Source organism: Podarcis gaigeae (assembly GCF_964106915.1).
Source record: "Podarcis gaigeae genome assembly, chromosome: 17".
NCBI classification, from domain to species: Eukaryota; Metazoa; Chordata; class Lepidosauria; order Squamata; family Lacertidae; genus Podarcis; species Podarcis gaigeae.
In genome coordinates, this window is record NC_139694.1 from 37,195,082 (window position 1) to 37,337,406 (window position 142,325).

General features: G+C 46.7%; 5 protein-coding genes and 1 long non-coding RNA gene across 58 annotated transcripts in view; 1 reads left to right on the forward strand and 5 right to left on the reverse strand.

Annotated features, from left to right (window-relative positions):
- The window catches only part of LOC310835058 (non-structural maintenance of chromosomes element 3 homolog), a 7,652-nt gene extending 5,614 nt beyond the window's left edge, over window positions 1-2,038 (reverse strand). Inside the window, exons 1-3 of one of the 3 annotated variants that reach the window (XM_083719752.1) lie at window positions 1,954-2,038; window positions 990-1,048; window positions 1-66 (exon numbers count right to left, since the gene is read on the reverse strand). The exon at window positions 1-66 is cut by the window's left edge and continues 45 nt beyond it. In XM_083719752.1, coding sequence (XP_083575878.1) covers window positions 1-66; window positions 990-1,048; window positions 1,954-2,023 — 195 coding nt within the window. In that variant the 5' untranslated portion in view covers window positions 2,024-2,038. Of the gene's footprint in view, window positions 67-989; window positions 1,049-1,560; window positions 1,626-1,953 lie in introns of those variants that run through there. The other 2 variants (XM_083719753.1, XM_083719754.1) reach the window with 2 other exon arrangements.
- Window positions 1-8,011, reverse strand: part of LOC310835343 — a 233,228-nt gene extending 225,217 nt beyond the window's left edge. Inside the window, exon 1 of the long non-coding RNA XR_014559575.1 lies at window positions 7,952-8,011. This is a non-coding gene — a long non-coding RNA (uncharacterized lncRNA). The remainder of the gene's footprint in view (window positions 1-7,951) is intronic.
- A 2,122-nt stretch (window positions 8,012-10,133) lies between these two features.
- ITIH6 (inter-alpha-trypsin inhibitor heavy chain family member 6) lies at window positions 10,134-46,972 on the forward strand. The gene is given in 17 exon segments (XM_083718485.1): window positions 10,134-10,440; window positions 10,443-10,454; window positions 10,457-10,653; window positions 15,571-15,606; window positions 24,831-24,985; window positions 30,171-30,281; window positions 31,329-31,576; window positions 32,983-33,152; window positions 34,572-34,688; window positions 36,336-36,507; window positions 37,597-39,417; window positions 40,354-40,380; window positions 41,900-41,929; window positions 42,420-42,470; window positions 42,563-42,676; window positions 43,652-44,032; window positions 45,108-46,972. Coding segments are annotated over 17 exon segments (3,921 nt in total). The 5' UTR covers window positions 10,134-10,397; the 3' UTR covers window positions 45,344-46,972.
- A 912-nt stretch (window positions 46,973-47,884) lies between these two features.
- Window positions 47,885-79,644, reverse strand: PHF8 (PHD finger protein 8). 2 transcript variants are annotated; one of them, XM_083718588.1, is made up of 21 exons: window positions 78,519-79,644; window positions 76,609-76,694; window positions 74,818-74,938; window positions 73,082-73,242; window positions 71,978-72,119; window positions 71,394-71,580; window positions 69,784-69,946; window positions 69,424-69,511; window positions 68,638-68,744; window positions 68,441-68,532; window positions 67,799-67,888; window positions 66,568-66,789; window positions 66,270-66,367; window positions 64,570-64,739; window positions 63,616-63,701; window positions 62,517-62,650; window positions 55,613-55,884; window positions 53,502-53,597; window positions 52,064-52,173; window positions 50,719-51,091; window positions 47,885-49,546 (listed from the first exon to the last, which is right to left on the reverse strand). In XM_083718588.1, the coding sequence occupies exons 1-21, from the start codon at window positions 78,614-78,616 to the stop codon at window positions 49,458-49,460; spliced, it is 2,985 nt and encodes a 994-aa protein (XP_083574714.1). In that variant the 5' UTR covers window positions 78,617-79,644; the 3' UTR covers window positions 47,885-49,457. The 2 variants fall into 2 exon arrangements, with proteins under 2 accessions (XP_083574714.1, XP_083574713.1); XM_083718587.1 differs by having other exon boundaries at window positions 64,570-64,742; window positions 78,519-79,617.
- A 15,276-nt stretch (window positions 79,645-94,920) lies between these two features.
- FAM120C (family with sequence similarity 120 member C) lies at window positions 94,921-121,153 on the reverse strand. The gene is made up of 16 exons (XM_083718486.1): window positions 120,335-121,153; window positions 112,342-112,588; window positions 110,311-110,393; window positions 108,442-108,570; window positions 107,963-108,065; window positions 106,768-106,853; window positions 105,344-105,660; window positions 104,773-105,058; window positions 104,475-104,646; window positions 103,859-104,108; window positions 103,347-103,461; window positions 99,156-99,365; window positions 98,203-98,404; window positions 97,626-97,764; window positions 97,090-97,147; window positions 94,921-95,924 (listed from the first exon to the last, which is right to left on the reverse strand). The coding sequence occupies exons 1-16, from the start codon at window positions 120,938-120,940 to the stop codon at window positions 95,622-95,624; spliced, it is 3,306 nt and encodes a 1,101-aa protein (XP_083574612.1). The 5' UTR covers window positions 120,941-121,153; the 3' UTR covers window positions 94,921-95,621.
- A 6,534-nt stretch (window positions 121,154-127,687) lies between these two features.
- WNK3 (WNK lysine deficient protein kinase 3) overlaps window positions 127,688-142,325 on the reverse strand; it is an 83,819-nt gene continuing 69,181 nt past the window's right edge. For all 50 annotated transcript variants that reach the window (XM_083718098.1, XM_083718087.1, XM_083718077.1 and 47 more), the window contains 5 exons: window positions 139,545-140,005; window positions 137,254-137,465; window positions 136,730-136,831; window positions 134,531-134,733; window positions 127,688-132,706 (listed from right to left, as the gene is read on the reverse strand). In XM_083718098.1, coding sequence (XP_083574224.1) covers window positions 132,377-132,706; window positions 134,531-134,733; window positions 136,730-136,831; window positions 137,254-137,465; window positions 139,545-140,005 — 1,308 coding nt within the window. In that variant the 3' untranslated portion in view covers window positions 127,688-132,376. The remainder of the gene's footprint in view (window positions 132,707-134,530; window positions 134,734-136,729; window positions 136,832-137,253; window positions 137,466-139,544; window positions 140,006-142,325) is intronic.

The window sequence follows — 142,325 nt, forward strand, 5'->3', positions numbered from 1 at the left end:
CAGCTGGCTGGGTGTCATCATTAGACTCAGTGTGCCTTCTTCATCATCTGGACCCGTGTGTTGTGCCTGGGTAAGGAAAGAGGATTCATTGTTTTAAAAAGGCTTTGGGATGCAGCTGTAGGATTTACACAGGCCTGTCATCTCTGGAGATGTCAGCTCTGATCTCGTGCTAGCCACATGTAGAGATAAACATGCTTGACATTCTCTGAGCAATTTCTTACCAAGACTACAATCCTATGCACATTAATTTGACTGTAAGACCCTCTGAACCCAATGGAACTTATTTCTAAGTAAACGTGCATTGGAGTGTACTATTAATTGGATTACATTTCTCTGTTGAAAAGCTACAACCTTTCATATATATATAGCTGAACATTTAAGGTTTCAGCAAGTTCTGTAAAACTCAAGTGCAACATGCAAATGCTACCCATCATATCTGAACTGCATAAATGTACTGGAGCCCCAGTCACTAGCCAAAAAGGATGCAGGGCAAAGTGCCGCGTCTGCGCACGCACACGTGTGGAGCGGTTTGTGCTTCTGTACATGCGTGAAGCATGATTTAGTGCTTCTGCGCATGCGCGAGCAGCAAACCCGTTCCAGTACTTCCGGATTTGCCATGGACGTTCGCTGGAATGGACGCTAGACAAGGTGGACGTTCGCAGAGGTATTACTGTATACGTGTTTTAGACACTTGTCTCTACCATATGGAGATTTGCAACCAGCCAGGTATGAAATCTGGATTCTGCTGCCCACCCAAATGCAGGCGATGTTGGTGGCTTAGGGCTATCTTTTACCACTTATGGGTTGCAGCTGGTGAATTATCTTCTTTTCATTCTTATCTTTATGACCTTTTGATTGAATTTTTATGCAGATTGGTGTTTTTACAAGCTACTGTTTAGTTTGAGGGAAGGGGGGGCTGCATCTAGTTTTGTTTGGCAGTATACATTACAACGTATTAATAAATCAAGAAATCAGTCCATGTGCAGTACCTGAGAAGGGCCGGCTCCCTTGCTGCTACGCTTGGTGTGGGACATCTCTCCGACAAGAGCTTGTGGGAAACAGGAAGAGAAAGCTATGGCAGGTGTATTCTTGTCTCCCTTATTTTTGTCACTCAAGAACGAAGCCAGAACATGTCCCCTCCCGACTCCAGTAGAAACTCGGGGTCCAGGGGTACATTTGCCAGTTCCCCACTTCAGAAACTGCCACTCCCCCAAAACACACGCTGCCAACTCCCCATAGCAAAGCAAGGCTCGTTGAGCCTGTAGAAATCATGCAACAGGCAGAAGCTCAACAGGTTAGGCTTCTTAGGAAAAGCGGCGACTACATTTCTGGAAATAAGAAGAAAAAGCAACCCGCCTGCTTTCTGGAAAGCCTGCTGCGCCCCATAACTAAGACTGCCAGCATCCTCCGCCGCCCCCGCCAAAGAGTCAGCAACCCAACAGGCAGCAATCCAACAGGTACAACTCAGGCCGGCGTAGAAGACGGGCGGGGGGCGGAGCCCAACCCGGGTCCTCTCGCTGAGGAAACCCCTAACGCCGCCGGAGCACCAACCACCACGACTCACCTCCTCCGCGGCTCGCACGCAACTGCGCTGCACCGCGCGAGGCCCTCCCTCTCGGCACTTCTGAGCATGCGCGCGCCGAGCCGCTTGCCGACACCCCCCCCCCGGCTTCCCAGTGCGCAGGCGCCTCCGTCTACTCCCGTCTTCGGTCGGCTGTTGCTTAGCAACGCTTCCCTCCGCGGCCTTGGCCTCCTGGTCGTCGCCGCCTCGGTTCCAGCGGCCGCTTCGTTCCCGCCATTTTCTCCTCAGTTTGTTTCTGAGGCAGCGGTCAAAACGGGGCCGCTGGCTGGCGGGGAGGAAAAGAGCCACGAAGGCGGCGTTGGGGGGGGGGCGGAGCCGGATCAGTCGATAATGTCTGCCATAATAAATTCGTTAGGTGCCTCAAGACTCACTTGTATTTGCTTGCGAAAGAGTGAATGGGCCGCTTCTTTGCAACTGAAGAGATTGGGTGGCCTCTGTCATGGTTGCTTTAGCTGAGATTCCTGCATTGCATGGGGTCAGACTCGATGACCCTCGGGGTCCCTTCCAACTCTACAATTTGCACGTTAGCAGCTTGGGTCTGTGCTTGTATACTTGGGAGTAAATAAACTTGAGTTTTCTTCTATAAGGAGGGCTGTTGGTGCCATGCTTTGTGTACCACATACTGCTTCTCCCGCAACCCCAACCCCCATTTAACTCAAATGCAGCAAGTGCATATTTCTCCCAGCTGCAGCTTCGGCGGGCTGTGTGCATTCAAGAGCCTCTCTTTCCACACTACTGTTTTGTTGTTTAGTCGTGTCCGCCTCTTCGTGACCCCCTGGACCAGAGCACGCCAGGCACCCCTGTCCTCCACTGCCTCCCGCAGTTTGGTCAAACTCATGCTGGTCGCTTCGAGAACACTGTCCCACCATCTCGTCCTCTGTCGTCCCCTTCTCCTTGTGCCCTCAATCTTTCCCCACATCAGGGTCTTTTCCAGGGAGTCTTCTCTTCTCATGAGGTGGCCAAAGTACTGGAGCCTCAGCTTCAGGATCTGTCCTTCCAGTGAGCCCTCGGGGCTGATTTCCTTAAGAATGGAGAGGTTTGATCTTCTTGCAGTCCATGGGACTCTCAAGAGTCTCCTCCAGCACCAGAATTCAAAAGCATCAATTCTTTGGCGATCAGCCTTCTTTATGGTCCAGCTCTCACTTCCATACATCACTACTGGGAAAACCATAGCTTTTAACTATACAGACCATTGTTGGCAAGGTGATGTCTCTGCTTTTTAAGCAGCTGTCTAGGTTTGTCATTGCTTTTCTCCCAAGAAGCAGGCGTCTTTTAATTTTGTGGCTGCTGTCACCACATGCAGTGATCATGGAGCCCAAGAAAGTAAAATCTCTCACTGTCTTTTGTTCAGGTAACACTACTGTTACCGGAACAAAATTGTCCCAGGAGCTGCATTTGAGTAAAAAAGGGAAGAAGCAGGGCGAGGGGGGCAGTCAGGCCACAATCACATTATAGCAAGGAACTGAAGATTTCAAAGGAAATTAAAGAATCAACTTCAGAATCTGAAAGGGCGGCACTGGCTTGGAGGTGGAGAAAAGGCTCCCTGTTTTGCTAGAAGGGGCACTCTTTCTCTTCTCCCCACAGCAGTTCTTCACGGATGGATACAAATCACCCCGCTTAAAATGCAGCTAGGTCATTTCTTCCTCAGTTTGCATCAAAGCTGGTCGGGATGGCGGGGATGCATCAAAACTCAACGTTTCATAATAAATGGCAGCATAGATACAGGATACATAGGAACTGTGGCTGACGTGTGTGCACCACTTCCCAAACCAGTGGTAAACAGGAATTTATACACAGCCTCTGTAAAGGCAACCAAGGCCAGCCCTACCATGAGGCAGAGTAAGGCTGCTGCCTCAGGTGGCAAATTCTGTGTGCCATGATCTCTGCCCTGCAGAGGCAGATTTAGCGGAGCATGGCCAGTTTGGTTGCACTGGACGCAGACCCTTGGGGCATAGCTGTCAACATTTCCCTTTTTTTAAGGGAAATTCCCTTATTCCGAATAGGATTCCTCGCAAGAAAAGGGAAAAGTTGTCAGCTATGCCTTGGGGGCGCTGCAACTATGATGTAGTTGGCGGGAGGCGCCAAACTTTGGCGTCACACAGGGCGCCACTCGGTAGTGTGCGGTGAAATGTTTTGTAGGGAAACCTTTAGGGCCAGAGGCACCAGCTTGCAAGGGCGATGCAGGGAGCAGACAGTGTACGCATGAGCATCATGCCTCCTTCCCTAAGCCAGGCAGAAGCTTCCCAGGCTTTGAGAAGGATGGAACCAGGGGAACTTTTAGGGGCTAGCCAAGTCCGCTGACCACACACAACTGGTGCCACAGAAATCTGAGCCCCTAAGCTAGTTTGCTGCCCTAGTATGGCTGGTGCACCAATGAGGCGACCTGAGGCATCTCATCCCACTGGGCTGTGGGCCCAGATCTGTGGCGTTGGAGGGAAGCGTTGGTGGCACATCTTGCCTCAGGTACCAAAAGGTCTCAGGCTGGCCCTGTGTGCAGCAGAACAGAAAACGTATGCTGTTTGCTGAAAACAGCTTGCAGATACTTAATTGGCTTAGGATTTTATTTAGGTTAAGTGATGAATTAATATGTTTAATTTCATAATGTGAAGATCTAAGGATGCTAATGTTTAAGTTAAATTATTTTAAGAACTATGATTTGGAAAACCGTTAAAAGGACATGCAATGAAATTCAACCAAGGGGAAGCAAGGAAGTCACTTAACAATGTTAATAAGTGTAATTTTTAATACGGTTATGATTTTTGTTTGTTTGTTTTATGTGTTTGTTTGTTTGTTTGTTTGTTTATAATGTTGTGAAAACAAAAATAAATAAATAAAAGGGAAAAAAGAAAAGAAAGCGTATGCTGTTTGTAGGTTCTTTCGAGAAGTTTTCATTATTATGCTGTTATACATTACATACTACAGTTATTAAAATTTCCAGAGAAGTAGCTGTGTTAATCCATGAAACCTTAGGCCATAATAAACGAGTTATCAGTCTTTAAGATACACAAGACTCTTTGTTGTTATTGATTATATCTATTTTTTAAACCCCACAAAAACGTGTGTGTTTTTGTGTCTCTGTGTGAAATAGTAGGTAGTGAACCCTGACTGGCACTAAAAATGTTACTAAAATTCAAACAGATGTAAACTCTTCCATTCTATATAAAACTTTTTCCAGTGAGTAATTTGTCTCCCCAGTCTCTCTATGGCAGGATCCAGGTTATACACACCAAAGTGGAAACCTCCCAGTTAAATAGGCTTTGGCATTCCTTAGCAGAGGTACAAATCATTGGTTAGTCATGGCTGCTTATTCCTGACACTACTGGAACTGAACAACTATAAGATTCATGTGCAACTTATTCTAGTAGGGTAGTATTATTGCTAAAGGATACAATTAAGTGTTTGGTGAGGGTTGTTTTTGTTTTTTTTAAAGAAACACAATAATGGTTGGAGTCAGCCCAAGGGAATTGTGTTCTGACTTTCTGTGTTAGGCCTGTCACTGGCAGCCCAAGCCTATTCCCTTTCCAGCCACATCATCTTCAACAGGCTCAGGCCAGAGAAGGATATGGCCTTTGGCAGAAAGATCAGAAGGTAGTGGCTCTGGAATAAGGAGTCACTGTTTCAGATGTGGAAAGCAAAATACATTTTGGGGTAGCAGAACGGTGCTTTAACACAACTTCAGAAGGGTCATTGCCATTCATCCTCAATATAGAGAAGGCAAAATCCATTGCTTTACTATATTCTTTCATTCGCAGTCCCACTACTTTTATACATTTTGTCACTTTTTCGCTTAATAAATAATTAGTTGCAGTATTTTTTCCTCATTTTTATCAGCTTGTCTGATCTAAAGTTGTTGGCAATGGAGGCTCCTTTTGTGTGGGGGCTCTTTCAAATTAGCACCTCTCTCCACAAAAAAAAATGAGGCATTGCAATCCCTGCCTAAGGTCTTACAGCACCTCGTTAAGCAAATTTAAATTTACTGCTTAGTTTTTGCCAAATGTGGCTGTCAATAGAGAGCTCACAGAAATGAAACAGGTATCCAACCAATTTCATGAACAGGAAAACAACCATGTTGAGCAAATAGATAAAATTTTGCAAGACAAAATATTGCCTGTGACATCACTAAAGCAGCACTAGGTTAATCTGCTGTGAAACTGCATTTACAAGCTTCCCTGCAGGGTCAAGGTCCTGATAAGGCTAGTTCTGGTACTTTCTTGGAGATGCCTTCTATGGAACAGCACTGTTTGGCTACTTCATGTGATATCACTAATCCTGCACCTCAAAGCAAGTTTTCAAAATGGGGATGGGGACTTCCAGTTAATTCTGTGTGGAATTACCGTTTAAACTCTGTTTTCAGGTAACACTGAATCACTAACGCTAAATTCAGTAATACTAAATCACCCTAGTGAGGAAGCAATGGTTCTGAGAAAGACAGAGAGAAAGAGACATGTTTCTTATGACATCTGGTTCTGCCCTTAGTCACTAATGTTATGCTACTCCAGCTCTGCAAAACACAGCAGTTCTTCTGTGCTGTTCCTGTTCAGTAGTTAGCACCTCTAGGAACTGGGATAGGATAGAAATAGGCTGGCCCATGGAATCAAGCCAGAGTTCCCAGTGGAGACAGTGCTGGTTTATTCTCCTCCGTCCAAGCAGCAAACACCAACACTTTGCCAGCATATTCTAATTAAAAAAAAACAACCACTTGGACGTGCTTTTGGAACTGCAAATCTTAAAGATTATTCTGTTGATTATGATGGCAATAATATATTTCCCTTTAGCCTTGCAAGATCAAAGAGATCTGTCAGTCTCTATTTTTATCGAGTTATTCCATGTCATAATTTCTTATGCAGGGCATTTGGATAAAAGTTACCCACAGGGCATCTAGACCACCTCATGCTTTTGTGCAATCTCAGTTCATTTAAATTGAGCTTGTTCATGGAGTCCATTGTTTAAAATATAACTTTGTTGGGTTGTCTGAAGAAGGAAGTGCAGCAGAAATATATTAGTAGAACCTTTTCCCATCCATTTCTGCTAAGTAAACTTTAGTATAGATAATTACCTGGGGACTTTTGATATGACAAAGGCACTTCTCTTGTTGCTTGTGAACCTCTTAAATTGTTTGCAGTTTGGCCAGGGGTGGCCCAAGAATTGCAATTCCTAAGCCGAAAAATGCAAATGGCACCCCACCTCACCAATTAAAATGATGAACAACCTACCAGGGATTTCTCTTGTGCAAACCTTGTTGAAATTGAGGAATGGCTGTAGCTCAGTAGCAGAGCATCTGTTTTGCATGCAGAAGGTCCCACATTCAGTTCCTGGCATCTCCAAGCAGGGCTGGGGAAAAGCCCTATCTGAAAGCCCAGAGAGCCTTTGCCAGTCAGTTTAGACAATACTCATCTGGAAGTGCCAGTGCTCTGACTTGGTCTAAAGCAGCTTTCTATAGTTGTTCCTCTCAACAAGTGCTCTACTGTGTTCTTGTGCAGCTGCCATTCATATCAGTGGCCCTCAAACTGGAAAGCATCCTAGCAAATTATTATCCATCATCAGATCTGCCTGTCTGCAACTCTTTTTTTCCTTCAATTTTTTTAATTAATTTTTTAAAAAAAAATAATTAATTTAATCTTTTTATTAATTTTCCAAACAAATTTAAGGCGAACAAACAAACAAACAAACATCCTAATTGTAATTAAAAACAATCTTAATAACATTGTTAAGTGACTTCCTCGAATCCCCCTGGTTGAATTTCATTGTATATCATTTTAACTGTTTTCCAAAATCAATTTTCTGAATTTTTTTTTTAACTTAATCACTTAACATCTTTCATTCTTTCTAATTTAGCTTTAAACATCTTAAATCCTACCCTTACATATTTAAATCCTAAGCCTATCTAATATTTGCAAGCTTTTCCACTTAAGTTAGCTAAGTAGTCTTTAAATTTTATCCATTCTTCCTGGTACACCTCCTCCTTCTGGTCGCGGACTCTTCCAGTCAGGTCGGCTGTCTGTGACTATTAAAAGTGTCCACACAATCTATCTAAAGCAGGGATGGAGAAGTTGCAGCTTTCCAGATGTTGTTTGACTCCTAACACAAATAATCTGGGACCATTGTGCATGCTGGCTGGGGCTGATGGGAACAGGAGTCCAACAATATTTGAAGGGTAACATGTTCTGCATTTAAAGCAACCAACACAACTTGCCTCATGTTCAGCTGGTCACGGAGCAAGGTGGCTCTTTCCAAACTTAATGACAGAGCAGCAGAGATCATGTTCCCCTGTGCAGAGACATTTAAATATCCAGAGTTCTGCAAGAACAACCACAGATACTCTGATTGCAACCAGTGTGTAGTGGCTTTTTAAATGGATTAAGGAAATACCGTATTTTTCGCTCTATAAGGCGCACCAGACTATAAGACGCACCTAGTTTTTGGAGGAGGAAAACAAGAAAAAAGGTATTCTGAATCTCAGAAGCCAGAACAGCAAGAAGGATCGGTGCGCAGTGAAAGCAGCAATCCCTCTTGCTGTTCTGGCTTCTGGGATAGCTGCGCAGCCTGCATTCGCTCCATAAGACGCACAAACATTTCCCCTTACTTTTTAGGAGGGAAAAAGTGAGTCTTATAGAGCAAAAAATACGGTAAATGTAATGGAGGCCATGGCTACTCCCCATGATAGGGTGGTGCATCTTTGAATAAAAACAATAGGTGACAGCCATCTTCTGATCCAGCAAATGTGCATGTGAGATAGAGAGAGGTATTTGTGGGCAAATTATGTGAAATTTGCAAGCACTAACAAAAGAAGGATGTTAGGACATGAGTATAAAATAGGAGTTACCTGTATTAAATCAAAAGTGCTAGTGAAGAACCAAGAGAAGTGGGAGGTCCTGGGTTTCCCTCTATTTCTCCCTGCCCTTATTCCATAATCTAACCAGTACAAGTCAACATGATTGTTTATCCCACACACTGGGCAGTAGAAATTTAGGCATTTTGGTGTTGTTGTTTAAAATATATATATTTATGCTTTTACAATAAATTAGTACATCCATTTCACAATATTCTTCATTATCCTTCTACATTGTTTAACTTCCCTGCACTTCCCTCCATGGGTTCCTTCTTACTCTTAGTTGTGCTACACATCCTTCCACACGTTCTAACTGATTTAGCTGCTCTTCATAACTCTGGTCCTACTTGGAGATTTATATAACTGTTATAATTCTTTAAATATTCTCCAAAGTTTTCCCACTCCTTTCTTATGGTGAATTCATCCTGGTTTCTTATCTGAGCTTTTCTTACTAAATCCTTTTTCTTTATCCTTTTTAAATATCTCATTTCTTTGATGGTACTGAAACCAGGCATTGATCCAATCTTGCATGTCTTCTCTCTTTTTTAGTATTGGTTGGCATTCTTTGAATTCTATAATATCTTTATAAGTACCTCAATTTCCTTTCATATTTATCTTCTTCACTGGCACTGCTTCCATGGGTGATAGCCAGTTTGGTCCTTATACTCAATCCAAACCAAAGATAGACTTCTTCTAATTATATGGTTTAAGAACCATCTGTGTACTTTAGCCTTGTCATAATATAGATACACATGCCAGCAACACCGTAGGTCAAATCCCTCCAAGTCCAGTAAGCTAGTATTTTTTAATTCCATACAGTCTTTTACCCAACTTAGTCATACTGCCTCGTAATAAATTTTTAGATCAGGAAGGCTGAATTTCCCCCCCCCCCTTCTCTTGTCTTTGTTAAAATTTTGAATTTAATATGTGGCCTTTTCCCTTGTCATATGAATTTCAGCAAATTCGTTTTTCATTTTTTAAAGCAAGCATAGTTGCTAATCACTGGTATTGTTTGAAAGAGGAACATCATTTTAGGTAGGACATTCATTTTGATTGTTGATATTCTTCCCAACAATGATAAGTTCATTATTCCCCATCTCTCCATATCTTTTTAAATTTCATTCCAGTTTTTGATATGGTTATCCTGAAAAAGATTTAAGTTTGTAGTTGAAATCCATATTCCCAAGTATTTTACCTTCTTCACTATTTAAATCTCCGATATGGCTTCTATTGTTTCTTTGGTTTGGGGATCTAAATTTTTCGTTAACATCTTCATTTTTCCTTTGTTGATATAGAAACCTGCCAAGCTTTCAAAATTTGTTATAGTTTCCAGGGCTTTGGGTACACTCTCCCAGTGGCTTTTCTAAGGTTAGGACCACATCAACAGCAAAAGCTCTTAGTTTATAATTCTGTTGTCTTATTCAAATTCCTCTAATTTCTGTATTTTCATGTATATTTCTTGCCAAGACTTCCAACGCTAAGATAAATGGTCAAGGCGATAAGGGACATTCTTGCATTTTGGGTTTTTTGCTTCATTGCAAGGAGGGAGGTGTGCTTCTTTCAAAAATCAGAGGATTAGATGAGGACCAAAGGGAACTGTGTAAATTCACTAAGAATCATGCATTGAGGAAATATTTCCCTTCCTTCCATACATCCAATGAACTGGGGAGTTTTCTGTTCCTCTGTTTAGGAAGCTTTGACCTATTTTTGGTTTCTTCTCTGCCAAGGAACACTGCAGCAGGTAGAAGTAGCAACACTAGTCATTTTGCAGTGACCTTCTTCTGTCCCCTTGGCGATCTGGACCCATCGTCTATTTACGCAGCATATTTGTGGTCTGTTTATTTTTTTTCCAGAGCCCTCATCAAGTGCTGAAAACAGGACACGGGCTCTTCAGAATATTTTGTTTTCATTTCATCTTATGGAGTAGCGAGTGAAACTGGCCACCCTCCAGTCTTGGATGCATGGACAATCAAGGCTTGTATCAGGATGAATGCTACATTTATAGGTCCTTTTTATGAAAAAAAGAAAGAAAAAAGAAACCTAAGTTTTAAAAGCACGAACGAAAGGGATGCCAAGGAGGCGTTCTCATCCACAAAGCCTTTCGCAAAGACGAGGCAGAACTTTCATGCCAGTCACCACCACCATGGAGCAGCTCCTGGGATATTCTTTCTGTCTCTTCCTGATCCTGTCACCTTTATGTAGTACAGGGCACCCTATTCAAATCCACATACCTTCTCACGAGGTAAGTCCTGCTGGGAGCCAGACAAATGTAAGGGTGAAATGATGCTTGGCTGTTGTTTTTGTTTTTTGTTTTAAGAGGACTACTGAGCGGTCAGGTCAGCTGGAGGCAGTAGTGCCAGATAGTTCAAGAGCAGTGGAAAGGCTGAATAGAAATATTCCCGAGTTCTTCTTCTGCCTTTGAAAAATCAATGGGTTCCAAAAGGTGGAGAAGGGAGGGGAGGAAACACTAGTGAAGTGTCTCTTTTCGGATCAAATTGCCTAGGATTGTGCAATGCAGAATAGGGAAGTGGGTTATCTGTGTTGGAAGTAGTAGGTAAAGTAGGATGATAACATTAGGGTTACGCAGAACTCCTTATTGGGCAGAATAAAGAGTCCACTCTCTCTCTCTTTCTCTACAGACAGACTGCAAAACTGGGTAACAGCTTATTTCCATTCTGCTAGATGAAGAGTTCTGAATGACTCAAACTCTTGCATATTCTTCTTCCAACAGAGTCTGGTATTCCCTCACCTATTTTGTGTTCCTTATCTAATGGGACCAAAAACGGTACCAACTTGACATCAAGCAGAATACAGAGATGCCTTGATTTTCCATCTCTTCCTCCCACCCAGGAATATTAGTTTTCAGTTTATTCAGGCTAAGAAATTAACTCATCAACTCTGACCAGCTGTAGAAGGGGGAAGCTACGTGCTGTCTGAAGTATTTCTCATGCCCGGTAGTACTGGACTTCGTTGTTGTAGCTGAGAGGAATCAGAGTCCCTATTTGCTACATAATTCCAGGCAGTCACCATCAGTGCGATATCTTGGTCCAAATCCAGTCTATGGCAGCTGCGACTTATTTCCATCCAGACTTTGATAGACCAAAAGCCACAGCAGGTGCAATCCATGAATGGCAAGATTTGAGAACAAGCATTAAAAAGTGGTTAGTGTCCTAGAACATTTTTTTACCACGTGAAGCAGTGCCTGCAATGAAACAAATTAGGGAAAGTTGTCTCCTCTAATCTGACATCTTCTGCTGTTTTTTACTTCTTAAAATCATGGTTAAATTCAACGTTAATTTTAATGCTTCTCACCTCAGCTCTTTCTAACTACAGAGAAACTGTTTGAAAAATAAAACATTACTATATATATATATATATATATATATATATATATATATATATTCCAGATCCATGTAGATTTGGCAGTGCTGCCCTAGAATGATGCGATTTACCCTATTTCATAAAATCAAGGAAGATGTGGAAAAGGTTTTGTGTTCTAAACAGAGCAGGAAACAATATTTCTGGCACAAGAAACTTGTCAAGATCTTCTCTGGGGCTGAATCTTTAAAAAAATCAGATGACAGCATGTCCACACAGATAACCAACCTATAAAGTTCCCATCCAAACAAACACATCAGGTCAATATAATTTATGATTAATTAATAAGTCTCAATTTATTTTACGATACTCCCCCATGTTTTAAAAAAATAACTTGATTTGTATCTAAATGAAAAATAAAAATACTAAGGAGTTTCATCCCTGCCTGATGTCCTTCCAGTGTGGAGAGCCAGTGTGGTGTAGTGGTTAAGAGCGGTGGACTCATAATCTGGTGAACTGGGTTTGATTCCCTGCTCCTCCACCTGCAGCTGCTGGGTGACCTTGGGCTAGTCACACTTCTCTGAAGTCTCAGCCTCACTCACCTCACAGAGTGTTTGTTGTGGGGGAGGAAGGGAAAGGAGATTGTTAGCCACTTTGAGACTCCTTTGTTGTTGTTTAGTCATTTAGTCGTGTCCGGCTCTTCGTGACCCCTGGACCAGAGCACGCCAGACACTCCTGTCCTCCATTGCCTCCCGCAGTTTGGTCAAACTCATGCTGGTAGCTTCGAGAACACTGTCCAACCATCTTGTCATCTGTCGTCCCCTTCTTCGTGTGCCCTCCATCTTTCCCAACATCAGGGTCTTTTCCAGGGAGTCTTCTCTTCTCATGAGGTGGCCAAAGTATTGGAGCCTCAGCTTCAGGATCTGTCCTTCCAGTGAGCACTCAGGGCTGATTTCCCTAAGAATGGATAGATTTGATCTTCTTGCAGGGTAGTGATAAAGTAGGATATCAAATCCAAACTCCTCCTCCTCTTCTTCTACTACTTCTTCTTCTTCTTCTTCTTCTTCTTCTTCTTCTTCTTCTTCTTCTTCTTCTTCTTCTTCTTCCCACTCTCATTAGCCGGCATGTCAAGTGGGACTGGGGCCTCGGTGGTGGCAGCCCCTCCTCCTCTTTGCCCATTCTCCAGCAGCTGTCACAAGCTGCCCAATGGAGGAGGCCAGCAGCAGCAGCAGCAGCGATGGAGAGGTTGTTGACACTTGAGACAAGCACTGGCTCATCCTTCTCCCTGAGCTTGGCGGTGGCAGCACTGGCAGGGGGAAAAAGGACATTCCAGGATCAAATTAGAAGCCAGGATGGCTTTTGTAATTCCCGGACTGTCCCTGGAAAATCGAGATACTTGGAGAGTTTGCTAGTCATGCTGGGTGGAGCTTATGGCCTATGTAGTCACAATACATTGATAGCTATCAAAAAATTATTTTAAGCATTTGTGCCCCACTTTTCAGCTGAAAACATTCCCAGAACTACGTACAGGTCAACAAAGAAAAAAGCAGTCCCTACCTTCAGGCTTACAATCTCAGCCACTCTCAGCAGCAGCTCTTCAGCTGAGCTTTTATCCAACTGTGCTACATGGTTGTTGTTATGTACTGAAGTTCTCACCCTGGGCCAGCAGGGGGATACTGTAGACAGCTTTCACTCAGGTCCACATATGCAAATAAGGAATTGAAAGTGACATTCAGTGATTGGATAGTTACAGAAAGTTGTTACTGTTGCGTTGTAGCTGAGCTCTATAAAAGCAGGTTGGCTGAGCCCTTCAGCTCAGTTCTGTTCTGGCCTGTGAATAAACAAGAGCTGTCTGAAGAATCACTGTGTCGTCTGATATGTTCACCCACAACTTAACAGTTATTTTTTATTTTAATTTTCCCCCCAAAAAATTATTGATTTTCCAAATTTTATAAACAAACAAACATAAATCCTAACTGTAATTATTCCACTCTTAATAACATTGTTATGTGACTTCCTTGAATCCCCCTGGCTGAATTCCAATGTATATCATTGTAACAGTTTTCCAAAACAAATTTCTCATAAAATTTACTTAATCAATTAACGTCTTTCTTTCTTTTCATTTTAACTTTAAACGTATTGTTCTATAACATCACATATTTAAATCCTAAACCTATCTGGTATTTGCAAGTATTTCTATTTAAATTATATTAGCATATTTAACTAAATAGTCTTTGAATTTCATCCATTCCTCCTGGTACTCCTCCTCCTTCTGGTCGCAGACTCTTCCGGTCAGGTTGGCTAGCTCCAAAAGGTTCATCATCTTCATCTGCCATTCCTCCACTCTTGGCACTTCAACAGTTGTCTTTTAATTGGAGATGGTGAGCCAAACTTGAGCCCAGAAGATCCACAAGCCTTGCTTTCAAGGTTGTCAGTTTTTATTTCCTTGATCTTTGGGGAGGTGGGCTGAGCAAGTGAGCTGGAGACATTGTTGATGCTAAAATGGGGTGTGAGTCCCATTAAGAGTCACAATAATTTAAATTAGAACAAAATATTTACTTGTGAAAATGCATGATTTATTCTGGAACCCAAGGCCTAGGCTAGCTGAATCTCCACTCAGAATAAATGGCTGTTTGTTTTAAGTAGGCACAGATCATAACACTTTTTCCTGAGCTTGCAATCTTCAAAGGGGAACGTAGTTGCATGTTTGGAAAGAAATGGCTGGCTGAGCAATGCAAAACAAAGTTGGTAGAACTGGAAATGTCACCTGTGGTGGGGATGGCATGACCTGAAAGGAAGCAGGCAGTTCAGTGGATTCCCTGAGGTAAAGAAGGCAAAGCTTGCCTGACTTTCAGATGCGTAGGAATATAACTTTTATGGACTCTTTGAAGACACCTGGCAAGATGAATTAGGAATATACAGAAGGCAGGATGAAGAAATATGAAGGAAAATGTCAATTAGCCAATGAGTCAAAACACACACAAACTGGTCGTTTTGGCACACCCCTAGAACCTAAAGTTTTGCAGATTCCAATGAGAGGCCAAGGGACTCCAAGATTTGTGCAAAAGAGGGAATTACAGCAGGCATTGACTGCTGAGAACAGGCTAGAACTGGTGTACGCACAGTCCAGCACGGTGCTTGCTGAAAACTGTACCTGATAGAAGAAGGGCAGATGACTCTCTTTCACTATAACATGGCAGAAATAAATGTCTGTGTCTCCACATCCCCAGCCACAGTCCAGTTGACCGAAACCAGACAAATTTTCATTGTAAACAGATTTTATAACCAAGGCTTTCAAAGGAAACTACATCTTCCTGTAAAACAGACTGACTCTGTGGTTTGGCAGGTTGTAATCTGGAGGAAATGGTGTGACTTTTTGCTGTTGTTAATGGGGTCTGGTCTTTCTTAAAGACTGAAGCTCACAGTCTGGGAATTCTCCTAAGCACATATGAAACTTAAGAGTACTGCCCTGAATTTGACCAAACTCTTATCTAGTCCAGCATTTTGTTTTCCACAGTGGCCAATCAGATGTCCATGCGAAGTCCGCAAGCAGAAAGGAAGTCACACCCTGGATCCATAACTGTCCCTGGAACATCAGGATGCTTGCAGTTCAAGCTCTTTTAACCACATTCATCCAGTGACAGCTAGCACATTCTCTTCTACATTTCAATTTCGTAATCATTCCAGTATTTGGAAGACACTTGATTACACCAAAGTAAACAGATTTGCTTTGGAAAACTGTTTGGGGACAGCAACCCACGCAGTTGCTTGTAATTTAGTTTGATCCAGCACATTCACTTTTCCTTTTGAAAGAACAAACTCCTTTTGTTTTCTTCCACAGAGGTCTACACGCCAAGTGAAGACCCCCAAAACAGAGGTAGGTGATCATGTTGGATTACCAGTTAATTTATTACTGATCAACCATCCTTTTATTTTTACCACAGTCATGTCACTGCAAGGTTTGTTATGCAAAGGTAGCAGACAGAGGTGCTAGAATAGATTGCGCTGCTTTGTCTGCAGCTGGGGGACGCCATTTTGAAATTTAAAACAAACCCCAAATTTAAAACAAACAGTTACCTGCAACGGTACCCACAGGATTTTTTCCCAAGTTGGGGGGCAGGCAAAGTAAAGCACACGAAGTGGGGAGGAGGAAAGTTTCTCATCAATACACACACAGAGAGAAGAAAAGCTTCTGTTCATTGAGCCTTGTAACTCAAGTTCTACAAATGTTAGAATTTTAAGGTGGTGTTCAACTAAAGGCTTGTCCACACTTCCACTTGTCCTGCCACTTTCCCCAGGGAAAACCCACTGCCTACTGCTGAATTGGAACAAATGTCAATTATTTTTTTCTGTGGATTGACATTAGTTCTGATTCAAACAATGGGCTTTCCTGGGAAAAATGCTTGATGAACTGCACCACAAAATTATTTGTTTGCTTGTTTGTTTGTTTGTTTGTTTGTTTATTCAGTTTTCAGATCAAAGTTTTACAATCACATATTCAATACAGTGGTACCTCGGGTTACAGATGCTTCAGGTTACAGACTCCGCTAACCCAGAAATAGTACCTTGGGTTAAGAACTTTGCTTCAGGATGAGAACAGAAATGGCGCAGCGGCAGCGGGAGGCCCCATTAGCTAAAGTGGTACCTCAGGTTAAGAACAGTTTCAGGTTCAGAACGGACCTCCAGAACAAATTAAGTTCTTAACCTGAGGTACCACTGTATATAACATAAAAACAAGATTCCAAAGAATCTCCCTTTGTGGGTCCTATTGTTATTCATTCCCTCTTGCATCTTTTATGAGAATCCAAATCTTTTACAATTATGTCCAAAATTCACCATTAAACTACAAGTGTTATTCCAATCCTACCAACAGTTTTAAGTGTTTACAATGGTTTTTAAGATAAATTATAAATTTTCCCCATTCCTTATTAAAATTTGGGTCTTCCTGATTTCTGGTTCTTCCGGTCACTTTTGCCAATTCGGCAAAGTCCATCAACTTAATCTGCCATTCTTCTCTGGTAGGGACTTTATCTTCTTTCCATCTCTGGGCCAATAACATCTGCGCAGCCGTAGTCGCATACATAAGTAGTCTTTTCTGCTCCCTTGGGATTTCGGCACCTAGGATTAGAGTGTTGGACTATGACCTGGGAGATCAGGGTTCGAATCCCCACTCAGCCATGAAGCTCACTGGGAGACCTTGGACCAGTCACCATCTATTTGCCTAACCATCTTGAGTGGTTGTAGACTTACTGATTGACAGGATGGAATCCAGCAAGGTTTTTTTTTAGGGAAAACACACTGTCAGGACTGCCGCTAGGTCCCAGCTCACAGAGGACCAACGCCCAGTGGATATTATATACAAAAGTCTTTATTGAAGTTTAGTTTCCATTTCCAAGCTCTGGGCGTGCAGACCCACGTCTTAACGCTAGACCGGCTAAGTCCCCTCTGACTCGCTGCTAAAGCCACACCAGTTTAAGATTCTCGCTTTGCTCCACCTCCTACGCTGCTCCTTCCTACGCTGGGTCCTTCTGCCCTCTGGGGTTATCTCCTTCCTTGATTCCTCTGAAGCTGACCCCCCTGAGTCCTGCCCTTCCTTCCGGCGGGCTTTAGGACCTGGCTCCCTGTCAGGACTCCCTGCTGTGCCGCTCGCCTGTACATTTGAACTTGGCGCGCGCGCCCAGCCGGTAACCTTCCTTCTGACCGTTTCCCCGCTTCCGGATGTGGGCGTGGCCAGCCCTGCCTCCTCTCCTCCCGCTGGTGGCAAGAACACTGGTTCCGACTCCTGGGACTCCCCCTCCCCACTGCGCTCTGGTGGGGAAGATGGTCCCGATTTCCAACTGCTGCTCAGGGACTCCCCGCTGGCCCCTCCCTCTTGAGGTTTCTCCCCTGGAATCTCCCTTGCTCTGGCCATCGGTGCTCCCTTCTGCGAGTCTTCCGATTCACTAGAGAGGCTTGTGGAATGACTCTGGCAGCTGTCACTTCCTGCTCCCCCTTCGTCCTCTTCCTCCTCACTCTCCATTTGCTCCCCCTCCTGTGTCTCTCCTTCTGAACCCCTGACATCCATCCCCCCCTCGAAGCCCCCCCTTCCCCCCTCCCCCTCTTCCGGTGCGGGTTCCGGGTGCTCCATTGTTGTAGGGGTGAGTCCAGGATACAGCTCGTCCCCTGAGGCTTGCAACCATCGAGATAAGTCCGGGAAGTCCCCCATGGGCTCGTCGACGACGACCTCCTCCGCTTCCATCTCCTGCGCGGTGTGCTCGAAATCTGATCTCGACCCCAAATCACCCAAGAGCCCTCCTCCCCCTGTTGCTTGATGGGGGTCCACCTCCCAGGGTCCCTTCGGCATGTCTCTGCGCCAGCCCACTTCGGGTTGGTCCTCCCACCAATAAGATCCCCCCGTGCCAAAACCTGAAAGCGATCCCTCCGGGGAGCTGCCTCCCGGAGCCGAGTCCTCAGCTAACGAGAAACCCCGGAAAGTGCTGGCCGAGAGTGTGGGTGTGAACAAACAATCCTCGAAAAAGCCCGCCGGCATAGGCTTGTGCGGGAAAAGTGTGTGGAATTCTTCCTTGAGCAACTGCTCTTCCACTGCGTAATCCGGCACCCACCTATTGGCGCTGGCCGGGGTGTCCTCTGTGGCGAGAAGATATTCAATCCCGTCCTCCCCCCACCTTGAGTCTAAAATCTCAGTGGCTTCATTAAGTGGCTCCCCTTTCGGCGACCCCCCTTTTTTGGGTGCTTCTCTGAGCGGGTCTGGCGCCTTCCCCGGTGCTTGAAACCTGTGGGGCTCTCTGTAGGGCGTGAGCACTGATCTATGAAAGACCGGGTGCATTCTGGAACCCTCCGGGAGTGTCAACCGGAAGGCCACTGGGTTGATCTGCGCCTCTACTTGGTAAGGCCCTAGCTGCTTGTGCCCTAGTTTCTTCTTGGCTAACGATCTGGCTGGAACTGCTTGTGCTGCCAACCAGACCCAGTCTCCCACCTGGATGTCCTCCCCAACCCTCCTGTGTCGATCTGCCTGCACTTTGTAAGCCTGTTTTGCCAACTCTAACTGCCTCCTGAGCTGCTCGTGGATCTCCTGCAACTCCGCTGCCCCGTCCTCTGCTCCCTGTGGCTCCCCCTCCCGCACTGTGTCCAAACCCGGGAAGGTTCTGGGATGCCTCCCGTAGTTGGCGAAAAATGGTGTCACCCCTGTGGACCCGTGCTTCGTGTTGTTGTAGGCAAACTCGGCCAACGGTAGATAGTCCACCCAGGTCGATGGCTGCTGGTTCGCGTAGCATCTCAGGTACTGCTGCATGATGGCGTTGACCCTTTCCGCCTGCCCGTTAGTCTGTGGGTGTCTCGCCGACGCCAGGCTGACCTTGACGTTCAGGAATCCCATCAGCTTTTGCCAGAAGTTGGAGATGAACTGGCGCCCCCTGTCGGACAAAATAGACCGTGGTAGGCCATGCACCTTGAACACGTGGTCTATAAACATCTTAGCGGTCTGCTCGGCCGTGGCCACCTTCGCGCACGGAATGAAGTGGGCCATCTTGGTGAACAGGTCCACTACCACGAGCACTGCCGTCTTGCCCCTCGAGCTGGGTAGATCCGTGACAAAGTCCAGGGCCACCCTCTCCCACGGTACGAACGGTGTCTGTAGCGGTTCCAACAGGCCCGCCGGCGGCTGGTGCACAGGCTTAGCCCTTTGGCAGGTGTCGCACCTATTGACATAGTCCGCGACATCCCCCCGCATCTTAGGCCACCAAAAGTCTCTGGCTACTAAGTCCACCGTCTTCTCCTTGCCGAAGTGCCCCGCGCTGGGTGCGTCGTGCAGCTGTTGCAGGACCTTCGCGCGGAGGCTGTCTCCTGGTACGTAGAGGACTCCCTTGCGTAGGAGCAGGCCGTCGCGCACTTGGAATTCGTCGCCCCTCACCTTGCCGCTGCACACCTCCTCCATCTTGGCTCGGGCGAACGAGTCCGTTTGCAGCGCGCGGCGCACCGCGTCCAGGTCCACCGTGGCTGACGCGCATGCCCACGCCTGTGGTGTGAAAATGTGCTTGGCCGCCGCCGGTGCCTCTGCCTCCAGATACTGCGGTTTTCTGGACAGCGCGTCCGCCAAGACGTTGCTGTTTCCTGGGATGTACTCAATTCTGAAGTCGAAATCTGCAAAGAACTCCGCCCAGCGGATGTGTCGCTGGTTCAGGAACCTCGCCGTGCGCCAGTACTCCAAGTTCTTATGGTCTGTGCGGACCTGCACCGTGTGCTTGGCTCCGACGAGGAAGTGCCGCCACGCCTTGAAGGCTGCATGTATGGCCAGCAACTCCCTGTCCCAGATGGTGTAGTTCTGCTCCGCTTTGCTGAGTTTTCTGGAGTAGAAAGCGCACGGCCTCCAGTCCCCCTGGTGGTCTTGCTGCAACAGAACGGCTCCCACGGCCCTGTCTGAGGCGTCCGTCTCCACTCTCATGGGCCTGCTGGGATTTACGTGCAGTAGGTTCTCCTTGGAAGCGAAGAGCTGCTTGAGCTTCTGAAAGGACTGCTCCGCCTGCTCCGTCCAGATGAACCTCTTCTTCTTGGAACTGAGGGTGTCGGTGATGGCCGCTGTCTGCATGGCGAAACCCTTGATGAACTTGCGATAAAAGTTGGCAAAACCGACAAACCTCTGTACTTCCTTCCTATTGCGTGGGCTCTTCCAGTCCAGTACTGCACGTACCTTGGCACCGTCCATAGCCAGTCCCTTGTCGGACAGTTTGTAGCCCAAGAAATCCACCTCCGTCTTGTCGAACTGGCACTTCTCCAGCTTGGCGTACAGCCTGTGCTCCCGCAGCCTCTGCAGAACTTCCCTGACATCTCTCTCGTGAGCCTCCGGCGATTCCGAGAAGATCAGGATGTCGTCCAGGAAGCAGACGCACTTCTTGTAGAGGAGACCCGCCAAGACATGATGCATGAAGGCTTGAAAGCAGTGGGAACCATTTTTTAATCCAAAAGGCATAACTCTGTATTCATAAGTGCCCAGCGGCGTAAACATGGTCTTTTTCCACTCGTCGCCTTCCCGCACGCGAATGAGATTGTACGCTCCGCGCAGATCCAACTTGGTAAAGATGCGACCCTTCCTCACTGTCGCCAGCAGGTCATCGATCTTGGGCATAGGGAAGGCTGAGGGCTTGGTCTTGAGGTTCAAGACGCGGAAATCAACGACCAGCCTCTTCTGGGGCGTATCCCTCTTCTTTACAAAGAACACGGGACTGCCTCCTGCCGCCTTGGACTCCCGGATGAATCCCTGCTTCAGGTTGTGATCTATGAACTCCCTGAGCTCTTGCAATTCATCCTCAGACATGGAGTACAGTTTCCCCGTCGGGAGCGTCGCCCCGGGCAGGAGGTCGATCTTGCAGTCATAGGGTCTGTGGGGAGGCAGCTTATCCGCTTCTTTCTCGCAGAAGACCTCCAAAAACTCCTTGTATTTGTTAGGCACCGCTTGCAACATGCCCAAGTTCAGCTGTGGTCCATCCTCGTGCCCCTCATCTTCCAAGTCCGCCAGGATGCAGTGTTCTGCGCAGTAAGAGGAGCCGAAGGTCAGTTGCCGCTGGTACCAAGCTAATGCCGGGCTGTGCCTATCCAGCCAACTCATTCCCAACACTATGGGCGTGTCTGACAGGCGGGTGACGTTGAAGCTGATGACCTCACGGTGGTTTCCAATGCGCATCACCATTGGCGGCGTCTGCTGTAGCACTTGCCCTCCCAGTAGCTCCCTGCTGTCCACTGTGACGACTTTCAGAGGTACCGCCGCTGGCAGAAGGGCTATGCCATGTTGCTGGATGAACTGCATGTCTATAAAGTCTGCATTGCTCCCCGAGTCGATGGTGATGGGAATTTCCACAAGTAGCCCATTGGGGAGCTGAAGGGATGCGGTGAGCTGCACTACTGGTTTGGGTGGGAGGGGGTCGGTGGGCTGTAAGATCCCTGGGGAATGCTTCACTGACTTGTCTGGCTGGTCCCCAGAGACGCCATCTCCAGCCAGACAGTGGAGTTTTCCTGCTGCGACTCCCTCTGCTGAATTGCGTCTGTTACTGTCGCTGCGGCTGCAGTGTGCTTGTGAAACCGCTGGGGACACTCTTTTGCCATATGCTGAGCACTGTCGCAGATGTAGCACTTCCTGGTTCCTCTAGGAGGCTTCATCTTGACTGCTCCCGGAGTTAGGGCTCCGACTGTGGAGTGAGCCTTAGCACCACCTATCTCCATCGGCTCCTCTCCCCCTCCCAGCGGAGGCATGGATCGAGCGCGCGCCACCTCCTTGGGGAAGGGAGGCAGTCCTCTCGCTGGCGTGCGTCCCAAATGCCCTTCCTCCTTGCCCCAAGGGCGTCCTTCCAACCGAACCCCAATGGAGAGTGCCCGTTCCACAACGTCCTTGGTGGTTTGGGGTCTCCCCCCTCTTGCGATCTCGTCTTTCACAGCTCCGCTCAACCCCTCCCAGAACAGGTCTCTGACGGCAGGCGATTCTTTCTCCCAGGCTAGCACATTCACCAATGCGAAAAAACGTGAATGATATTGCCTCACAGTGGCTCTACCTTGTCTTAGTCCGTGAATCTCCTTCCTAGCGATATCCACATCAATCTCAGATAAAAAACACGCATCCATCACTTTAATGAAGGCAACCGCATTTTGGAGGGCTGGATCCTTGTCTCTCCAGAGATTGCGCAGCCACGATTTCGCCTCCCCCCGTAAATGCGAAACAATAAATCCCACTCTCTCTTCCTCATTTTTAAAGTCTTTGTCAAGCAGCTGCAGTGCATAAATTACATCTGCTCTGAAGTTAGGATACTCCTGCAGGTCCCCATTGAAGTGAGATACCAGGCTCCCTCCTCTGTTCCCCAGCCCAATCCCTTCTGGTCTGGTGGCCGGTAGCCTCTGTGTAGTTAGCACTTCTAACCTGGTTCGCAGATCCTGGCAGGCAGCAGCTGCTTCCTGTTCTTTCTTTCTGGAAGCCGCAATTTCTGCAGTCAACTGCGTCACTGCGTTTTGCAAACTCGCTATCTTCTCTTCGGTAGTCATTTCCCTGTTTTTCGTGAGCTCGCGAAGCACCAATCTTCACCCCTCGCTGCTTTCCCACACTCCACGAGGTTGCAAAATTGGTGAAAATGGAGAGGGGACTTACTGTCAGGACTGCCGCTAGGTCCCAGCTCACAGAGGACCAACGCCCAGTGGATATTATATACAAAAGTCTTTATTGAAGTTTAGTTTCCATTTCCAAGCTCTGGGCGTGCAGACCCACGTCTTAACGCTAGACCGGCTAAGTCCCCTCTGACTCGCTGCTAAAGCCACACCAGTTTAAGATTCTCGCTTTGCTCCACCTCCTACGCTGCTCCTTCCTACGCTGGGTCCTTCTGCCCTCTGGGGTTATCTCCTTTCTTGATTCCTCTGAAGCTGACCCCCCTGAGTCCCGCCCTTCCTTCCGGCGGGCTTTAGGTCCTGGCTCCCTGTCAGGACTCCCTGCTGTGCCGCTCGCCTGTACATTTGAACTTGGCGCGTGCGCCCAGCCGGTAACCTTCCTTCTGACCGTTTCCCCGCTTCCGGATGTGGGCGTGGCCAGCCCTGCCTCCTCTCCTCCCGCTGGTGGCAAGAACACTGGTTCCGACTCCTGGGACTCCCCCTCCCCACTGCGCTCTGGTGGGGAAGATGGTCCCGATTTCCAACTGCTGCTCAGGGACTCCCCGCTGGCCCCTCCCTCTTGAGGTTTCTCCCCTGGAATCTCCCTTGCTCTGGCCATCGGTGCTCCCTTCTGCGAGTCTTCCGATTCACTAGAGAGGCTTGCGGAATGACTCTGGCAGCTGTCACTTCCTGCTCCCCCTTCGTCCTCTTCCTCCTCACTCTCCATTTGCTCCCCCTCCTGTGTCTCTCCTTCTGAACCCCTGACACACACATATATCTGTATGGGCCTCAAATGACCATGCATTAAATTAATTCACCATATATATTTGGGTCATGTAAATATACCCATAGGATTGGATCCAATGAAGTCGTCCCTCTCCCTTCCCTGTGCATTTCCCCAAATCTGCTCTGGGTTTTCTCCTTCTGAGAAGATTGAGGGGCACTAGGGGGACATGTACACAGGGGAAAGACTTCTGCATAGGCAGAAGTCCTGGCACTACCGAGACAGTTCTGTTGGATACAAGCCATAATTTTATCTGCGTAGAATCAGAGAATCATAGAGTTAGAAGAGACCACAAGGGCCATCGAGTCCAACCCCCTGCCAAGCAGGAAACACCATCAGAGCACTCCTGACATATGGCTGTCAAGCCTCTGCTTAAAGACCTCCAAAGAAGGAGACTCCACCACACTCCTTGGCAGCAAATTTCACTGTCGAACAGCTCTTACTGTCAGGAAGTTCTTCCTAATGTTTAGGTGGAATCTTCTTTCTTGTAGTTTGGAACCATTGCTCCGTGTGTGCTTCTCTGGAGCAGCAGAAAACAACCTTTCTCCCTCCTCTATGTGACATCCTTTTATATATTTGAACATGGCTATCATATCACTCCTTAACCTCCTCTTCTCCAGGCTAAACATGCCCAGCTCCCTTAGCCGTTCCTCATAAGGCATCGTTTCCAGGTCTTTGACCATTTTGGTTGCCCTCCTCTGGACACGTTCCAGTTTGCCAGTGTCCTTCTTGAACTGTGGTGCCCAGAACTGGACACAGTACTCCAGGTGAGGTCTGACCAGAGCAGAATACAGTGGCACTATTACTTCCCTTGATCTAGAAGCTATACTCCTATTGATGCAGCACAGAATTGCATTGGCTTTTTTAGCTGCTGCGTCACACTGTTGGCTCAGGGCTACCTGCAAATGCTGATATTTTGTGAACTTAATCAGCCAGTGTGGTGTAGTGGTTAAGAGTGGTGGAATCGTAATCTGGTGAACCGGGTTCGCTTCCCCGCTCCTCCACATGCAGCTGCTGGGTGACCATGGGCTGGGGCCCCACACAAAGCAGGTGTGGCAAGACGGCTTGGTCCTCCTTGGAGGGTTCTCATGCTTATTTTCTGCAAGTCCACCTACCTCACGAATGATCCAGGTAACACTTCTCAGAGGGCTCCTTAGGGCTGATATTCATTCTGACTCTCCTTTTGGTTTTCTCTTCAGCTCATCATTTCCAGTTTCTTGGTGCGCTCAACCATTGTGTCTCGCTATGCCTCCACCCAGGTGTGGACTTTCATGAGCAACCCACACGCAGAGGCAAAAGAAGCTTTCTTTGATCTGGACCTGCCCACTTCGGCCTTCATCTCCAACTTCACCATGTGAGTCTAAGCTAGCAGAAGGCACCATAACAGAGCCATAATTTTATGGGACTGAAAGGGATGTAGCTCAGTGGTGGAGCACAAACTGTGCATGCAAAAGGTCGCAGGTTCAATCCCTGGTGTCTCCATTTTAAACAGGGTGCTCCAACTTTTCATACCAAGTGGGCCACAGCAGCACTTTGACACTGAACCCATGGGCTGCACACTGCCCAAAATTTGAAGCCCCCTCCTCCCCCAGCTCTCATGCTACTTTCCTAAAGCCATCTAAGCAAGGAGCTGGGCTTGGGGAAGGATGTGCAATGCTCTGGCATGGTCCTAGAGCCCTTCCACCTCCTTTCCAAAGCTGAACAAGCACTAACTAGGCTTTGGGAAGGAGGCATGAGGACTCTAGGACCCTGTTAAAACCCTCACAGCTGCTTCCCAAAGCCCAACACCTTCTTACCCAGCTTTGGGAAGGTGACACAAGGGCTGGGGTGTGTTTCAGATGTTGCTGAGGGCCACCAGAAAGGGAATTGAGGGCTGCATGTGGCCCTTGGGCCTCACGGTGGACCACACTTATTTAAATGGTTCAAGGAAAGGAGCTCTGCTCAAGACCTTACAGGTCCACAGTCCATTCTTCTTCCTTGGCAATTACTCATAGCCAAGTAAAATTATCTTCCATGAATATGGTCTTAATGGTGTGTCTGTAAGTGGCTGTGGAGGCCAATTCTGGATCCACACATCCTTCCACATTTGGGACATAGGTTACTGGGCAGGAGTTGATCACAGTGAGGATTTGCCAAATGTACCTTCCTCATTTCTCCCTTTCTTTCTGAGTTCATGCTTCTGTCCATGACGCCTTTGGTAGAGGCTATTCTCCAGCTGGAGCCCTTGCAGGCCAGTGTTTCTCAGTTGTTGGTGTTTATACTATATTTTTAAAGATTTGTCTTGAGAGCATCTTTAAACCTCTTTTTTTGTCACTGGCATTACACTTCAGTTGGGAATAGAGTAGTTGCTTTGGAAGACAATAATCAGGCATCCGAACAACATGACCAGTCCAATATACTTGAATCCTGCCTACAAAGTAACATAAGTCTGGAAGCGCCTCTTCTTAGGCCCCCAGACCTGCTCAGCACATCCTGCAATGGAGAATTCCCTGCATAGCTGTCAACTTTTCCCTTTTCTTGCGAGGAATCCTATTTGGAATAAGGGAATTTCCCTTAAAAAAAGGGAAACATTGACAGCTATGGACATGTGCTGAGGGTGAGGCATAGAGTAATGTGTGAATAAGAACAGGTAGAAAAAGAGTTGGATGAGGGAAGTAAACATGAAGAAGAGAGGGAGAAAGAAGATAAGAAGTTTAGATGGCCCATTCAGTATAAGTATAATGGAATATGGTTGGAGGAGGCAGCCCTTGACCATCAGCGCTGCCAATCAAGCATATTTTAAAAACTCTGTTCCTGTTTGATCTGCAGGAGTTAGGTGAAGTTGTTCACAGCATGGAGCTAATCATTATCACCTGCTCATGTCTGCAGAGCAAACAGCTGTTAAAGGCAGAGGAAGCCAAACCATGGAAATCTTGCAGTGGTTGGTCTGAGAAAGAACAGAACTGTTTGCAGAGCTGCAAGAAGTGGGGAGGGAATCCTGCCCCGTGCCCTGGGGAAAGCTGACAAGTGATGTTCCAGACCTCCAGAGCTAGATTTTTCTCTGCCTAGCTCCCCATCAGACACACACCAGCCCCTCCCGCTTCCTCATGAAACCTCCTCAAGCCCCTTGCAATGGAGCCCAGAGAAGGAATCTCCCCTGAGTGGGCAGGAGCATCCTTGGGGATAAGGCTGAGGATTGTCCCAGCAGCCAAGAAAACTTGGCGGCAGAAGCTTGAATCTGGCGGTGCCTCCTCTCAGGCCGGCCTGCTTGCAGGCCCTGGAACACAGGCAAGGCTTGTTCAAGCTGCTGCGGGAAGTTTGTTTTCCTTCCCTGCCATGGCAAATGAGGTTGTCTTTTAATTGCAGAGGATGGTTTTGCTGGGTGGCAGGAGGCTGTTTTAAAGAGATACCTCTTACCCTGGGCAGGAGCAGCATGTCTGTTCCTAAGCTCTTCACATAAAGCAAGGGGGGCAACTCCCAAGAGACTGCGATCATCTACTCACAGGGTTAAAAACTGGCAGTGATCTACCCCCTTTTTAGGGATTCAGGTCAGAGTTGTTGAGCTTTTTTTAGGGAGAGGGAAGCACCGGCAACGTTTTTTAGGGGCTGCAGGGCTAAAATGTTGAGCTTTTTTTAGGGGAGCCAAAGCTGTTGAGCTTGTGGGGGGGGCAGTGATCTACCACAGACACCCAGTGATCTACCAGTAGATCATGATCTACCTGTTGAATGTGCCTGACATAAAGCAATGTTTCTTCTCTAATAGGAGTGGTTGAACAGAGAGCCTTACTATTCAGGTGTTCAGACTGGGGCAGCTGAAATGATCAAGCAAGTGGAGCAAATCCCACAGAGGAAAGCCTGCAGAATTTGAGGCTTTTTAGTCGGGAGACAACTTGTTCCACTGCTTTCCCTCAGGGAAAACATCTCTTTGGTGCTCAATTCAGGTTTCCCCCGCATTGACATTTGTCCAGGTTTGCCCTTGGAATGGAGCAGGGCAGGGGGGAAATGGACTGTGCCTAGAAAGTGTGGGTCAGGTGGAAAACTGCTGGGATCCAGGTTTAATAGCCACGGCACAAGCGGAAGTTTGGACAAGCCCTAAGAAGTGATATGAAGAAGAAGAAGAAGAAGAAGAGGAGGAGTTTGGATTTGATATCCCGCTTTATCACTCCCCTTCAGGAGTCTCAAAGCGGCTAACATTCTCCTTTCCCTTCCTCCCCCACAACAAACACTCTGTGGGGTGAATGGGGCTGAGAGACTTCACAGAAGTGTGACTGGCCCAAGGTCACCCAGCAGCTGCATGTGGAGGAGCGGAGACGCGAACCCGGTTCACCAGATTACGAGACTACCGCTCTTAACCGCTGCACCACACTGCCTCTCAACATGAGATCATGCTTAGCGTGGAGAAAGCAGAGAAAGAAGTTTTTCTCCCTCTCAGGGGCTTCCAACAAAACGGAACATTGGAGGGTCCAGGGGAGACAGTCCTGTAGGGAATTCGTTCCCACAAGAGACAACAATAGCCACCAACCTGGATGGCATTAAAAGAGGATTAGACAAATTCACGGAGGATGGAAATATCCATAGCTACTAACCATTATGGCTGTGCTCTATCCCCATGGCTGGAGACAGCAATGTTTCTGAATACCATTTGTGGAAACTACAGGAGGGGATTGGGCCTTGCGCTCCCGTTTTGCTTGTGGCCTTCCCATCAACATCTGTGAGAACAGGATGCTAGACTAGATGGTCTGCTCCAGGAGGCAGCTAATTTTATTTTTTCCCTGTGTCTCTCAAAGTATTCCTAATGGTTTTTAATATTGAAACATTTGCATCAATCTTTTTTCACCTCTTAAATTCAGAATCTAGATCCCAGGGTTAAGGTACCTTTTTGAAAGTTCAAGATACGTATTGTCATTTAACTGTCTGACAGACAGTTATTATCAGATTAATCTGAAATAGTGTTTGGTACGAAAACAAATTGCATGTACTATGGGATTCAAGGCCTTATTAAAAATTGTGTACTTGCAGCAGAACTATATAAAATGTTTCAGGTTGCTACCAAGAAAACATTTCATTCTTGTATGCCAACCAGAGTAATATGTCTTAATCTGAAAGTTGAAGGAGATGTGTAAGAACTTCCTTATGATTATAAAATAAAATATATGTAAAGGTAAAGGGACCCCTGACCATTAGGTCCAGTTGTGGCCGACTCTGGGGTTGCGGCACTCATCTCGCTTTATCGGCCGAGGGAGCCGGCGTACAGCTTCCGGGTCATGTGGCCAGCATGACTAAGCCGCTTCTGGCGAACCAGAGCAGCGCACGGAAACGCCGTTTACCTTCCCGCCGGAGCGGTACCTATTTATCTACTTCCACTTTGAGGTGCTTTCGAACTGCTAGGTTGGCAGGAGTAGGGACCGAGCAACTGGAACTCACCCCATTGCAGGGATTCGAACCACCGACCTTCTGATCGGCAAGTCCTAGACTCTGTGGTTTAACCCACAATGCCACCCGCATCCTTAAAATAAAATATACATGTTGCTAAAATAAAAAAAAAAATAGATGGTCTGCTCCAGGAGGCTCATCTTATGTTCTTGGGCTCCCATCAGCTCCAGTCCAAAGGTACTATGGTCAGCAATGGGAGTGGAAGTGCAACAGCGCCTACTGAGCCACAGGTCTCATCCCCAATGTGTGTACTCAGCAGAGTCTTCATATAAACTTCCAGAAGTTTAACTGGTGTGGGGGGTGGGGAAACGTAAGTTCACTACTGCCAACTCCATCCTGGTGTTTGAGGCTACATGGGATCATTCCATAGGAGCTCCTTTATCTCTGATTATTCCAAAGTGTAAAAATGTCGCCACGGCACTCGTTCTTCCAATACACTGAGGTTTCTTTGCAATTTCCTATTGAATAAAGCCAGTCGCAGACCTTTGAAGCTTGCTGTCAATCTCATCTCTCCCACGCTCAACCAACTATATATTTCAGGGTTGATCTCTGGCATTGAAAACAGATGCCAGAGTTGTGCTCTGGTGAGCCCTGGCACAAATGAGTGCCCCCCTCTCTCTCTCTCCCCAGCTCAGGAAGATTTTTGGGAAACTAGAGCTACCAGGATAGGAAGCTAGCAGTATTATTTTCCACATCCTGTTTTGTAAAGAGGGTGCAGTGCAGAACAATTCTTACAGCTGTTGTTCTCAGTTCCCTTTACCTGTTCACAGATCTATATTGGATTTGGATTTGATATCCCGCCTTTCACTCCCTTTAAGGAGTCTCAAAGCGGCTAACATTCTCCTTTCCCTTCCTCCCCCACAACAAACACTCTGTGGGGTGAGTAAGGCTGAGAGACTTCAGAGAAGTGTGACCAGCCCAAGGTCACCCAGCAGCTGCATGTGGAGGAGCGGAGACGCGAACCCGGTTCCCCAGATTACGAGACTACCGCTCTTAACCACTCCACCACACTGGCTCTCAGTATTTAAAACAAGTCACTTTTTATTATTTCTTTTGATCTCATCTGTACTCATGGTATTAGCAGAGTCTACAAGGAGTCATGGGTGACTTTTTACTGTCCCTACCAGGACCATTAATGAGAAAATCTATGTGGCTGAGGTGAAGGAGAAGCACCAGGCAAAGAAGATGTATGATGAAGCCCGCAGGCAGGGGAAGACAGCAGCTCATGTTGGCACCAAGTAAGAGACCCTCCCTAGGGCCCTCCCGCCATTCAACCTTTGCCCTCCCCCAGGGATAGCTAGGGGCATCTCATGTGCCCACAAATCAAATCTCACGTGTCACGACCCAAATCTCACGACCCTGCTCTGAAATAACAGAGACCAATCAGTGCAACCTGCAACAAAATGTTGCAGTGTGAAGCGCTTCTGCGTAGCTAAGCCCTCTTCTCAGGTAGCCCAGTCCATCGCCTGCTCACCACCAGCATTCCATTCCCACTGAGCATGCTCCATTCGGCTGTTTGGGGAGGCTCCACCCAAGTGCTTTCCCCCCTGAAGAATGAATGTTTGTCCTTTTGCAAACCTTTGGATTCTGCCAACCCCCCCCCCCCTCGCAAGTCTGGATGGAGCTGCTCTGACTGCATAAGGACTGGGGTGGGGGACTGGTGGGGTCTGATTGCATTTCCTGATTCAAACTTTCTGAAGCAATGCATAAACTGAAATGCAGTCACAATTCAAAATCCCCCCCTTCTCTGAATTTTGCCTTGCAATTCTCCGAGCAAATAAAACATACAGAAATGCATATAAAGTGTACCTAAAGTGGATAAAAATGAGTATATTAATGAAGTATCTGCAGGCTTGGGGAAACCTCAAGGTTTGCCAAAGTACAAAAAAAATACTGGGTGGGGGGAATCTTAAGGACCACAGAGCAGCCCAAAGTGTCCACAAAATGGTGGCTGACCTTTTGGGGGAATGGGAATGGAAAACCTGGTGGAAGAGAGAATGGGACGATCATGGGAGAGGGCTGAGCTGGCTGGCTGGCTGATCCAGGCTCAGAATCTGTTTGTAAGCATTCAAGGAAGTCAATGGCATCCACCACTCAGCCCCCTCCAGGAAGACTTTTGAAAGCATGGCCAATTGCTGCCTGCTCTGTGCTTGTGCAGAATTGTTCACCCAACCAGTCAAGATTAATAATGAGCGGGATTGCCGCAAGTGCAGGGGTCCTGCCAAGTGGGTTCTCAAAGAGCAAACATCGTCTCCGATAACCTGCTATTGAGTGATGTTTCCCAGGGACCGAGAAACGGAAAAATTCAGAGTGTCAGCCAGCGTGGAGGCAGGGGGCAAGGTGGCCTTTGAGCTGACTTACGAAGAGCTGCTGCAGCGGCATTTGGGCAAGTACCAGCATGCCATCAGCATCCGGCCCCATCAGGTGGTAAGGAACCTCAGCGTGGAGGTGAGCATCTCCGAGCGCACCGGCATCAGCTACGTCCATGTGCTGCCACTCCGCACGAGCCGACTGCTGACCAACACCCTTCGAGGTACGGAGTTCTCCTCCAGCTGCATGGTTGGGGGGCTTCCAGATAAGCGTCACTTTTGGCCTTTTTTGTAAACATTTCTCCATTGTGCTTTATAATTATCTCTTGCTTTGATAGTCAGCTGGCTTTTCCACCTGATTTCTATTTCTATTTCTATTATACATTTCTATTAGGGTTTTTTTAACATATCATTTTCAACAATCATATAACATACCGGTAACTTCTTATCTTATACAATACATTGGTATATCTGGATGTGAACAGGATCCGTTCCGGAGCCCCGTTCGCATCATGAGCAGAACGCAACCTGTGTCTGTGTGTGCGCGGGTCGCGATTCACCGCGTCTGTGCATGCATGCAACGTCATTCTGAGCGTCTGTGCATGTGTGAGCAGCGAAACCCAGAAGTAACCCGTTCTGTTACTTCCGGGTCACCGCAAGACGCAACCTGGAAAGATTTAACCCGAAGAGACTTTAACCTGAGGTATGACTGTATTTTAGACTTCCGTCAACACCTCTGATGATTTTCCATTCTTTACCACTTATTCTGCATTTCTTAATTTCTCTATTACTCTTAATTACCATTAACTAATAATTCTCCTCATAGTCTTTCTTGCAATATTTCGAATAGTCATCCTTACAAAACTTCTTGCAATCCTACTAGCGTAATCTGTTCATTACCCACGGATGACAGCAGGAGTCAGAGACATGGCAGTCACTCCTGGAACTGGTGTGGCAGCTTTGGCAGTTTTGGTGTGACCGGCTGTCCAGGTTTAAGCAGGTTCCAGAGCACTGCGGTACACTCTGTGTTGTGACACCACCTGCTTTCACCACGGTTGTAACACAGGAGGAGGTGAATTGCAGATTTGGGTGTTGGTTGTGTAGTTTTTGCTCCCAAAATCTTAGGCTTTCATCAAAGGCAAGTAGATACACCTGGGAAACAGAACCACAGCTATCCTGTAGAATCCAAGTCTTGGGGATGGTTCACACACTCATGTGCAATACATCCGCTTCTCCCACTTCTTTCCCCTGGGAAAACTTGCTCTTTACTGCTGAATCGGAGCAAACATCCACTGGATTTTCTGCTGGTTGACGTTTGCTCTGATACAGTGGTAAAGAGTGGGTTTTCCTGAGGAAAGTGGCCAGGCAAACAGAAAACCACTCAGACCCAAGCCTGGAAAGCACAGGGCAAGCGGAGAACCTCTTGGACCCCTGCTTTATAGGCCTGGGACAAGCAGAAGTGTAGATGAGCCCTGACCCCAGTTAAAAGGATTTGGAAGTTCTGTCCGTAGTGCTAGATCTGTAAAGGCTGATTCACACACTTGAGTTCATTCTGTGCTGTTGCTGTCATTCATGGGTGAGCCAGCAGCTCTCAACCTCGTCCACGGATGAATTTGCCATTTCCTTTCAGGTGATGCTGTTGTGCCGCCATCTACTCGGGTGGAGAAAGGAACACACTGTGCTTGGATTGTTTTCACTCCAACCCCGCAAGAGCAGGCGGAGTTCTCCAGCTCAGGAATCATGGGTGATTTTGTGGTTCAGTATGACGTGACCATGCCGGATGTTGCAGGAGACGTACAGGTTAGGGAAAGGACTACCCAGCCAGAACTGAGACTAGATGGAACATTTGGGGCTTCAGGACTGCCTTAGAAAGGGTAACACAGACTGTGATACAGAGAAATCCAGGCAGAGACCAATGCAAGCATGAGAATGACCTTGTTAGATAAAACTGAAGGGCTGCTTAGTCCAGCTGTGTTGCAACGCTTGTCAGCCAGATGCCTCTACAAGGTCACAGGCAGACAGGGCTGTGAGTACTTGGTTCAAAATAAGTCCTGCTTCTGTAAAAACAGAACCATGCAATCTGGATAACTTATGCAAATGAATGTCTCTATAAAGTACTTTCCATTTACAGTATTCTCAGTGTTTCAGTCTCTGCACGGGGCACAGTTACACTGGGCAATCTTATTTAGACCTGGTAATTCTTCTGATAATTTTGTATTGCCCATACAAATCTTCCAACTATGCATGAGAGATAAAAACTTGCTTGAAAGGAAGGAAGGGTGGTGAGATTATTAGGAAGCCTAATTCTGCACCCAATACCACATCCTGCACTTTTTCTGCAGTTGTGGTTGTAGGATAGGAAGATAATTTCCACCCCTGGCTATCTTTCCTTGGAACCTGGTAATGCAACAGCAGGGATAGTCTGTTGTCTTCCCACTATTGTTGGACTCTTAACTACAACCAGTCCCATGGTCAGGGATGGTGGGATTGTTTGTTTTTGGCATCCATCTGTCTCAAGAGACAGCGGAGTGTGGCTCTGGGGTCAAACCACCGAAGTCAAACCACTGGAGAATCACAGCGCCTGCTGTGGTTGCAGAGACCAGTAACTTTTAAGTGCTGCCCCCTGTGTTGGTTTTGCTGCATTAGCAGCACCAAAGTGACTTCTCTGGGATGCAAGCATAGGTAGTGTGTGTGGAAGTCCTGGGTTGCCCAAATGACAAGACCCCCTCTCCCGGCCTCACTGATGTGGTCCAAAGGAAAGCTGAGCAAAGTGTTTGGCACCAGCTTGGCTGCAGGAGTTGCCGGAAGGAGGCGTACAAGGCGCCATCCAATGGTCTTAGGGACTGCACTCTGGATTTGTGTAGGGTGGGATTAAATCAGGGGTTGGCAAGGTTTACCTCGCCTGGGCCGGTTCACTCCAGCGGAAATCCCTTGGAGGGCCGGATTGCGCATGCGTAATTTCCGGCATCTGCATCTACGCACATGCGATTTCTGGTGCTGCAGAAGCGAGTCCACGCGCCGCACTGCACCGGTTTAGCGCAGCGCGTGGGGACTCTTCGAGCAGGCTGCTTGGTTCGGGGTGGCTTGGGGGCCAGTTAAACAACCCCCATGGGCCACTTGTGGCCCATGGACCTTAAGTTGCTGACCCCTGGATTAAATGATAGTGCGCACCCTTTCCAGAGTAATCGTTCTACTTCTCCCTCTCTCTCTCTCTCTCAGATCTACAATGGCTACTTTGTCCACTTCTTTGCCCCGAGGGGCTTGCCCCCTGTGCAGAAGGACGTGGTGTTTGTTATTGATGTCAGCGGCTCCATGTATGGCACCAAGATGAAACAGGTGAAGTTGCAAGCAGGAAGGGTCCCTTTGCCCTGAATTGGTGTCTTTGTGTTGGCACATGTGCCACAGTCCAGAAGGAAAACATGGGTTGTTATTTCCCAAGATGCACATCTTCTAAGTCCAATTTCCTGGTGTTTATATGCTAGAATTGGGCTCAGTGCCATGCAAGGGCGGAATGTCAGTGTGAACAGGCTGTGTGAAGACAAACAGAAGTGAACATATTATTACTATTATGGCTACATTTTTATCCCACCCTTCCTCAAGGTGGCATACATGCTTCTACCCCTTTCTCCACTTTCTCCACACAACAACACTGTGAGGTAGGCTAGGCCAAGAGAGTGTAACTGGCCCACAGTGTCACTGTGCAATCTTCATGGCTGTGTGGAGATTTGAACCCAGTCCTAGTCCAATATGCTTAGCACTACATTACACGGATAAAGGATTATCCGTTTTAAATGTTGAATCTAAACTTTAAACGTTGTTGAGCTGAGTTGATTTAATATTTTCTAACAACAGATGTTGAGCTCAAAGCGACTCACAAGAATCACAATAGCATTAAAAAACAACAAACGAGGCAATCACTATAATTTCAAACGCAATAGCTGACGAAGCAAACAACAAATTCACCAAAACAGATAGTAAAGGTAAAGGTACCCCTGCCCGTACGGGCCAGTCGTGACAGACTCTAGGGTTGTGCGCTCATCTCACTTAAGAGGCCGGGAGCCGGCGCTGTCCGCAAATACTTCCGGGTCACGTGGCCAGCGTGACGAAGCTGCTCCGGCGAACCGGCACCAGAGCAGCACACGGAACGCCGTTTACCTTCCCGCTAGAAAGCGGTACCTATTTATCTACTTGCACTTAATTGTGCTTTCGAACTGCTAGGTGGGCAGGCGCTGGGACCGAACGACGGGAGCTCACACGGCCATGGGGATTCGAACCGCCGACCATGCGATCGGCAAGTCCTAGGCGCTGAGGTTTTACCCACGGTGCCACCCGCGTCCCTAAAACAGTTAGTACAATTCAATAATGTCAGTGCATTACCAGGTTTTTATGCTGTGTGCAAAGGAAGAAGCACCTCACAGAAAATGGCTTCTCCAAATTTTCAGCAAATCTTCTTCCCATTTGGTCTGCTGCACCACAGCCTGCCCCATTCAGCAACGCAAACCTCAAGAGAAGCTTTCGTGGGGAAGAGGGGGAGAGAAAAGTCACTTTTCACCCTTTCTGTGACAGTTTTAAAATGTTTTTAGATGTTCTTAATCTTTTAAAATAAATAAATTTCAATTGTATTTGTTGCTTGCCACCCTGGGCTCCTTTTGGGAGGAAGGGTGAGGGAAAAATTGAATAAAGAAGTATGGTAAGTAAATTATGCGTGGCAGCCACTGCCTGCTTTGACTCATTAAGCATAGCTAATACTAAAATTATTCTGAACTTGGAACTCTTTGCACATGGCACCTTCTTGAGGAAAAAATGCAAGCTGCAGGAGGAGGCGAGTGCCATATCACTTCACAAGCCATGAACCCTGAGCTGCAGATAAGTTGCATGGACCTGAGTCGGGACAGGTTCAAAGAGCAGCCCCTTACGGCTTGGGAAACATGAATCACCATTTACTTAAGCAGATGTTATACGGAGGGACGTTTTCTTCCGCAGACCAAGAAGGCCATGCATGTCATTCTGAGTGACCTCCACTACGATGACTACTTCAACATTGTTACTTTCTCGGACGCTGTGAATGTGTGGATGCCCAGCCATTCCCTCCAAGCTACGCCTCAGAATATCCGGAAGGCCAAGGACTATGTCAGCAAGATGGAAGCGGATGGATGTGAGTTCTGGGCCGGCCAGGATAATTGCCGGAGGGGAGGGTGTGTTTCTAGTGTGCTGGTCCTGGAGTCAAGGACCCAAACAGCCATTGGGGTATAGGGAAGAATGCGAGAGCCAGTGTAGTGTAGTGGATTAAGAGCGGTAGACTCGTAATCTGGGGAACCGGGTTCGCGTCTCCGCTCCTCCACATGCAGCTGCTGGGTGACCTTGGGCTAGTCACGCTTCTCTGAAGTCTCTCAGCCCCACTCACCTCACAGAGTGTTTGTTGTGGAGGAGGAAGGGAAAGGAGAATGTTAGCCGCTTTGAGACTCCTTAGGGTAGTGATAAAGCGGGATATCAAATCCAAACTCTTCTTCTTCTTCTTCTCCTCCATATATGCTCTCTTGAGCTCTGCCTTCCCCGTTCTTACACACAGGAGCCAAAACAGGGGTAGATCAAAGCTGCCAACACTCACTTTCAATAATAATAATAACAATAATAATAATCATAATAATAATAATAAATTTTATTTATACCCTGCCCTTCCCAGCCAGAGCTCAGCTCAGGGCGGCTAACACCAATAAAATCACAGTTTTAAAAAAATGATAGGGAAAAAAGAAAAAAAACAGGTTAAAATACAGGTTAAAATGCAATTTAAAAATGCAGCCTCATTTTAAAAATAACCGATAAATCAAGACCATAAGGGGACAGAAACATAGGGGTCAGACTGAGTCCAAACCAAAGGCCAGGCGGAACAGCTCTGTCTTGCAGGCCCTGTGGAAAGGCCCTAGTCTCTTGTGACAGAGCGTTCCAACAGGTCGGGGCCAGTACTGAAAAGGCCCTGGCCCTAGTTGAGACCAATCTAACCACCTTGTGACCTGGGACCTCCAAAATGTTGTCATTTGTGGACCTTAAGGTCCTCTGCGGGGCATATCAGGAGAGGCAGTCCCGTAGATACGTGGGTCCTAGAACCCAAATTCTCCCCTTTGGGAGAATCAGGAGCCCAGATTCATAGCCATCTCTGGGTCTATCCCGTCCTTTGGACACCACTGTTCTTTCCAGAAAACCCAGGAGTCCTGTCTTCTCATTTCCTGGGCCTTCTGCTCCCTAGGGACTGATATCAACGCAGCTCTGCTTGCTGCCGCCTCCGTCTTCAACCGGAGCTCTCCAGCGGCGGGGAAAGTTGTGAAGGAACAGAGAATTCCCCTGATCATCTTCCTGACAGATGGCGAGCCCACCTCAGGCGTGACGGCCGGCAGCCGCATTCTCTCCAATGCTCAGCAGGCTCTGAAAGGCACCACCTCGCTTTTCGGCCTGGCTTTCGGCGATGATGCGGACTACGGGCTGATGAGGCGCCTGTCGCTGGAGAACCGCGGCGTCGCTCGCCGCATCTATGAGGATGCCGATGCCACTTTGCAGCTGAAGGGTTTCTACGACGAGATCGCCAGCCCTTTGCTGTACGATGTGGAGCTGGCCTACCTGGACGGGGTGGCACAAGACCTCACCCAGAACCTGTTCCCCAACTATTTCCTGGGCTCCGAGCTGGTTGTGGCCGGGCGGGTGAAGCCAGGGGCACCAGAGCTGCGGGTTCGCACCACGGGGCACGGCCAGGAGGGCCCCCTGAGCCTGGAAAACGACATCTCTGCCAACGCCACAGAAGCTGCTCCCTTTGGCTGCTTTGGGGATGCCAACAAGATCAGTCGTTTTGTGCAGAGGCTTTGGGCCTACTTCACCATTCAGGACCTGCTGCAGGCCCGGTTCCGAGCCAATGACACAGCCGCCCGCCGCCTGCTGACTGAAAAGGCCACCAACCTGTCACTCAAGTACAACTTTGTCACCCCCGTCACCTCCCTGATTGTGGTGCGGCCAGATGAGGACAGAGAGAAGGGCCGGCCGGCGAAAGCTACTACCAGCCCTCCTGGGGTGACCAGAGCGTTCAAGGCCACCCCCACAACATTTGGGGTTTCCGCTGCATCGGGGCTCTCTAAAGTGGCAAAAGCCACACCTGCTCCTGGAGCGACCAGTGTCCCCGTGGTTGCAAAATCCCCAAAGGCCACAGCAAGGCCAGGATCTGCTCCCACTCCCCTGGTCCCAGTGGCAGCAGCTAGAGTCACGAAAGCAAGCAGAACCACGTCCCCACCGTTTGCTGCCATGACTGCCGTCACTCCCACCACTGCCTTCGTTTCCCCAGTGCCTCCTGCTCCCAGTCACACCAAAACGGCCAAAGCTGCCACACCAGTTCCAGGAGTGACTGCCATGTCTCTGACCCCTGCTGTCAGCCGTGGGTCTGCTAAACCACCCAGAGCCACAGCCTCCCCAAGGGCAACCAGGCCGCCCATCAAACCCCCCAAGCCCAGCTCCACCAGAGCTGGGAGACTGAAGGTCACGCTTCAGCCACACTCTGTTTTGGAGACTAGAGGAACAGCTGTTTCCAAGGTCCTGTCAGTGACCGCCAGCATAGGGCACAGCAGGCCTCCCACAACAGGGCACCCACCTGGCAGTGCCAAGGTCCTAGGGGGTCAGTCCAGTCCCTGGGAGCAGCCAGAGATGACACCACACCCTGTCACCCAGCACCAAATGCCTACCAGCTGGCAGGCAAGTACTGCCAAGGCGGAGGCCGGGAACGTTCCCTGGAGTAAGACAACAACTCCCAAAGGTGGGGCAGCCGCAGAGATGCACACTGACAAGCCCCCATGGAACAGCACCATGCCTTGGGGCACAACATCTGGAGCTACGCCCCTAGTGACTCTGGGAGCAGAGTTGGAGAGTAAAAGCAGGGTTCCTGGTAGTACCACACCTGCGCCAGACATCAGCCTCCTCCTGCTGCCCGGGGAGTCTGAGCTACATTCAGCCACCGACCAGGACACAGAATATGTGGAGTCATTGAACCCACCGGCTGTGTATAGTTTCGTGACACCCCGGGGACACGCAGGTAGGTGCAAGGAAATAGGAGTTGCTTTGCATGTTTCAGCCTTCCTCTGACATCTGCAACCTAGTCTACACCTGACCAACACTTGCCTCACTTCCAGCATCCTTAATCCAATTGTCATGCTGCTGGTCTCCCAAGCTATGGGTCTTGCTTGAGGAGGAACTCGGCTTCGTTCAACACTCATAGGTCTTAACAACTCTTTGGCTCTACTGTGGTACCTCGGGTTAAGTACTTAATTCGTTCTGGAGGTCCGTTCTTAAGCTGAAACTGTTCTTAACTTGAAGCACCACTTCAGCTAATGGGGCCTCCTGCTGCTGCCGCACCGCCGGAGCACGAGTTCTGTTCTCATCCTGAAGCAAAGTTCTTAACCCAAGGTAATAATGATAATTTATTATTTATACCCCTCCCATCTGGCTGAGTTTCCCCAGCCACTCTGGGCGGCTCCCAATCGAGTGTTAAAAATAATATAGCATAATAATTTATAAGGTTAGCGGAGTCTGTAACCTGAAGCGTATGTAACCCGAGGTATCACTGTACCAGAGTTTGGTGTCACCCATCCAAAGAACCAGCTGTGTGGTTTCTTTCTTCCCTGCTCTGTCTCTCCCACCTTAACCTGTGCTCTACTTTACCATCTTTCTCCTCATTTAGCACCCATTGCTTCGCCCTCCCCATTCCTTCCTTCTAGCCTGTGCATCCTTCCCAGCAGTCTGGCTTTCCCCCAGGTCATCTCCTGCTGCTGCTCTCCATTCTTTGGGATGTTGTCGGACTCTTAACTCCCATCAAGCCTTGGTCAACATGCCCAACGGCTGGGAATGATGGAAGTGGAAATTCAGCAATGTCTAGAGGGAGTCACGTTCGCTGCCCGTGCTCTATGCCCTCTTCTTCCCATTCTGCTCCCAAATGGTTCAGGCTCTCAACTTTTGTTTGTCTTCTCCTCAGGAACTCTGGATTACGAAGACTATTCAGGTAATTCTGCCATCATAGTCACTCACTCTGAACTTTGTGGGGCTGGTAAGGTCATCATATTTCCTATTTTAAAAGGTTTTAACAGATTCCAGTCCTCCTGCCTCTCTGGTGGTTAAGAGATGTTTTTAAGCTGGGAATCAGAGCTGGCATGAACACAGGGCCTTGCCAGTTCTTTCTTTCTTTTTACGGAAATCCCACTTGGATATTAATATGCAGCAGCTTCTCCCCAAACTGGTGCCCTACAATTGTTTAGGACTGCAACTCTCTTTGCGCCTACCCAGCATGGCCAGAGGTCAGGGATGATGGGAGCTGCAATTCAAAACATCTGAAGGGCATATGGAAGAGTGGCACTTGGCCTTGATACGATACGATATCTTTATTGTCATTGTCCCATACAGAACAATGACATTGAAAAATCTACATAAGACATTCTAAATCCCCTACAATCTCTGAAACCCCATTTTAAAATACAATATACTATAGATACTCCTTATACTGTGTTTAGAACCAGAATTGCATTTGGGTAGAAATTGTTTCTCAGGCAGCTAGTCCTGGTCTTTATAACCCTGTACCTTCTTCCAGAAGGCAGAAGCTGAAAGAGATCATTTCTGGGGTGCGTACTATCCTGTTCTCTGCAGCTTTCTTATGGCACCTGACAGCATAGATTTGATCCAAGGTGGGAAGAGTGCACCCAGTTATTCTCTCTGCAGTCTTTACAACCCTCAGAATGTACCCTAACATGGTAACAGTACTTGCCAGAAACTCAGGCTTGGCATACAATTCTGTGATTACTAGAACAGCCTAAAAACCTCTCCTTAGAAATGGGAGGCAAGAAGTATACTCCCCCCCCCCACCGATCATACCACCTCCAGGCTAACCAGAAAGCTGAAATTTAATATACACGAAGCCCCCATGTCATACCTACTACCCAAAGCCTGAAAATGGGCCACTTCTTTGTATCCAACACACAAAACGCAACACAATAATTTTCTCTCATAAGGGGGTACCAGCCATTGCAGCACCAAGCAAGCCAAGCCCAATATCTCACAAAAGTGTGTGTGTGTGTGTGTGTGTGTGTGTGTGTGTGTGTGTAAATCCTGTTCGGGCATGGATTTGTGGGGAGGGGCCAGAAATCATTGGTCTATGCCTGCAGAATGCAAGCTCCATTTACTAGCATTTGTATAAAACTTGAAAGCTGCTCAAGATAAATTCAAACTGATAGTGTTTGGGAAGACATTGTGGCCTTCCAAGCAGGTAGCGCTTGGAGTCAGGCCCATTGTAGTTGCCTGCTCCTGGCTGCAAAGCAACAGCACTGTTCTCTTTCTATCCCACAGCAAGCAGCACCGATGTTTCAGTGACTCTCTTGGGTTCTGCAGGAACAGATAACTCTATTAGCAATGTCAACTGAAGGGATTAAGAGAAATGCTGGGCTGGCTCAGCCCCTCGGGAAAGGGGGTTGAGGGCAGTGGTACCAGGGGAGGTTTGCCCGACTCCTCTGAAAATATACTTTCCTTTGCAGACTTCTTAGAAGAACCGGACGGTGATTCAGGTACATCCCTGCAGGATGGGTGCATAAAGGCAGCAGGGCTGGTAACTGGTGGGTCCAGCGAGGTCTTCTGTTGGACAAAAACGGAATCTGAAAAGCCACTCAAGTCTGGGTTCAGCCAGGCTTTGCCCACGGCCTGTAACTGCCTTTGTTTTGTCCTGGCTCAACCACCACCTACCAACATTTCATTCTGATCCACCCTTCCTCACCTGCCCTCTTTGCCCTGCCTTGGCCCAAGGTGGTGCAGGGGGGAGGTGAGCATTTTCAAAATAAACAGCTCGATCCTGACTTTTCAATGTCTGCGCTGCAGCAGCCTATAGAATGGACCAAGACAGCTGATCCAAATCCATTTGGGTTAGCTGCTAGGCAAAGAGGCAGAGCCTGTACTTTGGCCCCAAAATTAGATGTGTGGTGGTACTGGCTGCCCAGATATGCTGAGAGTGCCGCTTAATGACTAGTGGGTCAATGCTGCTCCTTCCATCTCTCTTTCCAGGCTCCTTGGTAGGTTCATCTGACCCTGGGTTCTTCACCTTCTCCTCTTGGGGTAAGGCCATCTTATTCCCAGCCATGCAGATTCCCATGCCTCCCTCATTTTTACATTTAGCATCTTACACCCTTGTTTGTTTTCCCTTGCAGTGGATGGAGACCCTCACTTTGTAGTAAGGTTGCCACATTCACTGGGGAACCTGTGCTTTACTCTGGATGGATGCTCAGGTGATGTCCTGCGCTTGGTGAGCGACCCTGCAACAGGTAAGGGCTGCAGTGCCTTCCTTTCAACGTGGGTTGGGCTTGTTCAGAACCAACGCAGAGGGTTCCAAGAACAGAAGGAAAGGTATAGCCAACCTCTTGTTTTCAATAATTTTGGCATTTCAAGCCAGGTATGTGTGCCTGCAAGCATATGCAGTGTGTCTATCCATCCAACCCGTCTCCATCCAACCTGGACAACTTTTAAAGAATCTGAGGATGTGCAAATAATTTATCAAGAGAATCAACTTCTGTTAAAAATGGATCTAGGACTCAGTGCCCTTTGTACACTACAAAGTGCTTTTCATCTCTGATGGGAAGTAAGTACAAACAAAAAATGGCAGAGCACACAAACACAAAATCTACATATTATAAAAAGGAAAATCTAATTAAAACACTAGATACACCATCTACCACCTTATTTTGTACTCTCAAATTCTGGTAACTGGGCAGGAAGAGAGAATGTTAGCTAGTTGACAAATCCTGAGAGTAAGGAGATATGTTCCTGTTTAGATGCAGTGAAAGCAGTTATAGCAACAGGCATGGCTTACCCCAAATAATTCTGGGAACTGTAGTTGTTAACAGTGCTAAGACCTTTCACACTTACAGTCCCCAGCCCCCTTAACAAGCTACAGTTCCTAAGATTATTATGGGGACAGTAGGACTGTTAAGAGCATTATAAGAGTGCTTTCGGTGTGGCATGGCTGTGACCAGAAATACGCTTTGGTTTAGTGGGCTGGTTTAGACTTGCAGGCATGGAAACCCTGTGGCCCTCCAGTTGTTGGACTCCAGCTCCAGCCAGTCTCACCAGTAGCCAGGGATGATGGAACCTGTACTGGGGGCCCACAGCTTCCCCACCTCTGGATTAGAGCAGTTGCAAACCAGAACACCTGGGTTCTGTGCCTTCTCCCTCTAAGTGGGAAGTGGGGAAATGGAGAGACTGTTCTTTCATTACAGAGTGCTGCCCTCCTTTGCCCCCAGGGTTGTCTGTCAACGGGCACCTAATGGGGGCCCCTTTCAGGCCAGGCCACGAGGAGCGTCCCCGCACCTACTTTGATGCCATAACCATAGCAGTGGAACACCCTCGAGTTGGCTACGTGGTCAACGTAACACGGAAGGGCATCACGCTCCATGGTGAAGGTGAGCTGTTGTTGCCCTTTGCCCAGCGGGCTGTAATCCACAAGCCCCAGCTGGCAATTTCTGTGTGGCCTGAAGCCAACGTCACCCTATGGATTGGTCACGAAGTGGAGTTCCTGGTTCTTCTGCATCGCTACAGTCACCCCACGGCCCTGCAGCGGGATCATCTCGGCTTCTATGTGGTGAACAGCAAGGGGCTGTCAGCTTCAGCAGGTGGCTTGCTAGGTGAGCAACTCCTCTTACAAATACAGCTTTTAGGCTGCTAACTAACACCATCCCTCTTGCACAAGCAGTTTGATGCAGGTTACATCTGTGGCAGGGGCCAGAGAGTCCTAGGGTCGCATTGCCCTAGTCCAGACTGCAATGCAATTATTTAGGAGTGCCCTTACTCTACCTGCCTATTTGTAAAAACAGTTGAGTGGAATAGGAAATTTTCATAGAGAAAAACAGCAGGGGAGGGGCTAAATGCCCCCTTCCTCTGTGATAAGGTCCCACTCTGGGCCTCTCCCATACACAACCTGCCACAGTTGCTGCAAGTTATAAAAAAGAGAGAGAAGGAAGATCTCAATCATAGGATTCAGAGATGCTTTTACAGTCGCCTATAACTTGATCCTGAGTAACTAGAATGCAAGCTCTTTAATTATAGTACCTTTTTGCAATTTTAACTTCAGTATACCCAAAGCAAACTCTCTAACCTTGCTGGGAATTTTATCCATCTTTTGAAATCTCCTCTCCCTCCTTTCCAAGATGATCCTCCAGGGATCACAGTCGCACCTGATGGGGAACCTGGTGCCCTCCAGCCACCGCTGGATCCTGGATTCCACCTTCCAGCTTCCCTGACCATTGGGCATACTGGCTGAGGCTGATAGGAGCTGGAGTCTTGAGGGCACCAGGCTCCCCCACCCCAAATGTTTTGCCCACTCCACCTTCACTTAGACCAGAAGCCCCTGTCACTTCAGTGTCTACCCTTCAGAAAACCCAATTTTTAGGACAGAAGGTATTCCTAAGCAGCAAGTAAAGCTGCAGATATGTGGGGAACTTTTGTCCCTCCAGCTGTTGCTGAACTACATCTCCCATCTTGGCCGACCATACTTGCTGGGGCTGCTGGGAGGTATAGTTTAGTTTAGTTTAGCTGGAGGGCTAAAGGTTCCCCCCACCTGCTGTAGAAAATGAGATCTGTGCTAGACAAGAGCATGGTAAGGCTAGTTTGACTGGATGCTTCATCAGTCTGATCCCCCACCTGCCTTTTCCTGACCACACACATCATGTGCTCCTGTTTTGCCAATTTGCTCTTCCACAGGCCAGTTTCAGAGGGACACCATCAGGCTCTCCCCAGCCCCCACCGAAGGGGAGCGAGCAGCATGGATGTGGAGGGGCTCTAACAAAGCCCTGGTCACCGAGGTCACCAAAATACTGAAGGATTCATCCTGGAGGGCACATGAAGCACCATGCTGGCTGCTGAAACGCAAAGATGTGGAGGGGCTGTTGGGGGCTCCCTACAGCTCCTACGTAACCTCCAATCTGCTGGAATTGTGAGCCAGCTATCTTTCACTCAACTGGGGTAGCAAGCGACAAAAGTCCAGGACTTTCCCAATTCCCAACCTCGCCCCCCCGCCCCCCGCCAATCTTTATGCGACAGGGATGGTGTGGAACAGGAGGGAGAGCCTGTTGTCTCCCTCCCAGGACCTTTGCAGTAGATTCTGGGGGATGGAGGCAGGATAGTTTTTCCAGAGTTATTTTTTTAAATGTCTCTCACAGTGCAGACATGTTTAAAATTATGCCCTCATTACAAAGTTTTATTAACGTCATATAGAAAAGGACAGTGGATTTATCACCAAGGTGTCTCCTCATCAGTTTGTGCAGGGAATCCTGAATGGGTAACTCATTCCACAGGAAAGGCTGTGCAAATTTTCAACATCATCATCCTTGATGCTGGGAGGATATTCACTTTTTCTCTCCCCCTCCCCTGGCAAACCTTCCAGCAAATATTTGGCCCTCCAAAACCCCAAACTGTTAAAAAACAGCAACACAGTCAAAGGTAGATTTAGCGGCAGACTGAAGCCTGCCCTACTTGGCCTATGAAGAATAAGGGCTGCCTGTCCCTTTTGCAATAGTTGCCTATTCCAGCAAATGCACTGTGGCCTCTGCTCTTTTCAACACCAGCACACTGTTGGAATAGATCTGCAGGAGAGCCACTTACCAGTGGTGGGTTCAGAAACCTTGATGGTTTCATTGGTGCAAAGTGGAGACAAACCAGCTAGCAGATATGCAGAATTCTGCTTTGTGCTTAATGTGGTTATTTAAAAATCCTGCAAAGAACCATCCCTTTTCTTTGGAGCATTTTGGCCAGAAGTGTGACACCATTAAGTCTTGAGAACTGATCTGTGAAAAGGAGAGTTCAGTTCCAGGATGAAGATGAGGAGTCAAATCTGGGAACAACCCAGCCAAGATGCAATCCATTCAGAGCCGCAGAACAGCCGAGGAGAGCAACCCATTCAGGACACCCTCCTCTGCTGATGGAGAATGGGTATCAGGTTGTTCAATAGTTAACAGGAAAGGAGGTGCTGCTTACTGTTTTAGGGTGGCCCTTCTCACCCCTGAACCTTGGAAGCTACAAGTCAGGGAGCCCACTAGGCTTTGCCAATTTATTCTGCATTTTATTCCCTTAAATGACATGTCAATCCCTCCGCTAGCTATGATGAGCCCCACTTCTGTACCAAGTTTCCCTCTGCATTAAAGGGCCAAACCAGAAGCAAACAAGGCTGCGGTGGGGCCAGTAGAGCAGCAGAACCAAGAAAATGGATGTGAGGGATTTAAAGTGCATCATCCTGGTCCCTGCACAGGAATGGCTAGAAGGCCTCTTCCATTCTCGGCCCCATAAAGTTTCTGATTAGACCCCAACAATGTGATAGCACAGACAACAGCAAACAGGCAACCCCCCCCCCTCCCAATCACTCTAGGAGCCTAATGTCTCCCAGTGATGCTGTTACATTACATACATTCATTTTTATTTATTGGCTTTATGTTCAGTAAAGCTGCCCCCTGAATATTGCAGCCAAGAGCCTCTTTCCCAGAAGTTTGAGACCAGCTCTGGCAAGACAACATTCTCTTTTCATGTGTTAAATTGTATTTTACAATTCATACAATAAAACGTAAATGACTGTTGAGGGATAGTTGAATGGTACCCAGAGTCTGGACTACTGCCTGGCAGGAAGTAAGACTGCACCTGTAGCAAGCCACTTGCAAAGGTCTATGTTACTCGCTGCATACCCCTCAAAAATACATTGAATGCAAAAGGATCAGCCTGCTGCTTCTACGCAAAAGAAACAAGAGGCAAACCAGTATTGTGTGCACCTGATACAGATGATGTTATTCACCACCTGCACTGTTATAATCTACTTAAGCAGAAAAAGGATTTTAGCTGCTGCTTTCATGAATTTCAAATATGGCTGAACTGAATATATGGCTGGTTTGATTTCAGGCGGAAGCTAGTGATATTGGTGGGACAGAAAACAACTAGATTGTGAGGGAATTCAGCTGCTAAAAATATTGTTTAATGGGATGGTTTTGCATGCTGCTACTTCCTTCTTGAATTAGTTATAAGGGTGAACCCATCACATACTGAACAGGACAGCATCACTAGACTAGGCCTGATGTCATAGTGTCACCGGACACAATCTGATCAGGCTGCTTGATACTGCAACTCGGGGCACTTGAAAAATGTCTTTCTTCTTCTTCCAAGATATGTAAAAAAAGAACTGCTGAAAAGGGAGATATTTTGAAGACACTGTTGAAAACGTTCACAAAAGAAATGGGGAGCAATTTCACATTAGCCCCAATATTAAAGCCACCCAGCTGAAAATAATGTGCACAGGTGCCCTTCAAAACTGGCATGCCATCTATGCTTTGGAAGTGGTATCTCAACCTGAGTACTGTGTGAGATGCAGCCCTAAGTTTACACTAAAAGCCTAACTTCTTCAGACTTTGTTGGAGAGAGGGGAGCTCCCAGCAGCCCACATGAAGGCGTTCGTTCCTGGAAAAAAAATCAGAAAAATGTGCCCCATATACGAGCCATGCTAAACCATCAAAGGTTTTATTCTAACCTTGAATATATATAAAAAAAAGTTTCAGCCTTGTTTGATTTTTTTTTTTAAAACACACATTTCTAGAGAGATGCCTAAAAAATAGAATTCAAACATTTACACAAAGCCTGCTGGAGTCTGGCATAAAAATATGGTACACAGCCATATAAACTGAGCCGTGCAGCTGGGTACAAATGTCTTTTTAAAGTCCTTGCTTAGGGGGCATGGTGCCCTCCCTGCCGCTGTAGGGGTCGGAAGTGGGGGGAGTGGAAGGGAGACTGCTTCATGCGAAGAATGTAAAAACAGACCCAGAAAAGTGGGGTGTGGAAGGGGAATCAACAATAGAAGAGATTTGCAGTAGGAAGAACTGTGAAGCCTTACTGGAGACCCTCATGTCATAAAGGAAAACCTACCAGATCCATTACAGGGGAGATACTCTGAGCCCCCCACCAGAGGAACCCCATTGGATGTAGCTGGCCTGTATCACTTCTGACAAGTGGGGGGAGGGTTTGTGTGCTAGATTAAAAACAAAGCAGCAACAACAGTAAAACAACAGAACCCCCTTCACATAGATAACTGGGCAAGTCAGGGGAAGACACTAGTTTAGCCTTCCCCCAAAATGCTAATCTTGAATGTGCAGGGAGCTTATGATCTGGAAGGACATGAAAAACAACACCACCTGACTCCCACTCACACAATGAAGGTGACTTTACCAATGGCAGGTTTTGTGTGAATAAGCCATGATGGCAACTCACTCGCTGCAGCTGGCTGGGTTTTTTGAAATCCAATTATATCCAGCCTGCCCTCTCCTCAAACCCAAGTTCTTGAGAAGCAGTGCAGGGGAAAATACCTTTGCATTTCCCCAGGGAGCTGTCCCTGTCCTGCTTTCTTGGGAGTTTGCCGAGCTGGCGGGTGATGCTCTGGAGCACAAAGTGCCCCCCTCAAGGTGTGTCTGAAAGGGGGTCAGACTGCTAGAAGACTGGGAAAGGAGAAGGGTTATCTGCTTTAAGTGAGGACAATAAGCAGTTGCTTCCCCCTTTTTTGTAGGGGGGGGGGAGGAAGACTGTTAAAAAAAAAGAAAATTAAAAGCACTGTGTGCCAGGATCTGTGTACAGCAATGAAAATGCCAAAGGTCGCTGGGAAGAAATGTCTAACCAATATCCTTGTGTGCAATATGGCAGTGGGAGGGTGAGAATTCTACAGAGGTATAAGCCCCAAAATAGACAGAAAAGGAAGTGCAGCGGGTCGAGGTAGGGATGGAGAGTCCCTGGGCGTGACGAAGCCCCTCTGCGCCTCTGACATTGTCTGTCTCTTCAGGGGAAGGAAGCATGGTTCAGCTCAACATCAGAGCGGCTGCCAATCTAGCCCCATGCTTCCAGTGGCAGGAGCAGCTCAGTCTTGGCCCTGATCCACTTGAGGGAGAGGTAGCACGGGGGGCTCATCCACACCCCATTGTCCCGGCAGCTCTCCTGAGGACACGAAGGCAGTGTCTCTGGGCCTCATCCGTGCCTCACTCGTCCGCTGGTGCCCAAGGGGCGTGAGGTCTGGAGCCAGTGCGAGGGTGGCACTCAGAGCAGCAGCTTGCCGTTACGGTGGATCTTCAGGATGCGTCCCAGCCGCTGCTTGGCTGTCGCTAAGCCCTTCTTGGGGCGTTTCCCTGAGAGGGGGGGAAATGGTTGAGTCAGGGATGAGGACAGCCAGAGGTCAACTTATCCAAACAAGATACACAACTTCTGCCTACTCTCCCGGTATGCCCCACAGAGGACCTTAAGGTCCATAAATAGCAACACCCTAGTGGTCCCGGACCCTAAGGAAGTTAGATTAGCCTCAACCAGAGCCAAGGCCTTTTCAACACTGGCTCCAGCCTGGTGGAACACTCTGTCTCATGAGACCAGGGCCCTGCAGGATCTGGTTTCTTTCCATAGGGCCTGTAAGACAGAGTTGTTCAGCCTGGCCTTTGGCTTGGAATCAATTTGATCCCCTCCCCCTCTTTCCTTTTTCCTTCTGTGATGGAAGTAGTGGTTAAGAGCAATAGACTCGTAATCTGGTGAACCAGGTTCGATTCCCTGCTCCTCCACATGCAGCTGCTGGGTGACTTTGGGCCAAGTCACACTTCTTTGAAGTCTCTCAGCCCCACTCACCTCACAGAGTGTTTGTTGTGGAGGAGGAAGGGAAAGGAGATTGTGAGCCGCTTTGAGACTCCCTAGGGTAGTGATAAAGTGGGATATCAAATCCAAACTCTTCTTCTTCTTCCTATTTGGGGACTTCCCTGGCTTTTTTCTGGCCCATGTAGGACCAGTCTGGAAAGTTAGCCTGGAAAGTGACGTTTTCATCCCCAAAAAGTTTTTGATTTGAGTTTCCATTGAAATGAGGCTGTATTTTAATGTTTTAATGTTGTATTTTAATCTTGTTTTTAAGTTGTATTTCAATCAATTTGTTTTTATATCGGGTGTTAGCCACCCTGTGCCTGGTCTTGGCTGGGGAGGGCGGGGTATAAATAATAATAATAATAATAATAATAATAATAATAATAATAATAATAATAATTATTATTAATAATTAATTAAAAAAATAATTAATAATAATAATAATAATAATTATTATTATTATTATTATTAAAGTCCCGCGGTGGCATGGCCCAATAGCCAGCCCAAGAAACCTTGATGCCAGGGAAGGAAAAATCTTTCCCACTTGCTCATTGACACAGAAAGCAATCCAGTGGGATGGTGTTCAGGCAAGGACTGCTCTGGACTAAATGATTTTGGATTCCTAGAACATCCCCAGATCCTCCTCTAATCTGCCTCCCAAAGTCCACACGCTCCAGCTTACCTTGCGCTGCCTGAGGACCTGGGGAGCCAGCTGAGGGGCGCCGCTGGGACAAGAAGACGCCAGGTGCCATGGGCGTGGAGCTGCGGTTCACCTGGGCCATGCCAAAGACGTTGGGCCGGGCGGTGTACTCGTGGTCCACCAGGCTGCCAGCAAACTGCTCCTGCTTGGGTTCTGGGGTGGGAGGCGTGGGCGCCAGAGTCGCCGCTCCAGGATCCGGATCCTGCTTTGGCAGAGGCAGGTCTGGTTCCACTTCGGCTTCCAATGGTTCTGGGTCTGGTTCTGGTTCCGGCTCCGGCTCCGGTTCCGGGCTGGGTGGCTTGGGAGAGGGCAGCTTCTTTTTCACGAGTTTCCGTCGCTGCAACTTCTGGTGTTCCTTAAGACAGACAGAGAGAAAGCAAAGAAGGAATTCTTTATTTTGAGCTCTAGTTGTGATCATGGCCAGCCTTTCTTTTTATTTATATATTATTTTTTTAACATACCATTTTCAACAATAATTAAACATACATTTACATCTTATTCAATTTTTTTGACTTCCATCAGTCCTGTCTGAAGGTTTTCCAGTCTAATCTCTTAGTATGCATTTCTTATTTTCCCTATTACATTTCAAACTCATAACCAATATCTCATATTTTTCTACTTTGTAACACTTCATATATTTCTCCTTACAAAACTTCTTATAGTCCTACTAGCGTAATTTGTTGATTACAATTGCTCTTCAGATAATTCATATACTTCTTCCAATCTTCTGTAAATTTCTGGATCGTGGCCACCCTTTCGCAGGGCGCAGGAGGTGCCACCGGATGATGCCATCCTGATGTTGCTGGACTACAATGCCCATCATCCCTGACCACTGGCTAAACTGGCTGGGGCTGATGGGACATATGTTGGCTTCTCCCTGGGATGGGAGCTCCAGGGCAGAGAATTCATAGCCCATCCCTGCTTTGGGTCACTAAAGTTATCTGTTAGCAGTGGCTGGGGATAATTCCAGAAATGGATTATTTTAAAGGGTTACACAAAAGTTATTTCTTTGGCCACAAACCCCATGAAGAATACTCTGTGAAATCTAATCCAAACACAAAGTACTTGAATAGGTGTAGTTCATGCAGATTTATTAGTCGCAACGTTGCTTTAAGAACCACTGTCGAAAAGGCAATAAATGAATAAGTTAGCACACTGATCCCCTAACGATGAAGGTCAGAAATATTCTACCAAACTCCAGCCCTACCCTGCCTGAAACATCCTGAGGCCTCTGAGTTTGTGAAGCAAAAGCCTCTCCGATGTCTTCAAAGACATCTCAGCATCTCTGTCCCTTCTTCCCACCTCCAAAGCAAGTCCTGCCACTTACCTGCTGAGCCAGTTTAGCTGCCGCAGCCGCCAATCCTGTCTCGACAGATGCCACTCTGGTCCCCTCACGCACGGGGCGGTCTTGCTTGGGCAGTGTTGGGGTGACCCGGGCTGCAAGGAGGAAAAGAAATGTTGTTTGTGTTCCTGATGGTATTCTGGACCTTGGGCTTAAAGGAAGAACAACACCCTCATCCTGTGCCAACTAAGAGAGATTTCAAAGGAGGAAAGAAAATCACTCTTCCTGCTGCAAGTGGGAGCATGGAGAGGGACCCACAGGAATGGAAAATGCTACACAAACAGCGATCAGCACAACTTGCAGTGTTGCCCCACAAGCAAGAATGCCCCCTAGGAGATCACTGCCTACTGGTAGATCACGGGGTGTTCCTGGTAGATCTCTGGCCCCACAGTGATCTCCTTCCTCCCTCCCTCCCCAAAAAGCTGAACATCTCAACTTTGGCCTTCCCCAAAAAAGCTCAACAACTTTGGTCCATCCAACAACAATGGGTAGATCACTGCGAGTTTTTTTATACTGTGAGTAGATCACAGTCTATTGGGAGTTGGACGTCCCTGCCCTAGGCCTTCTAGGAGATGCAGCTTTCAATCCGGGAGGAGCCACACCCAGGAATGGCAGGTAGATGCGCATATGAGCAAAGGAAAGAGAAGGGAACAGCATGCAGTGTGAATGGAGGGTGCCCTTCACTCAGGATGCATTTCAGAGCCATGAAGTACAGCCCTCTCAACACTGCTTAACAGGCTGTTTCTTTTAAAAAAACCCAAAACGTTTCTTTCTAAAAGAAAAAGCCCTTCTTCCCTTCCATACAGCAAAGGCTGTGTGTGTGGTTTTGTGTGTGTGTGTGTGTGTGTGTGTGTGTGTGTGTGTGTTGTTTTGTTTTTTGCCTTCACCAGAAAAGTCTCCCCAAACCAAATTGCTTCAGTTAAGTCAAGCAATCCTGAGAGGCCAGTCTCTTTTGCACTCCATGATGCTGCAGAATTGCAGAACGGGCTGCATTACTCAGTACAGATTTTTGTTGAAGTGCAGAGAATACAAAATCTAGACCTCGGGGGTTCCCATCCTTTGCACAAAGAAAAGCTAGATTTTGCAACTTGCAAAACATACATAGCAAGCAAACGGCACACCTGCAACAAACCTGCACAATTTATTGGGCTAGTGATGTTTATGGGGAAGGCCAAGGGCCCAATGTGGGAGGCAGAAGGCCAGTCCCCAAATGCGAAAAACTTATTCATCAAATCCTCTCATCTCCGCAGGCATTTCAGCCACCCACTTTCAAACATATCTCTGGATCCACCAAGGCTAGAAGCTCGTTTAGCAACAACATTATAAAGCAAATAAACTCAGGAGATTGAATTTGGTGCTCTTTCTGCCTCTGTGCAGCATCACGTTAATGCACCCGTCCCAGTGACAGGAGATGGGTTCTTACCCTTGGGGCTCCAAGGCGCATCGTCTGTGCATTTCTTCTTCTTTGGTAGAGACTTCAAGGCTGGGTCATCTTCGTCTGATTCCAAGGAAGGGTAAACTACGGAAAGAGGGAATCAGGCAGGACCGAGTTCTATACAGGGACTTTAATAATAATAATAATAATAATAATAATAATAATAATAATAATAATAATAATTTATTTATACCCCGCCCATCTGGCTGGGCTTCCCCAGCCACTCTGGGCAGCTTCCAAAAAAATATTAAAATACTGTAATACATCAAACATTAAAAGCTTCCCTAAACAGGGCTGCCTTCAGATGTCTTCAGTTACAAAAAACTGGAAAGCAGCGTTTAGCCCACATCTTCACAATCAGACCAAACATTTAAAAAACAAAATGCTGGAATTGCTGAGTGGCGTTAAACTGTGAGATTGCTACCACCTAAATCTTCTACAGGAATTGTCTGAAATTCACAGAAACAGAGACCAGGAAGGACCCCTCCAATCCAGCACTCCAGCAGCGCAAGGGTGGGCAAGGGCCAAACCAGAGAAAGGTGTCACAGTGAGGAATTTCGGTGCTGCTAGGCCAGTCTACTCTTGCTCTCTCTCACTCTCTCTGCCCCCTGCCCCATAGGGAGGAGGGGCACAGGGCATGCAGCCACTGAGCTCGGGCAGCTCAGCCCGGCCCCATGTCAGCTGCCAGCCTTGGGGTAGTGGCGGCACAAACAGGGAGACAACAGCAGGTGGCGTTATCGCCCTTTGGCCCCTGCTCTGGGGGCAAGTGCTGCTTACCCAGACAAAGGCCAAATTACAGTGAACAGACCAAAGCCGCGTGACACTTCAGCAGTCACTTGGGAACCTTTCGCACATTTTGGAGACCAAGTGCAATATAAGCCTCCTTTAGACTACAGTGGTGCCCCGCAAGACGAATGCCTCGCTAAACGAAAAACCCGCAAGACGAAAGGGTTTTCCGATTTTTAGCGGCTTCGCAAGACGAATTTCCCTATGGGCTTGCTTCGCAAGACGAAAGCCCATAGGGAAATATCCGGGGACAGCGGGGAAGCGCAGCGCGCCTTCTCCTCTATTCCCGGACCTGTCCTAAGGCTTGCGGTGGGAGGTCCGGGAACAGAGGAGAAGGCGTGAAGGGCTTCTCCTCTGTTCCCGGGGCTTGTGGTGGGAGAAGGGTTTTTCCTCCCCACCGCCAACATTCAGAAGGCTGTTCTGAAGGCTGGCGGTGGGAAGAAAAGCCCTTCTCCCCCGCCAGCCTTCAGAAGAGTTCCCGCCTAGGCGGCGGATAGCAGCCTGCTGCCCCACGCTCTTAAGTCCTGCAGGGCTCCCCAAGCTGCGAATGTCTGCCCCGCGCGAGGGGCGCTCTGCTTAAGAGCGCCCCTCGCGCGGGGCAGCAGGCTGCTACCCGCAGCTTGGAGAGCCCTCTGGACCTCTTCTGAAGGCGGGCGGGGGGCAAAAGTCTTTGCTCCCCCCCGCCTGCCTTCAAAAGGCGTCCGGGAGGAATTCTCCGCTGTCCCGGGGCGATTTAAAAGCCCCCGGGAAGGCAGGCAGGGGGGACAAAGACTTTTGCCCCCCGCCAGCCTTCAGAAGAGGTCTTGGACCTCTTCTGAAGGCCGGCGGGGGGCAAAAGTCTTTGCTCCCCCCTGCCTGCCTTCCCGGCAGAGCGGAGAAACGCAGCGTGTTTCTCCGCTGTCCCGGACGGCTTCCGGGACAAAAGCCTTTGTCCCCCCTGCCTGCCTTCCCGGGGGCTTTTAAATCGCCCCGGGACAGCGGAGAATTCGAAAAACTCGCAAGACGAAAAGACTTGCGGAACGAATTAATTTCGTCTTGCGAGGCACCACTGTATAAGGATCCAGCCTGGTTATAGGTCTACAGATTGGCTGCTCCCTTTAAAGCAGGGCTGGTGAAACCTGGTGGCCCTCCAGGTGTGGCTGGACAACTCCCATCAGCCCCAGTGCTCAGGGTGATGGGAGCTGTAGTCCTGCAATCCCTGGAGGGTCCCAGCCCTTGTCTGGACCTCATTCTCTCTCCCCCTTCCCCTGCCACTCTCCCCCTGCCCTGTTACTGCAGAGCAAAGCCCCTCTTCTCAGACAGGCCATCCTTACTGTACTCCGCATCCTTGAAGCAGGCGCCCAGGCTCTCTTGCTCGTCCATGCTGGCCTCTTCCTCGCTGTCGGTGCTGTGATGGGCCGGGCGCTTGATGGGCCTCTTTCCTGAGCGCTGAGTGCCGGAGGCTCCCGCAGAGCCGCGTTCGTGCCCCGCTGTCAACCAGGCTTGCAAGCTGGAGGCCCCTGGCGAGGACGAGGACGACTGGAGGTTGGCCATGCACAGCATGCCCTGGATGGCTTCCTGAGTGCTGGGGGAGGCAGGTGCATCACTGCGGGGGGGGGGGACACAAAGGAGGCACACGGCATCAGCCACAACAACCCACATCGCACTGCCGACCCAGCACCCGACTTGGCAGCAAAGCTGAGCGTCCACAAGCAGGGGCTCAAGCATAATCCATGTTTATTTAGACAAGGTAAGTAAAGGTGTGCCCCAAGAAAAGCTGTAGAAATCCAGCAAACAGGCATCATTTCTCTTATTTTGAGAAATGTATTGTGCACTTTGTATGTACAGTGGGCGCTCAGGTTGCAAACGTGATCCATCCGGGATGCACATTCACAACCCGCATCTGCGCACGCGTGGGTTGTGATTCAGCCCTTCTGCACATGCGCAAAGCGCAATTTAGCACTTCTGCACGTGCGCGACCACCAAAACCCAGATGTAACCCGTTCCGGTACTTCCAGGTTTCGGCAATCCGCAACCCGAAAAAACACAACCTGAAGCGGTTGTAACCCAAGGTATGACTGTATTTGCCAAATTTATTCTGGGTTTTTCTAGCTTTGGAGAGGAGGAACAGCTATGAACATCTGCAGGGCCCCTGGACAGATGGATATCATATTCAGCTCCCGCCACCCCCGACTTGTGAGATGACAGGCAGGAGCCATCACCCATGCTCCCTCAAGCACCCCTTTGCCTCCATCAAGAGATAGGACTGAAATTTCATTTTTTTAAAAAAGAAAACCGTATTAAATTATTTTAAATATGATTTAATTTTATTTAAAATTGCACTTTCAACATTTTTTCAACCTTTTAGTGTGGCAGCACCTACACTTTGGAACTCCCTGTCTCTGTATCCTTTTCAGCACCTGCTAAAAACATTTCTGTTCAGGAAAGCCCATCCAAATGTGTAAGTCTTGACCAAAGACTTTTTTCGAAATGACAGACAATATGGATTGGATTGACATTTGGAGAACAAAGAACCCCTTGGGAAGAGAAGGAACATTTTTCTCTGAAGCCCAGCTGACTTGGACAAGAATCGACCAAATATGGATAACTAGAGGTCTGGCACCCAAGGTCAGAAAGGTGGAAATCTGCCCAAAGACCTGCTCCGACCATAACGCACTGAAGATGGACATGACACTACTACCAACCGGTTCCTTTAGATGGAAGATGAATGACAATTTGTTTAGAGATCAGGAGATTACTAAGAAGGCCCAAAAAGCCCTGAAGGATTATTTTGAGATAAACATGAACACTATGGTGGAAAAAAGAACTATCTGGGATGCAAGCAAAGCTGTCATGAGGGGGTTCTTGATACAACAGAATGCTGTAAAGAAAAGGACACAAAATGAGAGGAAAGATAAGATTTTGGAGAAAATTAAAGAATTAGAGAAGAAGTTAAGATCAAATCCGAAATCACAGCCGATTTTGAGAGAAATTAAACTTCATCAAGCACAATATTCTAAACTGATAAACCAGGAGATAGAGTGGAAGATTAAACTAATGAAACAAAAAACTTTTGAATCGGCAAATAAATGTGGGAAACTGCTAGCCTGGCAGTTGAAGAAGAGACAAAAATTAAACACAGTCACAAATTTAGAAATTGAAGGAAGAAAATATTCAGAACCCCACGGAGATTAGAAAGTGCTTCCAGAGATATTTTTAAAAATTATATACTCAAGGGCCGCAAGACGAGGTTGAGATTAAACAATTTTTGGGAAAAAATGGACTGACAAAATTGTCACAAGAAAACAGATCAATCCTGAATAACAAAATAACACGACAAGAGATTGAACAAGCCATTCAGAACATGCAACTGGGCAAATCTCCAGGGCCAGATGGTCTGACCTCCAAGTATTATAAGACATTAAAAGACTATTTGATACAACCACTGATGGAGGTCGGCAACGAAATTATGGAGGGGAAGAGGGCGCCGGAATCGTGGAAGGAAGCTTTCATCACATTGATACCAAAATCGGAAACTGAAAAGACACAACTCAAGAACTATCGTCCCATCTCCCTTTTAAATGTGGATTACAAAATATTTGCAGATGTTTTGGCAAGTAGATTTAAAAGAGTTCTAAATGAAGTAATTCATAAAGATCAGGCAGGCTTTCTCCCAGGTAGACACATGTTTGCTAACACAAGGAGCATTATTGACATCTTGGAACTTTTGCAAACAGATATAAACACAAAAGCAGTGTTAATCTTCATAGATGCGGAGAAGGCCTTTGATAATATCTCTTGGAAATTTATGAAGGGAAATCTAAAAGAAATGGGAGTGGGACGGGGTTTTGAGAATGGGATTGATGCAATATATTCAGAGCAAAAGGCTAAACTGATAGTTAACAATGTGGTTACAGAAGAGTTTAAAATTGAAAAAGGAACACGACAAGGCTGCCCTATTTCCCCCTTGCTATTTATTTCGGTTCTGGAGGTGCTCTTGAATATGATTAGAGGGGACCGGTTGGTGAAAGGAATTCAGGTCGGAGCGAAACAATATAAACTTAAAGCTTTTGCAGATGACCTAGTTTTGACCCTGCAGGAGCCAGAATCTAGTACGAAAAGAGTACTACAACTGATTCAAGACTTTGGTCGGGTGGCGGGATTTAAGTTAAACAAACAGAAAACCAAGGTGTTGGGAAAAAATTTGACAGACACAGAGTCAGAACGGTTTCAGAGAGAGACAGAACTAACTGTGGTTAAAAAAGTAAAGTACCTAGGGGTAAACATAACAGCAAAAAATCTGAGTCTATTTAAGGATAACTATGAAAAATGTTGGTCTGAAATTAAGAGAGACTTGGACAGTTGGACAAAATTGAAGCTTTCTTTGCTAGGCCGAATGCTGCTATTAAGATGAATGTATTGCCAAAAATGTTGTTTTTGTTTCAAACACTACAGATTGTGGACAAGACGGAGTGCTTCCGGAAGTGGCAGAGAGATATCTCTAAATTTGTCTGGCAGGGCAAAAAGCCCAGAATTAAGTTTAAGATATTAACTGATGCGAAAGAAAGAGGGGGCTTTGCCCTGCCAGACCTAAAGTTGTACTATGAAGCCGCAGCTTTCTGCTGGCTAAAAGACTGGCTACTTCTCGAAGACACTGATGTACTGGACCTAGAAGGTTTTAACAATGCTTTTGGTTGGCATGCATACTTATGGTATGATAAGGTTAAGAGCAATAAGGCCTTTAAGAACCATATTGTCAGGAAAGCAGTGTTTAATGTCTGGACAAAATACAAAGACTTATTGGAAAACAAAACTCCAAGGTGGCTTTCACCTCTGGAAGCTAAGGCCCGAAAAAGACCCAATATGGAGGCCAAATGGCCAAAATATTGGGAAATATTAGAAAAAGATGGAGACAATTGGAAATTGCAGAGTTTGGAGAAAATGAAGGACAAAGTGCGAGACTGGTTACATTATGCTCAGATTAAAGAAGTCTTTAAAAACGACAAAAAGCTAGGGTTCCAGGTGGAGAAATCGAAGTTGGAAACAGAATTGTTAGAACCAAAGACTAAGGTACTTTCAAGAATGTATAACTTGCTGTTAAAATGGAACACACAAGATGAAATGGTTAAATCAGCTATGATAAAGTGGGCACAGGACATTGGGTATATCATGTTTGAGGACTGGGAAAGGTTGTGGACCACTGGGTTGAACTTCACTGCATGTAACGCTTTGAAGGAAAATGTAATGAAAATGATATATAGATGGTACATGACCCCAGTTAAACTTGCCAAGATATACCATTTGTCTGATAATAAATGTTGGAAATGTAATAAATGTTGGAAATGTCTGGTGGACCTGCCCTAGGGTGAAGGCCTTCTGGAAAATGATATATAATGAGCTGAAAAAGGTATTTAAGTATACCTTCACTAAGAAACCAGAGGCCTTCCTTTTGGGCATTGTCGGTCAGAAGGTGTTAAAGAAGGACCGAACATTTTTCATGTACGCAACAACGGCAGCAAGGATACTCATCGCTAAGAATTGGAAAACTCAAGATCTACCCATGCTGGAAGAGTGGCAGATGCAACTGATGGACTATATGGAACTAGCTGAGATGACTGGCAGAATCCGAGACCTGGGAGAGGACAGGGTCGAAGAAGATTGGAAGAAATTCAAGACTTATTAAAAAAAATATTGTAATTTGGTTGAATGTTAAGAAAGGATGCTAGATCATAAATAATTGTGCACCACTAAACTAGATGGAATTAGGATGATAAGTAAGTTTGAGGAAAAATTATAAACCTATTGGAGAACTAACAGATTATATTTAAATGAACCTGACACAAGAGTGTAAACAAGATGATAAATTGCGGGCAAGAATTGACAATGATGCAAATGGGAGCGGGAGGTGTGAGGGAGTCCAAAGATGTTAAGAAAGTATGTTATGATATATGTTATACTGTTTTTTATCTTTGCATTTTTATTCAAAAATCTTAATAAAATATTTATAAAAAAAAACAAAACAAATGTGTAAGTCTTGACATGTTTTAAGCTCTTTTACGGTTAATCTTAATTGTTTTTGAATGTTCTTAATGATTTTAAACTTTTTTATGGATGATCTTAATATTTCTTGTAAACTGACTATACTAAATCAGTCTATGTATTTTGTTAAATAATTAAAAAATGTTGACGTTTGCTGCCCTGAGCTCCTTTGGAAGGAGGGACGGAATAAAAATGTACTACATGAATAAAATGAAAAGAAATAAAAAGAGGAAATTTTCTTCTGGACCATTGACCAATGCTACACTCTGAGTTTCTTCGGACCCGCAGAATACATACACAGCTCTTACTGGAGAAAGAGGGAGATAGATGAAAGGGGACCCCAGCACTAGAGGTGTCTGTTTGCATTTCTTAGTACAGGAAAATATTGATCTGATGTGTAGAGATCTTTCCTATTCTAATTAATTCAAGAGGGTTCTGGAAGCTTCTCTACGTGAAAGAAACAAGCAGAAGGTTCATGATGTTTGGGTTATTCCTTCAGAGAAGCTAAGTACACTTGGCTTAAACTGGTTCTATTATCTCTTTCTGACAAGGTCATGCTGACTATAATAATAAGGCCAGAGGAGCCTGGCTCTCTCTTTCTATCTCTTTTCCTTTCTGGTGTGGTGTTCTCTACATAGTACACTTAGTGTTAAGATTTAGACTTCTTATAAGTTACTGTAAGTTTAAGTTAAGTCTGTTGCAACTGGATTCCTTATGGACAGTGCCAACCCTGAATGTATTGGATTTGTGACCAAGATGCTCATTTGCCTTCAGTAGCAGCAAAGCTCTGCTGGATGAAATACCATTGCCTCTGGTCTATTTTTGAGGGAATTCTGCAATGTTTTTGCTCTGCTAACTATCAATACTGAGTAGAAATCCATGACAAGAGAAAGTGGGAGAAGGACATAAAAGGGGCTGCTGGGTTCAGGCCAAGGAGCCATCTAGTCTGGCTTCCTGTTCCCACAGTGGCCAACCAGATGCCCATGGGAAACCAGCAAGCAGAACATGAGCATAAGAGCCTCCCCTCCCCCGGCCCCCTGTGGTTTCCAGCAACTGGTATTCAGAAGCATTGCTGCAGAGATAAGAGCACAGTCATTTTGGCTAGGAGCCATCAATGGCCCTCTTCTGTTTCTCCTCCACCTCCTCCTCCATGAATTTGTTTAATCCTCTTTTAAAGCCATCCAAGTTGGTGCCCATGACTGCCTTTGTGCTGCATGAAGAAGCCTGTTCTATGCTCTCCGGTAGAGGGAGAGCATGGCCATACTGGCATTGTGATCAGACACAGGGAAACCAATACAGTGGTACCTCGGGTTAAGAACTTAATTCGTTCTGGAGGTCCGTTCTTAACCTGAAACTGTTCTTAACCTGAGGTACCACTTTAGCTAATGGGGCCTCCTGCTGCTGCCACGCCACTGCCGCACAATTTCTGTTCTCATCCTGAAGCAAAGTTCTTAACCTGAGTTACTATTTCGGGTTAGCGGAGTCTGTAACCTGAAGCGTCTGTAACCCGAGGTACCACTGGACTGAGCAGGGAGGACCTAGGTGTGAACGTGATGGGTGGGCAGGTTACCTCTCCTATACGCCTGGCCCCGCACATGGCAGTTGCAACATGAAACTGGAGGTTTGGGAGTGGTGCCCCTCTAGCTTTTCCTCCTCTGCCTCTTCCTCTCCTTGGTGACTGACTTCCTGCCTCCCCCATTTGAGAGCACGTCTTTCTCAGCCTGGCACCCTCCAGGTGCTTCCAACTAGAACTCCCATCAGCCTTTGCCAGCACAGCCACTTTGGCAAAGCGGAGGGGACAGGACTCCCCAAGACGGCTGCTTGGGTGACGCATGTACGCAAGACAACATCTCAGTTTTGAAGAGGGTAGAAATGCACTCTCAAATGTGGGGCTCCTTTTCAAGCCCATGGGTGACAGTTCCTTCTAGGCAACCAGCCAGGGTCCTCTTGCCAGTATGTGGATGGTATGGCTGGGGAGGGGTGTGTGGCCAGGCAGAGAGCGGCCTGGAGGCTCCCCACCTAAAAGGAAGGGAGAAAGCGCCTCTTTCTTTTGCTCTTATAAGAAGAGAGCCCCCTCCAGCACTTCTGGACAAACCATCTGTTGCACAGAAGGGAAGAGTGCCCCGAGACGTCCCATGGGCAGGTCTGTCCAGAGGCCCCAAGAGCAGCACCTGAGGCCCACCAGCGGCTGCTTCTCACCTGAGCTCGTCATAGTCTGCACCGCCCACCTGCCGGCTGGCCTTGAGCAGGTCCAGGATCCCGGCGGCGCTGCTGCTGCCCTCCAGCTGGTCATCGCCAGAGGCATCTTCCTCTTCTTCTGTGGTGTAGTCCTCCTGAGAATGGAACAAAGTTCAGAGAGCCTCGGTTGGCAATTCACCTATTAAGTTTTTATCCTGCTTTTCTGTGCACTGTGTCCGATAGAAAGCCACAGCAGCAGAGGCAGAGCCCTCTTTCCCACCCTCCTTAAGAGGAACCTGAGTGGAGTGGAGGAAATATTCACACAAGCGCACAGGAACTGGTCTGCATCCCACAAAACCTAGTAAAGGGAGAAGTGGCTTGTTCCCCCTGGAGGTTGAAGCCCAGTGTTGAGGGACAGAGAAGGAGCCTCAGGAGAACTCATGGTTCTTCTGCTGCTCGTCGCTATTGAAGGAGGAAAATGATTCCTCAAGACGGGGTGACTGATGCCCGTCCCAGAGCACCAGTCTTCAGAAAAGGAAAGTGGCCACGTTTCAGACTAAGCTTCTTCTCTCCACTTAGGTGGTACAAAAAGAAAGGTTATTCAAAACACATACTTTGCACACTTCCCCACTGATCTAGTCATTCTTTTTATTTTAGGCAGCTTGGAACAATAATAAAGGCACATTTCAAAAAACAATAAAAACACATTTTTAATGCTTGATGTCTTCCTGTGTTTTAATTTGTTGGAAGCTGCCCAGAGTGGCTGGGCAAACCCAGTCAGATGGGTGGCACAAACAAACAAACAAACAAAACTAATAATAATAATTATGAAAATAATAAAATGAAAACAAGAGCAAATGTGTGAATCTTGCTGTGGCCTGCCCCCTTCAACTCCAGAAAAATCCCTGAAATGGCCATCCTGACCTGAACTGCTAATGATTAAGTGACAAAAGAATGCCTTAAAATAAACAAACAAATTTACTGCCTACTTCCCTGAAGGAAGGCCATGAGGAGGCCACGACCCTCCAGATGTCAGACTCAAGTTTCCAGGGAGATGGTAACCTAAATGAAGCCTCATTTCTGCTAGCAGAACATTCCTGAAGTCCTGAGCCCAACTTACCTCAATGTCGAACTCTACTTCCCCTGGCTCTCGCACTCTGTTTGGGTCGGAGCAGGGCTTGGCTCGTGGCAACTTCCGGGGAAATTCTTGGAATCAAAAGACAGCAAATGTTAAATTAACTGTTGGACACAAAGGAGTAGGGATTGGGAGCTGTGACAGAAGAATACCAGCATCTGCAAGGGAAGGGGCTACTATTGCATAGACCCACCAGATGATTGCAGTGCAACACCTGTGATCTGGGAGGGGGTAAGGACCAAGCAGGTACAGGATCGGGCTACCAGTTTGTCATTTAGCCAGGCAGAGACTTTGGAAATTCCACGATATTGCTGCGAATAATGCCTGAAGCAGGAGTTGGGCGGGAAGGGGGGTGAGGTGTAGCCTCTTTGGAAGATGAATATGACAAAGAGGAGGGCAGAACCTGTTCAACAAGCCACAGAAGATGAGTGACAGGAAAAGTTCCTTGAAAGCAGGAAGTGGAGAAAGGCAAACTCTATAGAGTTGTGCACATATACTGCAATTCCACAGAAGCACAAAAAGAAACAAGAATGTGAAATGCTCCCAATTCTTTAAACTTTAATGTTAATTTTATTCCTTAAAAGCAAGCTCCTAGACCTTATACTCATGCCTGCCAATAAATGTTTGTAACTGTGTACAAAACTGCCTGTTAAATCTCAGAAGTTAGCCCTGTATGCTTTTTGGCGAGCGGTCAAGATGGACCTCTCGTTTTCCCTCCTCCTGCAATGCTCACTTGTGCTGCTGCTTTGCTAAGCTGATCATTGTTGCTTTTGCAGATTTTTAAATTTTAATTGTGATGTTTTTCTAACCCACCCGGGACCATTTGGTGAAGGGCGGTCTATAGCGCCAATAGAATTAAATGTGTGTTTTCCCAACCCGAGAGAGACGTTGACAGGCAGAGGCAGAAGCGGGGGGGGGGGGGGGGGACATGCGACATACTGGGCAGCCTCTTGTGCAACACCAAGCTCCTCCTCTCTCTGCGCGGCGTCTCGTCAATCTGCAGGTCCTCCTCAGAGTCCATATCGGGGGCTTCAGCATCCGATGGGCTGCGGGGAACTTGTGCCAGTGCCCCTTTATGGCTCCGGCTGCGTTCAGAGGCCTTGATTTTCCTGCTAGGAGAAAACATTACGACTGGTCGGGAACGTGCCTTTCATGGCCCCGATCCAACAGCTGCTGTACACGGCTCGGTAATGTTTTGGGTGCCCCATACCATTTTCTCTGTACAAATATCTGTAAATCAAGAAAATCTGCCTTTGCAGTTAATTGGTGGCTCAGCCATAATGGAGGAGCCATGTAGGAGGGGAAAGAACACTGGGTTGTATCCAATGTTAGCTGTGTCCATCGTTATCAATGGTCTACCCTGAGTCAAATTTAGCTGGATACAACCCCATTCTAATTTCCCATCCCAGTGTCACCACTCCTTGGGGGATGGAAAATGCTGATTTGGAAAAGAATCACATCATTTCTGCCACCAAAAGTTGGAAGACCTAAGTTTAAATTCCCACGGAGCCATTGAGCTCTCTGGGCAGCCTTGAGCCACTCGCAGCCTCCACCTCACAGGGTAAAAATGGTGAAGGAGAAAAAGCAGGTCCGCTACTCTGGGCAACTTGGAGGAAATAATGGGCTAGATTCATCCCTATGAATGGTAGTGTAGTGAGGTGGGACCTGGTCCCCTGCTCTGCCACTGGTCGGCTATTTAAAGAGGGGGCCACATATTATTTTGAAGTGGGCAAGGGCAAAAAAGGGAAGGCAGTGTTGTCTCTGCCCACTGGCTCACTTCCATGTTAGCCAAGGCAAAGGTAAAGATAGCTTTTACTCTCTCTCCTACAGTGGGAACAGCAGCTACAGCAAGGAGGGCTAAATTGTGGCCCTCAAGATGTTGCTGGCCTCCATCTCCCAACAGCGTCAGCCAGAGGAGCAGCGGCAGGGATTGTGGAAGCTGCAGTTCCACAACATAGGGAGACCACCAGGTTCAAACCGCCCCCATCCGCTTAATTCTAAAAACTTGGGCAGAGCTGCTTCCTTGCAGTGTTTTCCATCTCCTCATACCCTGTGTTTTGGCAGTAGGGGCTTGAGGTGTATTAAGTGGGAAAGTCCCACAGCTGCTGCCATAACTCCTTTCGATGCCTTTGCTTCTGCCTCAGCTTGGGAAGTGGTGGGTTGTAGGCCAGGGGTCAGCAAACTTTTACAGCAGGGGGCCGGTCCACTGTCCCTCAGACCTTGTGGGGGGCTGGACTATATTTTTAGGAGGGGGGGAATGAATGAATTCCTATGAACCACAAATAACCCAGAGATGCATCTTAAATCAAAGGGCACATTCTACTCATGTAAAAACACGTTGATTCCCAGACCGTCCGTGGGCCGGACTGAGAAGGTGATTGGGCCGGATCCGGCCCTCGGGCCTTAGTTTGACTACGCATGGTGTAGGCACAGTTCTCAAGATCCAGGGCTATGGAAGGGTGGCAGATTTGGCCCTCTCAAGTTTCTAGTTGACTATCTCTGAGGTAACCCCTAGGCAGCGGTGAAGGTGGCAGGCCAGTGTTGCTGGAACATCACCAGCTCAGCTCTCCATTCTGTCTAGCTTTCCCATCCCACCCGGCCCCTCTTGCACATCATAACGCAGGCACAGAAAAGCGAACCTGGCGCCCCGGCCGTTGGCGACCATCATGGGCAGCTCCTCCTCCGTCAGGTCGGGTTCCCCGTCTGTGTCTTCCAGGCTGGAACTTGGCAGGTCAAACTGGAAAGGAAAAGGTGGGTGGGCTACAGGAGGCCAGAAGGGGGTGACGCTATACGCTAATCAGAAAGCGAGTTCAAAGCTTCAGGAGACTGGTACCCCAAGTCTTTCTTCCCCCTTCCCCCCAATCCATCTGGACTCAAAACTCGCCCACTGCACAGCCCCCTCCGAGTACGCGCAGCACAGTCACAATGGCAGCTCACCTCCTCCTGGCCAGGACTCTCTGCTTTCAGGGCCTGCTGCTTGTATTTGTCCAGTAGCTCCTGCTCCAAGGCTTTGACCGAGGCAACGTACTTCCGGCTGGCCTTCTGCTGGCTCAGCTCCTTGGGGCTCTGGTCTCCCCTTTTGGTGGCTGCACCAGGCTGGGTACCCCTCTGCAATCCAAATGGGCTGCCTGTCTTCCCAATGTTCTGCTGGAATATATCCTGGAAGAGCGTGAGCATCAGAACCCAAAGGAGACATCGCTCCCGCTCCCTCCCCCCCTCCGCCCTTAAGGTAGACCTGATGCTATGAAATGCTGCTGGGCTGGGCCCTGCCTTCTGCTGCGCTTCACAAACCAAGAGGGAGGCATTTGCCAGTCGGAAAAACCTGTCTGGTATCCCCCCAGGACAGAAAGACCAAGCTTGCAAGTCCTCTGTGCATGTGTTTGGGCTGCCAGAATATATGCTTTTCTCTACGGTGTGGTATAAACAGCCAGGCTACAGTCTCTGCCATGGCTGCTCTGAGCACACCGCGAACATGATCCAGCAAGCTGTGGAATTACTGGCCAAAGAGCCAATGGGATGAGCCCCTCTTCCCTCACATGGGTGAAGTGAAAGTTGAACCGGGTCCTTTCTGAGCTCTCACTCTTGGCCACTAAGAGTGAATTTGTCTAATCATCTTTTGAAGCCATCCATGTTGGTGGCCATCCCTTTTTTTATACGATACGATATGATAATCTTTATTGTCATTGTCCCATACAGAACAACGAAATTGAAAAAATCTACATCAGACATTCAAAAACCAACACGCCTGCTATCCTAGCCTGGTTAGCCCCCTAAAAACTCTGATACCCCATAATTAAATACAGTATACTCCCATAGAGACTACCTTACACTGCATTTAAAACCAAAATCGCATTTGAATAGAAACTGTTTCTCAGGCAGCTAGTCCTAGTCTTTATAACCCTGTACCTTCTTCCAGAAGGCAGTAACTGAAAGAGATCATTTCTGGGGTGCGCACTGTCCTGCACTATCTCTGCAGCTTTCTTATGGCACCTGGAAGAGTGCACCCAATTATTCTCTTCACAGTCTTTTCCTATAGCAATTGCATCTGAGATGAAAAGGGCACTCAAGGCTGGACAGAAATGGTGCTACTCTCAAGGCTGCTCCCCATCTCAGAATACAGGCCCCTCAATGCCAGGAGGAAATGGCCCGGCTTCCTTCTCATACTCACTTCCACGAGCCTGATCTCCTTGGCCAGGTCTTTGATGAGCTGCGCTGGGCGCACCGTGCCAGGGATTTCTTCCTCGTGCTCTGCCAGGGCCTGAGGAGGAGATCAGGTTGCTATAAGCTCTGCCCCTCTGTGCCCAACGGAAGTGCCACTGGCAAAGGGGTGTGGCTGGCAGCAAGCACCTCTCCAAAAGGAGTGCGACTTCAGCTCCCAGCAGCCCCAACCAGCATGGCCCAGGGGTCAGGGATGAAGGGAGTTGGGAGTCCAACAACATCTGGAATGCCATAGGATCCCACCCACAACTTTCCTCCCCCTTCAAATGCTTGGGATTTGGGTCTAGACCTTGCAGAGATGGTCAACCTGTGTCCAAGCTGCACCGCTTCAGACTGCAAGCGGAGGCTCAGGACTGAATACTTCTCCATACAAAATAAAAATGGCGTCCACAGAAAGGAAATGCGCCAGGGAGAAGGTTTATAGACTCGCTTTCTCCCTGATGTGCAGGCTGGTGGAGTTTATGAGACGTTTTTGTCTATTCTTGACTGCTGGCAGGGCAGGCAAGCTTTGCTCTGAGTCCATCAGAACCCTGGGCACCAACCCCACACAAAGAGCTGCAGCTCAAGGAAGGCCCTTCTTGCAACACTTTACCTCCTTCTTAGTCCAGGAGCGGAAGGCTGTGTTCAGGGCTTTGGCCCCGTGAACCAAATAAGCAGCCGGGTGTCTGCGATTCTCTCGAAGGCCTGTTGTGGGAGACAGAGCGCATTAGCAGCAGGAGCTCTCATGCCCAGCAGCTTTGTGGGGGGCACGGTGGGGGCACTGCATGGAGGGGAGGACCAAATACCCACCTCGGAAGATATCCAGGAGGTGTTTGCCAACGTACCAGCAGATGGTTTCAAAGTTGGGAAACTTGAAGAGGTCAGCTGTGCTGAGACGCTTTTCAATCTCATAGGCTCTGGGCAGGAGGAAACAAAAAGACCAGTGAGGTTATGTAGGCTCTAAAACCATGGAATTCTGTGCCAGAGGAACTTAAATTTGGTGATCAGAAACACACCCCAAAACGAATTCTGTAAATTAATCTATTTGCACAATTTCAAATCCTTTGTCCTGCTCTGCTGCCAACTGCTTGAAGGCACAATGAGTTTCAAAGGCACCTCAAGACCCAGCCGGGCAACCTCCAGAAGCCTTCCTCAGCAGTTCCACCAGCATTATCAGTGTAACCATAAGGACTAGAAACTGGCACTTTTAAAAACTGAAATTCACCCAGTATCCCATTCTGTGGTCTCACAGAAATCAAGACATGCACACAGCTCTGGATCCAGCCGACACTGAGCATGGGGTGCAGAGTATCATGCTGAGCAGCACATTCTGTTCTGCGATTATGTTTCTCTCCCAGCTCTGATTCCATTTAGGAACATAAAGGAAGCTTTTACACCAAGTTAGATCATTGGTCCATCTGTACAGACTGGCAGAGATTCTCCAGGGTTTCAGATGAGAGTCATTCCCACCCTTATGTGGAGACTGGATCAGGGACCTTCTGCATGCCAAAGGCTCCACCGGTGATCGAGTCTCCTCCCCGCCACTTCCCAAGATGCCTCGCTGCAGACCAGCAAAGCACTCCCAGCCAAACTCACTTGAGCTGCATCTCAATGTTGAGACTGTGTAGGAAGTTTCCCCCAAAGGCCAGGCAGTCAACAGGGGTCAACACAGCATGGATCCAACCTGAAAGTGGAAGGAGGAAGCAGTCACATGGACTAAGTAAGGACTGAGCCTCCCAGAAGGACTCATGGCTTATGAGAGGAAAGGGAAAGGGTGCCCCCAGCCGCTTGCTAGATGCAGCTGGACTTCACCACATTTTGAGCTGCAGCTTATTCTGTGTCAATGCAAGTCACTCACAATGGAAGGAGAGGTGTCCCTGAGTGAGAGAAAAACAAAGGCCCCAGGAGTAGCAGCGGCCACAGAAGTGGCAGGCAGGAGCTGGACCGACTCAATACCTGTGGGTATGAAGAGTGTCTGGCCCTGCCGGACCGGGCAGCGATAACATCGGTCCACCTGGTCCCCAAAAAACAACTCGTTCTGATTGGAAGAGCTGCTCCAGGCTTCAAAGAGGGTCAAGTTGGCAGCAGTGGGACGCACTAGGTAGAAGATCTTTTCTCCCTGCGAGGAACAGATGGTAGTGAAAAGGAGCTGATACGCCACTTCTAATGTTTAGGGGCAAAAGAGCTGTTAAACAGGGCAAAAGCAGATGCTATGAAGCGCAGAGAGGGCTGGGGTAACAGAAGGAAGCATCCTGTTGCACAAGGAGGCATTTAATGTGCAGCAAACAAACAGCATGACTGCTTTCAAGTCTGCAGAGTCCAGCTCCTTGCCTCAACCTCAAGGCAGACTGATTTGGAGTGTCAGAGAACTACACAGAGGACAACCACAATGCTTGTTGTGTTTTTCCCCTTGTGCTTGTATGGAATTGTGACACACACACACCCCCCCCAGCCAGGTCTACTTTCCTGCCATTCAAACAATGTTTATTGGCCTGTAGATGTCAAAAACCCCTCCAATTTCTGACATCCTTTAAAGCACCTGAAATTTACCATTCTTAATCCTCTTTCTTCTCTGAACTCAACATACTCTGTTTCTTCAGCCTCCGTCTATGGGGGCTTCAACCACCTAACAAGAGGCAGTTCTTGCCAGAAAAGAAAATGAAGAAGAGTACCAGCTCCAGAAATGGAGCAGCAGCAGTAAAAACAGCCAGCAGCTTCTGGAGTAAGGATGGAACAGGTGATGTGAAGATCAAACCGGAAGCAAGAAATCGCTCCCTGCTGCTCAGTTTTGCTAGGCCTGGCAGAGACCTCATGATACCCTTCAGGAGCTTCCAAACAAGCCCATATTGCTAAGCAAACTGCCTAGCTTCATTCCTCATTGAACAGAAAGCATAAACACAAGGACAGCAGACTCATCTGACTGTATACCAGTTGCCACCTCAGACTCCAGGCCTGGTGCTCCAGGCTAATTTTTATCCTCCTACTCAGGCAAAAGGGACGCAGGTGGCGCTGTGGGTTAAAGCCTTAGCGCCTAGGACTTGCCGATCGAAAGGTCGGCGGTTCGAATCCCTGCGGTGGGGTGCGCTCCCGCTGCTTGGTCCCAGCGCTTGCCAACCTAGCAGTTCGAAAGCACCTCCGGGTACAAGTAGATAACTAGGGACCGCTTACCAGCGGGAAGGTAAACGGCGTTTCCGTGTGCGGCTCTGGCTCACCAGATGCAGCTTTGTCACGCTGGCCACGTGACCCGGACGTGTCTCCGGACAGCGCTGGCCCCTGGCCTCTTGAGTGAGATGGGCGCACAACCCCAGAGTCTGTCAAGACTGGCCCCGGGCAGGGGTACCTTTACCTTTACTCAGGCAAATGGCTCTTGAACCTTTCACCCCAATATGCCACCTTAGCATGTGCAAAATGGATTTCTTTCAAAACGAAAATATTTGGGGAGAGGGTGGGAAACAGACAACGAAACATTCAACCATTACCCAGAATCTGAAGTGGAAATACACCTGGGAGGTCTGTTGGTTCTGTGGCTCAGCTCTAAGATCACACCCATGCCTTCATATTCTTACCCGCAGCACATGGTACCAGACAGAGGTGCCACCAAAGTCAATGTGGAAGTCCGTGTAGCTGTCTCGCACCCCCATCAGGCAGTACTTCTGCACGTTGGGACGCTCAAACACCGACTCGCCTGGCCACAAGTTCTCTACCCAGGACAATTTGCGCACAATCTTTGGAGTCTCCACCAAATTAGAGAGCCTGAAAAATTGTGAAGGAAGAATAAAGTGACTCATCCATCTTCCAGAGATTTCTCCTGACAGGATTTTAGAATAGTAATCCAGTAGAGAGCTGAGTGGATTTAGACCAGGAACATTGCATTTCAAATCCTTACTCATTCGAGGAGTCACTTGGGCAAGTAACTCTCTTTCTCTGCCTTATTTCTCCATCTGCAAAGACTTCTGTTGCACCCCCACAATAGCAAAGACACTTAGCAAGGAGAGGGATACTACTTCTTAGTAGGGAGGGAAATACTACAGCTTCATGGCAAAAGTGGGGGTTCTCCAGCTCCAGGGTTTCTCTCTGCTGGGTAGGGTGAATACTGGGGGAAATGAAGGACAAGGACCCACAGCTGCTTTCATATCCCCCTTTTCCTTGCCTGGTCTCAGAGAATTCGAGGCTGATGACGTTCAGTACTTTCTCCCGGCGACTGCTGGAGTAGTATCTGACAAAGTCACCCAGGCGCATCTTGAGGTCGGCCTGGCGAGTCACGTCAATCACATCAATCTCCTTGTCAGCTCCTGTTGAAAAAAGAACCGAAAGCCGGGCAGCTCAGATAATGAGACAAGTGTCCGAGAGGCTGCAGTCGCGGGAGATGGCAGCGCACTCCTGTTCTCACCCCTCGCGAGCTTCATGGCTAGTTGGAATCTCTTTGCAGGGTTTCCCCACCAACGTGGCGCAGTGAACTGTCAGAGGTTCAGCACTGCCAACATCTCCACTCCTCTCCTCCAGCACCTTGGCCAGCAACTGCTATCAAAGGGCCAGAAACCCACTCCTCCCCATTACCTGCTGCTTCCACACACATATTTTTTGCCTTTGGGGTGGTATTTGTGGAGTAGGAGGACAAGTAAGTCAGCATAGCCACGCATCCTCCAAGAGGCTGGGAAACCAATAATGGCTCTAGGGGGATAACCAACCCACGTGGCTAAAGATAAGACTTCTTCTCCCTATTTATTCTCATCGAACACAACCACGGAAGAAAGGACGAATAAGATTATTCCCACAGACTACCATATTTTTCGCCCTATAAGACGCACCTGACCATAAGACACACCTAGTTTTAGAGGAGACGCTGCGTAGATTCAGATTCAGCTTTCCTTCTCTGCACAGCACCTCTCCAGCGAAGCGAAGTCAGAACAGCAAGAGGGATCGCTGCTTTCGCTGCGCAGAGATCCCTCTTGCTGTTCTGGCTTCAGCGATAGCTGTGCAGCCTGCATTTGCTCCATAAGACGCACACACATTTCCCCTTACTTTTTAGGAGGGAAAAGGTGCGTCTTATAGAGCGAAAAAATACGGTATTTTTCTCTCCATGCAATCATACGCAAAATGCAATTGCAAGTAACCACACCGCCTCTGCGATGAAAGGACAACATTACACCAAGCTGTGTGACTTGCTGGCTCCCTTTCCTGACTGCAATGAATGAAGCACCAACACATAGGTCTCCTTTGGCCACTCTGCCGGCAACGCTCCCCTGCTACTCACCCACATAATGCTCCACATCCCGCACGGTGAAGGAAGGCGGAGGAAGGGTCATGCCCAGCCCATCCTTCTTCAGGACAAGGATGGGGACGCTGAAGCTGTTCTCCTCCAGAAACTCCACTGTTAGCTGGGTCCCGCTTGGCTTTAGGATAACCTCGTCCGCACTGGGGAAGCAGCAGAGGTGAAGGGGAGAGAAGTCAAGCCAAGAACAACAAGCCAATCCCAAGTTTCTACCCCTTAGGTAACATATTGCTGGAAGCCACCCAGAGTGGCAGGGGAAACCCAGCCAGGTGGGCAGGGTATAAATAATAATTTATTTATATTTTATTATTATTATTATTATTATTATTATTATTATTATTATTGGTGCATCTGTCACAGAACAATGAGAGTCCACCACAGACTCAGCTGATTGCCATAGCCTTCTATGTTATATGACTTGGTTTGCTATTTGCTGTGGTGGGAGGAGGCTCCCCCCCCCCCCACCGCAGCTGCAGCCTAGAAGACTCTCTTTGGAGACGCTCTGTGCAGCAGGGGGGTGGGGCAGGACCAAGGGTGTGAGCAGCTGCAGGGAGATTCCCCAAAGAGTCAGAAGGAAAGTCAGAAAACAATAAATAGCAGACCAGTTCATAAAACAAAGAAACAGCCTGCTATCAAGACTGTATCAGACTGTTAACAAGCTGCTCGCTGGACCTGCTGTGCCACAACTTTCTAAAATAATAGTCCAACAAACTACTGGACTTCAGCCCATTGGAATGCATCTCTGCTTCATGATTAATGGATCCAAAATACCATCAGAAAAATGAACCCCAACCTTGAGGCAACAAATCATTCATACATTCTTCTTCCATATCATTTTTACTAAATCACCTTGGGGGGAAATCATCTCAGGGCTCAGCTGCCCATTGAGTAAGAAATCAGGATCACATGGAATGGTGGAAAAGCGTGAAGCACAATATCTTTGATTGAAGAGTAGGTGGTGGAGACCATCTTACAGGCAGCACTCAAGAGGCACAGAGGCCACTCTGGGCTCACCAAGTTCAGCCAATCTATGGAGTGGCTCTGTAGTCATGCACGTGAACTGCGTGAGGTGGACAATTGACCACTTGCTGTATTTTAAGTACACCACCACCACCAAGCCCCTTTAGCAGCTGAGTCACTAATAGAGGACTTTGAACCTGGTCACCTTTACTCAGGATAACATAGGTCAGGCATAGGCAAACTCCAGCCCTCCAGATGTTTGAGACTACAATTCCCATCATCCCCAGCTAACAGGACCAGTGGTCAGGGATGATGGGAATTGTAGTCCCAAACATCTGGAGGGCCGGAGTTTGCCTATGCCTGACATAGGCGCTGACTTACCCTTTAACCACAGTTACAGTGGAAATGAAAACATTTGCTCTAAGCAGAGGCAGAGGGAAATGAACGTGAGATCCCACAGTGATGAAATCCTCATTTTAACTATGGCTAAAGGAGTCCTGATGTTAAAAGAGCCCTGATGTTACAGCTGTACCATTCATCCCATCCTGCACAAAGTTGCTGGGAAACAAAGCCCCAGACAGAGAGCTTCTGCCCAAGCAGGCAGGTTTGGAATAAAAAGGGCTTGTCCACAGTGCATTCTTGGCCTTCTGGAACAAAGGCTTCCCTCTACCTGAATACCAGCTACCCTGTAACATGGATTTTGGAAAGTCTTCCTTCTTTCCTCTTGGGTCACCCCAAATCACCAAGCATGTGCCCACCTAGGGAACGTCCTGCTGCGAAGTTCCTTGATGAACAGACTGCTTCCGGTCTTCACCGCCTTGCCAACCTCTTTGACCGCACATGAGTCGGGCTGTTTTTGGGTCCCCCGGCGCCGCTTCACTGTCAGGGGGAGGGGAAAGCAAGATAGTAAAAGGGGGGGGGAGAGAAAAAGACATAAGCAGAGGAAGGTGACAAAGATATTGAAGGAGCTAAGAGAATACTCCTGATGAGGAGGTTACAAACAAACAAAACACACACACACACCTGTAGTCAAGGGCCTACACATGAGTAGGTCTGTGCTAAACAAAGAAGGGCCATAGTAGAGTGTTAGAAAGTATATCAGGTTTGGCAAACACCACCCTGCGGAAACCTCCAGCTAAAGGCGTCATCCTAAGACCCTAAATTGTGGGTCAGCTATTGGGCTAGACCAGGGACAGTCCATTTTTCAACACTGTATCTTTCTTTAATACATGAGAGAACTTGCAAAACGTAAGTTTCTAAAAACTCTGCACTGCTGCTGGAACTCGCCTTATCCCCAAAATGATTAAACATGGAGATATGTCAACATCAGCAGGGATGATACACCACAATGTTCTAAAGCACAGGAGAAGCACTGAATGAGATATTGGACAAAATTCAGTTTCCTACAACTCTCAGCCTTCATTCAAAAACAAACAAACAAAAAATCCACCCAAATTTCCACTCCTGGTGCTTGCAAAAGAGTGGCTTGAAAGTGTGTGGGCAATACCTGCTGAAATTACAGAAGCCAGAAGAGTAGGTGAATAAACTTTCCAGAGGATTGGACTGAGGTCCTTACCTCTCTTCTAAACTAGCAAATACTGTACATTGCTTTAAAAAATAAACTCTGTAAAATAGTGGGAAAATGCAAACAGTTTATGCAAATCTGCATAAACTGGAATGATGCAAAACAGTCAAAACGCAAACAGACTGTGCCAATTGAGATGAACAGTACACATCTGCATAACTTGTAAGGGTTGCAGAACCAGCTTGCCTCACTAAAGAATTTTTATGTACTCAGTTCTGAAAAATTAAGTCCTGACTATTAGACAGGGATGCAGGTGGCGCTGTGGGTAAAACCCCAGTGCCTAGGACTTGCCGATCGTATGGTCGGGGGTTCGAATCCCCGCGGCGGGGTGAGCTCCCGTCTTTCGGTCCCAGCTCCTGCCCACCTAGCAGTTCGAAAGCACCCCTAAGTGCAAGTAGATAAATAGGTACCGCTTTATAGTGGGAAGGTAAACGGCGTTTCCGTGTGCTGCGCTGGTGCTGGCTCGCCAGAGCAGCTTCGTCACGCTGGCCACGTGACCCGGAAGTGTCTCCGGACAGCGCTGGCTCCCGGCCTCTTAAGTGAGATGAGCGCACAACCCTAGAGTCGGACATGACTGGTCCATACGGGCAGGGGTACCTTTACCTTTATTAGTCAAAAAGCACTGGATTGAATACTGGATAACTGAAAACAGCAAAGCTGCAAGGGAGGCAGGAAATTTGGGACAGGAGTCCCTGAGGCACTGTGCAAAGCCACAAATGCTTTCCCCGATCTCTGTTCTTGCATCCTTTAGCAGACACACTGTGTTTTTATATTACAAAATTTCTCTCTAGAACCACAAGGAGTAGCACTTTTAAAAAAAGAGAAGCTCTCATTCATAGGGATTTGATCAATACACCAGATTTTGTGATTTGTGATGAGACAGCATCCATGCAGGAATTAGTATACAATTATATCCTATTAAGTCTTCATCCCACTGAAAAATCACAGCAGGACCATAACTTACTGACAGATGGTCCATGAAGAAGTTGGCAGTTAGGGCAGTGATACAAGTCAATGTCGGCTGCTGCATCCTCTTCTACTCCAACACAGCTTGAAGAGAGAAAGTCAGTCACATATCTCTTCAAAAGACAGACAACAACTACTATAACAGGTATGGGAAGACTGTGGCCTCCAGCTATCATCCCTGACAACTGGCCATACTGGCTGAGGCTGATGGAGCTGGAGTCCAACCACAATTGGAAGTCACAGGTTCTCCACTTGCTCCAAAAGAAGCAATATCCCCTAAATATACAACCATCCTGTACAAGCCCAGAGACAGTTTCTTCTAACTCTGAAACACAGGAACTGTACCCTAAGTCAGACTGCCTAGTTTGTATAATCAATGTCTCCAGTTCAAGGGCATGAAGGGGAATGGGACAGTCAACTGCCAGAAACCTCAAAGATACATAGGACACTTCACTTGGCTATACAGGTCCTTTCCAGTTTAAGGCAACCCTTTCTATTCTAAACCAGCATGTCCTGAGGACCTGATGGAATTGCAGCCAAATACTCCTGAAAAGATAAACACCCCATGTTCCAACATCCACACTCTTTGTTTAAGAAGTTGCACCTAGTTTCTCATTTTTAAATCAACTGTCTGTCAGTTCCACCCTGCAACCTGGTAGTGAAGGCATCTTCACCTATTAATGTCCTAGAAGGGAGTGTGAGAAATAGCTGTGTGAGAGGCTCTGCATGCAGTTGCTACCAGTTGAAAAAAGCGCTGGCTAAATGAAGGAACAATCTGAAATTTAATCCAGATACAACTGTTGGTGATGGGTGTCTGACAGTTTGGCAAAAAACAGAGTACTCTACCATCAACCCTATGAGAGGAATTCCAGGAGGGAAAGGAGGCAGGTGAAGTTCACCTCAGGACATGCCCCAGATGGGCCACCCCTGGATGAACTACCAACAACCATCATGTAGAAAAGACCTTAACGTGTTTTTGATATGTTACTATTTTTATTTTATTTTTAAAATATGTACTTGAAGGCCACCTTGGTAGGATCTGTATCCTGAATGGTGGGATATAAACAACTGCAATAAGAATAAAATAAATAAATCTGGCACAATAGAAAGCAGTTCTATGCTCACATCTTCCATGAAACATGACTGCACCACATGCAAGTGCAAAAAGAAGCTGTGTGGGGTTGAAACAGCACAATAGAAAAGAGGATTACAGCTTCTTAAATTTTTGCTGCACTTCCATAACTTCAGATCCTGCACTTCTATAACTTCAGATCCCTTAATAGCCAGTATGGTCTGATTTAAGCACATTGCTTACCTGTTTGGGAGAACAGCTAATTTATTTTAAGCCTCCGCACCAACTGACACTGTAATAGCTTAGGGCATGGATGGGGGACAGGGAACTCCTACCATTCCTGGCCACCAGCCACACTTCCTGGGGCTGATGACACCTGAAGAGCTAGTTTCCCCATCCATGACTTAAGGCATGTCAACTGTTTGGCAGGTATAAACAAGAAGTCCGCTGGTCAACTCCTGTTTCTATGGATGAATGTCACGGTCCCCCAATCGATTTCTGGCAACCACCCAGAAGCTTCCATGCACAAAGACAGATCAACCCTAAACACCAGATGATGAGGACAAGCAACAGAGGAAGACCCTTCCTGCCTTCAAGAGGTCTCAGACTGGCCACTTTTAGGAATCAAGCTTTAAATCTTGGCCTGATCCAGCAAAGCGATTCTTAGAGCGACTAGCCCTTTGAGAATTACTGGCATTCTACCCATACTCCTCATGAGGGCCCCCGATTAAAGGCAGCACCTCCAAGAGCAGACATACCCTGGATTTAAAGAAACAGGGGCTTTGGAGCCGCTACCTCCAAATGTCAGTTCCCACCCAGTGCCGCCTTCTTCTCACCTGCCGTGGAACCAGTCCTGGCAAACGTCGCACTCGATCATGAAGCGGGTGACATCGTAGGGCAGGCGGCAGAGACAATACACAGGGACAGAGGCCATGGCGGAACCAAGTTCAAGCGAAGGAAGACCCTCCAGGAACCCAACGACGTCCAAGCGTCCGCTATGGCAAGTTGAAGGACGTGGTCATGCTGAGGTCTGCAGGAGTCTTGCCAGTCTTGCCCCGGCTGAGTGGGGGCTAAATTATTTCATCCCCCTCACCCGCTCCAACTCCCCAAGCACCAACTTCCTTGCAAAACGTGCTTGCTGGATCCTTGCGATGTCCGTGGCCTCCTCTTCCTCCCCCCAAACAGTCTCTTGAACCCCAAAGTTTCGACCTGAAGTTTCATGGGCTGATTCTGATCATCCGAAGCCCTCCAAGGAAGCCTCCCCAAGTTTGCACCCACTTCCCCCCTACTGGGGGGGAGACCCCCCCTCGCCTTCTTGGGATAAACTTCCCAGGTTTATTTTTTCGGAGGGCAGGATCCCTCTTGCATCTGCTGCAGCCCCAAACTTGCCCGCTGCCTCAGTTTCTCCCCACAGGAGATTCCCAGCTGACAAAGGCGCTGAGGGACATCGCGCTCACCGGGGCGACCTTCGGGTCCAGCTCCTCTCGCGCCTCTCTGGGTCAGCCCCCCCCCCAAAAAAATACCCCCCACTTCCCAGCCAGGCTCCCCTCGACTCCCGGGAGGAGTCTTGTCCGGAGGGGCTTCCCTCGTCGCGGCCAGAGACGCCTCGCCCGAGGCCCGCAGCGGAGGCGAAGCACCGCGGACTCGCACGCCCCGTCCCGGGCTTCTTCCTCCCTTCCGGGCAGGAGCGCCTAACTCCACGGCGGGGATCGAGGCCTTCTCGCGCCCAAGCGGCTGCGCTGCTTCTCGGCGACTCTAGAGGCCTCGGCCAGGCCCAGGATCCTGCTCTTGCTCCGGCTCCTCAATAAAGTTTATTCAAAACCACGGCGGGGGGGGGGGGAGGGAGGGAGAGACTCGAGGAGGCGCCGGCGGCCATCTTAGAGGAGGCGCAGCGCGGGACGCTTGGGAAGCCATCTTGGGAAGGGACGGAAGAGAGGCCTGCGTCGTAGAGATACGAAGGTGTAGAGCTGCCGTTCCACATCTGAAAGGCGGGATAGACGCCATTCCCGCCCCTCGCGAGAGGAGCAAAACACCGCAGATCCCCGTTCGGCAATTTAGCGCGGCCGCGCCGGGGAACTGCGGAACTCCCTGCCTCATGAGATCCAGCGCGCGCTTTTGCTCTGCTTTTCTCGGCGCCTGCTAAGAAGCTCATTGCTTAAGCAAACCTACCCAGATGCTTAGAAAGTCGAGGCAATGCGAATCTGTTTCAGTATTTTGACTTTCGTGCTTGCTTGCCGAGCTTCGTTGCAGGGGTTCTTGACGTGGGTTTTGTTGCATCTTTATTTCAGATCATGTGACTTGTGTGGAAATTATTCAGTTTGGTGGTGGATTCTTTTAAAGGCTTTTATAGTAATAACAACAACAACAACACTGGTCAACAACAAATTTGTTGTCTGCGTTTTTTCAGTTGATTTAGGATGAATCTGATGCGCTGAATCCATAAATCACATTGGTTTTGCTCAGTCGGGTCAAGTTTTTGAGCTATGGCCACATGTCTTTTTTTTACGTTTTTGTTCACATGTACGCTTGTGTGGAGCATTTTAGAAGAAGTTGGTGGGGGTAAAATGCCATGTCGAATAATTGTTTTGATTGGAAATGATTATTTTAATTACAAGAAGTATTCAGGTCCGATAGTTCTGGGTGATTATGTCGAAAAGGGATCAGTTTGAAGTCATAAAACCTCGAAATCTTCCATAAATCTGTGCGCTGTTGATGTGACTGGGATCAACAGAAAGAACCAGAGCAGCCTCAAGTATCCTGATCTTCAATCAGCAAGTCGTCCTGTAGCTCATTGTGATGAAATTCCAGTGCCTATCTTCAGAGAACTTCCTGACATTAGTGACGAAGATGCCTCCAGTGTTGAAGGACATGAAGAAGTGGTTCTTGAAGATGATGCTCCACATCCATTTTCCCAAAAGAAGTTGAATGATCTAGTTCGTGACCTCAGCTTGTCAAAGGACTCTGCCGAACTGTTGGCATCCAGATTGAAGGAAAAAAACCTCCTCTCTGAAAGTGCTCGCATCAGCTTCTTCCGCAACAGGCATCAAGAGTACCTCCATTTTTTCTCGGAAGAGAAGGACTTGGTGTACTTTGCAGATATTGCACAGCTTCTGTAGCTCATTGTGATGAAATTCCAGTGCCTATCTTCAGAGAACTTCCTGACATTAGTGACGAAGATGCCTCCAGTGTTGAAGGACATGAAGAAGTGGTTCTTGAAGATGATGCTCCACATCCATTTTCCCAAAAGGAGTTGAATGATCTAGTTCGTGACCTCAGCTTGTCAAAGGACTCTGCCGAACTGTTGGCATCCAGATTGAAGGAAAAAAACCTCCTCTCTGAAAGTGCTTGCATCAGCTTCTTCCGCAACAGGCATCAAGAGTACCTCCATTTTTTCTCGGAAGAGAAGGACTTGGTGTACTTTGCAGATATTGCACAGCTTCTGCTCAAGCTTGGAGTGCCACAGTACGAACCCAAAGACTGGAGACTGTTCATTGACAGCAGCAAGCGATCACTGAAATGTGTTCTGCTACACAACGGCAACCAGTTTGCCTCTATACCCCTGGCTCACTCAAGTACACTGAAGGAGAACTATGAAGCGGTGAAGTATGTGCTGGAGAAAATTGGTTATGATCAGCATAAGTGGTTTATTTGTGTTGACGGTGTTGATGGTGAACTTTTTGTTGGGACAACAGTCTGGCTTCACCAAGTACCCATGTTTTCTGTGCATGTGGGATAGTAGGGACCGTGCTCAGCATTACACGAAGAAGGACTGGCCTGTGCGGGAGGAATTGGTGCCTTGCAAAGAAAGGAACGTCATCAACGACCCTCTGGGGACAGAGACAGAATACTCTTCCCACCGCTGCACATCAAGCTCGGCTTAATGAAGCAGTTCACCAAGGCTCTGGACAAGGATGGTGACTGCTTCACTTACTTGTGCCAGGCTTTTCCAGGATTGACCATGGAGAAGTTGAAAGCTGGCATCTTTGACGGACCTCAGATCCGTCAGCTCATCAGAGATCCAGAGTTCGGAAACTCAATGAACGAAGTGGAACTGGAAGCATGGAAGGCATTTGTTCTGGTAGTGAAGAACTTTCTTGGCAACAATAAGGCCAGAAACTAGCAGAACTTGTCAACAACATGCTGACTGCTTTCAGAAACCTGGGCTGCAACATGAGCGTCAAGATGCACTACCTATTTTCACATATGGACCAGTTTCCTGAGAACCTGGGTTCAATGAGTGACGAGCAGGGGGAGAGATTCCATCAGGACATGAAAGAGATGGAGACCAGGTATCAGGGTCGCTGGGACGCAGTCATGATGGCTGACTACTGTTGGACTCTGAAGAGAGACCTCCCTGCCGCTGAGCATTCCAGGAGTTCCAAGAAACGGAAGTTCAAGCCCTGAAGTTTGAAAAATGGTGAAGCAACATGCAATTTACGTGTACTTACCTTTATCAATGCCCACCATTCAGTTTACAGTAAACCTGACCTGATGGAGAGAAATGGATGCCATTTCCTGATTCAGCAGTGCAAAAATACCCTAAATCAGTTGTAGAAATCTAGACAACATTCAAAAAGTAAAAAATTGTTGCCCAGTGTAATTTTTTATTTATACCCCGCCCTCCCCAGCCAAGGCCGGGCTCAGAGCGGCTTACAAGCAATAATAAAAACAAGTTGAATGATTACAGCTTAAAAACATTAAAATACAACATTAAAATAAAATGTAGCCTCAACGCAGGAGAAGGAAAGAAAAAAAGAAAGAGAGGGAGGGGATCAAATTGGCTCCAAGCCAAAGGCCAGGCAGAACAACTCTCTTACAGGCCCTGCGGAAAGAAATCAGACCCTGCAGGGCCCAGGTCTCATGAGGCAGAGCGTTCCACCAGGCCGGAGCCATCACTGAAAAGGCCCTGGCTCTGGTTGAAGCCAATCTAACTTCCTTAGGGCCCGGGACCACTAGGGTGTTGCTATTTATGGACCTTAAGGCTCTCCGTGGGGAGTCTTTCTCATATATTAGTTTCACCTTTTAAGTTGAATTACTGAAATAATGAACTTTTCCACAATATTTTAATTTTTCGAGTTTCACCTGTAGTGTAGCTGCCGTTTGGTTGTGAAGAGAGAACTTGCATTATCTGCAATGTTAAGTTGCTGCTAGAATCCACTTTTCCTCCAAGGGGCTACATGGTTCCCCTCTCCCCTCAATTTTACCGTTTTTTTTTCAAACCGCTTTGATGTTTCTTACAATCAGACAGTGTGCAAACGTGAATGAATGTCCACCAGGGGCTCATTGTGTTCTGCAAGGAAATCCAGGGAAGAGTGCAGTGAGATGTGGCGGCTCATGCCTATACAAAACAGTGGGTCTCCCTGGCCTAGACCTTTTGAGGGACTACATACCCATCATATCGGGTCATTGGCCACCCCAGGAATGATGGGAGTTATGTCAAGAGGGCCATGATGGCCCCCTACCCACTGCTGTAGAATACTGTCTGCCTTGAATGTTGGAGTTTGAATGAAGATGGCGACAAGGACAGGCATGTCAGAGGCCTGTTGCAATATTGTAATAGACTGTATTTTTCGCTCCATAAGATGCACCTTTTTCCTCCTAAAAAGGGGAAATTTCTATGCGTCTTATGAAGAGAATACTGCGCGGAGGAGGGACGGACGGAAGCCATGGCTCCCATCCTTCCCTCCCCCGTGGCTCGCTTTAAAGCAGCAAAGTGGGACAGGAGCCGCTTACAGGGGTGTAAAGCAAGGACAGCGGGAACCATGTAATCCCCCCGCCCCCTCCTCACTGGGATAGGCGGGCGCACGCCACCCCCTTGAGACACTCACGTGGGCAACGTCCCACATCCCCACAGGTAACGTGTCGCCACGCAAGATCTTCCCTCTGCCACTGGTCTTGCCAGTGGACAGTAGTGCCTTCCTTTGCGGAAGTGTGAAATTTGAAGGGCGGCTGTGGTTTGGTCCTTGTGTTGTTTACGAAGGTGTGAATTAGGTAGGTTTGACTTTCAATGGGAATTGAATCAGATTTCTCCCTCATTCCTCCCTCATATGAAAGCCCCCAGAGCTCTTTGCAAGGAACAAAAAGGAAGAAAGTCCCACTTCTTTTGCCTTTATTAAAATAATTGTGTAGGACCAAACCATATAATCCTTAGATCTAAGGGACTCAATGTGGGAAGCTCATATATTTCCATTGCCTCTCTTCATTTGTTCAAAGTCTCTCTTCATTTGTTAATGACAGTGATGATGGTTCTTCATGCCACTGTTGACTGCTGTTCACTTTGCAGTGGTATCTCAGGTTAAGTACTTAATTCGTTCCGGAGGTCCGTTCTTAACCCGAAACTGTTCTTAACCTGAAGCACCACTTTAGTTAATGGGGCCTCCTGCTGCCGCTGCGCCGCCGGAGCACGATTTCTCTTTTCATCCTGAAGCAAAGTTCTTAACCCGAGGTAATATTTTTGGGTTAGCGGAGTCTGTAACCTGAAGCGTATGTAACCTGAAGCATATGTAACCTGAGGTACCACTTTACATGGTTGAAATATTATTCTGATATACCAGTAGTTTATTAAATAGTTTAGTACAACATTTGATTCAGAATCCCCCCCCCCCCTGTTTTCCTCCTCTAAAAACTAGGTGCGTCTTATGATCAGGTGCGTCTTATGGAGTGAAAAATACGGAGGTCCACTGCAGGCCCAGCCCAAGACATTTTGGCACTTGAGGTGAACCACAAAACGGCACCCCACTGCCCAGAAGAAGGGACGAGTGAAGATCTACAAGTGGCTGACCCAGCCTCCAAGGAGAGCGGGCAATGTGTTCCTTGGGGGCCAGATCTCCTCCCCCTCTGGACAGGTTTACATACACTATACATGTTTTAAAATATCTGCAGTTCTGCACCGCACTTTCCTTTTCACTCAAGTAACTTGAAGTTATTTGTTCAATGGGTCTACTCCAAGTATGAATTAGATGGACGTCACGCCAAATGAGTGGCTGCAGGGACACCATGAAGGAACACCTGAAATTCGGATGAGGCCGAATTCTTCACTTCTGCAGAGCTGCAGCAGACACATAGCACCGAAAGTGACACGACACCTTTCTTTCAGACCTTGTACCTTTACAAAGCTTAAAACACAGGAGTACAAACACACCATTTATTTATTTTTTACTAAAAGAATAGAATTTATTAAGCACTGTAAGTCTCTCTCCATCATCAACAGATGAACAACGCGCCAGGATTCCACCAGCAAAAAACATTCCCAAAAGACACCCAAGCTTTCTGATTGCAAACCTACTGCGAGTTTCCCCTGATTTAGAGCAACCTGTCCAAACTTACACTGATTAAGAAACCCAACAACCTATGGAGCTTGGTGTGGGGTGCAAGGATTGGGGAGATGGGGATTTGTTTATCAAGGTTGGGGTAGTAAAGATAACATTTATCCATCCACTAAGAACAGGTGTTAATATAGCATAAAAAGAAAATCCATTTTAAAAAAGAAGGGAATAATGAATTTATCCCACATAAATAAAGCATGAACTTGCAATTGACAGGGGATCACTAACAAGAAAAGAAAAAATCAGATTTACTCTGTTCATCAAAAATTGGTTTGTATGCTTTTTTTCCCTTTAAAGCTAAAATCTCAGGCTAAACATTTTAAAAGGTGGTCATGGGGAGATATATATGGTAAAAATGCAACTTCCAAGGTTATTCAAAGAGGGTGTGTGAGGGGAAAGATTGGCTTAAAGTAACAACTGAGATTGAAGTTTTTACTTTTAAAATCTTACTAGGCATTTAGTTACTATCAACAAAGCATCTACCAAAATACAAGAGCAATGGTTATAAGTCAGAAAAAGTGTACATCCCGTCTGCGAGGGTAATATTATAGACAGATAAAGTGTACGCGGGAAGCGGGGAGTTGGTCTTTCAAAACGGAGTCAGAAAAAAATTCTAACCTTAAAAAAAAAACCTAGAAAATGAGCGACGCTATCTGACTTTATGCAATGAGTGGTAAATAGCAATTAAAGACTGAAAGATCTCTAAACAGGTGTGTGTTAGATTTCTTTTAAACAATAAAAATGGACTTACAAAATAGATTGGTGTGGGGGTAATTGGAAGGATTAAAATTAAAAATAGAAGAACATGCATATTTAGCAAAATACATGTCAGGTAAGTTAGCTACTATAATGATTCAACTTCGGTAGTAAAATTATGCTAACAAGGTTTAAAAAAAAATTGTAGTTAGCTTATGATTCATCTTGCAGCTTGATCCTAATAACATTTACTTGGAAAGAAACACCATTATTTCAGTGGGCTTACACCCAAGTAAGTATACTGAGGATTTGCAGCCTAGGTTACAGTTGCGTCATAGGGGGAAATGTTGATGCTTTGTGCCAACAGGCCACTGAGTGGCCCTGTGCCTTCCTCACAGGCTCTAGCGTACACACGTTTAATCTGTGGACCGGGATACCCCTATATTCCCCTCCACAAGAATTCAAGTCCCTGTCATAATGTTTGTCTGTGACTTCCCCCCAGGGACCTAAGGGCTTGCTTGCTTGCTTGTTTGCGTATGAATCCAAGGAAAGGTGGAATTCTAAACGACATCAGAAAAAGTTTAAAAGCTGCCCCTGAAAAGGCTTCAAAGTCTTTTCAAGTACTGTTAAGTATATTTGGACAAAATAACCCTCTAACTGGTTGGCTAAGTTGACTAGTAGCCATCCTTGGGAACGGCTAGCCAGAGGCATATCCCGCATTGCTGCCTTAGGATGGGATGAAATATTTGGAAGAGAAATGCAGGAAATATTGGTCAGTAGGCTGGCTTTAAAAGGTGCCCCCCTCCACCCCACCCCACCCCACAAAACAATGAAGGCAGCATGCTAAAACCCATGCCTTTGATTGTATGGTTTAGATCCTTATGAAGACTTCAAGAAACATGCTTAGAGGAGAATCTTGAATTGGAGCCTAGTACAGGAAGTTAAAAGTATTAGATTTGTTCCCACTTCAACTCATATTAAAAAGGAACCTTTCTTTGTCTTAGAGGCAGTGCTATTTTTCTAGAAAAAGAGGTGCCGGAACTCACCATGAACTCCTCCCTTGTTCTCTTATAATGGCAATAGCGCCCACCTAAGAGGTGCCAGAACTGAATTCCGGTGAGTTCTGGCTGAAAAAAAGCCCTGCTAAGAGGAAGAAGATTTGGACATAGGAACATATTTCGCCTTCCTTATGAGCATTTAAGGTCCACTGCACAGTGCAGGGGAAAGTCATATTACTTCAGATAATTCTCAGCATCAAAGTTAGTAACACAGCAATTATTTTTAATAAACAGGATCCCTACAGCTGTTGTTAATGGACCTTACTCCATTGGGGATCAATGGCTCTGGATGTGGGATGCAGATCCAGTGACTTCAAAGGAACTCTGCCAAGATTGTACCATCCAAGGATCCAGCCCTGGAGAGAGTCCAAAGTGTTACACAGGCCAAATGAAAAGCAGGAACGCCGCATTTGAGAGCTCCGCTCTCAAAGAATGAACAACGCAACTCAACATAATCTTTGGGTCCAACTGATGCCACAATTACCTCAGGGTCACCCTCACAAGGGAAACCTGATGTTTGTTCATGATTAGGACATTCATTTCACAAAGTCACAATCCATTCAAGCTCTACATTTTTGCCTCTTTGTCATACAATAGCTCCCACAGGCAGAACTGCAAGATGCTTGAAAAGTCCTTAATTTTACAGACAGCCTGCAATGCTAAGGTGACTAATTTCTGGAAACGTGGAGAAAAGAGGTCTCATTACAGAGGAATCCTGAGGAATTTTATTTCTGTGAATTCTGATGCAAAGTGACCCGATCCAGACCCCCTGTGAATTAGAATTTAGTTATCCTTAGATTTTGCATTTATCTGAATTAATGAGACACAGGGATTGTCTCAAAAAAGTAACAAAATTCCTAGTTTAAATGTTTAGAATTGTATATACAGAGTTAAAATACGTTTTTAGATACAAATTTTCATATGGATTCAAATTAAATCCAGAGTAATGCAGAAACTGAATGGAATGGATTTATGAATGAAGACACATGAAAAAGACTGATCCATCCATCGCAAGGCCACATACTGACCTCCCCTTTTGTGCGTCTTAGGATCAAGAGAAGTATATTCAGAGTTATTATATCTACATTCAAGGACTGCAGCTTTCTGGTCTCACAAAAGGATCTGAATTTTGAAATCTGCACTTTAAAAAAATTTGAAGTTTGCAAATCAGGGCTTCATTATTATTATTATTATTATTATTATTAAATACACAAACTTTTTTGTTATAAAAAATAGCTATGGAGCCATCTAGTTATGGCTAGGTGCATTTGCAGAGACTCCTGGTTCCGGGCTCTATAGGCAAAAGCACCTCCGATATTAGCTTCAGATTCAAAAGCTGCAAGAAATGGGGAACCAGCAAGGTTAAATATGACAACATAAAGCTGCTTTAAGAGTTAGAAAGAGCCCTCTTTCAATAGTCAAGTATCATTTTCTCAAAGGACTTTGGCTCATCTCATTCCAACCAAAGCAGAGCCACCTTTGCCCAACAGTCATAGCTGAACTACACTTCTGATCTACGAGTGCTATCAACACCAAGGAACGAAGGCTTCTCCACTTTCCCCAGAAGCAAGGCTAACTTCTACAGGACTGCAAGTTTTAGAATCTTCCAGCTCAACCACAGCAGAGTCATCTCAGTGCCTCCATAGATCATTTGCGCTTAGGGGTGGTGACGCCTGAATTCTTGTATCACACAAATTGCAGTCTCCAGTCTGTACATGACCAGCTCCAATTCTGCATGCTGGAGCCAAACAAGCTTGGGGAAGAAGGTATTTGCTTAGCTGCAGTACATTCTAAATGATGGGGAACCAGACCTCTGAGGGCAATCATCCGGCTATTGCTTCTCATTAGGTTTATAAAAGATAGGTCAGGTTAGCTTGACTCTTGCATCATAACATGATATCCATCACATCAGAGATGCTCTTTTACATTCAGTAACACTAGTGGGAATGGTAGCATTATCCAACTGCAATTAAACTAAAGGCCATAGATATGCATGAAGGGTGTTTTGTCATTTGGATTTATTATGCAAGAGAAACCTAGGAATTTTCATCTACCTCTTTGGCTTTCATGCAACACTGAGCTTCAAATTAAATTCCTCAAGATTAATGATCCCCTTCCCACCTGGAAGTATCCACAATTCTCATAAGAGATATTTTAAAGATGCATGTTGCCTGCTACCTTTTTGGCTGAGCAAGCAGTGAGCAATTCTGAACAATACCACATCCGTTTTTGAATTTAAAGGAAAACTTATCTAGGATTTTTGTCAAGTGAATCTAGAGTAGAGTGACTTCAAACTTTATTTTGCCTAGCTTGCAAGGAAGAGACCATGTTAAAGTGTACTTCCCACAGTTAAAACAAGATAAAATCTAAAATCTTCAGACACCAAATTCTTCCTCCTGTATAAATTATGCAAGTAACACACATTTTCAGTCTTATTTTGCATAATTTATTTGTTTTTTTTAAAAAAAGTTTTGCCAAATTTAGCCTGGTTCTAATGGGCACTACACAGCGGGGAAGCCCTACCCTGAAAGTGAAAAACTTATCCAGCCACTCCTGCTGCCCACAAACTTCCGAGGTTTATTTTAGTATCCATAAAAATTAGAAAGATTCGTTTTTAAAGACTGGGCCCAGTATCACATTCTGTACTCCCACAGAATCACGGAATATATAAATGTTTGGGATAAGGGCTTCCCAAAACTTTCCTATTTTTGGCTCCATTTGCACCATACGTTTAAAGCATGGCTCCCCTCAAATGATTTGTTAGGGTGCCGAGGGCTGTTAGGAGACCCCAATTCACATCACAGCTACAATTCCCAGCATTTCCTGGCAAGAGGGATTGTTACACCACCCTGCTTAAAGTGGTACGGTACTGTTTCAGATGTGTAGTACAGATGGGACTGCACTAATGGCTACAGTCTGCACAGACAGACAGACAAAGTCAAATCAATCCCGCCACCTAATCAATAGCTTGCCTGGTGGCATTGCTAAGAGGTTAAAAAGGGGGGGCCAATCTGCTCCAGTTGCAAAGGTTTCAAGCACTGGAAATATGGTATATAAGGAAATGCGTCACAGAAGCCTGTGACGCAGATCTAGCTGCTCCCCTGGGCTACATGATATCAAAGCAATATAGCTGCATGCTCAGAGGCCTGTGCGACTGCAGGCATGGCTCAAGCAGGCAGGCGTCTTTCTAGTTCTGGGGTAAGACCTCAGAACTGGCAATGGTTAAGTTGCTTGGAAATGTGTGCCATTGGTCAGGAGAGGAAGTTGTCTTCCTTCCCAGCGAATACTGTCAAAGCTAAAAGCAACTGAAACACCCCCAAGAGAGAAAGAGAGTGTTAAATCCCTCCTCTCAAATTCACCATTTAAAGTTGCAATCCCACTCCTCAAACTTCATATGACAACTGCATGCCCAACTGAAGAGGTTGAAAAGTGTCTCATTTGTGACAGGAAGTATTATCGTGTAAGGAAGATTTACATTTACTCTTCACACCTGGAAAGAAAGTGTTTTTCTGTTATCATCAGCCAAACCCAGATCAGAGGACATTCAGCGACAGGGCACAATTAAAACTTAAAACACTTCCTTGTTCTCCACCAGCTTCCCAAGACTGTTGATTTAATACACTTGAGGCTGAAGCAAGGGCCTTTTCTGAAAACTCCAATTCTAAAACCCTCAATATGCAATTTTAAGTTCTGTCTTACTTTACAGTCATAGCATACCAATGAGAATAGGACTCAAGACGGTTCAAAAAGGAATACACCCCTGCCTACAGCTGCAATTTTTCAAAATCTACACTGGGTTCTTTCTATTGCTTAATTAGAACATTTAATGCTTAATTAGGAAGATTTAATTCATAGTTCATTGACAATGCCCTTTTGCTTCCTATATATACTGTAATCCCAGATCATACACCCTTTCTAGTAAAATCATTTCTAGGAGCTGAGAAAGATCTTTCCTGAAAATTATTAGTTGAAAATACTGTTCTTAGTGTGAGTTGGTTCATCCTGTTACCACTTTACAGGAAAAAAATGGGGATTTAACACTCAGATTTGATACGCAAATAAATTTTAAAAAGAATGTATGTATGGGAGAGTCAGGTTCTGGAAGCCTGCAATGCTGTGTAGTATATACCTACTGCATTTCTGAATTTCAAGAGTCTATCAAGATTCCAGTAGCTACAAGCCAAATTCTGCAAGGGACTTCAATGAACAATGGACAAATTTCAATTAAATAAATATATGTAACAGACTGAGACCTATTCGGAGATAACTGTAGAACAAGGATTTCTGACTCACATGTGTTTAACAATAGCAACAGCAAAACAAGTCTGTCTATCTGCTGAAATGAAGGAAGGATGTGAGATTACCAAGAGTGAATGGCTGCATTCACTTCCTGTACTCTAAATCAAGTCTGGGATATGTACCGTATTTTTTGCTCTATAAGACTCACTTTTTCCCTCCTAAAAAGTAAGGGGAAATGTGTGTGCGTTTTATGGAGCGAAAGCAGGCTGCACAGCTATCACAGAAGCCAGAACAGCAAGAGGGATTGTTGCTTTCACTGCGCAGCGATCCCTCTTGCTGTTCTGGCTTCTGAGATTCAGAATATATTTTTTCTTGTTTTCCTCCTTCAAAAACTAGGTGCGTCTTGTGGTCTGGTGCGTCTTATAGAGTGAAAAATACGGTAATTCTGAAAAGCATGTATTTTGCACTAGGGTCCTAGATCTTGATTCAACAACAAAAAACCCAAGTATATTCCACAGTCCTGAAGTTTGATGACTCCCAATTAATGATTGCAAAAGAGACCGAGAAAAGGCTTAGAAATACATAGGTAAGAAAAGAAGGAAGGTCAACTGTGCCGAAAAACGTCTCTTGCATCCTTCCCATCCCACACCCCCCTTCCAAATAAATGTTTGATGGACAAACAATAGGAAACAGACATTCCCATTATGCCCTCCTGTGAACATCTTAAGGACATCTAGCTTGTTGCCACTGGAAACAAGAGTACCAAAATTCTGGTTTGACTCAGCAAGGTAGCTCTTCCATTCTCAGAAATCTCCGGTGCGTTGCACCTCCATCACAAAGGCTAGAAACCAGTTTTAGAAAACTGAGCTTTACTGGAATCCTCACAAGACCCCAACAATTAAGGCTCAGACAGAGCAATCTGACACCTGTCTATTCAGAAGCAAGTCCCACTGAATTCAATGAAATGTACTCTGTGCAAGAGGGGGGGGGTATAGGATTACAGGCTTAAAGCCCCAATGAAAAGGGGATTGGACAAAAGCATGGGCCATAAAGCTATCAATGGCTACTAGTCATGATCGCTAGGTTGCCTCCACCAGTATCAGAGGCAGAAGGAAGAGGAGACCACGATTGGAGAGGGTCTTGCCTGTGGGCCTCCCACTGGGGCAAACAGCTTGCTGGACTAGATAGGCTTTGGGTCTGATCTAGCAAGGGCTTTGTAAATTCTTCTTCTGGATCGATCACAGACTTCACCCAGCTTTGGAAACATCTAACCCTAACAATAGAGAATCAGAAGGCTTTGGGGGCAGGTAGGCTTTGGTGATTTATGTATACAGTATTGCAGAGCCCCCTAAAATGTGCTTCTGCTTGGATACTTTATAGCATATAAATCTGACAAAACGTTTTTCTTTCTGGATTCCTCCCCACCCTGCTATTCAGAGCAGAACTGCCTGTCATATTTTCAGCAAAAGAAAACGTTTCCATTTTCAATACATTTGAACAGACAGGAATTTCTAATACTTGGGGAGTTTGGTTTTCAGCTGCTTTGAACAATAATTTTAACAAGATAGGAAAGGGTCCCCACTGGGGTGCAGCTAAGGTGGGTGAGAATCAAGCTGCCTTTAAGAGGTTACGATCCAAATTACCCTCCTGCACTTTAAATCAGTGCCCCCTCCAACCTTGGGAAACCCTTCCCCGCTTCCTAAAATCCTGCCTGGTTCCCCAGCTATACAGGCCATCCTCTTGCCCAACTAACTGCTCTAGATGTCAACCTAAATAGAGCATTGCCTTCTCCCAACTGTTGGCTACAGAGTTCTCACTAGAGTTTCTGATACAGAGAGGAGGTGACTTTTTCTAGCAGCTGTAGGTCACACCCCACCCTAGAGGTCCAGCACACCCCATTCCTAGAGGAATCTTTCAGCCCCTTGGAAGATCCCAACACACAGTATGAACACCACACCGTAGGCCTTAGGCACATTTTAACTGCCCTTTTACGTTCAGAAAGAGATTCCTGAGTGGGTGACAGGGCAGATTCCCCTCCCACCTTTTCCCAAAGACTCTTGTTGTTGCTTCCAAGCAACTGAAATTCAAACGTATTCCATCCCTGAACTCCATCCAGCTATCAAGGTTAGTAGACATTTACAGAACCGACATCCCATACTCCTTGGGAAGAAAGGGCAGGATGCAAATATAATAAATAAATAATAAATAAACTTCTGCCCATGGATTTGTTGAAAGCCCTTGTCAAAAGGATCTACAGCAGCGACCATCACCATACCCTTGTGGCAGTTAATTTCATACGCTCGTTATGCATCGTTAGGAAGTACTTTCTTTTGCCTATACTGTTTGTGGTCAAGGAGGCAGATATAGCCATCAGGAAATTTTTTCTGACCAACTGTTTTTCATCTGTTTCTCTTATGGTAGTATCACAGGTGGGGGATTCAGCCTACTGGAGAATGGATGGATTGATTGATAGCAGAAGGCAGAAATAAAAATCAACACACATTTCAGGTCGGAGTGGTCATTCTGACACTCTCACAATCTAGTAACTGAGGCACATACCATGGATGATGTCAGAAATCAGACTGCATGGACGTATGCAGCTGGAAAATTGGTTAGCGTTCTCTTTTCAACAGAACTTTAATCCTGCTCACCCAAACTCCCACCTCAGTTATATGATTCTACACTTTAAAACCACCCATTTTATCCATTCTATATAAGTAAAACTGTGTGTACTCTGCACTAAAAACAACAGCCCAGACAGTTTCCGTACACAGTCTCTCTTGTGTCATATGTGTGTGTGTGAGAACTGGCTTATTTTTGCAGTTACAGTGGTACCTTGGGTTACGAACTTAATTCGTTCTGGAGGTCTGTTCTTAACCGAAAACCGTTCTTAACCTGAGGTGCGCTTTCGCTAATGGGGCCTCCCACTGCCATTCTCATCCTGGGGCAAAGTTCTCAACCCAAGGTACTACACTCCCGAAGTGTTTGTAACCTGAGGTACCACTGCATTCTGCTTCTAAATTTTTTTTTCAAAGAGAACTGTAAGATGGCATTGGACATGGATGGAATGAAAGGGGCAGAAACGAATGGTGAGAGATGGGGAGTGGGGGAGATACCAGCAACAAGAAAAGCAGTGGCAGTTGTGCAAGGCCCTAAAACTTCCCCAGCCATCTCACAAATGCACTGAAAACCCTGACTAGCTCTTCTAAGAAACCCTTTGAAAACATTTCCCTATTCAATATCAGTGGGGTTTTGTTTTGTTTTTTAAAAAGATAGCTGTTGCTTTGTAAACCAAAAGCTGTGATTTGAGAATGCCAAGCCCTGCACTGATTTCGAGATTGTTTGCTGAAGCACACAACTCAGCCTATAGAACAATATATCACTTGAAATGCTGTATGTTTCTCCTGGGTTACCCCTCCCTCTCTTGCCCCCCAAGGCTCTGGGTCGGTTTGATTCTTTTGACTTCCAGCCTCCCCACCACCCGCCCCATGGCAACAGGGGGACAATCCACCCTTAGCCCCAAACCCCTATACAGCCCCAGCCCTATTCGTTTGCTCACAGTCCTGGAATTGTAACAGTAAGTGCTCGTCCGCTTGAAGGATAAGAAGTTTTCTGTCTGATATCAGGAGGCCTGGTTCATCTGCCCCAGCAGCCCTGTTAGCAGGGCCAAGTGCTGGCCGCTGGGGACACAGGTCCTTTAATTCACAAAGAACGCATAGCGCATTTCGGAACGCAAGTTGTCTCCCGGGAACGTTTTCACCCTTTCCGGGCTTGCCGCGTTCATATTTATATATAGCTCTATTCACGTTATATATAAATATAATCTCTCTCTTTCTCTCTCTTATATATAATAAAAAGCACAAGCCGACTGCTATACACACTTGGGAGTATAAGGTGCAGTAGCTGTGCTGCTCTCTCTCTTTTAAAAATCATTGTCTTTTCCTACACCCCCCCCCCCAAAAAAACTTCGCTCCATGCTGTTTGCCTCCATCCCCCCCGCCCAAGCAACACTGCTGTTTGGCCTGCTGGTGGGGGAGCTGGCAAGAAATTAACAAGGCAGGCAGGAAAAATCTGCCCCTTTTTAAAATAAAACCTTGCCGGCTTTTTCTCCTTTAAAAAATATCCCATTCCCCAAATCCAGAATTACCATAAATCTTGCACCCTAAAAACAACTCCCCCCCCTATAAAATTAAAAAAAATCAAAACAAATTCAAATAAAAAATTTAAAAGGAAACAAAAAATGCCGTCCTTTGGGATCCGATTGGCACAATGGCAAATTCAAGGGGCAGAGAGCAAAAAGTGCCGATGTGGTCACCCAAGGTGGGACAAGAGCCCCAAGCCATCCCATGTCACTCCACCACCACCCCTCCAGGGCTGCATCTGCTACTCACAGGGAAGAAGAAGCACCCATGACACAAACCCTCCAAATGCGAGTTGTCAAGAAAGCTCTGCGCCCGGACCTCCCCACCACTTAACCATTCTCACCAGCGCAAATGTTTCCATTCTGGGGATTTGCAGAAGTGGTGTATCCTCCCCCCCCCCAGCCCCACTAGTTTGCAACGCCATGACACTTCTCTCCACCGCCCCACTGCCAGCCAATCGGACCCACGGCGGCTTCCATTCACTCCTCTTTCTGCAGAGCTGGGAAGGAAAGCTTGCTCTCTGGGCACCGTTCAGGATCCCCGCTCAGCGTCCCGAAGAACGGGCTGTTGTTATTGCACGAGTCAGCGTCTCTGGCTAAGGCACAAGGTGATGTGGCTGAGGGGCAGGCTCCAGCCCCTGGGTCCTCGCCCACTGTGGGCGTGGTGCCCCCGTTCCCGTTCACCTGGGACTGAGGACGGCTGCTGCTGCTGCTGTTACTGCTGTTACCACCATTGTTGTTGTTGTTAAACTCTGGTGTCTTGGCAGTTCCTTCTGCAGAGCCCTGGCAAGTACAAGAGGAGGCCTTTAGTGGGGGTTGGAGTTGGAAAAACTAAGTAGAACACCCAGGTCCTGGGATATTGACTAGAGAGATCCAACCTAAAGATGCAAACACTTCTGAGGTAGGGACAGAAGGCTGCTTCTATCAAAATCCTTTGCCTTGCATGCAGCATGACACACAGAGTCCATACTGTTTTCCAAACCAGTCCACGAGGTGAACTCTTTTAACCTCAGAGCCACTTGTCCACCGGCATCACACTGCCAAATCGTGAGTTTTTTCCATCCCAAAAGATGCAAGATAATGAAGGTAAAAGTAAAGGGACCCCTGACTGTTAGGTCCAGTCGTGACCGACTCTGGGGTTGCGGCGCTCATCTCGCTTTACTGGCCGAGGGAGTCGGCGTACAGCTTCTGGGTCATGTGGCCAGCATGACTAAGCCGCTTCTGGAGAACCAGAGCAGCGCACAGAAACGCTGTTTACCTTCCTGCCGGAGTGGTACCTATTTATCTACTTGAAATATAATATGAAATATAGTAACATAATAAATATAATATGAAATATAATAACAGGTGCCAAATAAAAGAAAGCAAAAGTGGAACAGAATACCTTGAACTAAACATAGGGGGGAAATTCCGTAGCAGAATCAAACATAATAAATTAATGTGACCCCCCCCAAAAAAGGTGCAAGACGTGAAGTCCAAGGAGAGAAACAGTTCTCTTATTTCTCATACCCAGGTAGCTCTTTTCCACCTAGGAACCATTCAATAGACAGGTGAATTGCAATCTGCTAATCTTTATACTGAAAGGCTTCTTTTGCTGGCGATGAGCTAAAACATCACCCTCATTTTATGGATGGAAAACTCAGCCACCCCTAGAAGGAAAAGGAGCTGAAAATAAGCAGGCAAAAGAAAGGATTATTGGTTCTCCCAAAGGGGGGGGGGGACAGACCTCCAAAAGCCCTATTTTGCAGCATCCATTTTTATTTCTTCCAAAGTGTGCCTCATAGCGGCTGACATGAAGAGTACCCAGAAAGTGGGCCATTGCAGTGGTATCCCTTGGCAGCAAGTTGGCAGATACTTTTAGAAGAGGAGGGAAAGGAGGATCCACCAGTGACATAAAAAGGGGTTTGGATACTGCACAGGGAACAAGAGGGGAGGCAGGGACACATACTTGCTTGCTCACTTTCTTGTTTCCTTTGGGGGTTTTTCCAGAGTTATCACGACCACGGCTGCAACAGAAGAGAAAGGTGCAACACCTCAATTTTACGAATGGAAATGAGTGATTTTATAACGTTCCTCATCCAAAGTAGTAAGTTATTAAATTGGTTAGCTTAGTATCCTAAATCTCAAATTGGTTATATATCCTTTTATCACAAAAGGTATCTGTTGAAATCTAATTGATGAAACAATTAATTCATTAAAAAGGCAGATTCATTCAGCTTTAATCTTTAATTAATTCTAAGATCTTTCAACTTGCTCTGGATTCTCCCCACTCAATCCCGATTTACTGGTCTTCTCGTTCTTTTCCAAAACTGTTGAGACTCGTCTTCCCTTTCCACAGAAAGGTGCTGAATCCAGGGGCCAGGCTCCCCACTCCTCACTAGGAACCCCAAATCTCAAAAAACTGCAGGGGACAAAGGGAAACAAGACCCTTTCCTGACAATCAAGGCTATATGAAGCCAAGGTGACTCGTCTAGTAGCACCTACCCTTTCCCTGGGCCTCCAACAGATACCACTTGCATGCCGAAGGAACCCTGCCCACGGGATGGCTTGCTTCCAGCCCACTGGCCCACCACCATGCCAGCAATTTCCAATTTGCCTCCTTGTGGCGGGATAGGGTGAAGACCTAGGAAAAGGGAAGAATCAGTAAGCAACTAAGCAGAGTAGGATGGTTTGCACCCTATTTGATCACCTGCACCCGCAGCTGATGGTCTCAAGGTCTAAGCATGAGAGATGGAAAGAAATGGCCCTACTGCAAACTCAACAGAGATCACTGCACAGACGGAGGGCAAGCGAGGAAGCAAAACTGTTTCTGGGACTGTACTACTTTAGACTGCGGGTGGGGAACAGCTTGCCTAAAAAGAAAAGAAACCCACCCCTACCCCAAACATTAAAAAGTGGGAGGGGGGAGCCTGCAGGAGGAAGTTTGTGCAAATTAGATCAAGAGCTTCCTGCCAGGGCAAATAGGATATGATGTAACTCCCACTATTTGCTAGAGAGAAGCAGGCTATAAATCATATGAAACAAACACATAACAGAGGCAACTGGAAGCTCAGCAACTTACCTGTGAAGCCTCTGGTCCTCCCAGGGGCTGAAGGCTGAACAGAACCAATGGCGCGAGGGTAGAGAGGCATAGGGTAAAAGGATGGGGCCATGGAAGATACAAAGGGTGGAGGTGGGAGCAGGGGAGGCGGAGCCTGGCGGTTGAAGTTGATGCCTTCCAGGATGCTCTGCCTCATCTTCTCTACCTTGGACACCTGTTCATTCTGTGGATCAAGGAGGAGTAGGAAGGAGACAAAAAAAATAACTGAACCAGAGTTTGATGGTATTATAAAAGTGCCAGGCACTTCCCGCTGCCGTATCCAGTAGAACAGTATCAAGGTCATGGAGAGTAACTAGGGTGGGCCAGTTAGGGCAGTTTGCCCTGGGTATGATCTTGGGAGGAAGGGTGCCAAGGGCACATATTATGTGCTGCATTGACAATTATTTGAAGAGACGATGGAGAATGTGATCCCGTCAAAGTTAAGCACTTTGACTCCCCCACTGTAATCAGTAGGATGTAAAAATGCCTAACAAGACTGAGAGCCTTGTGGTGTATTCTGTTCAGTATGAAGTAATAAAGTACATTCTCCAGATCATAGATTGAAGCCAGATACCACTTTGCTCAGAGGCTTGGTCATGGCAGCAGGCCAGTCAGAGTGGCAGTTTCTCATTAGCTTTGTGCCTGCAGCTTAACAATACACAAAAAAGCACATTCAGCTGTTGAATACTGCTGGTGGGTGGGTGCTGCGGTGGGGGGGGGGAGTAACTAAAGGCATTAGACAGCAGCAGCCAGAGAACTTTTGACAACACTCTTAGTTTCACCTACAACTAGGAGGTGAGCATGTGTAGAATGCACAGGAACAACTAGATGTGGCTCTGAATCAAGGACTAAGCAGCAACTCAGGAAGTCAGCAGCAGGGTCAGCAGCCACTTCCTGGTCAGCAGCCACTTCCTTCTAGGAGTGCTAACCCTTACCTGTCCATCACACAGGTCTATCAGGGGTGCCTTTTCCCACGTGGCTTTGATTAGCTTGCTCTGGAAAAGCTTCCCGTCAAAGTAGATCCATGGGCAGCAATGTTCCCAAGGGACGGGCTGCCCGCATGCATCGTTGGCGAAAAGGGCTGTGTCCACTCCACTCATAAATAGGGCAGCCAGCTGAACTCCCCGGGGATCCAGCTTCTCAATCTGCAATGGAAGCAACATACCTTCAGCCATCAAGGAGCTCAGTTTAGTAACAGTCCCGCACTTTGTCACGGAGACCTCAGTTACCGAGTGAGTTACCCACAAGCCTGTACTTGTAATGAGAGCATCAATGAGGTTTAGCACAGGAAAATGATAATGATGGTGATGATGATGATAAGTATCAGATGGAAGCCTGAGACACAGCACAGGGCTTTCATTTTTGACCTCCAAAGTCAACCAAGTCAAACCTACTCGTATGAATAGCACAGGGTTAAAAAAAGGAGAGCATATCCGTCAAAAGCAGAGGTCAGCAAACTTTTTAAGCAGGGAGCCGGTCCACTGTTCCTCAGACCTTGTGGGGGGCCAGACTATATTTTGAAAAAAAATAATGAACATATTCCTATGCCCCACAAATAACCCAGAGATGCATTTAAAATAAAAGCACACATTCTACTCATGTAAAAACACGCTGAGTCCCAGACCATCTGCGGGATGGATTTAGGTGGTGATTGGGCCGGATCCGGTCCCCGGGCCTTAGTTTGCCTACCCATGGTTAAAAGGGTCTGTTGAGATCCCTGCTCTGACCAACCCTGGAGAGATTAATCTACTACATAATGGGCCAGAAGCAGGAACCAGGTGCAAACACCCCAAACCAAAATTTGTTAGGGCTCAGGCCTGTTCCGCCAAATCTTCCCATCTCTCATCAGGGCAGACCTCTCTCTGCCAGATGTTCTCTGTGCGCCAAACTTTTAGTGGCTCTACACTGGGCAATGCGCTCAGGAGTCACGGCTCATGTGGGTATCGTACTCTCACCCTCTCTTCTCTTAGTCACGTTTACCACCTTTCTACCTATCCCTTGCTAGACCATGCCCCATTTTTAAAGGAACAAAAAAAATACTAGATGCAAATACCTCCAGGTATGTATAACGTGTCCTTCCTTCCCAGGGAGTACCTGCAACCTGTCCCCTCCCTCCATATTTAATATATTAAGAAGCAGGGCTCTCTTCCAGAGGGCATGGTTTCTGGCTCTCCAGGAGACCTGAGCCCCAGCACTTCTTTCCTTAGCAAAAGGAGCGCTGGTTCTACTGCTTCAGGCAACTTTTATTTCTCCAAAGATTTTTTATTAAAGTTTTCACAATACAGTAAAATAGTATCTAAGGCGAATAGAATCAAACAGCCAAGAAACAGAGGAGAGAGGGAAGAACAAGAAAAGAGAAAGAGAAAAAAGAAGAACAGATACAAAACATTAACACCAATAATAGTAATAATAATAAAACACCGAATTATATGTATATAGCCCTCGCTCATAAACTTCAATCCCCATATAAGGAAGAGTCTTCTCAGCTGTCACCTGGGAGAGCTTACCTCTTCCTCAGCCTCACACCCTGGGAAGGACCCACAGAGGCCCCATCGCCTATCACCTCTCTTTATGTATCTTCATTTAAGAAATCAAAAGAAAAATAAACTACCAAAAAGAATCATAAAGAAAACAGAGTAAAGAAGGGGGGGGAGACGAAAGAGGGGGAAAGGCTTCCGCTTCTCTATCTGCCAATTATTTGTATTTTCAATTACTCAAAATATGTAGCATTTACATTCCAGAAATACCCAGTTTTCCCCATTCTGCTAGATGGGATCTGCTAGATCTCAAATTTTCTTCCCAGACATCTTTTCTCACTCAGTAAGTCTTCATTTATGCATTGTTATCTTCAAGTGTCCAATATGTATATTTTCCCCCAGTTCCTCGTGGTGAGTTTCTCCTCAGGGGTTCCAACCTTTCTCAGTAATGTAGTAATTCATCTTTGTTGGCCTGTTAAATCTTCATTAAATCATTTTTCATTCTTTTCTTTTCCCCCATCTCCTTTTCTGTTTGCGTATTTGCTATTCCACATATCAGACACAGCTTTGAAAGCGCATTCAGTATAAAAAACTATGCTTTGAACTGTCATCAGCTGTTTTTTGTGGTCAGTAAATTTCCAACTTTACAGCAGATTCCGTCATCAGCTCCCACCTTTCTGGCAGCCATAAATCTGTCTCCTCAGTTCCATCTGGTATTTTTTTCACATTTAGACAAAAATGGCCCCTCTGTTCGCCGACTGCAGATCCTACACCTCCCATTCGTCTTATCTGTATCCCAATCTCCTTAACCATCTCCTGTAATCTGTTTCTTAAGTCTATTAGCTGTGCCTTTGCATGAGTTTAAGGATCAGTGATGTCTTTAGTGTCAGCATGAAATATTACGCTGTCTTCGCTTCCCTGTGTTTTGTGACGCAGACAGCAATTCCCACTTTCATTTTCCATCAACTCAGCACACAGAAACAAGGGCTTACAAAAGACGTAAAAAATAAATTACAAGCAATTCTGAGCTCCAATATTTCCAGGCAGTGAATTATTTAGAGCTTCTTGAAAAGGCTTTCCGTCTGTTATCTGTTATTGCTTTTAATTGTCTGCAGTCTTTTCCCTCTGTGTGTTATTAATTGACAAATACAGAATCCAATTTATATTCCTTTCTTTCCAGTCCTACTAATAATAATTAAGATAAGGAGGGTGCAAACTTTAAGCTCTAGTTTAAGAGCGATTATGCAGTGCTCAAGCCAATATATTCACCTTGCTGTAGACACATTTCACCTCCACAGAGATTTATCTTTCCCTCAGTACAACAATGAATGTCTTCTTCAGAATATCTGAGGCTGTGCTCTTCAACATCCCTTAGTCCCAAGGAGAGTTAGGTAGCCAGATTTATCCCCTGGCCACCTCTCCTCTCTGCTAGTGTAGCGCTAGCAGACATTATCTCAGTTCGCCATAGTTCCAACCAGAAGTCCCTGCTTCAGACAACTTTTAAAGATCACAGTGGCCCTCCTGTTACACCTCTAAACACTATGCCACGGATTTCTTTCACTACTGCTCTACATCAAATTCCTCTGCTTAAAGGTCTATGCAATCCAATGTCATACATGCAGGATGGCTTTATGTACATCACAAGTTTTAGGTCTTGTGGTCATAAGCAACAGGAAGTGGTAGTAAACCCATTTGTGGATGGCCCCTCTGTAACCGGGGCTCTCATGATGGAATGTTCATGCACAGAAAAGGTTCCCTGTAGACAGAAAACTAGAATACCAGTAAGAAAGCCAAGATATTAGACCAGACCCTCCCTCAACCACCACCAAGAAGCCTGCATGCTCATTCTCTATGTACAAGGAATATATGATGTCTCACCTGCAGTCTGGAGCAGAACAGCCCAAACATAGGTGAATTGCAGTCTAACAAGCCTTGTCAGCAGAAGCCCCGTGCAAGGACTTCCACTTGAACAATGGGGCTCCCCCCCCCCTGCATGAGTCCCAAAACTGACTTGGGAGGGGGCGTCAAGAGAACATCCAAAACACCTTGCAGGCAGGGAGAAGGGCTGCAATGCTTGGATAGACAGAATGTTTGTCCTAGAACAATACTGAATTCCACCCATTGTATCATCTGCCATCAGAGACAAGACAGGAGTCTGAAATTTCAGGTTTTGCAAAATTAGAAGTTTTGGGTTAGCAGGAACAACAGCAGTATGAGAGGAGATGGGATGGGATGGGATGGGTGAGTGATAGGCAGCAAGGAAGCATTGACAAGGGGAGTGCATCTGCAAAAAATGCATGATTTGCAGGAAGGTTTTGCCTCTCATGGACAAGAAAGGTTCCCCTTCCTTAGCCCACGAGCTCTAATCCACTGAACTGCCTTCCAGATTCCCTGCAACAGAGATGGGGAATCAATGCCCTCCAAATGCAATTTGACTCTAACTCTCATAGTCAGGGGTTAAGTTTACCAGATTTTTTTCAATGAATCCGGGGACACTTTTCAACTTCAATGGGTTTTGTATGGGGACTGATTTGTAAATCTGGGGACTGTCCCCAGGAAACAGGGACGTCTGGTAACCTTATCCTAGATTCCCCACTCCTGCCCTGAGGGTATAAAGATTGCAAAAATCAAATCCAAACTCAACCTTACCTTCAGTTCTTGAAGCTGATCTGGCTCATATAGCTGAGCAGACACAGCCTGGGCCAGGAAGGCGTCCAACTCATGTCTATGCAGGATCCGACCCCCAGGCCATTGTATCATGTATCTTAAAAAAATAAATAATGACAGGATTTAAAAATCAAAAGAGTTACTCCATTACGTACTGGGGAGGAAAGGAAACCCAAGGGACACTTCCTAGCTATTTAACTTTAATGCAGGCGGAGGTTACAAGCGTTTTAACAGGACTCAACATTAATAGCTAGCTAGATAGGCATATACATCTTGTATTTTCTTGGAAACTCAAAATGAGTAAATAAAATGTACTTTCAGTTACTAGAGTAGGTTTTAAGCCTCAAGTCAGGAGACGATGTAACTGGCGCTCCACCCACCCGTACACAGAGCCACAATTCTTCCAAATCCTGCTGTGCCATTCCACCCATCCTGTCTCAGGAGCCCTCTTTCCTGAGATTCCCACCCATCATGGCCAGACCTGCCCCACTCACCGTAGCACACAGCACATAAGCAGCAGATGTGTGGGGACATTGGCGGGATTGAGCATGCCGGGGGTGTCAGATTTCATACAGGCCAAGAAGGCTCTCATGCGTCGGTTCTTGTCCTCCACTGCTTTGCCCAGCCACAGCTTCTTGAGGTTGGGACACGTCCACTCTCGAAAAGCAAGGGCCGATACCAATTCTGGAGTCTGTGGGGATTTCCCCTTGTACGCCGACCATTCCTTGACGATAACTGGAGGAGCTATGGAAGAAAGAGCAGGGCCCATCTGACTGCGAGGATAAAACACTTGCACACTGTTCCTGTAAGGCACTTCCCCAAGCTCACATGATCAGGAGAAACACCATTTGGACCCAGCCCACCTAGAGGACAGATACACAAAACCAGGTCGTCAATGACGACCGAACCTATTCAGCAGGCATGTACCGCAAGTCAAGGCCAACCTGTACCGCAGTTCAACACAATGGGCAATAAAAAAGGCCCTTGCTGCCAATGAATCTCCATATTCCAAAAAGTGCCCAGGATACCTCTGGGAGGCCCACCTTCCACTTTTATGAACACAACACTGGAACAGTAAAGCAACCACAGGCTGAAGAAGGGATCACCTACTTTTCACAGGGATACGCTTGCGCACAGCCAGCCGTTCCATCCGCCTCTGGGTCTCAGCCACACTGAAGAGGACGCCATAGACATGCTGCCGCGCAGCCCGGAAAAGGACAGCTGCTGGCGGCAGCTCGGTGTTGCACTCGTCTTCAATGCACACGGGGATCTTGATTTCACCCTGGAATGGAGGGTTGGAAACTGAGGGTCCAGGACTGCCGGCTCTCAGCCCCTGTGCTGCCCTCCAGGCCACCCCAGAGAGCCAGTTAAAATAACTCAAAAGGTCCACTGCCCACCCCCAGCTCACCTTCGTTAGGACATGGTAGATGAATGGGTACATAAGCCCTCGCCGGTGCCGGTGCTCAGCCACCCGAAGCACCTCGGGGGCAACAGTGGGCAGGGGTGGGGTGGTGATATCCATGTGGTTGCGAGTTGCCATGGAGAGCAGCGAAGGAATGTGAGCCTCAGGCCCACTCAGGCTCCTCTCTGAGTTGCCAGTGCCCCCAGGTGGCTGCCCCCAGCCCTGAGTCATCCTCTTCTCAGCCCCAGGATCCTCCCAGCCAGACTTGCGAGGTCCGGATTCAGAGACGTGGCTGCAGCAGTGAGAGGAAAGGGATACGCTAGCAGTCTCACACCCCGCAGCAAGCAGCAAAGCCAGGACCTGGTCCTTCTATCCAGCTTCTTCCCCCACCCCACCACACCATGAGATCAAAACTGAGGAATCCTCCTGGTTCCACCATCCCTGCTCAATGCTACGCACTTTCCCAGACCCATGAACAGCAGTCATGGGCCCCTCCAATCCACCTTCTTCCATACATCCATAGCTGCCACCCCAGTCTGTCCTGCAGATCTCAAAATGCCGCTAGGTCCCCACTCACTTGGAGTTGGTTCCGTTGTGCTCTTCTCCATCGGAAGAGGAGGAGGGCGAAGACCCAGGCCCAGACGATGGGGAGGGCTTGGAACTCAGGTGGTGGTTGGGGAACTTGGCGGGGCAGTTGTCATATGAAACAGGCCAGTTGTTGAAGTGTCCGCCCTTCAGAGCAGGGTCCTCGTGGAAAGGGGCTGCATCCACCAGGCCATGTGGAGAGAAGAGAAAACTGGAGCCAGGGCCGGGAAGGAAAGACGAAGAGGTGGCAACACCGCCATGAGTAGAAGGCGGATGGTACTGCATCTTTGGCCCCATCTGAGGTGCAAACTGGAGATGGAAGCAAAGGGGGGGAAAGGGTTGACAGATTGTCATTGGAGCTACCTGAGCAAATCTGGAGAAGGGCCACAGCTTAGCAGCAGAGAACATGCTTTGCAGGCAGATCTCTAATCCCCAGCATCTGCAGTAAAAAATGGGCTCAAAGAACAAGTGATGAGAGAGAGCTCTGCATGAAGCCCTGGACAGTGGCTGGCAGTCAGAAATAGATGGAGCCGTAGCCTGATTCAGTATAAGGCACTTTTATGTGTTTCTGCATGGGAGGACGGGTTCAAGGCACGGAAATTTCTCCCTTTGGAGATATGGTCCAATCCTCTTTCTGCGATCATGTACTGTCTACATCTTTAGCTCAAGCAACTATAAGAATTAGTAACATGACTTTTATTTTTTTAAAGGCTGAGATGCCTATGATGATAACATGCGTCAGATGCCACACTCCATATGGTATCACAGACTCATGGAATGTGCACAGCCCTGGCTTGGCAGAAGATGCAATGCAACAGATTTTAAAGGGGGCAGTGGTAACAAGAGGGGATCATTCTCATGGCACACTTTTATAGCTCTCCTTGAAACGGGACCAAATGCTCGCAAGAGCACCTGCATATGAATGAATTGCAGGTGCAGACCTACCCTTTGCAAACACAGAATTTGGCCTTGGTCAGCAGATTTATACTTTATGAAGAATGAGACAGACTGTGGTAAAATTCCAGATTGTACTACTTCAGTCTGAGTGCAGGAGGGAGAGGGTGTCATGTTTCTGAATGCTGTAAACTAGAGGAATATGTTTATCACAAGCCTCTTTTTTATGTGCTAGTCTGTTATACTTATGCGGCTTTTTGCATAAGAGAGCATTTTTAAAAATGACACACGAATACCCCTTGCTGCCTGAAGTAGCACAATCCAGAATTCTACTACCTCACCCTCCACTGAAATACAAATAAGCTTGTTGTAGGCTGGGCTTGCAACAAGCAACAGTCTCCCCTCAATAACCCAATGAGCAATAAGGAGGCACAGCCACTGACCTGTCTGTCTTGAACACTGTAATGAACAAAATTATCAAGAAAAGCTGAACATCTAACTAAAGCAAGTCTGGGGACTTACCAGAGCCTTCCCAGAAGGGAGCGGTACCATTGGATTGCGGTTCATAGGTGCTGCCCCTCCAAAGTGGTTGGGCCCAAAAGCTGGAACTGAAACACAGAATTGTGACCTTGTTAAAATACAGGAATCTCCATTTTCCCAGCAAACCCTTGCCAGGACCATTAAAAAGACTAAGAGTGGATACCTGCCAATGTACAAGTTGGTTAAACTAGGATGTGGTTGATGAACATTTCAAAAAGCAAGTGTGAGCAGGGGGAGTCATATTTTTGTGATATGAAGGAAAGTCATTTATGTCTTTCCCAAGCTGGTGACTCTGACTTTGTACCTTTGGCCAACCTTATGCTACTCTGCCATGCTGGAACCCCTGCACATGGCAGCATGGTTTAGGAAAGTAGCTCTCAAAGATCTGTGTACATCTCCTGAGAAGAGGGTGGTGTTCAATACAGAATGAGGACACATACTTTGGTCCAGAAATCCTGGAGGAATTTTGTCTGAAAAGTCACTACAGACAAAAAAAGAAAGAAAGTAGGGGGTGCTGATTGATATACCAGTTCTCTTGTCCAGCAAAAGGTAAATAGTAGACTGCAGTTCACTGGCAAACCATTGTTCAATTTTCAACAGATTCCATATTTCCTCTGATTATTGAGATTCTTGCAAAAGATGCTGGACTAGGGGAATTTAAAGTCCATCAAGGCACCTATATCCTTAAACAAGTAGGCATATTCAGAGGCACTTAACCCAGATTAGCTATGCCTCGTTAAGAGATCCTGAGAATGCACTCTTGCTATGTAACTTTAACACACAACTGTGGACAATGAGAAATGGCTGTTAATAATAGTTTTGTATGAGGGCAGAATGTGTGAATGGCTCAATGAGATTACCAGCACATGGCCTGGAAAGGTGCTCCAGTGCCTTTAGCAGACCGTGACACAGAGAAGTTCAAAAGGTGGAGTTTCTGGCTCCCTTAATGCATGGCCACTGGAAAAGCCACTCCAAACTTCTTCCAGCCACGTGGCTAATGAAAGGCACCCAAGCCCTCTTTGGGCCAGGAGGTGGCAACTCTAGAGAAAAGTGCAGACTTGATCTCTCCCAGCGGAGGGCGCCATAGGGTATCAGGCAGGGCCTCACCTTCTTGGACAGCGGGAGAAAACACGGCTGAGAGAGAGGTGAGGTTGACCAGCGCCGCCTGGATACTCACGAACATACGGGGACTGGCCCACTGGGGTAGGCGGTGCCTTCGTGGCCACGGAATAGTATTCTACAGCCTTCTTGAAACGCTCAATTTTATCTTCGGTCCTGGACTGGGGAGGAACCAGACGAAAAGAAAGTGACAGGGGCGGGGACAGGAGTGCGGCCAATTGCAAGTCGCAATGGCATTTGGTGTGAAAATCCTACCGACTGCTCAAGTCGACCAGCAAAGAGGGCTATAATGTTATGCGATCCGCTATTGTTATGGGGTTGGAGGCTCAGGCCACTATGAACCAACCAGCTGTTTGTGGACTGCGGAAGCGCTGAAACGGGAACCCAGGATCTAACCCTCATTTTAGCAGTCCCCATAAATAAGCCTCTTTTCCTTCTGTGGATCCCTTTATCCCAAACCTCTCCACTGCCTGCAACTTTCACGGCAGCCACAAGGATAAGTGGAAATTTAGCCCTGCACCACAGGCTCTGTCTCACCTGGGAGTGCTTGAAGACATCTCTCCCTATCACATCCAAGTTGGAGGGATTTTTGATGGAGCTGACATACTCGGACACAGCCTTGATGACTACATCACAGGGTGGCAGGACCAGCTGATGGGCGCGCACCTAGAACCAGCACACAAAGCACTTAAAATCCCTGGCAAAGGCAAACAGCAGCAAGGCAACATCTCTGTGCTCTACAGGCCTGGTAAGCAACAACTTCTACCAGAGGGCTATTTGGGGGACAGTCCCCACACCCACCAGGTGGATGAACAGGAAGTCCTACTGCCGCAGACCCTTTCTACGTGTCTCTTTCTTCTCTGCACTTGCAATAGGGTGCCATAGGAAGATACATGGCTTGTACCTTTCAGGGACCAAATTTGGCCCTGGGGCCTCCCGGCTGCTGATCCCTAGTGCAGAAGCATGGTGCTCCCAGATCCTGAAATGGCTCCACCCTATTAAGCAGCTCTTGCTAGTGACAGAAGCTCACCTGGTTCAACTGCCTTATCCCAAAGCAGGATCCTCTGCGCACCACTGACTTTGACACCAGAGTTTAAGGGCAGATTCACATAACAATCATGTTTGTTGGGGATACAACATATTGTTTGGCATTTGCTATAGTAAAGGAATATGAAGGAAGACTGCTGGGATCTCTAAACATGAAGGGATATGAAGTGCAAATCGGCTACAGCTCCCTGCCATACACCCACTGCATGTCTGAAGTCATATTATCTCCTCTTCATACATTTCTGTGTTTGCCAAGTTACTTGGGAGGTACTCATTTTCTCAAAGCATCAGGGGAGACCCTTCTCTGGGTGCGCTCCCATCACCTTAAGGGGCATGGCCTTCTCAGGAATGGTACCCTCCTTATCCCCTTTCACTTCCCAAGACCTTTCTGTTTAGCTAGTCCTTTGAGCAAGCATCACTAATGTACTTTGTTTTATCTTGGCTGTTGTATCGATTTAAGATGTTCTAATTCCAATGTAGGTTTTGTATGGCATTATTATAACTGTTTCCTAAGCCCCCTTGAGAACCCTTGTGGGGCTAGGAGACATACCTTTTCACACAAATAAAGATACTTACAACACAAATCAAACACTGGCATACCCCTGGCAAATACGACTGCCTAGGGCATAAAGCATGTACTGATCTTAGCTCCTTTACAGCAGCCAGCATGGAGCGTAACATTGGCAGAGAACAGGAGAGTAACCCATGCCAGAGGTTCATCATGAATTTCCTCCTCTTGTTGTGTGGCTCTATCCATGAAAAGTCCACCAGCTATATGAAGCTGTGGCAGTAGTTTAAAAACAAAAAACTAAGCAAAAAACAACAACAAAATGATGCTGGAAAAATGCACCCTGACCCCCCAAGAGTCATGCTGTGACTCTTTTTTTCTAGACCTAGCCTAACCCCATTATATCTCTATACAGAAGTTGCTGAACTACAAATTCCACCATGTCTGACAGTGGTCAGTGGCTATGCTGGGGCTGATGGGAGTTGGAGTCCAACATCAGGAGATGCTCCACTCCTCTTCCAGAGCTAGGGACAGAAATCTTAGTTTTTATTAGCCTTGGTCCAAACTGCATTTCTCCCACTTGTCTGAAGGACAAATGTCGTACGGAGTTCAAGTAGAGCTATCCTCAGCACCACCACTCTAAACATCAGAGCCACCCTTTCCCAGAACTGGTTTTGAAAGCACTGCCTCTCCCGCCGCTCTTCAGAAACAATCATGTCTCCCAAGAGTTGTGGACAAAAGATTTTGGAGTGCTAGTTCCCATCCACCTCACAAGTCTTAAGACACCACTGCACCGGTTCATTCCCCAAAGGGTTTCCTGCCAAGACAGGACAAGGGGATGCTGGCACTACCTTGAGTGAAGCTAGTGGGTGGTCTGGTCCAAGAAGGCTCCAATGGAAGGCAGCCAAATCTTCATCTGGAAGAATGTGGTTCCCTGGGAGCAAAAAGGGGATAATAACTGAACAGCGGCCAACAAACAAGAGGATTCAAACCCTCTGCCCCCCCCCATCCAATTTATTTCTCTGCCTTTCCAATAGGTAAAACACAGGTATGCAGAAAAAGGTCTCACTGGACTGAACCTGCTAGTGTTAAGGTTTAAGCACATTAAGTTTAAAGGTAAAGGTAAAGAGACCCCTCACATTTAAGTCCAGTTGCGAACGACTCTGGGGTTGCACGGAAACACCGTTTACCTTCCCGCCAGAGTGGTACCTATTTATCTACTTGCACTTTGACGTGCTTTCAAACTGCTAGGTTGGCAGGAGCTGGGACCGAACAACAGGAGCTCACCCCATCGCAGGGCCTCCAACTGCCAACCTTCCAATCGGCAAGCCCAAGCGGCACTGTGGTTTAAACCACAGTGCCACCCACGTCCCATACATTAAGTATAGCATGATGCTAAAGACTCTCCTGCACACAACACACACATATCCACATTCTAGTACAGAAGTTATATACGTTTGCATGGAGCTACTTCATTTGACATGTTCCTCCAGCTGAAAAAAAGCACAAATTGAATCCAAGCCCAACCAAGGTGGCGGAAGTTCCTAAGGAGAGCATGTCTGGAGTTATCAATACCTCATTCTGAGAGGAGCAACTTGAATTGTCTGTCCACATTCAATTTCTCTCTGTGGAAGCTTCTTGTGCCAGCAATGACCCAGAAATTGCAAGCACATTTGGCTTCCATCCACGTTCTAGACTTCTGCCAGTATAGTGTTCAGCTGGACTCATAGGGACTGTTCTTATGGCCTTGACCAAGGCGTCTCCTAAAGTTTTCTGAGGTCATAGGTATGGTGGATCACTTACAGAACCACTTTCCAGATGCTCCCAGCCTCACTCAAAGCCTTTTCCCACTCATGTCCTGTACAGCACTCATGTCCTGAACAGAATTTAAGTTCTCTCTCATCTTCACTGCACGTTCCTCTTCTTTCTCATATTGAAAAGACACACATTGGCATGGGGCTGCAGCCCAGAGGTAATGCCATCCCAGTTAAAAATATCTTATCCAGGAGAACTGCTGCCAGTCAGAGCAGACAATACTAGGCAGGATGATCTAACTCTGCACGGATCAGATATAGCAGAAGGCAGCTTCACATGTTCAGACAACTTTCCAGTTTCTTTCTAGTTCCTGCCAATACTAGTGCAGTGTAGTGATTTAGCGTGTTGCACTAGGACCTCACTCAGCCATGAATGGTGACCTTGGGCCAATCACGTCTCTTAGCCTAACCTACCTCACAGGGTTGTGGTGAAGATAATTAAGGGAGGCGGTGAAGAACCATGTGTCCCACCTTGAGCTCCTTGGAGGAAAGGTGAGATATAAATATAATAATTAGATAAATAAATACACAGCAGCCCTTCGCCAATATCTGGACACATCCTAACCCTCTTTTTCTTTCCCCCAGATCAGACACTCTCAGCTTGAGTAGCACCAAACACTGAAGTTGGGGGGAGGTTGAGGAAATTGGGAGTTTGAAAATGATTTTAGCACCTGTGATTTGACAGCCCTTCCTGGGTCTCTCATTAGCCCAAGAGATACCAGACATTCCATGTGTAAAATTAAGCCGGATCTTGGAACACCCTAGGAATGCTATAGTTAGGCAGAAAAAAGACTGTGTCTAACACAATTTTTTGAGTACTTGTACCCCTCATTTTAAAGTCAAGGCACTGAAATATATGCTGCTGAAGTGTGCCACTGCCTACTCCTGCTGATTTTATGTTTTACTCTTTTTACAGCCTTCACAACAACTGTGGGAGGTGAGTTAGGCCAAGGGGAGAGCATCTTGCTCATGGCTGCCTAGTGAGTTTTTTGCCCAAGCAGGGAATTGGACCTAAGCCTCTGAAACCTTCACTCACTTCACCACTCAGCCCATCCAGTTTCAACATACCGAGCAAGGCAGCGAAGATGGGAAAGCTGCTTAGCTTGAGGCCCAGCTGCTTGGCCACTTCTTGCATCAGGAACTGGTTGGTGGTGAGGTTCTTGCCATTCCAGCTCAGTTTGAGGGCATGGGAGCTATAATAGGAAGGTATGTTGCAGAGGGCATACTCGGAGTCATGGGCAATGAGCCCATGGAAACCATTCTCCCGGAAGAAGGATACCACTTCCTGATGATGATCCTCCAGGCTCTGGAACACCTGCAGAAAAGAAGGGACGAGGCTGAGTAAAAAGGCACACTGCAGCAAAGCTCTTTCGTGCTTTCTGTTAAGCCCCCCCCCCCCCAGTACAGAATTCACTTCAGGGCAATTCCTCCACAGACTCCATCTGCTTATATATGCAGGAAAGCGGCTCACTTCCCTTTAGAAGCTGAAAGGTATGGCATGTGAATATCAAAAATGTCATCAGAACAAGGTGTCTAGACATCATGTGTTTCAGTTTCATGCTGTTCCACAAACTCTGGTTAAAGTTAACCGTGGTCTGTGAGAAATTCAGGGCAAATATAACACTAAAGAGGAAGGAGGAGAATTAGAAGGGGAAAGGGAGTGGGGAGGAAGGAGGTTCCTATCTCTTAATCATGATTAGGAGTTTGTAAAATATTACATGTACACTAGATTTAGGTGTTGACAATTTTCAAGAGATATCCCACACTACAGGTTTTATCTCATATCAAGTGGGTCAACAGCCTTCCTTCCTTCCTTCTTTGTTTCTCAAGAAAAAGACATTATATACACCAGAGATCGCTACTATGCTGCTTGCAGGTGCCATCTGGCATCCATGGAGTTTTTCTATTCCCTTCCCCCTTTGGCCATGAGGTGGTGAGGATGGTTACCTGTTTCTCACTTGAAAAGTACACAGGGCTGAAGGGGGAAGCTTGAAGAATGATGTTCTTTGTCACTTCCCTTTTCAGCTCTATGTGCTTCTCACGGCTCACAGTCCCAGATCTGACTTTTACCTAGACCCCCCTTGGGAAAGTAAAGTGTGTGCACTTCTATCGTTCAGTCCTGGTGGTGTGAGGGTGGAGAAGAGAAGTTATCGGAGGGCATGGCACCCACAGCACTCACTCCAAATGTGCCCAGAGGCCCAAAATGGTTGGCACCCGTAACCTATACAGTTAATGGTTTCCTGTGATTCCCTACATATTTCTCAAGAGGGACAGAGGCTGGAAAGCTATTTTAGTGTGAGAAAGAAACCAAGCAAAACAAACTGGAAGCAAGACAGAAACTCTTAAAAACCAAAGGTGATTAATGGCAAAGCAGCAAGAACATGGCTGTTTATAATCTTTCAAATCAGGATTTTAAAAAACAATATAAAGGCAGATCCTGGGGGTTTTTGGACCACCCTATTATCCAACTATTGAACATTTAAGGGACTGGGTCCTGTCTTAAGGCTTTATTCCTCTGCCCCAACCCAAAAATAAATTATTTTTTTGACATTTAATGGGAAGCAAGTTGCTACTCTTGCTATAAATGGCGGCCACTAGCATTTCCTTAGTCCTTTAGCTGAAATCTTTAGCCCTTTCAGAAGAACATTTTGCAAACCCCTTAGGCTTAAAGATCATGTCCCTGAAAAACATGAAAAGGGCCTGCTAAGGATGATGCAGAAGTATTTGCTAGGGAGGGTTAATGGATACAATGATGGAATTCATTCCTACAAGACACGGTGATGGTTCACTAGCTCAATTAGCTTGTATAAACTATTTTTTGTCAAATTCATGGAGAATATGACCATCCATACTCAAATCCATGATAAATACCTTTGATGTTCAGAGGCATAAAACCTACTGAATACCAGGAGCAAGCCATCATCTGTGTGCTCCCAAAGACTAGGCTGGTTGCTAGACTACATAGACATCAGGCTGATTCAGCAAAGTTGGCTGCCTTCTCCCACCTGCAATTTTGGAAATTTAACTTCATTGGATCAGAAATCGAAGTGTGTCTCTGCTTCTCCTGGCGCCTCTCAAACATCTGTCAATTATTCTTTTTATTTGTGTCCTTTCCTGTTTCCTGCATTGAATGATTCCATGCCCACCCACCCAGTAAATACAGAATGCTGGTATTGCTGCTGATTGTTCTACTTCATCCAAGAGCTTAAATCATACTCTGTCCTTCCTTTCTTATAGGTTCATTGCCCTGAGAAACACTAAGAGCCATAGCAATCACCAGAAAAATAGCAAGACAAGTACCAACATACTGATACAGTATACATATTATCTGAATTAACATACAGATTCCAACACCTAGCATCATCACAATCTGTCCCCACACAAGCCAACAATAAGACACAATAATTTCAGGACAGTGTTAGAACTTCACCAGGCACCAGGTGTGTTTTGCAACTGGAGCAAGTCCAATTGTGACCACATGGAGATCTCTGAGCACCAAATTGGCGACTGACATCTCCACCTGGCTGCCCCTCCAACTTTCTTAAGCAGGTAAGCAGAAGAGCTTTTTATTGCATTTATACCCCACCTTTTTCTCCAAGGAGTCCATGGTTCACCCCCCTCCTCAGTTAATTCCTACAATGACCCTATGAGGTAGGTTAAGAGCCTGTGACTGGCCCATGGTCACCCAGTGAGCTTCAAGACTGAGTGGGGATTTGAACCCAGATCTCCCAGGTCCTGGTCTGACACTCTAACCACTACACCACCCTGGCTTCCTAGAGTATTTCTGCTATGGGGCACCTATATAAATTAGGAAGGTAAATAAATATGGGGGAAATCAAATGTCCCGTAGAGAAGGATCTGAAATATTTTCCTTGAAGCTTGAATTTGTATTATTCTGTATTCTTCTATTTGCTGTTTTAATGTGTTGTAAACTGCTGTGATATTTTTTCTTTAAAATATAGAACAGTATAGAAATGAAGCAAATAATTACAGCAAATTTCATTTTTAAAAAGATGCATAGACATTGCGTTGTGGCAACCATAACCTTGCTTTAAGGTGCCATTTGGTGATTAGCTGATATACCTGAGTAACCTTAGGTTACTGCAGGACCACCCATCCACACTTCGAGAAGACTGCACTCCTAAGGTAACACACTCACATGTTAGGTCACCGAAAGCCAAATATACATTCCAAAAATGAACAACAAAAGAATTTGAAAAGTTATTTCTCGTAACCAAAACCTTAGTTTTAGAGATTAAAGCCACAATCATGATAGACAGCACAGAACATGGCCTCTGCTCCAGTACACAGCCCCCTAGTTTTTTCTTTTAAAGGTGGGGGGGGGGAGAGAAGCAAGCTCCTAGATCTCTCCATCTCTCTTTTTTACAGGAAGAGAACCTTAAAAACATGAAGGGCTATTTCTGCTAAATGCCTACAAGCGACATGGTATCTCAGTATAGAATCCACACTTCACTGTGTATGAATCCCCATCCTTCCACATGTCTCTCTTGCTTTATACACTTACTGCTTCCAACCATTTTAAGAGCCTCACTCCCTGCTCTCCCATGACACACAGTATTGAAAACAAAATGGTTTCGGGCAACAGAGCAAAATTTAGACACACAGGCTTCATATCGTAATGGACTTGAAGCACTGATTCTGAACTGCGAGAGACTGGGACTTCTTTAGTGCAAAACCCAAGACCTCTTAGCAAAAATGAACAGGGAGAATGGAATGAAATGCTCAGCAGCAAACTATTAAGAACTTTTGCTCTGATTTGAGGCTTCGGCTCCCTTCAATCCATCCAGCCCACAATATACAGAAATATACTAGCCCAGGCTTGGGCATAGCCAGTGGGTTTCCATTCCTCTTTTCTCTGCCCCCCACCGTGGCACAATGGAATAGCCGACCAACCTGGATTATTATAATCTGCTTTTGAAATCTCCCTCAGTTTTCAAAACTGCCCTGTGGTATGGGAACTAACATTTTGAGAAGCTTCTTTGGATATATCCAAAGGGACTTAATGTGGAATTGTTTGAATCCTGCCCACTGCAGAGATAACGACACAAGACTAATACCAAAACCTTGGGTTCAACTGTTTTCCACCCCTAAACAACATACAGTATGTTTTATGTCTCACTTATTTCAAATGGAATGATATAAGGGCAGATTCAATTCTCTCTCTGAAATCAACAGGGCTTTATTAAAAGTGTGTGCCCAATATTGTAAAACTGCTTTTCCAAATGCACTCAAAGTGGTGCTGAGAACACACTTTTTAAAAATGGGTTGATCATTTATTAAATGAGGCTGTATTTAAAGCTCATCTGTTTCAGGTCAGCTGTTTCCAAAGCTTATTCAACTTCAGCTGATCTCCAAGCCTTTGCTTGCCAATTTACCTTTGGCCTCAGGAGGTTACATGCAGCTATTTGAGGGAATTTAGCTGAAATCCAGTATTCTCCATCTGCAGCCAGACACGTTGCTCCAAGCACGCCATAAGAACAGTCTTGTTGGATCATACCAAAGGCCCATCTAGTCTGCATCCTATTTTCAAAGTGGCCAAGGAGTTGCTTGTGCTTCTCGTAAGTGTCTTTAATGTGTGTCTTTAAAAAGGCCAGCAAACCCATCAGGTTCTACACAGGAGAAGGGCAGCTTGTGCAACACTGAACGCTGTGACCAATTTCACATCTCACACATGAATGACAGAAATTGCACTGCATTTTTAAATGACCCTAGAAGATAACTAAGTTCCAGTTCACCATGAGCAATACTGCAGTTATTCTAGAATTCTCAAATGGCTATCTTCAAATGTGAAGAACTTGTTGATCAACACTTGGAAAACCCTGGTGACAGGGACCTAGAAATCACAAGGATTGGATATACAGTGGTGCCCCGCAAGACGAATGCCTCGCTAAACGAAAAACCCGCAAGACGAAAGGGTTTTCCAATTTTTTAGCGGCTTCGCAATACGAATTTCCCTATGGGCTTGCTTCGCAAGACGAAAGCCCATAGGGAAATCTCCGGGGACAGCGGGGAAGCGCAGCGCGCCTTCTCCTCTGTTCCCGGACCTGTCCTAAGGCTTGCGGTGGGAGGTCCGGAAACAGAGGACAAGGCGCAAAGGGCTTCTCCTCTGTTCCCAGGCTTGCGGTGGGAGGAGGGTTTTTCCTCCCCACCGCCAACATTCAGAACAGCATTCTGAATGTTGGCGGTGGGGAGGAAAGCCCTCCTCCCACCGCAAGCCTTCAGGACAGGTCCGGGAACAGAGGAGAAGGTGCGCAGCACTTCTCCTCTGTTCCCGGACCTGTCTTGAAGACTTGCGGTGGGAGGAAGGTTTTCCTTCCCATCGCCAACATTCAGCCTAGGCTGCGGATAGCAGCCTGCTGCCCCGCGCGAGGGGCGCTCTGCTTAAGAGTGCCCCTTGCGCGGGGCAGCAGGCTGCTATCCGCAGCTTGGAGAGCCCTCTGGACCTCTTCTGAAGGCTGGCGGGGGGCAAAAGTCTTTGTCCCCCCTACCTGCCTTCCCGGGGGCTTTTAAATCGCCCCGGGACAGCGGAGAAGTCTCCACTGTCCCGGGAAGGCAGGCGGGGGGAAGCAAAGACTTTCGCCCCCCCGCCAGCCTTCAGAAGAGTTCGGGGGACAGACTGTCCCCGGACCTGGTCTGAAGGTGGTTTCCATAGGAACGCATTGATTGATTTTCAATGCATTCCTATGGAAAACCGTGCTTCGCAAGACGAAAAACTCGCAAGACGAAAAGACTTGCGGAACGAATTAATTTCGTCTTGCGAGGCACCACTGTACAACTTTGGGCTTGCCTTTACTTGCTTTACACACAGATTTGAAAGGTGTGTGTGAGAGAGAAGAGAGACAGACAGAGGGAGGAAGGGACTAACTAATGCAGGCTTCCTCAACCTTGGCCCTCCAGATGTTTTTGGCCTACAACTCCCATGATCCCTAGCTAGCAGGACCAGCGGTCAGGGATGATGGGAATTGTAGTCTCAAAAAACATCTGGAGGGCCGAGTTTGAGGAAGCCTGAACTAATGTCCATCTTTTACATTCTTAAATCGCTTTGCAGACATTAGTAATCAGTAATTGTGATATCAACCCTGTAAGGTATATTGTCAGCATATGGGAGGGACCATATGGGAGGCTGAGAGAACAGTGGCTTGCCTGAGACCACATAGCAAGTTTGTGGCCGAAGTGAGATTTGAACATGGAACTTCCTGGCCTCACGCTAACAGCCACTATGTGACACCAGCTGACATGGGACAAGCTCACATATCCACTTTTCCCACTGCTGCTGCTGCTTAATTCTATTCCCACCGCTTGGTTTTTCTCGCACACATCTGCCTACAGAGACATTTTTGATTGTCATTTCAACCAACCCCCTAACCCTGTAAGGATCATGCAGAATGCTGTGCAACGTCCAGGCAGGGCAACTCAGGGACTTCTCTTAGTCAATTTCAGATTTGAATTCCAGTTGCCAGAACCAAAGACTACAAGAAGCACTGCATCATACCATGCTGTAAGGGGATTCACCAATTCTTGTTCTTCCTGAGTGTGTCTGCGTTACCTACTATGGGTACATCTAATGTACTTCTGCCATTTGCCCACTGTTAGGTATGGGGAGCAAACAATCACCCTTCACAGGGTGAAATGATTAAAATATATTTTGATCTGTATTAGCAGTATAATGCTTTATACTAGAGCACTTCTGTGTGAGAGAGGGTGTGGGTTCTAATCCTGTTGAATGTCATTTTCTTGTATACAGCGTAGTACGCACCTTGCTCTTATACCAGAAGCCTACAGAAGCAACTGCAAATCCAACTGTGTCCTAGATACTAACTTTAGGTGTTGGTCCAGGCCACATTTTTCTAGCAAATTTTAGTTTTCCTAGCAAAAGTAAACAGTATAAAGTTCACACAGCCATAGAAAACTCAACCCATAACACTTTGCTAATTTCAATCCTACAATTGTCCAGGCTTGGCTTAAATAGGTGACGCAAACACTCTTGTATTATTTCTTATTGCACAGATGGTTACACTGAGAAGATCTGCCCAGAATTAGTCATGTTATTCTTTCAGCCAAACAAAAATCTAATGCCAAAAACTTTAGCTTCAAAAATATTAATGAATCAATTAAAGAGAGATTACAAAAATTTAAGTACTTAAAAATAGAATAAAGAAGGAGAAGGGGCAGAATGTAACAGGCTTGAAAAATGGATGGGTAGCGTGAAAAGACACAGTACAGATTTGGTTAATAAGCTGCCAGTCACTTGTGCTAAGGAAGAATTGCAGCCTGTGGTAACTTTGTAAAAACAGTGCCTGTGGTAAGGAAGAATTACTTCCGGTTGACCAAGCAGTGGAGGTTTTATAACTAGGTAGAAAACTGATTATTTCAGGCTGCCAATATGTCATAAATCAGGGGTGAGGAAAACTGTGGCTCTCCAGATGTCTCTGGTTGGTGCTAATGGGAGATGAAAGCCATTAATATCTAGAAGGCCACATGTTCCCCACCCCTGCCCACTTGGATGGACAACATAGCAGACGTTTTCCAGAGTTAGAAACCTCCGCAGATTTTATTTTATTTTTTTGCAAGGCCAGGCTATAAGTCAAGAAGGATGCCCCACTGCTTGATGTTTGGCTCTCAGGTGAACTACAACTCACATATTGACTTTGCCAGGAACATAATAGTCTAGGCATTAGAATTAAAAATGTGTAGGGTAAAATAAAAGGCAGGCAATAAGAGATATCAGTGGCAGACAAGGTGAGAGCAACACCTTTGCTAAATTAGTAGGCAGAGGGCCTTAACTGTAAGGAAAGGTGCCAGAGCTGCTGGACAGGGAAGGCAACAGGTGCTGAGCGACAAGGAATTCTGATAGAATGAAATCTGGAAAACCATGATGGGCAACAGATGAACGAAATATAACAAAAATGCCCACTAAAATGGGAGTCAGGAAACAATGAGTGTGAAGAAGTGCAAGAACCAACAGAGATGGTCAACGTTTCCGAAGCAGAACTCTACGAAATGCAATGGGATGCGTTCGGGATGGTGGTGTGGGCCTTACCTTGACCCGGAATCGAATCATGGCCAAGCGGACGCAGTGCCCCAAGCAGGCCGGGGGAAGGAACCAGGCCCGGGGTGGCGGGGTCCCCTTGTTGCCCACATGCCCCGCGATGAGCTGGGCTGTCTGTCTCTCCGCCTGCGCCTTCCTGCCCCACTCAGGCAGCCTCTCCTTGCCGAGCCCTCCGTTGAAGATGACAGCCAGCTCCAGCCCGCCCTGGTAGAGGCAGGCCTGCGAGAGGGCAGCCAGGTAGCCCACCATGGCATTCCACTGGCCCCCGCACACCCAGTCCGTCTGGTAGCCGCCGTAGAGGCGCTGCAAGGCCGAATCTGCATCCACCAGGAGCCGGGCGGGGCACGGGGCGGCGGCGGGGCCGGGCAAGCCGGGCTGCGGGTGACCGTAGGGGCCAGCACCGACCACGGCTCCCAGGCTCGGCGCGGGCCCGGCGGGGTGCGGGTAGCCGGCGGGGGGCGGGTGGAAGGCGGCGCAGTAGGCAGGGCCCCCGCCGCCCCGGCCCCCGACGGCCCGCGCCAGCTTCAACAGGTCCACGGGCACCACAGCCCCCGGGCAGCGCTTCTCCACGAACTCCTGGAAGCCCTGCACCCCCATGGCCGCGCGCGGCGGAGGGGTGCGAGCCCCACTTCCGCGACGGGGCGGGCACCCCCGGAACCAGGACCTGGCACAGGCAGAGCTGCTCCAGCTCCTGGCGCTTGGCTCCTCACAGCGCCCGGTTCGTGGGAATGGACGCGGCCGCCATGTTGTAGCTTTCTTCTCCTTCTCCTCCTCCTCCTCCGCTCCTCCTCCTTCCCCCGCAGCTGAAACCGGAGCCCTTCGGGAAGTGTAGTCCCGTTTCTGAGGGTCTCTCATTAAAGTCAGAAGGACCATGCGAGGCGGCAGGACTACAACTCCCGGCAGGGCGGGAAAGGCGCCATCTTGTTATGGTTTCTTCGCGCTTTCCAGGGGCCGCATAGCTTCATGGGACTTGTAGTCTCGGGGAAAGTTGTTCTCCGGGCCGCCAAAAGTTGGAGTCGGCCGACTTGGGACTACAACTCCCGGTGGCCTGAGGGGTCCGCCATGTTTTTGTACGGACTTGTCTCCCCCTTGTGAGTTTGCGCGGCCTCACGGGAGGGGCGGAAGTCGGAGGCTCATTGCGAATATAGACTTGCAAAGCGCCACAACCTGCAGCCGGCCTCGCGCCGCCTCATACGAAGGCCTTCGTACGTTTTTATTTCGCCGCTCGGTTTCACCGGCTCATGTAGTTCCCCCACCTGGAAGGAAACAACATCGCCTCAGGGTTGGGCTCCAGTAACGGGAGAAAGGCCGCCCAGAAGGGGAACGGGTGCCTGGTTGGGCCTTCGTTGGGCGCCATATTGTCACGTTTCTGTGTCCCGCTTGGCATGCTGGGAGACGTAGTCCGAATCGCCCAGTCGAGGAAGGGCCTCAGAGGTGCCGAGGCCGCCGCTGGGAGTTGCGCGGTGTTTGCTGGGAAGGACGCCGCCGACAGAATCAGGCGGGACCGGTTGCCAGGCAGACTGGCCCCGCCATGAGGGAAGGCGAGGTAACTGCTGTTATGTACTGAAGTTCTCACCCTGGGCCTGCAGGGGGATGCTGTAGATAGTTTTCACTCAGGTCCACACATGCAAATAAGGGATTGAAAGTGACATTCAGTGATTGGATAGTTACAGAAAGTTGTTACAGTTGCATTGTAGCAGAGCTCTATAAAAGCAGGTTGGCTGAACCCTTCAGCTTAGTTCTGTTCTGGCCTGTGAATAAACAAGAGCTGTCTGAAGAATTGCTGTGTCTTGTCTGATATGTTCACCCATAGCTTAACAGCTGCCTCGGGCAGCAGATCCCCATGCAACTCTTTCTTCCCTGCTTGCTCCCAAAGCAGATCTTGGGTCGGGTTGGGGCTTCTCCTGCTGCCGTGTAAACAAGAAGAGCCGCTTCCTCAGGATTCGCACAAGGCCTGAGACCCCAGCCCGGGAGCCCGGCGGATGGGGCGGTGCGGAGGCAGCGTGGCACAGTGGATAGAGTGGCCCGACTAGGACCTGGGAGAGACTACAGTTCAAATCTCCCGCTCGGCCACGAAGCTCACTGGATGTGGCAGGTGGGGGGCAGTCGCTGCCTCTCAGCCTAGCCTACCTCACAGGATAGTTGTGGGGTAGTAGCTGAGGATGGGGGAACGCAGCATCTCTGGAAGAAAAAGTGGGATCTAAATGCTACAAATGAAGAAACACACACACACACACACACACACACACGGGAGGAAAGCGCAGTAGGAGATACGCCGAGTTTCTGAAAATGGGGGAATTAAAAGCCTAGACCACTGCAGTGTTGTTGGTGGTAACAAGACCATTGGGCCACAAGCCTCCCGTGAAAAGGAAGGGATAACTTCTCCCAGGGCAAGCCAGGCACTCCTACCTGCCCAAGCACAGCCGGCACACACCTGTCAGGGGAGGCTGCATATTTCTCTGCACATTTCACCAGGCGGGGCTGCATGCTCAGCAGTGACAGAGCATCTTATGAGGGTTGCCAGACTTTGGCCCTCTTTGCGGGGGGAGGGGGCGCAACCCTCTAAGCAAGTTCGGAGCATTGTTTCCAGCCTGGAAACAGCCTGTTTTTAAACCGTTCCTAAAGGTAAAATGTTAGAGACGTAGATGGCGCTATGGTCTAAACCACAGAGCCTAGGACTTGCCGAGCAGAAGGTCGGCGGTTCGATTCCCCGCAACAGGGTGAGCTCCCGTTGCTCGGTCCCTGCTCCTGCCCACCTAGCAGTTCAAAAACATGTCAAAGTGCAAGTAGATAAATAGGTACCACTCTGGCAGGAAGGTAAATGGCATTTACGTGCACTGCTCTGGTTCGCCAGAAGCGGCTTAGTCCTGCTGGCCACATGACCGGGAAGCTGTACGCTGGCTCCCTCGGCCAATAAAGCGAGATGAGCGCCGCAACCCCAGAGTCATCCGCGACTGGACCTTATGGTCAGAAGTCCCTTTACCCTTTACCTTTAAAGGTAAAATACTCATGGCCATGTGTACGGTATTTTCCCCTTTTAATGTGAGCGTGGATTTAGGCGAATTTCTCCTCTGTCTAGATAACTCTTTTACCAATGTGCATTTTATAGGGTGGGAGGGAACAATAAAAAGAACCGCAGCCTCAATTGCACAGTGATCTGGTTCCGCAGTCCTCCACTGCTGGCAATTGGTATGGGTGAAATTGCAACCATACCCAGCAAAATGCTGCTAGTTTGCAACCAAGCCCTGCAGTGCTGTGGAGCTGCGCCTGAGGCAGCCACACTCGCCTACCTTCCCTGAGAAGCAAAGAAGCTGTGTCTGATAATAAACACAAAGAAATCCACAATCTCAGAGTGGGCATTATTGGGACCAACCAAAATTTCTTCAAAATAGTGGGCCAGCTGTTGGGTTTTCCGTAACTCTTCATCCTTCTGGATATTAAATGTGTGAGGGTGTAATAGGAAAAAGCTTGCTTGAAATTGAAATGACAATGTGTGCGATTACACATTGCAGGCTTAACTGGATGAGGCTCTTAACAGGTATTGCACAGGTTTCAAGTTGCACCCAGGATCACCAAGTGGCTAATCCCCATAATGCAAGGATTGCCAGTGTGCCATGGTACCCTCCATGTGTCCCCCTAGTGCCCACAAAGCCTCAGCCACCTGCCCCCTTAGGTTGGAAGGGAGGTTTTTCTTCCTTGAGAGAAATTAGAAGAGTGGCACTATTTTTCAACTCCTCTTTCAACTCTGCTTTTCAAGGCTCAAGTTAATTCTACAGGATCAAAATTTTACCAAGATCCCTTGGGAAAGTGAGTGCATGTGTGTGCTTTCTTTTCAGTGTATGTGTGGTAATATGACTAAATGATGTGATGTCCATGACGCTCACTCAAAAATCGAAATGTGCCCCACAGACCTAAAAGGGTTGGCCACCCTGTTCTAATGCTTTGCTTAATGTCCAATCTGATGAATAGTGCTGAAGAACTCAAAAACTTATTTACTACTTTCCTAGTAAAGGTACTGCATAACCGTGGATTTTAGAATATTTTTTACCCCACATGGCTGTTAAGAGGATAGATGGGGTTGGGGGACAAGATTAACACTGCCTTGTATGAAGGCCAAGATAAAATTATAGATAGTATTACATAGATATTCATGCCACAACAAAGTAATAATTTGAATAATAGAATATTAGGGAGGGGGGTTCTCTTGTGACTGATCAGGACTGGATATAGTCCATAACTTACCTTTATTAATTGAAAAATAAAGAATTTATCAGTTTTTTAAACAAAAACTAAACGCACCTTTATCTAAGATTGTAGACTAGATAAGAAGGTGCAAACTATTACAGCAGAATTAAATAGATTGTTTTGAGGTAAGGGAATGCAGCCGCCCCAAATCTTTGTGTTTTCTTTTTCTACCTCTGGAATCTCTCTGGTGTTTTAAATTTATATACTCATTTAACAGATTTTTCTGCCATCCTAACAAAAAGTTTTCAGAGCACTCTTCAAAGTTACAAACAAAGAGTGCATATTCAGGGCATACTTCCTATCCCAATCTTCCATAGCACTTGAAGTTTTCGCTCCCGGGCTTCAATGTATCTAAAATGCAATGTATCAATGAATTAGTAGATGAACAAGTATTGCTAAGAAAGAAGCCACAATGCCGTAATATTTACACTGTATTTTCCAGCAATACTATTTATTTCCTTTGGCTTTCCCTCACCCCTCTTTAGCAGAAATTGCAGTAACATCCAGACTATATTTAATTGGGGTTTTTTTCAACACAGCCTTTATTTTCCTTTATAACAGTTTAAAAAAATATTTGTTAATGGTTGTGTACAAATGAAGTCAACTCACAGCTTGCAAAAATAATTAAAAAACACATGGAAACAACTGCTGATAAAAGACATTCGTTTTCTACCATAAAGTTCTGGGCTATGATTTTTCAAAAACTGAATGGGATGCCTCATCCCTGTTAACAATGAACCGGTCACCTGCATCCTCTATGCAGCCATAAAAATCTCAGCCTTAATGTAAAAAAGTAAAGAAAGGGTTTTTTTAAAAAATAAGTACTAAGATGCTACATTAAAGTATAATTCACATACATAAAAAATATTTCTGAAATTCAGAAGTTGTTAGCAAGTATGGAAATCTAAGGAGACATTTATTCACAGCATATACCTGAATTTATCATGCTGTTTTAGTAGGCCTGCATGCTCCTCAGCAATCTCTAGCAAAAACAAAAACAAAAACAGAATGAAATACCTTTTTAAATAGAATATAGTAGTTTTAACTGAGAGGTCTTTTGTTTGCTTGTTTGAAGCTGCATTAGGAACCTCAAAGACAATTGCACTTCCAAAATGGCTGCCAAAATGTATGGTTAGGAGTTCTCTAAGGCATAAATGAACCAAAACAACACCCTTCTAGGATGCTTTGAAAATACAAAAACAGAAGTTTGTTCCTAGTCTTGCAAATTAAATCTATGGCCCTGGAAGGGAGAATTAAAGCCTTGCTCTTTTGCATTTTCTTCCAACAATTTATGTATATTTGTGCTTGCCTCTATCTGTGGTACAACTCGGATATATTTTACCACAGATTCCAATAAAAAATGTTTTCCTTGCTACTTGACAGGACAGGGACACCTCTTTTTCCTTCCTCTGCAGCCACCATCTTCTTTCTGTCAGATGGAAGTGAGAAAAAAGAGCTTTGTATATAACAAGTGCCCTACAAGGGGTTGATTGAAGCATAACAGGCCACAACGTGCTCCCCAGGACTTTCTGCACCATCACTAAGGGCTACTTCATGCATATTTTTTTCCCTACATACAGGTAATCTCACTGTAGGAAAAGCATTGCCCATCATCATATGTGAAGTATATGGCAAGTATACAGGTTCTTTCAGGCACTGGCTTCCAAAGTCATGCTTTCTACTGACTTGCAGCAAAGCAGTTGCCCATGGCCATATTCCACATTTTTCTACATGGAGATTGTCTCTACATAAGAAATACAGCCTGTGAAGGAAGCATATTATGCGGGAGGATACAAGTAAGGCCTCCGTTTAGCAGACAGTTTATAAATTCATGCTTAGCCTTTTAAAGATTTTTTTTCATTGGAAACCAACTCCTTCCCCACTCCAAAAGAATAAGATAAATGGTGATTTTTAAAAAGGAGGGGATTTGTTCTTACATACTATATGCGATAATCATTGCTGGTTTAAGCTGGATGAGTTCCATTAGCTTCAATGAGAGCTACAAGGTAGTAAGTAGAAAATGCATAATGCCTTAGCAGCATTTTATTCTCAGGGCTCTAGAGGGGGCAGGGGCAGAATAGCATCCCATCAGTTGTACCAGGCCCTTGTGAACAACTGTTCACATGCAAGGGGTAGAATTTGGTTTATTGTACTACACTGCTCACAGTTACAGCTTCTTATAGAATGAAATGTGAATAAATTATAGGTGTGGGGTGGAATATAGACACCATAAATATTTACTAAGAAGAATAGTTTTTGAAGACAACCAGGAGGCAGGGGATGACCCAAGTCTGTATAGTGACTCCTTATAGAATCAGTTTTGCCGTTCCACCATCTAACTGCTGTATAAGTATAAAAAATACACAACCCTTCCCCCCCCCTTGCAAAAAAAAAAACAAAAAAAAACCACGGCAACATTCCAGGAGGGATGCTAAACTGGACTTCAGTTGATTAACTGAAGCAACTTTGAAATCATACAATTCACCTTTAAAGAGGTACAGCCTACAAAAATGACAGCACTTACAATAACAGTGTTGCTGGGTTTCAGAATTCAAAATAACCAGGAATGTATCATTTTATTGCCTAAATGCAACAGAAGGCCCCTGCCTTCCAAAGGTACCCTGCACACCTTGTTCAGAGCCTATGCCAATCTAACACTCCCAACACTTTAAACTTGGTTAAGGCATCAAGCTGCAGGATGAGACCGTGTGTTCCCTCCACATCGGTCTTAATCACAGTTAAAGGTAACAGGTTGCATCCAACAGAGTCACTCAGCTGATGGTTAGGCTTCTTTTTGTCAGTGCAATAGGGAGGCAATCCGTTTTCTGTGATTCCCCCTACAGCCAGCCCCCCAACTCCCATCCTAACTCTGCTCCAGAGGATTGGGAGGCCACAGCAGATTTGGGGGGGCTTCAGGGGGGGCGAGGCAGTAGCTGGAAATTGCTTCCCTCCCTGTTCCCACTGGAAGTCTTGCCATCAACTGAACAAAAACTCTGGATCCATACCAATGTCGGTACAAAGCCTAGCTGTGACTAATACAAGGGGGTTTGCTTTTAACCAGAAATTTGGCTTTAGCTGGGAAACAGCACACCCTTGTTTTAACATTAACCACTGTTGAGATTGGGGCCAACGCAAACTATAACTGTGAGTCAGGCCAGCAGAAGGGGAGGGTGGGAGGAATTTGCACCCCAGAAAAGTAGAGACTGAAGAAGGGAGTGCAATTGCACATCCTGCTGTGGATCCCTTGACCGTGGTTAAGAGATCAGGAGCATTAAGTTGGCACCGCCCTCAGTAGTTTAATTGTCAGCAATAATTCAATGCATATACAAAGGAAGAATTCCTTCCTAAACAAAGCAAGCTTTTTGCACTAATTTTTCCCATTGTCAAATGGAAGACTAATGAGGCAGTGGGTCACACACTTTGCTAAGCTGCCACAACCAGTTGCAACATACAGTAGACAATGCATGGACTTGTTCTCTTCATTCACAGGTTGCTATAAGTTTAAATCATTGTGATGAATAAATCTCTGAAGTCTTCCTTGTGAAAGTTAAATATCCTCCTTAAAACAGTAAACAGCTTGAGTGGCTAGTGCCAAATTACAAACAGGGAAATGGGCTGGGGGGGGAGTGAAGAGCCATGTGTGTAAAAACACCACCTCCAATTTAAAATAGACAAGAAATATACAGGAATGGTAGTTTAGTTCACAGCCTAGACTGAAACAGCACTAACAAATGAGGTAGATAAGAAAATGAAACTTGAAATGTAACATGGAAAAGCAACTCAGCTGGAATACAACTGAAAAATCCACCCAGTTATTAAAATGATACATTCCATTAATATCATACAAGCTTAGTCTCAAAGCATCACAGCAGAAAAAGTGCCTTTTAAAACCCAAAACCAAATTCACAGTTTGATCCTTGTCAGGATTCAGGTTTGAAAGAACAGCAAAATGTAAGAAGGAAGGGGGGGGACTGGATAGTAAATGTTTTGCATTAAATGTAGAGATTCAAAACCCAACGTATAAAACATACTAAATATTTTTCCTGTTTTGTCAAACGTACATTTCAGTGCCTCTCTCCGTTTTCTAGACTGTGGTTCACTCAGGTCTCCCTAGCTGCAGAGATGGGACTCAGGCCAAGTTTGTATTTATTTCCTCCGAAGTTAGAAGGTGATGTGAGAAGAAGCATCACTGCCCACTGTGCACTGATTCGCCACCCCCTCTACTGTCACCGATGGTGAAACAGGCTTTGGTTATGTTTCAAAATCCCACAAACACGTTTAACCAAAGAATTGTGGGGCAGGGGAAAAATCACGCACACTTAAGGGCAACAATGGCTCCATCACACCCTGGTATGGACTTATCCTCTGATTTTTGGCCACATATGGCAGGAAACCAGATGTTACAAAGTACACATGGCAGCCGCTGAAAACAGTAGCCCCACATACTCTACAAGAAGAATATGTGAGCACAATGATGTCACATCACATGTTCCTTTGCCAGAGGTTATGGGGAAGAGGAGGAGAGGGGTGGCAGTTGTTTGGGGCAGCAGCCACTTACCCTACGTAATCCTTAATTCCATCCTAGCTTTTAATGCCACAGACAGTGGTATAAGCACTGGCGAACATAGGTTACTTCATGACCACCATTTTCATTCCATTATCAGAAGTGAGACAGACAAACAAACCATGTCAGGATTTGCAAAAGGGAGCCCCCTATTGCCAAATGTGAAGCAATGGTTCTGGGAACTCCGAGCAGCATGGAATGGTCAGATGGCTCAATGCACAAGACACAACGTGAGATTTACAACAATAAGCAGGAAACCTTGATTGGACCAATGGAACCCTGACACATGAACACCAGTGTTCAAGGACACAGGCTTGCCATTTGCACCATGCACGTCTGCCACAAAAAACACTGGTGTACCACTGGTGTACCCAAGGCACACACAATTGCTGGGGGGAATAAGGCCCTCTCCCATTTCCTAGCAGATTTGTGTTTTCAAGGCTTTCAAGTCGGCTAACTTGGCAACAGTTTTCAAAGACAGCACACAATTCCATGCTTTCCTACAAGTTATCCTAACTAGAAAACATGTATTTGTAGTCAAAGTGTCCGTTTTAAAAGAGATAGCAGGGGAACTTTTTTTTAAAAAAAACAAACAAACAGGATTGTGTTTCTATTTTGCAAAAAAGAAAGAAAAAATATATAACACTGTTCTCTCAGTTCTTCAAACTGAACCCCCACCCCCACCCCAAAGTATATATAATTCAGCTGCTGCAGATCCTAATGAGAGATGCAGCAATGCACTGTTTAAACATCATCAAACTTCAAAAGACTAGAACTACTTTTTTTGACTTCCCAGTAAAAATCTGAAAAGATACTAAAGATTATCTATCACAAGGCACTGCAAATCTTTGCAGGCAGAACAAGGAGGCTGCATAATGCATGGGAAACAGGATCTTTTGTTCATGGTGGGGAGGGAAGGAAAGCCACAAAACTTCTAGAAGCTCCCAAATTCACTGGAGCTTCAAGTGAGAGGCTGAGTTCAAACAAGTAGCTTGTCTCTGCAGCTACTCCAAAAAAAGGGGGGTGGGATTACAGGTAGGCCCAAACCAAAGTACTCTGATTTATTTAATCCCATCATTTTAAACAGGATTTATCTAGTTGAAGTCCAAATCACTTTAAGGTAGAGAGATACAGCCTCCCTCCTCTTCATTCTCTAAATATTCATCAGCAAAGCTAGCCAGCTTCCATGTTCAACAGCATTGCAAATCTCTTACAGCACTCCGAAGACAATCATTTAACTTTGTTAACTCAAAGTGAACCAGAGCTTGAAATATCAGTTCCCTGGCATATCAGTCCAGATATATCAACGGAGAAAACAGGTCAAGGTGTGCATCAGGAATATATTTCAAGGATTCTGGGGTCCAAAAGAATCAACTGCTACATGAAATATTACCTTGAAAAAAGTTTAAGACTATAAGTCTTATAGTCTTAAGACTCAGTAAATTAAGACCTCCATAGTCTATGGCCCAGTTTGCATGTAACATTAAATAATAGTTTAAAATAAACTATGGTTTAAAACACAGGACTATATCATGCAAGGGAGGAAACAAGCCAGAGTCTGGCTTGTTGTGATGTGCGAATTCGGTTTGTGGTTTGTTTCCTGCAGATAAATCATGTGGCAAGCCAAGAACAAACCTTGGCTTCTATTCTCTGGGCAGAAAAAAACCATAAGTGAGGATTCACATGTCACATCGTGATAAACAAGCCTTCGCCTTATTTCCTGGCTCCACAGTCAGGGATGGAGGAAGAGCAAGGTACTCATGTAGGCTAAACCATAGTTTAAACTGTAGTGCAATGTTGCATTGCCCTTGGCCCAATAAGGTCAATGTAACTGACTTAGTCTCCTGCAGAGATGAACTTGCAAGCATGGGCCTTATAGGGCAGCTGAAATATAGTTTATAAAATAAGGGGGTTATGTGAGGTACAAGACTCCAGCAGGAAACGGACTTTCATGCATGTAACCTATTCAAAATAGTTTTAGATCTCTTGCTATTTTTGAACAGGCACATTTTTCTCTTTAAGTCAGAAAACCAGAAAGCCTGTCACAGCGGACTCTGGCACTACTTTCTTGCCATCATAAATGCATGTACAACCTACTCAGTTTTCAAAAGTTCTCCGTAAAGATGGGACTTCGTAATCTTGGCAGTAGGTGATCAAAGCACAGAAACCACTTAGGTGTTTTATGCTGCAAGAGACAACACTAATCAAAAGTAGGAGCATCTATCCATTCAAATCCACTGTAAGGCAGTCAACTCAATGCAAAACTCTGTGCACCTGTTCCAATGCAAAACTCTGTGCACCTATTCCAACCTGTTTCAGTCCTTAAAACTGTGAAGTATGGATCATAAAAGAGAGGCAAAGGGGTGAGATGGGAGATGTTTTTAAATACCGTTTGGCTATTTCCCACTCTGTTCCCACCCTTTCTGCAGCTTCCTCTCCACCACAACAAACTAACTGCAAAATAAATTTTTAAAAAGCTACATCCCCCAAACTCAAGTACTAAGTTTAGGCCAACAGCCCCAAAGGATCCACTGAACGTCATGTGCGTATGAGGATTGAGCTGCCATTATATAAACAGCTGTACTAAATTGCTCAAGAACAACTACAAGCCTTTCAGTAACAGGTAATAGGTGGCATTTGTGTCTCTTCCTTCAATGGTCCTCCAACTGTAAAAGGCCTGTCACTTGGGGTAGGAGAGGGGAGAATTTAAGACAGGATTCAGTGACAGCAAATCTTTCTGCAAATAAAATCCGTCCCCCCCCCACCCGTCAATTAAAGCTCCCAGTGAAACCAGACAGAAATGTAAAATTAAAAGAGGATCCAAAGTGTCACTTTCCCTGCTGCTCCCACTCCTTCAATAAATTAACTCAGATGCCAGTATGTGAACAATTTAAAAAGGGTTGCTATCAGCCTCAAAAACTCAAGGGACCTGGGGCCAGAATGACAGGGAAGGGTCATTAATAAGCAGCACATGGGCATGCTGTCCATCTCAGGAACAATGAGATGCACAGGCCAAAGCTCTCTCAAGTATGATATAAAAAAAAATCCCCCCAAAGAATATTATATCAAGTATTCAAATAAGAGAATGCAAAGGCAATCTCCCACCACATTGCTGCTCTGGGGAATTCACCCCAAAATCCAGGCCGCAGAATGCAAGGCAGAGGAATGGAATCATGAGTTATAGGCACAGTCCCCATATCTATCATCCTTTTAGCCGTCCGCCTTCATTTGGGACTTGGGGGGATGGGAGCTGGGTTTTGCACAGGTGATGCTGGGAAGGCTGGCATGCTTATCCCTGGCTGAAATGGTCCCACAGGCTGGGCAGGGACAACAACAGACTGCTGGGCTGTCCCTGAAATGCCCACCCATTGCACTGGGTAAGTTGTCCCTGTCATGGTGTTATACTGGCATACGTGGGGTACTCCATATGGCGATAGTGTGCCGGTAAAGGGGGACAGGGGAAGTCCTTGGGGCAAAGCAGCTGGTACGGTCCCTCGGATCTGGGAAAGCGAGGAAATCCATGTGGACGTGTAGCCCACTGTAGATGTTGTCGTCTTTAAAAACAAAAGAAACAAGAAACTATTATGATTATTAGTATTATTAAAATTTGTACACTGCCCTATACCTGCATGTCTCAGGGCAGTCACAACTTAAAATCACAATATAAAAACAGAAAATACATAATAGAAACAAAAACAACCCGCTAACCACCCTGCCCCCCACATTTTAAAAGGGCATGCCAATCAGCCAAAGGCCTGGTTAAAAAGGAAAGGTGTACAATGAAGGTGCCAGCCAAACCTCCGTGGGGAAAGCATTCCTCAAATGGGGAGCCGCACTGGCAGATGAAGATGATGGATTTTTTGGAGCTAGCTGACCTGTCTGGAAGAGTCCGTGACCAGAAGGAGGAGGATTACCAGGAAGAATGGACGAAATTTAAAGATTATTTAGTTAAATATCTTAAGTTAAATTAATTGGAAAACTTGCAAATACCAGATAGGCTTAGGATTTAAACATGTAATGTGATAAAATTGAAATTTAGATTGGGAAAGAAAGAAAGAAAGATGTTAAGTGATTAAGTTAATTTTATGAGAATATAGGTTTTGGAAAACCGTTAAACTGATATACACTGAAATTCAACCAAGGGGATACAAGGAACTCGCTTAACAATGTTAGTAAGATTAGTTTTAATAAGGCTAGGATTTATGTTTGTTTGTTTATTTGTTTGTGTGCTTAAAAATTTTGTGGAAAACTAATTTAAAAATTGGGGGGGGGGGAGAACAAATGGGGAGCCACTGCAGAAAAGGCCTATTCTCATGTTGCCACCCTCTGGACCTCTTATGGAGGAGGCAAATGATGAAAGGCTTCAGAAGATGACCTCAGGGTCTGGGTAGGTTCATAGGGAAAGAGGCACTACTTGAGGTACTACTTAAAATGGGAGGAAGTCATTGCTTCAATTGATTCTGTACCTTTTGCTGTATCTTCTTAACAAAGGAGCACAGGAGAGGATTGAAATGTAGGAAGTGAAACAACTCAACCCTGCCAGTGGCTAAGAAGTCAAATGAGGACTAAGGAGACCCAGGTTCAAATCCTCAAACAGTCATAGAGTTAACTGAGTGGCACTGGGTCAATCATCATATCTCCGCTGAACTTATTACACAGTGTTGTTTTGAGGATAAAATAATGAGAGCAGCCTGAACTCTGCCGAGCTCCTTAAAGTAAAGGCAGGAGACAAATATAATCCTCATGATCACCATGAAAACTAAAAGCCTGGATTTTTCCAGTCTAACTGAACTGGAGATGGCTCTCAATATGGTAACATTTCCAACTGTTGTAGAGACTCTAAGAGGTGGGTAGACACACTTAAGCACAAATTCTGGCACGTGGGAGGCAGCAAGGATGTTCCTTTCAGATCTTTATCTCTTTTCCAAGACTTATACAATTTTATAGGGAGAAGCTACTCTTTTTAGACACCTGCTCCCAGTTCTGCATCCTAGAACTGATGTGGTGCCTGTGTCCCCATTCCTCCATCTGTCTGTCCTTCTGCGGCTTCCCAGGTCCATTAATGCAAGACGGGGGGGGGGGGGGAGCTTCTATAACTCTTTGGTTTAGATCCACTCCGCTAGTTTTGGAGTGAAGTGTGAAGCTTGGAGATTAAACCTAGGAGCAACCCTCTCTCCTCCCCTCCCTGAAGAGGTGACCATCCTGAGTTCACATGGACTAGAGAAAAACAGGGTGCCTCCCCATAATGCCTGGGTTGTGAAAATGATTAAGTGGGGGTGGGGAGCAAGGTCCCCCCCAGCAGGACAACAGCTAAGGTATCTCAGCTTGCACAAGCTCACCCTTGTGAACTTTATTTTATGAAATCCCACCCCCCTCACCTCATATACTTTGCTCCAGCTGTCGGAGTCCAGCCGATGCTTGTTCTGTTTGATCTGGTTGAGACTTGGCTTGATAAGGGAGTTCCCCACCTTTTCTTTTGTCCAGTCGTCCACCAGTTTGTGCAAGTCATCTGTGAACATCCCTTTCTTACTGGCCGTCGTCTGCTGACAAGAAGCAGTGCTGCTGACGATGCAGAGCTGGTCTAAGGGCGTGGGAAATATTTTAAAGCACATTACAGAAAGCAGAAACAATCCGTAAAAATGGGATGTGCCGTTTGGGTCTCTTCCCACAGGGGAGGGCAGCGGCGTAGATTGCGTGGCTGGTGTGGGTACATGTGCCCCGGAATGGAGTGTGCGTGAACAGAGCCCTCACCCAGCCCACACCACTAATGCCGCTGGAGTGCCCTCCCCCTGCCACCAAGTAGGGCTGCACTGCGCCCCTGCCACCTGCAGCCCTTGGAGGGCGCAACGCACATATATCCTAAGGGCGCACTCTGCCTTCCAGCTCTGCGCCACTTAGCAATGCTGCAGGGCTGGGTGAAGCAGTGGCGTTGCAACAAGGGGGGGCAGTGCGCCCCAGGTGCCATGTCGGGGGGGTGACAAGAAGGCACCCCGCGGGTGCCTCTGCTGCAGCCGCAAACAGAGGATTCTGGTGTCGGCAGCAAACCGCTATGTACAGCATATGTGCGGCGTCGCATGCCTGCGCTGTATGTAACGCGTGTAGAGGATCTTCCGTTCGCAACTGCAGCCACAAGCAGAGGATCCCGGCACCATCCATATGGCGCTGGAGCGGCGGCGCCAACACACCACTATGTACAGCGTATGTGCGGTGTCGCTACATGCAGTGCATGCATTGTACGTAGCGACGCCGCACATGCACCCTACATAGCGACGCCCTGCCCCAGGTGTCACAGGCCTTCGTTCGCTCCTGGCGTGAGGAGGATGCAACAGGCATGCACCCCGAACAGGGAAGGGCACCTGTCTGCTGCGTCTTCCTCCCACAGTCCTGCAGCATCGCAAAACAGCGCTGGGCTGGCAGGACGGTGAGGAGCAAAATGCCCACCCCAATGCGCCCGAGCTCACTGCCCCTCTGGCCCTGCCCACGTGATGCCACTGGGCGAGGGGAAGAGCGATCATGAGAGGCAGGACCGTGGTGCTGAACTTCAAAAAGTACATATTTCCGTAGCAAAGAAAATCAGATTTGCACTCTGAGTAAGCCTTGCCACTTCAACAGATTTGCATATATAAGCTTATTTTATTTTATCTCCAAATGTAGGTTGCCGTTTAATTTAGATTTGCTTTTAAATCAACGACAGGAGGAGCAGGGGGAGAGAAAAATGAGGGGATTTAGGTTAGGTGGCCTGGCCATAGTTTAGAGCAGGAAATGGTAGCTGGTTGTGAAATAGGGAGCAAGGTAGGTCAGTCCTACCCAGTGGTGGGAAGGTTTGCCCACAGGCTCCAGTTTCAGGGCTTCTAAATACATTAAACCTTTAAAGCACATTTCCCCCCCTCAATTAATTCTCACACTGTAGTTTACCCCTCACAGTTACAATTGACAGCAGCCATTAAACAAGCTGAGATTTCTGAGAAGAAAAATGTGTTTTAAAGGTTTAGTCTGTGTTACTGTCTTCTTATTTCCCAGATTCTCAGCTTCACCATTTACACAGCATCAACACTACATTGACAGGATGAGCAGAAACACGTGAAGTGGAAAGAGGTGCATCCCCCAAACACTCGAAGATTGGAAGCCACAGAAGTTTGCAATCTCCTGCAATGCCTCTACAACATGTACTGAAGTATGTATCCCCTTTCCAAACTCTAGATGTTTACGGCAAATACTGGTGTACCAAAAGCACTATATAAAATATGAATCACCTCTCAGTCATGGCAGCTAGAAACTTGTTTTTACACACCCTTTCTTTCTTTCTTTCTCTCTCTCTCTCTCTCTCTCTCTCTCTCTCTCTCTCTCTCTCTCACACACACACCCACCCACACACACCCACACCCACACCCACACAATGCTAGCTATCAGATTCTGTTTGCATGGTGAAGTTGCAGAGATGTGAAAATTATTAGTCTGCAAAATATACATCTGTAATCCACAGACCTACAATGGAGTGGTGGTGTCATCTACCAACAGGAAGATATTAAATATAAAGCATTGGCATTTCAGAAGAGAAGAATGGAATGTGCAAATACCTTGGCTAGTCTCTGCTTGTGAACAGCTCTGGTGCAGCAAATGGGCCTGAATGCTCAACTGATAGTCTATCACAGAGGCAGCAGTGGTAGCACAACAGCATTCTGTAAGGCGAAGGAAAGTTGGGGGGGAGGCACATGATTAGAGGTAACAAAACTATGGGGTGGGAATGGAGATGACAAATGAATGGATCTGTATCCAAGGGATTTGGGCACCCAACTAGTGACTCTTGTCAAGAGATTTTTGAAAAGTTCAGCTCACCAGGGCAAAACATAACAAAGGAAAGTGGCAATGGGGAAGCTCTCTAGACTTCTACTACATCACGTGTAATGAGTCAACAAGGAAATAATATAGAATTCCCATGGCAAAGAATGCAAAGTGGAAAGGAAAACTTATTTTGTGAACCGGACTCTTTCATGCATTCGTGAACTTCAGACTTTTCTTCTACATTAAGGAACCCTTCAGCTTTGACAATTCCCTACACCGCCACCCATATTCTGAACCACCTCCCACTCCCATCTCTTACCGGGAGCAATGATGCCATTGTCAACATGCGACAGAGACTGTGGCCTGCTACGCAGCTTGCTTTTGAAAGTCTTGGGCCGGCGTGGAGATGACAGTTGCAGGGAGATGTCAGAGGATTCTGACCTACTATCTTTGATGGAACGCAGTCGCTCATACAACTCCTGCAGCTCCCTGTTCTGTTGAGCCTGAAGGTTCACTACCTCCTGAATGTGTCTACACAGAAGAGGAAGAGAACAAAGCCTTAAGACAAAGCTAAGCCCTGGCTTACTCAATACCCACCTCAGCAGCCACTAGATGCAGGCAAAGAGTGATGGACCAGCTGTGAGACTTTCAGCCCAGGGAACAGGCAGAGACTTTTTTGTGCCAAGGCTCAGGGTTAGGAGCTCCTTTACTTTCTCCTCACTCACATGGGTTGCTGTGGGAGGGGTGGGCCAAAAGGACTTCTTGGCCCATGCAGGGCTCCTCCCAATTGGCTCAGCAGTTCCTAAGTCTGCCCCCCCCCTTGTAGCATTGGATTGTACTTTTTATTGAGACCTGGAACACACAGCATGTGTAACTTAAGCTGCTCCACAGGCAAGAGGTTTCTCCTGCAGCCCATGTGTATATATGACTATGGACTCAGCTAGACTGGTAAAGAAAAAGCATTTTATATGTGTTGTATATGCATCTGACACTGTGACACCAGATGGCGCTGTGGAGTCCTGTCTTTCCCTACCGGATTTCCCTGTATGAGTTTGCAACGCGTTTAACTGAATCGCTTCTTTGACGTGTCTCAATCCAGCATATGTCTTGAAACTGAGGGAAGCAAATGTCCCATAAGGTATCTGCTTCCTGTTTGCTGCAATGGCTAAATAGTTAGGGAACTGTTCCGTGGCGTCTCCAGTGTGGGTTCATGTGCACGAGCTCCCTGTTTTTTGCCTCTGCGGTGACTACTGCTGGCTCAGGCATACTAAAAGTGCACGGGAGTCATATTCCCCTTGTTGGGGCATGCTCTTGCATCTCTCGTTTCCCAACCATGTTCCCTACACTGTGAGTTACTGGAGGCTGCTGCTGTCAATGTGTGGCTGTGGCTCCTCTTGGGCCTATCCTGCTCCTTCCCTTTCCCCAAGTTGCAAAATGCTCTTTTTCTCCTTTGGTGGCCTTGAATTCTCGTCCCTTTGCAGGCATTCTCCCAAGGCAGCAGTTTGGATGTTGTGTTATATGGCTTCACTTTCCTTTCTTTTGTGTTGTGAAGACAAACAGTACTTGTCAGCAGTGTGCAGTGTAAGAGAAACTGGACTCTTCTGTTCAGGGATGCCTGCGGCTCTTGGCCACTCACACAGCAAAAGGTGCTGGGACATCATTGTATATTTGGCAGATTACGTGTTGCAGGGGGTGGGGCAGGGTGTATCAGGGGTGCCCCTATGTCGGCATGAGTCAGTTGGCTCTGTCTGGTGGCCATAGGGCATTTCCGTGACTTCGCCACATTGGCCACAATTAAATGTTCAAGTGCAGGTGGCGTTGCCATGGCTGCTGCGGGTGGAGCTGCTGCTGCTCGACCCTACTCTTTTCAGAGCCATGTGTCCCCCACCCACCTTCTGTGACGGGCAAGGGTTGGATATGGCAAACGTTGTGCCAGTTTAGTGGCAGCTTCCCTGTCTCCCTAGAGTACTAGAGGATAAGGCTGCTCTGCCCTACTTCTACTTAATATATCACACATCTATCGTAAGGGCTGCAGTGTTTAATAGATTCACCGAGACTGATGTATTAATTAACTTTTTTGCTTGATTAAAAAGCTGCCCTTTGCTAACCAGGCAAAGTATTTTGTAAGGTAATTATTTGTAAGGTAAGTACTTACAACTCTGTGGCTGAAAGTTCCTTCTTAGAAGAGGCATTGCTCCTTCTCTCACCCAGAAGGGAAGGCCACTTCTAAGATTAAGACTACTATGATGCAATTACATAATCTAAAAAGAAGAAGAAATAACGATTCCCACCCCCCTTCAGAATTAGTTTCCTTCATATGAAAATTTATGTAGATTCGGTTACATTGATTGGTTGTATGACAGATCACCTGAGAATTCCTTCATCAAATGGCCATCCAATCTGGCTTGCTAAATAGTGGCAGAATCATTTGGAAGTAGCAGACCCAGACTTACCGAAGCTTTTTGATATTATCTAACTTCAAAATCAAAAAATGAATGTAATGGAGCACAAAGAAAGTCTTACTCTACTCCACCCTTTCCACATTTCGGTCCCTTGTTATAATGAGAACCTTGACGAATATGTTACAAGGCCCCATTTTAGTGCCCTTACTTCTCCCGCAAACGCTGCAGCTCCACCTTCAGGTCCTCATCTTCAATCTCAGACTCATCATCGCTGCTCATTGGGGAAGAGGGGGAGTAAAAGAGTGAACTGCGCCTCTTTACGTGGGTGCCATCCCTCTCCTCTTGCGACTGCTGGCTTCGCTCCCAGCCCTCCAGGCTACCCCCCATGGGGGCAGAAAGTTCACTGTCAGAGCTAGGCTGCTTCCGCACAAAACTGCCTTTGGCCCATGGCTCTGAGAAGGACTGCATCCTGCTAGCCATAGCAGACTTCTCCTCCAGGTCCTGCTGCTCAGGGGTGGTAGGGGATGCATCTGTTTCACCCATGGCACCAGCCAACATAGCAATTTCTCCTTTTCTGGGAGCCTCTTCTTCTGGACCAGGTTCTGAGGAAGGAGGCATCTCACAGGGTTCACTATCTGAACCACCTGAAGCCTGTGGCACTGTGATGACCTGAAGCACACACAGAGAAAGAGAGAGGCAGAGAGAGAACGTCAGTTGTGTAGGTTCCCTTTCATAGAAAAGTTGGCCTAGTGTGGGGCAGAAAAATGGGCAGGATTTGGTCCCGAAGGAATATTTTTTTTACAACTGGAAGCTCAGGCGGCAGCTCCCACTTTGGTGTCTTCAACATGACACACTTATACTAGTGGGCTTCAGATTGTAGTTAAGAGTGGACGAGGAATGAGCAGGGGTTGCAAAGAGCCAGGATTCCTGGGGTTTCATTTCCTTAGTTGGATTTCTAACCTACTTTATCTCCAAATGCTTAACCCGGGAACAAGATACATTTATAACAATATCATTTAAAATAGATTTAAAATATGAAATATTAAAAATATCGCATATATTTTTAAAAAATGTTCAACCACACCTTGCACAAATAAAAAGGTTTTATGTACGTCAGCTACTAAATGCACACAAAAGCTTTGACTTACATGACCTAAATAGGAGAGCAAATTCTTATCTTCCATTCAGAAAAAAGGGGGAAACAGTGTATCATGTCATGCCAAGAGAGACCTGGACTACAGGGACATAAAAGTCACCTGACCCTACTACTAAAAAGACCACACCAAACAAAGAATAAACTCCCCTCACCCCATGTATTAAATATGAAGAGAGGACTTCAAAGAGAAAATACCAGATACACTAAGAAAACTGTCAATAATCAGCTTCATAGATTTCTTTAAAAACTACTTTGAATTAATATGCATTAATATGCCTTGCAAAGGCCTGCTAGGAGATCCTATAGCAACTGCAGCAAAACTATCCACAGTCAAGACAAAACTGAGTGGTTTTATAAGGACTGCAATACATTGATGGGGGAACAGAGAGAGTGAGAGACAGACAGACAGGGGGAAAACGTACAGCAATTTAAAGCACAGGGAGCTACATGATACAGACCTACATACGGTTCACCAGGAAAGATACACTATAAGAATGCAAAATACTTATAGTGCATGAAGAATTACTGCAGAGAGATGGAGCAACAGACACAGCCCTTTTCATTATCTGAAAAGAACCCATAGGCACTGGTAACTCCTCTTTCAGACAATTTTTTACTAAGAACTGTTTATCATAGAGAGTCCCCTCTAGTATTAGGACAACACTCCCTTGACCCATCTGGTCAATTATATTCTTTATTTATACGGCTATTAGCCCATAAAGTATGTACGAACATAAAAGCACAGAAGCATAAAGACCAACAACAGAAGGTGAACACCACGATGCAAGGGTGGGTCATTGAGCAGTGACAAATAACAGCTTGGGGCCCGGAAAGATCCAAGGGACGGTTCACAGAAAAAGGAAAACTGGAGACGAGATCCGTCATGCACTCTCAGCATAACTGTCCGATTAGTTTTTGATGATGTTGTTGTTTTTTGGTGGTTTTTGTGTGTAAGATAACCGCATTCAGGAATCTCGCCACCTGCAGAGTTACAGAAGGATCTGTATCCTGCAAAAGCAGTGCGGCATGTGACTCAACAGGCCTGCCAACCAAGCGCAGTAAAGCAGGACCCAGGAATTTAGTCCTGGCTATGCTATGTAGGGGACAGTTGAACATTATATGTGGAAGAGATTCAACTGTTTTCCCGTCACACTCGCATAGCGGAGACACCAAACCCTTGGAAAATCTGTGGCTCAGCAGTTTCGATGGAAAAACATTGAACCTTGCACGAATAAATGCAAGTCGGTGTGGTACAGATGAAAGAGATGACATGTATGATGGAAGGCCAAGTGGTGGGGTTATTCCGTGATACCTGGGGGAGCAGACACCCCCACCCCTGGAGAGGTTGTGTTGATTTTCAATGTCTGCTAATCTTTGCTCGATAAGGCTTTTGGCTGAGCGTAGGTTCATCTTTAAGGAGTCCACTGGGGAAATTCCGATGCTCAGAAGTTTGGCATGGATTTTTCCTACCCACGGATTAACAAAGTCATCCCGCCAGAGGCACTGAAAGAGGTAATGGTCGGGAAGCCTATGCCAGCTGGACAGCCAATAGCCAAAGACTCGCTTCCAGATGACAGTCTCCAATGATGCAATCCTTAACTCCAGACGTATGGCTGCGTTGCTCACACACATGGGGAGTTTCAGGAGGCGACGGAGAAACTGATTCTGCAATGTCCCCAGCGATGTTAAATTGGACCCTGGGGCCCAGAGCGGGGCAGCATAACAGGGGGTGGAAACCACTTTTGCGTGGTGCACCTTCAATGCAGAAGGGATGTGGGAGGCTCCATCGGCCGCAAAAAATTGGAGTAGAGTATAAAGTATTGTTTTCCCTTT

Coding starts and splice junctions, on each gene's coding strand:
- PHF8 (XM_083718587.1), bottom strand. CDS start 78,616: ATGGCCTCTGTCCCTGTGTATTGTCTCTGCCGCCTGCCCTACGATGTC. Junction 69,512..69,783: donor GACACTCTTCATACCCACAG/GTATTGAGTCGG, acceptor TTCCACTTTCAG/GTTGGATCCATGCTGTGTTG. Junction 66,790..67,798: donor AGGAGATCAGGCTCGTGGAA/GTGAGTATGAGA, acceptor ACGCTCTTCCAG/GATATATTCCAGCAGAACAT.
- FAM120C (XM_083718486.1), bottom strand. CDS start 120,940: ATGGGGGTGCAGGGCTTCCAGGAGTTCGTGGAGAAGCGCTGCCCGGGG. Junction 106,854..107,962: donor GGGCCAGTCCCCGTATGTTC/GTGAGTATCCAG, acceptor TCTGTGTTTCAG/TTCCAGCTTTTGGGCCCAAC. Junction 99,366..103,346: donor ATCAGCTTCAAGAACTGAAG/GTAAGGTTGAGT, acceptor CTTCCATTGCAG/ATTGAGAAGCTGGATCCCCG.